Below are 138,338 nucleotides of genomic sequence, written 5' to 3'. Positions count from 1 at the left end.
CTAGGTAATTTTTAAAAATATATTTTATTGATTATTCTATTACAGTTGTCCCATTTTCCCCTTTCACTCTCCTCCACCCTGCACACCCCCTCCCGCCCACATTCCCCCCCTTTAGTTCATGTCTATGGGTCATACATATAAGTTTGTTGGCTTCTACATTTCCCATACTATTCTTACCCTTCTCCTTTCTATTTTCTACCTACCATCTCTGCTCCTTATTCTCTGTACCTTTTCCCCCTCTGTCCCCCTCCCACTCCCCTGTTGATAACCCTCCATGTGATCTCCATTTCTATGGGTCTGTTCCTGTTCTAGTTGTTTGCTTAGTTTGTTTTTGTTTTTGTTTTAGATGTGGTTGTTAATGATTGTGAGTTGCTGTCATTTTACTATACATGTTTTTATCTTCTTTTTCATAGATAAAACCCTTTAACATTTCATATAATAAGGCCTGGTGATGATGAACTCCTTTAACTTGACCTTATCTGAGAAGCACTTTATCTGCCCTTCCATTCTAAATGAAAGTTTTACTGGATAGAGCAATCTTGGATGGAGGTCCTTGCCTTTCATGACTTGGAATACTTCTTTCCAGCCCCTTCTTGCCTGCAAGGTCTCTTTTGAGAAATCAGCTGACAGTCTGATGGGAACTCCTTTGTGGTAACTGTCTCCTTATCTCTTGCTGCTTCTAGGATTCTCTCCTTCATTTTAATCTTGGGTAATGTAATTATGATGTGCCTTGGTGTGTTCCTCTGTGAGTCCAACTTCTTTGGGACTCTCTGAGCTTCCTGGACTTCCTGGAAATCTATTTCCTTTGCCAGATTGGGGAAGTTCTCCTATTATTTGTTCAAATAACTTTCCCACTTGTTGCTCTCCTTCTCCTCCTTCTGGTACCCCTATAATTCGAATGTTGGAATGTTTAAAGATGTCCTGGAGGTTCCTAAGCCTCTCCTCATTTTTCTGAATTTTTATTTCCTCATTTTTTTCTGTTTGGTCGTTTCTTTCTCCCTTCTGGTTCACACCGTTGATTTGAGTCCCAGTTTTCTTCCCACCACTATTGGTTCCCTGTACATTTTCCTTTATTTCACTTAGCATAGCCTTCATTTTTTCATCTAATTTGTAACCAAATTCAACCAATTCTGTGAGCATCCTGATTACCAGTGTTTTGAACTGTGCATCTAGTAGGTTGGCTATCTCTTAGTCGCTCAGTTGTATTTGCTCTGAAGCTTTGATTTGTTCTTCCATTTGGGCCATTTTTTTTTTGTCTAGTCATGCCTGTTATGTATGAGGGGAGGAGCCTTAGGTGTTCACCAGGATAGGGCCATCCATGTCACTGGGTTGTGACGTTGTATGTGGTGGCGGAGTCCGAGAGGGAACATTGGTGCTTGCTCTGCTCTCTGCCGGATTTCAGTCCCTTCTGCCACGTCCCCCAAGCAAACTGGGCCTTTCTGGTGCTGATTCCTGTGTGGTGGGCTTGTGCACGTTCTAGGACCCCATGGGTCTCTCCAATGAACTCTTCTGTGAGGCTGGGAGTCTCTCTCTGCACCTGAACCCCCACAGGTGTTTTTGATCGGTGGTTTGAAGCTTTATTTCCCAGTGCTGGGACCCTGGGTTTTGCAGTCCATCCCACTCCCCAATTGTTTCTCCTGGTTCATCTGCGGGTGAATGTGGGACTGCTCAGTCTGCCAGCCACCTTGCGCTCCACAACCTTTCACAATCCGCCGCCTTGCTGGGTCCACCTGCTGCTGCCTTGCATGCCCAGGTCCACTGGCCGCCACCTTGCTGCAAGTCTTCTCTACCCGGCTGCCCAACTCCACCCCTCCTACTGGTCTGGATGAATGTTTCTTCTTTAACTCCTTGGTTGTCAGACTACCAAACAGTTTCATTTTCTGTCAGTTCTGGTTGTTTTTTGTTTTTAAATTGTTGTTGTCCTTCTTTTGGTTGTGCGAGGAGGCACAGTGTGTCTACCTACACCTCCATCTTGGCCAGAAGTCATAATTTTTTAATGCAATTGTAAATGAAATTGTTTTCTTAGTTTCTCTTTCTGATAGTTCAATACTGGTATACAAAAATGCAACCATCTCTGACCGGTGTGGCTCAGTGGATTAAGTGCTGGCCTGAGAACTGAAAGTTTGCTGGTTGGATTCCCAGTCAGGGCACTTGCCTGAGTTGCAGGCTGAGTCCCAAGTTGGGGGCATAGGAGAGGCAACCGATGGATGTTTCTCTCCCCTCACACATCAATATTTCTCTCCCTTTTTTTCTCCCTTCTTCTCTCTAAAAATAAGTAAATAAAATCTTTTCAAAAATGCAACTCCTTAACTGAGCCACACAGCTCAGTCTTTGACAGCCCCTGTGTCTACCCAGACCTCTACACTCGGAGCCCAGTAGCTGGCCCCTCTGTGTGGCATGGGCTCTGTAGGGCTGACAGGGAGTCAGGAGAGGGGCTATGGCATTTCCCCAGGCTGATGCTTTATGGGGAGGAGTGCTCGACCCAGGGGACATGGGAGAGGGACTCAGCACAGGGCCCCTGGTGGCTGTCTCTTTAGCTCTGTCTCTCGAGCCATGCAATTCATTCTCTCCTTTTCTATTTCTCACACTCACAAGTATCTTGTCTGCTAAGGGAGCCCTGCTCATCTCAGGGAAATGGGGACATTTCCTGAAACTCAACCCCATTTTGCAGATGAGAGCTTTGGGGCTCCAAGGGGTTGAGAACTCCTCCAGGGGCCCCCTTGGAGGGAGATTTGAACCTGGGGTGGAGAAAAGAGGGGGGCTGCTGGGTTTGCTTGTCTGTAGTACAGAGCCCACTTTGCAGATGGTGTGGTTCTAAACAGACTATGTGCAGGAAGCCAAGACTGGCGGGCCCAGGAGGTGGAGGCTCTATCAGGAATGCACACCAGGGTGGCCACAGCAGACCAGTGGCCAAAATCAGATTTTCCTAAGGAAACCTTGGGGCTTTTTCATAATGGGAACTTGTTCAAATTTGAACAAATGCTTTTTAGACAGGGGATAGTCAACCTGAACCAGGGAAGGAATCTGGGGGCCACAGGGAGGTAACCCTGACTCAGTTCTGACCTGGACTGAGAGCTCCTCTTCAGGGATGGGCTGGTGGTCTCCTGGGGGAAGTGTTTTATGAAGGAGGCCTCAGGTCTCAGTTTGGATTCTGAGAGAGAGACAGAGACACAGGGAAAGACAGAGAACCAGAGACAGGCAGAGAGAGACAGAGACAGACCCGGATAAAAAGAGACTAATAAGAAAGGAGAAATATACAAAGATACAAAGTCATGGAGAGGCAGAGAGAAACACAGAGACTCGCAGAGATGCAGGCACAGAATGACTCACAAACAGGAGAGCAGCAGAGTGAGGCTGGAGCCCTGACCACTGATCCACCAGACGTGCCCTGCTAGCCATACCTGCTCATCTGGCCCAGGCCCAGCTCCCTGCACCCCCAGCCTGGCCTCTCCCCACAACAGTGTTGAGCATTTGTCTCCCGTTAGAGAACAATACCACACCCAGCTGCCTCTCCAACTGATGATTTGCCTTCACTGTTGCTGCTGGGAGCAGGCAGGGCTCCGAATAGTGGCCTCAGTGCTGGCCGCTTTCATGGAATTTTTATTGTATGATTCATAGTGAGCACCCACCATCCTAGGGGTCCAGCCTAGAAACCACCAACTCCAGGGAAGGCAGGCAGGCTACTGGAGACACACCTCTGTCCCTTAGGTAGGGATAGTAGGAGATCAAGATCTGGGGCCCCCCTGCCCTGACCATCTGGGCTGCCCCAGGCCATCTCAGTCTCCCTGATCACCAGAAAGTTGTCCAATGAGGTCCTTTCTACCAAGATTCCAGGGACTGCGCCTCCACTCCCCACCAGACCCCCTGCAGGTAGCCTCATGGTTCTGGAAATGGAGAGCCTTCTCCTGGGACCTCTACCCTGAACCCTCCTGGCTGTCTTCAGCCGGTTCAGCAGCTCCAAGCTCAGGCCTTGAAGCCAGACATGCTGAATTCGACACCTGGGACACTACGGACACTGGGCAAGCCCAGGTATCCACGCCTGTCCAGTGGGGCAGCGTGTCTGTCGTGTGGGATGCAGTGACAGTAACAGCAGAATTCGTGCAGCTCCTAGAGTGCAAAGACCACGGACCAGGCCAGCTCCTGTCCCCTGTGTCCACAGGAATATAGCTGGGTGGACTTGTGGGGGTCCCAGGGACAGAGGTGAAGAAGACCATCAACCCCACCCCACCTGAGAGACTTCAAGGCTGGAAGTGGACCCTCGCTACCAGCACCTACTTTCAAATGTACCTTGGTACTTTTGTTTTCAGACAGACGTCGTGGGGGTTGGGGAGGGATAAAGAATGGACAGACCCCTTTACAGACAAGAGCTGAGGCTTGGCCAGAGCCCTTGCTCCACACCCCGCCTGGCTTGTGCCCAGACCCCCGACCCTTAGCCCCCATGTTCCAGCCTGCATGGACACGGTGCCATCAGCCACTCGGCTCTCTATAACTTTTCTCCTGCTTCTCAAGCTTGTGACACTCAGAATAGCCAAACTCTGGGACTCAGTGACTAATCAGGCCCCAATCTGAGGCCCCCTTGACCTCCTGTAGGTGACGGTCCTACCAGCCCCTCCCCAGAGGCCAAGTCCAGCTGAACTCGCCCCAGGCCCTGGTGTGAACCAAGACTTCCAGCACCACTGTGGGCACTGGTGGAAGTGTCCCTGGTGGAAGGTGGGAACTGCCTAAAGAGAGTGGGAGGTTTAAGTCCCAAACATTGAGGGAGGGAGGGAGGCACTGACAGACACAGGGAACAGACACGTGCGGCCAGGAGGTGTCCGGTGACCACCAAGCCTCCATCCAGAGATGCCCTGTATGTGTGTGTGTGTGGCCCACACCAAGAGGGCCCCCAGCCCACCAGCCCAAAGAGAAGGGGCAGCAGCGGGGCCTCCCTGGCCAGGCACTGGGGTTCTCACCACAGAGCCAGCCCTGGGGTCACATGACTGAGCTCCAAGCCACCCATAAAGGCTTCTTAAACAGCCTGTCTTGGCCAACTCTCAACTCCATTAATGCGTAAAAATCATTAGGCACTGGTCCCAAGACCCTGATCGTAAACCGGCAGGTCTCTGGGGCCCCTGCCCTGGCGGGCGGATAGCCTCCATCCAAAGTCCCCCCCCCAGTCCCCCCTCCCGCCCCGCCCAGCCCTTCCACTCGGAGCCTCTTCCGATCGATTTTATGAAAGCAGCTCTAGGGGTTCACCAATGTTTCCGCTCCAGCTTTATGCCCCTGTTTAAAAATTCTTAATTAAGCAGGTTTTTTCTGTTTACACTTGAACTAATTACACTTTTAAAACCAACAATAAAACATTAGGCCCCGGCTATTAAAGGCCTCGGCGGAGGCCTGTTGCGTGGCCTGTCGGAGCAATTCAGGAACTGGGCCCTTCCACGGCAGATAGGGGTGCTGGGCGGCAGGCGGGTGCCGGGCTTCGCTCAAGAGGGTCCCTGAGTCTTATCCGCCTTCCTGGAGGGTGGGATGGGGGATAGCAAGCGGCCGCCCAGGCCTGGCTTCCATCTGCCCCAGTAGCCGGCAGAGCTATTGATCGAGGGGCCCTCCCCATGGCCCATCCTTCCGGGCACACTTGGACACCAGCGTCTGTGCCAGGCGGGGCCCAGGTTGACGGCGGGAGGCCGTAGGGGCCCAGGCAGGGTGTTGGGGTGCCCGGTCAGCAGGGGCCATCGGGACAAATCCAGCAGCTCTGCCCTGGGGCATTTACAGGGCGCAGTCAAGGCTGGTTGGGGCATTTTGTGCAGACTCAAGTGTCCTCGTTGTCAGGGGATGAGGCCCTCTTGCCTCTGGTGGTCAACCGAAGCATTGCCCAAGCTGACCCTAAGCCCCGTGTCAACCTTGCCCCCACAGCACAGGTCACTTACAGTAGCCCCACATGCTTCAAACATCCTGCAGACAAGCCCTTGTGGGGTTTCTGGCACAGAACATCCTCCAGCAACTCAGGCGTTCCTGACTCCGCAGCTCCCCCCAGGTCAGCCAGGCAGCACCCAGGAGAGCTTCCATACCTGGTCTTTGCCTTTTGGCAATGCAGGAACCTCAGAATTTTGGGGCTGTGAGGTCTTCTAGACCAGGGGTCCCCAAGCTCCCTCCTCCCCACCTGTGGACACCATTGCCATCGTATTACCGCCTGAGCTCCCCGTCCTGTCTCCTGCCCCTCTCCTGGGCCTGAGCTCTGCTACTTGTCTCCCCTGCCTCCCACCCCAGTCCATGGGAAAATTGTCTCTCAAAAAATTGGCCCCTGGTGCCAAAAAGGTTGGGGACCACTGTTCTAGGCTGTACCCAAAAGTTGCTATGTGAGCTCTGACACTGTGAGGCCATTCTGAAAATAGCCAGCAAGGGCCCCCAGGCCCATTGGAAGCCTTGCCCCGACCCCTGCCAAGACCCACAGAGGATTGCAGGTCCTCTACCCTACTACCCCAGGTCCCAAACTCAGTTTAAATAGCCTCAGCGTCTTCCTGTGTCTCCATCAGTGACAGTCACACTATCCAGCCATCTCCCTGCTAGAAATGCTGCCCCTTTCCTTTCCCCAGCCCCACATTCAGGCCTTCCAACATCCTCCATCTTGCCTCCTGGTGGAGACCCCTGGAACAGCCTTCTTCTGGAACAGGACCCCTCTGCGGCGTGCCCATGGCCTTGCCTCCTTTTGGGTCTCCTACCCACGCTGTTCTCATTCCTTTAGACCAGACTGCAAAAGGCCAGAGCATAAATACTTTCAGGATTGTGGGCCAGATGCTCTCAGGACTGCCCGGCTCTACCCTTGTAGTGAAAACATTGTAGATGATGATACAGAAATGCATGTGTCCCAATAAAACTTTATTTATAAAAGCAGGACAAGGGCCACATTTGGCTTTTAGGTCATAGTTTGCTGATTCTTCATCTAAACCACCCCCAACATACCCTAGCAGGTTCTTTCTCACTCGCAGACCTGGTACACACCTCCCCGGCTGTAAACATTGTCTATGCCTATTCTTTGCATTGGGATGAAGGTCCCATTCTCCTGGCTTGGTGTGGAAGGCTCTTCAGGATTTGGCCTCCATCACTTACCCCATTGAGAGCCATGCTCTCTCACTGATGCTATGTCTTCTTCCCTTTGTCTTTATCACCAGACAAACTCCTACTCATCTCTCAAAACCCCAGCTCCAATGAGAATCCTCTGTGAACCCTCATCTGAGTCTGAAGCACAGCCTTTGCCCATAAGTTCACCTCATTCTTCATCCCAGCCCTAAACACCTGGGCCTGGAAATATGTGTCCAGCCCTGTCTCCTCCCAACCTGGGAAGGATCTATGTGTTACCCAAGCCAGCCAAGCATGTAGTGTCTCCTCCCCATGGCTGTGGTGATTGGTCTAGGAATAGGCACATGACCCACACTGGGCAATCAAAGTCCTTGCATGAGATTTTTTAGTCCCCTTTTACTCAAACAACTTGAAATTGGGTTAAAATCACCCCCAGCACATAGTAGGCATTTGATACATGTAACAAATAAACAACCACAAATCCTCCAGCTTCTACAATTTCCCTACCTTAATTTTTCTCCACAGCTCATGTCCTCTTACATGTCTAATATTCACTTATTCTTTGTCTGTCTGTCCACTAGAATGCCTGGCTCGTGAAAGCAGAGGTTTCTGTCTGTGTGTTCACTCTGTCTCCAATGCTCGGCGTACACACAGGGCCGGTGGTGCACTTTGCAGGGCTCACTGCGGATAACAACACAGGGCCACTTGTTCCAGATGCAAGAAACATGGTGTCATTCAAGGTGCTAAGATGTAAAGCTTTTTCCTTTTTTCACAGTGTCTGTCTCTCCACTTGTGATGGTTTTCTCCATTTGCTCTGCCCTGTCATTCTACATAAAAAAAAAAATTAAAAATTTGAATGAGCAGTGGAATGTGACAGTTTCTATTTGCAATGTGAGTCTGAAATGCAAATAAGTACACATCAGAGCACGGGATGCATGAGGCAGAATCACCAAAACGGCACCGTTTGTGTTTCTGAGGTGGCACCTGCCTATGCATCTCGTTCTCACCGGGCCTGCTGAAGCACGGCCCCACAGCAAGCGGTTTCGTCTCACTTCTGGTCACTCAGGTGTTCTGCTGACACTGCGGGAGCCAGTGGGTACAGATGGAGCCACCAGGAGCAGAGGAGGACATGTGTACTGTGCATGTGTTCTGTTCTCCATTGTCCCATCAGACTCTGCTCACACAACGCAGGTTCAGAGATTAAATTGGCAGAATTTTCAAAAAGGTGCCCGCAGAGCATAGCACTGTGTATGGAGCACAACGCTCACAAAGTCAGCTCTGCCACAGAGGCCTGGCACACAGCAGGTACTCCATAAATGCTCATTCAGTAAGTGAGTGACTGGAGATCATCTAACCCCAGGGCTCAAACTGTTCCCTATGAATGGTGTCCTGGCTCCAGGGTAGAGCAGCGGTGAGGGAGTTTGAGAATAAAGGAGCTGTCAGAGAATAATGTCAGATGGAATGTTCTGGAACTAGATAGAGGTGCTTGCAGTTTCAGCCCTGATTTGTAGGGAGGTGTCCAACAGAAAACACATATGCCCCCCGACCTGCACCCCCACCTGGAGGAGAGAGCCCCAGTTTCATCCATCTGAACCACTGGCCTTCTCCAATCTAACACTTTGAAACCCTGGTCTGACCCCATCCACCCATTTGTCAGATGGGGAAACTGAGGTAAAGCTGAGCAGAACTTGGTGACACTCTGAGTGACGGTCTGACCGAGCTGCAGCAAGAGCCCTACTCCTGGAGCCTCCTGGTTCCACACCTCGCTTTCTCAGACGAGCACTTTCCCCAGAGTGCGAAGGTGTATTCAGAGACGAGATGGGGCAGCGGCTGTGGGAAGCAGCTTGGAGTTTCACCCTAAGACCCAGCAATTCTACTCCTGGGTATACACCGCAAAGAACTGAAAACATGAGCTTGAACAGGTATTTGTACACCTATTTCCAGAGGATGCACAATAGCCAAAAGCTGGAAACAGCCCACACGTCCATCTCCAGATGAAGAGATGAACGTGTGCCCCTCCACACTGGAACATCACTCAGCCATGAAAAGGAGCGAGGCTCTGACGCTCACTGCAACGTGGGTGGACCTCGAACACACGATGCTCAGTGAGAGAAGCCAGACACAAAGGCCACACACTGTGTGACTCCATGTACGTGACACGTCCAGAACAGGCACGGCCACAGAAACAGGAAGTGGATCTGTGGTTGTCAGGGCTCGGAGAGGGGACGAGGGTGACTGCTGATGGGGACAGGATTTATTTTGGGGTGATGGAATGTTCTGGAACTAGATAGAGGTGCTGGTTGCATGTACTGTTGTGAATGTACAAAAACCACCGAACAGTTCACTTTAACTCGGTTAGCTTTATGTTACGTCCATTTTACCTCAATGTTTTAAAAAATCCAGGGTTGCAGCCAGAGGCTACAGCTGCCCACACTGCTGGGTTGTGTGACGACTTTCAAAGAAGCCTCGGGCTGTCGTCTTCCATGGCAGCTGCTCCATCTTGTGTCCCACCAGTGACATGCGAGGGTCCCAGCTTCTCCACCTCCTTGCCTTGCCACCTCCTATGTTCTGTTGTTTAGATGGAATATTTTTAAAGCCATTCCAATGGGTGTGAAACCTGATATTTATTGCAGAAATCAGAAACTGGGAAGCTTCAAGCTATGACGGGTGGGCGACCTATTAGTGATTTCTGAGGGGGCGGTGCTGCCGTGCCTGGAAATTAGGGACATACAGCCCCTTGGAGGGGGGCTGCAGGAGGACGGGAAAAGGTGGTAGAGCAGGGTCCCCCCACAAAGAACATCACCAGTGAGGCACAGCGATACCCTCAACACAGGGGCACCCAGTGGCTAGGTCGTGGACCTTGCTGTGTCCACCCTCCCACCCCCACTGAACCTGCCAAGCTCGGGCTCCCTCTGGAGGGACCACCTGGATTTTCAGACAGCAGAGGGGTCTGCTCCTGGCGCAGGAGGGCAAGGTGATGTTCCTTCTTTTCAGCTCTTGCACCCCAGTGCTGAGGCAGGGGCTCCCCCTGTGTCTCAACCCCACATTATTGCCCACCAGGTGTCCCCAGACCTACCTTTTTCTGTGGACACTGAAAGAATCTGTGATAAGTGAGGGCTTGCTTCCCGGAGAAAGACCCCAGCTGTAAGAAAGAAGTAGCCCGGAGTGTGATATGACTTTCCCAGCCTGGGAAGGTGGCCCTGCCACCCCAGGGCTGCCAACCAAGACACCTGGGGGCCCCCCAAGCTGGGTCCCTTCCCTGGAGGAGGGGACCCAGAGATGTCCCACTTTGAAGGTGCTGCTTGAATCCAGCATGACCTTTGGACCCAAGCCGCTGGAGGACCACTGGCAAGGAGAGGGTTTGGGTCCTGATACCAACCCTTCCCCTGCCTGAACAGTGGATAGGACATAGCCGAAGCAGTCCCCGATTTTGAGCTGAGTCAGTGTGAATCCTGGGTTCATGGACTGTCATCCCAAAGGTGGGGTGGGGTGGTGGGGGTGGTTACCCAGAGAAGGAGAAGATGATGAGGGGCAGGGGTTTGAAAAGCCCTTAGCTCAGAGCCACGAGGGACACTGGGGAGGGGGTGGGGAGCTTCCCCTGGTGTTGGGGGAAAGGATGGGGGCCATGGGGTCTGGCAGGAGGTGAGAGACACGGGCCTGGGGCAGGGGCTGCCTGCTGCAGAGGGGAGAATTCAGGGCAGCTCCGGGCTGGGCGTCCGCTGCCGGCCCACGCCTCCTGCCCGCAGCTGCCCACGCTTCTCGTTCAGGTGTCTTCCCCAGTCAGTGGGGGAGTGTTTCTGAGAAGGGAAAGGCATCCCTCAGGGTCTTAGGGTTTCTGAGAACTGTCTCCACCTCTTCTCAGAACTGCCTGCTGCCTCCCCCAGACCCGTCCCTGGGCCCCAGCCCGACACACATCAAACCCCTACCCGCAGGCCCCGTGGAGAGGGTGAGCGCTCATCTCCCAGGGGTGGAAGCCAGCCCAGGGTGGGGGTGGGGGGGGAGGCCAGGCTGGGCGGGCAGCCTCCTCAGAGGAGGTGAGGGTGTGTTGCTGGCTCAGACAGGGCCACGCCAGTCCATTGTATCCATTTCAGAGTTAGGGAAACTGAGGTATAAGCTATGAAGACCTACCGCAGGCCAGACACATGAGTGAGTTTAGAGAGGCGCCTGGTCCCCTGAAGGGAAGGGGCAGCCCTTCCTCCTCCGTCCCTTCCTTCCTGCCACACCTGGGCTCTGGAGGGAGAGGACACAGGGGCTGGGTGGTGGGCGGGGGGTTGTGGGGTCAGGGTGGGCAGCCTTTTCTTCAGGAGGTGAGGCTCTAAGGGGGCGCGGAAACAGGCCATAACTCACTTTACCCACAAAAATCCCATCCCTGGCCCCCATTTCGGGGCCTGATGCTTCAGAACTGTGCCTCGTGTCACAAGTCATCCCCGTTTCACGGAAAACTGAAGCCCAAAGAATGTCAGGGGCCCAGCTTCATGCCTGCAGGTCTGTGGAGACAGGACGGTGGTTGCAGGGCAGAGGGTCCTGCTCAACTGCACCCCAAACATCACTTTTTCAAAGAAAACATTTTTCTCAAACCACCAGCCTTCTGCCTGTCAGGCCCAGAGGGAATGGTCAGTTGGTCCAAGTAACGGAGGCACCTGGGAGGCCCCTTTTGGCCACCATGGAAAGGTATTATCATCATCTTCATAGTTGTTACTTTTTGCTGGGCAGCCAAGCAGACCCACATAGGGAAACTGAGGCCCTAATGGGGAGACCCCTGTACTCCCGCTCAGCAGTGCCTCACTGTGCCCCACCCTGATCTCTGGGAATGTGTGTGCACTTGCCCTGCCCCAGCCTGGGTGTCCCCAAGGGCAAATTCCCACCCAGCTGCCTGCTAGCAACCCTTCTTCTGGCGTGGTCTGCATGAAGCCCACCGCACGGATGGGTGAACTGGGGCCTGCTGGGTGAGCTGCCCAGCCTGGGCTGCTGTTCGATGTTGGGCCAGGACCAGTTTGCCTCCAGGCCTGGCCGAGCTCCCTGAAGCCGCCAGACACAGTGGGCAGAGTGCAGTGCTGGGGTCCCACCTCAGTGACTGGGCCTGAAACATGTTGATGAATAATTCCAGGAGGCCCAAGCCACCATGAGTGAAGAGGCTCGGCAGGCAAAGGACATGACAAGGTGGGGAGGGGTGGAGGTAGGGACAGACCACCATCTGTGCCTCCCCCAAATCCAGCAGGGGTCTCCTTGGTTCTTCTGACCACCCCCCCGCCCCTTTAAAATCATCTCTACTCCGTCCCTGACCGGTGTGGCTCGGTTGGGAGTCATCCTGCAAAGCAAAAGGCTACCAGTCAGGGTACGTGCCCGGGTTGTGGGCTCAGTCCCCCTGTAGAAACTTGTGCGAGAGGCAACTGATTGATGTTTCTGGCTCACGTCAATGTTTCTCTCCTTCTCTTTCTCCCTCCCTCCCCTCTCTCTTAAATCAATATAAAAATAAAAAATAAAATCATGTCTAGTCTGGCCCCTTCTCCCCACCTCCGCACTCCCACAGTCCAGGGTGCCCCTGTTTTCTGCCTAGACCTCGGTCCCCCCACCTCCTCTTTCCTCCCCTCCTGCCTCAGACTGTCTGTCCACTGTGCGGCACCAGAAGGGACTTTCCCAAAGGGAAACTGCGTGGCCGCCCCCTCCCCCACGCTGGAAGCCCCCGTGGCTCCCTTCCTTCTCAGGAAAACCCAAACTTTTCCACCTGGTCTTTGAGGCTCTCCCACCCCCACTCTGCCTACAGCAAACAAACCTCACATGGTTCCTCCCTCAGGGCCTTTGCACACGCAGTTCTCTCTGTCTTCTCTCACCCAGCCAGCTCCCTCTTCTCCTTCAAACCCCCTCCTTGGGGATCCCTCCTGGTCCTCCAAGCAGACCCTCCAACACCCCTGCAGGCTGCTCCCGCAGCCCTGGGCTCGTCCCTCAGACCCGGCTCAGATCCCAAGTCCTGGAAGTGTTCCCATCTATGTTCATCTGCCACCAGCCTCCAGGCCCTAGAGACAGGGGCCTCACAGGTCTTGATTTTATGCAACGATTCCCTGAGTTGAGGGACATTTGCTCCCCGTGCCCTAGTCTTCAAACAGGGGCCCCCAACCTTGGCCTAAGTCATGCTCCTCAAGGAAAGCCAGGCCCCTGGTAGACAGGCCTCCAGGGAATTTCCGAGTGTTCGACACCACCAGGAAAGCCACGGCCCTTCGTGCTGAACCCGTGCGGGATTCTGCCCTTCACGAGAGGCTGCATCATTACCTTCCCCCACGACTCCAGGATAGCTCTGGGTTTGGGGTCCTCTCTGGAGACCTTTTGTACCTCCCCCACACTCCACACCGTCACGGTGACGGCCTCGATTTACCCTCAGTCCCCCGCCCCTCAGCTCTTCTCTTCCTCCCTGGTCTCAGCCCAACAGCCCCACCTCCAAGAAGCCCTTCCTGAACCCTCCATGGTTTTTTAATGGGCATCCATCTCCACCACAGAAAGAGGCCACTCCCACGTGGTCACCACCCAGTCTCCAGGGTGCAACCCAGGGCTTGGCGCTCAGGAGGTGTTCACAGGACTTTTGTGTAGACATGTGGTCATGTGGGGTGCCTACAGGCCCCGGCTGGTCTCCTGGCCTTGGGAGGGCAAGTGCGCCAGGCTGGGCTTCTGCAGAAAGGTGGCCTGGGGCTGCCTGCACCCTCTGCCTCCTGGGACCCTCCAACTCTACTCAAGCCCTCTCACCCAGAAGAATTAGGGTGCCCTCTTCCCCGAAGAGTTTAAGGTGCAGGGCCTTCTGGGGGTTCTCGCCCCACCCCCGCCTCACCCTTGGGACAGCACGCACACAATCCAATGACAGGTGACCGTCTAAAAAATCCCAGCCCTTGGAGCCAGAGACACTCAGAAACATGGTTAAACTAAGTTCTGGGGCTCGATGCCCCGGTTCCCTCAACCTCTTCCATCCTCAGCTGACACATCTGGAGAAGAACTAAGGACCGCATGGATGCCTTGCAGGCCCCTTGCCAGGATTAAATGAGGTGATACTTAGTACCAGGCTGGTCCTTCTTCCTCTCCAGGCCCATGGCCACGTCACCTCATTTGAGCATGCCCCCATTTCACAGATGCGGAAACTGGGGCTGAGAATGGGGCTGCCGCCTGCCCAGACCCCCTGCCTGTGGCCTCCGGTGTCTGGTTGGAGAAGATAAAGCCGTGAGCCTTTATCAGCCAGAGCAACGTGATGGATGAGCCAGAGAATTCCTTGCAGTCGTCCAGCTGCCCATCGATCGGGCATCCCAGCCTCCGTGGCCGGCCACGATTAATTTATGTGGGACTGAAGAACACTAATTAAGTCTGCTTAAGAGGAAGTTAACTTTAATGCCCTGGCTGCCTGCCTCCCACACTGTCCGAGTGGCTGGAAGGTTCCACGGGCGGCAGGGAGACTCCAGATGGGTGGGTGCTTCCCTTGTGGATCAGCCAGTGTCAGGTCAGCCCAGCCACGGACCGCCTGGCCACCTAGTCTGGCTCCTGTGAGCTCCGACAGCTCCCCACACTGAGTGCGGGTCCCAGGCTCAGCACATGCCACCTCTGAGAGAGAGAACAAAGGCTGGTACGCAGTAGGTGCTCAGTTAGGGCTCTCAGTGTCACAGATCCCCAGCGGATCTCTTATAACCCAGAGTAGAGCTGTAAATCTGGAGGGCAAAGAGGGCATGTTCCTTCCCTGCCTGAGACACCCTGTGGCTCCCCAGCGCCCCCTCCCCACCCCACCCTACCCAGAGCGCAGTCCTTAACAGGCCTGGAGCCTCTCTGGCACTCTCCACAGTTGGGTAGAACTTCAAAGGTTGCCCTTCCAAATCTCCAAGCCTTTGCACGTGCTGGGCCCTCTGTCAGGAATTTCCAGGGATCCCGAGGGACACACCTCAGAGGGGTCCCTGCCACAGAGAAAGGACAGGCATTTATCCATCAGGTCAGAGAGGGATACTGGCCCCTCGTGTCCCGGGCCTCCAGAAGCGGAGACTTGGAAGAGGCACCTGGGCTCGTGGGAATGAGCAGCTGCAGCTGTGCTGAAGCGAGGTGGCAACGGACTGATACCTAGACCCCAGAGTGTCTGCTGCAGCAAGGGGGGGCTTTTGCTGAGTGCTACATGCACTGTGCTGAGTGCTTTCCTAACCCAGGGTCACCGATGAGGAAATAACAGGGTCACCGATGACAGGGATGTGATGGGGGCCCCTTCGATTGGGGTGATCAGGGAGGTCAGTGGAGACAGGTGAATCTGGATTTTCTCTGCAGGGCACTGGGGAGCCATGAGTGGCTCTTGAGCAGAGGAGAGGTGTGATCTGATTTTTGTTCTTAAAGGTCAGCCTGTCCAGTCTACCAGGCCAGCTGGGAGACTGGGAAGGGGGCGCCAGGCAGAGGGCACAGCCCTGGGAAGAGAAAGCCGACCTTCGGCATTTTGGCCAGTGGTCCTCCCAGCTGGTGCTCGGCGTCCAGGAGCAGGACAGCAGGAAGGGGGTCCCTCGAGCAGCGGCGGAGCATCTGGAACGGTCAGTCCGAGTTCTTCCCACCCTCCCCGATGGCTGCGAGTCCTTCAGGCAGGTCACCTCCTGCTCTGGCCTCGGTCTCCCCATCGGCCCAGCAGGCTGTTGGCTTAACCCTGACCTGTGGGGACATTTCACCCAAACCCCGGAGACCCCAGACCCCGGCCTGAACCCCCTCTCTGGTTCCCGGCCCCGCCACCTGCCGGCCTCCCCTCTCAGGCAACATCTTCATTACAGAGCCGAGTTGTTTAAATAAATGAATTAATATTGACGAACCATCAGTGCCCTAATAAATGATTAGTTAAGGCGCACATACATCACGCCGCAGGGACGCCGCAGCCCTTAATTACTGCTTCAGAGGGGCCAGCGGGGCCGTGGCTGCTGCCCTAAACCCCTTCCTGGGCCTGGACCCCTTCCTGGCCACCCAGCTTCCCCCCTGGGTCCAAGGGGCTGAGCGGGAGGGCAAACCTGGCCTTGCCTCTCCCTCGTGTGCCCTGGCTCAGGCCTGCCTGGCGCGTGTGTGCGCTGCGCTCAGCCTCATCCCAGACCTCCCATCTCCTCGCCTGCCCCCCATGTCCCTGCCCCTCCAGGAACCGGAGGGCCTGGGGAAAGTGTGACTCCTTCCTCATCCCCTCCTTACTCTAAAATCTCCATTGGCTTCCCAGGGAACTCCAAAAGAGGACCTCACGTGGCCCCTGAGCGCCCCCACAAAGCTTAGCCAGCTTCTGAGCTTCCTCCTTCTTCTCCCACATCCTGATCCCTGCCTCAGGGCCTTTGCAGCTTCTGTTCACTCTGCCAGAAACACCTGCTTCCCTCTGGGCCCCCCATTCCCGCTCACCTCTCAGCCTGTGGCAGCTCTGGGGAGAAACCTGTAGGGGGCACTTTTGGGGAGAACCTGGGGGAGAACTTAGGGGAGAATTCAGAGGGGTTGCCTGGTGGGGAGGACATGTGTGGGGTGACCTGGGCAAGGGGAACTGGTGGAAAAACTAGGAGGGACCTGAAGGGCAATCTGGGGAGGACTTGGGCGAAATTAGGGGGGACTTGAGGGGGAAACCCTGGGAGGATTTGAGGGAGAAACTAGGGGGCACCTGGGAAGCACCTGGGGGTACCTGCCAGGTGGAGATGGCCCAGGCCCAAGCTCCTCACCTGAGGTGCCTCCATGCCCCCCCCCCCCAGCAGGGGCAAAGGGGCATCCAGGCCTGGGGAACTTTTGCCCACCTCTGGTGCCCCAGCCCTGTTTGTGTCTCCGTTTCCCTGCAGGACGTGAGGGGAGGCTGAGGGCTCCAGCCCCGACGGTGGGGTTTGTTTGGCAAAGGCAGGTGAGATCTGAGGGATGGGCCTTTGGCTTATTTATTCTTTCCTCTCCCCCTGCCCCTGCTGTCCACCCTCCATGGGCATCTGGCCCTTAGGGAGCCCTAGGTTGGGGACACAGAGTCTGTGTCCCCAGACTCACACAGCCTGCGTGCAGGTCAGGGTTAAGCCACAGGGAAGGAAGGTGCCCTTCATGTCCCCTCTCAGATGCCCAGTGACTCAGTCCTTTGAGGGTCCCCTGCCCCCACCCAGTTGGACTGGGTAGGGTAACGCTGTCCAGAGAGGGCAGGGGCCCAGCCAAGACCAGACAACCTGGCCACTGTGGGTCCTGCTCTGGGAGGGGCAGAGGGTGCCACGGAGCTTCCCCAAGCTTTGTGACCCTGAGAGTGAGCCAGCCTCTGCATCAGGGGAGATGGTGGTAAACCCCCCCCCCCCCCCCCCCCCCCCCCCCCGCCAGGAGGCTCTTCACAGCTGTCAGGCTAGGGCACCTGCAGAGGCCACTGCTAATGGCTGCTGAGAGGGACTGGGGAGGGTTGAGCGGAGCTGAGAAGCTGAGAAGAGGGGAGAGAGGTGACTAAGAAAGCAAGAAGAGAGATCAGATGGGGAGGGGGAGATGGAGCTTGAGAGAGAAACAGAGACGGACAGAGACAGAGCAATAGAGATGGAGAGAGAGACAAAGAGATGGAGATGGAGAGAAAGGGGCAAAGAGAGACAGAAGCAGGGAGAGGGAAGAGAGTTGAGAGGGCCAGGTAGGTGGGGCCTTCCGGGAACACCACGCTGGAGGTGTGCAGGGCAGACAACGACAGGACGTGGGGGCCCTCCTCCCCAGCCTTCCTCTGACCCTGCCCAAGGCCCGAGAGATCTGGGCTTGGCCCTCACCATTGGACCAGCTCCGGAGTAGTCCCTCTTCTCCTCATTGTTGAGCCCTTACCCTGCACCTATTAAGCTCCTGCTGTGTCAGGCCCTTTCATCTGGCTGGTCTGGAATCCTCTGTGGGGGGCCAGGGTTGTGTTTCTCTCCCTAGACTCCCCTTCTCTCTACTGAGACCCCATGGCAGGTTCCTTCCCTATACTTGGTCCCTGGTAAAGTGCTCAAGGTCATACTGTGTGGTTGTGGCCCAAACCCAGCTAAACCCAGGTTTTACCTGGAACTGCCTCCGGCTCCTACTGGAAGCTCTGGGAGACCTCTCAGGCCCCTCCCTGGCTCTGTGCCTCAGTTCTCCTACATTCAGAGGCTCAGAAAGACGTGATCAAGCCCCTTTCCTCAAAGACAACCCAGAGTCAAACACAGATGAATCCGAGTTCAGTGTCTCATTGGGGCTCTGAACAAGTCCCCCAGCCTCCCTGAACCTCGGTTTCCCACTTGTAGATCAGGCCAACTATGATTTCTGCCTCCCAGGGCTGTTGAGGAGATGAGGGGGGTAGCTAGGGCATCCAGCCACATCCCATAAATGTTGGGAATGATGGAATGGTACAGGTTTGTGCAGAAGATGAGACTAGGAGGGTTATCAAGAGTGGAAGTCCAGTCTGAGCAGTTACTATTTAATTTATCACCATTGCCATTATTGCTAAGTAGTATTGTTTAGTCAATCGACAAACGCTAGCTGTGGGAACATTTGGAATTGGGCTTCTGAGGGCACATCTGAAGTGAGCCTGGGTGGCCACCAGCATCAGCTCCTACCGTGCCTCCGCTCACCACCTCCTCAGCCCACACTGGAGGCTAAATTTCCTTTCAGCTCTGCCCCACAAAGTCAAGCAGCTCCCAGAGGCCTCTGTGGGTACAGAAGGGGATAGGGTCAGTGGAAGGGCTGGACCTCCCAAAGCCAGTGTCTTCCCTTCCCTCCCCAAGTGACCCCACCAAGGCTCCCTGGGAATGAAGGTGGGGACGGGCTGCATGTTTGGGCTCAGCCCTCTGGCTTGTGACTGCTCTGGGGCTGCAGTTCCTCCATCTGTAAAATGGTATCACAGACTCCTCCACCCCACATGTGGCAGTGACCAGAGACAGGCGCCTAAGGGCTTCGCAGGACAACAGGGCCAGTCATGAGCCACAGTTACTATTTACTATAACAACAACGACGACAACAACAACGATAGCGCTATCGGATGAATGCGCCCAGCACGTGCCTGCACACAGGAGGCGCGCCACGAATGCAGCTGGATAAACGGGTCTTCCTGGTTTTGGAAACCTTCTCAGAGCCTTCATTACCAAACCCACAGAATGGGGGCCCCAATAACGCACCCTCCTTATCCTGGGAGCACTGGACCAGTGGCCCCCCTGGGAGAACCCACAGGCACAGCCCCTCTTCCTAGCCCTACCCCCCTCCGCACCCTTGGGGAGCCGTTTACAAGAAGCTTTGCGCTTCTCCCGCGGCCCCTGCCTGGCGGCTGTTCCCAGCCCGGGTAATCTAATCGTGTTTCCAAGACTGCGATCAATAACCCCCAGGCGGCGCCAAAACGAGGCTCTTAAAGGGCCGGCAGCCCAGCCCTGGCTGGCAGGGAGGGGAAGCCCCATAATCAGGCTTGGACCCTAGCTCAATGAGGGGAAAAGATGGCATCTCGGCATCAGCACTGCCCATGGAGGCCCCCACCCCGGAGTGGGGCCAGCAGCCTGGAGTCTCTGAGCTGCCTTCTCTGCAAAAGGATCCCCAGGAGGCCTGCTGCAAACTTCCCATCTCCATCTGTCCCCATTGCCCAGATGGGGAAACTGAGACTCAGAAAGGGTCTTTTATGTACTCTGCTCTCCCCCAACCCCCACCACCCCACTAGCATCCCCACTCAGCATGACCCCCGCCCCCGCAACATCCCTCTGCATCCCCTCCCCGCAGACCCAGGCTACCTGTCCCAGGACCTATACAAACACAACTGGCCCTCCGTGCCCAGTGTCTGTGCAGGGCCCGGCTCATTGACCTGTGGGAGCTGGGGGCCCTGTGTCCCCCCTTCTGTGTTGCGCTGCTGAGTTTGTCCCCATCATGCTGCCAACAAGGGAGAAAGTTTATCCCTCCTGGGGTGTTTGGGGACCTTCCCCTGCCTGATCCTATAAGGGAAGAGCCTGAAGGTTCCCCAGGGAGCTGGAATGGTGAGCTGCTCAGAATTGGAACAGCAGACTCCTCCAGAAGAAGTGATGGAGGAATAGTCTAGAAGCAGTGTTGGTGAACTCCTCCCGAAGCGGCGATGGCCTGCTCAGGAGCTAGAATGTGAACTCAGGGCCTGGTGTGCTATGAGTGCAGCCCTGGTTTCCAGTGCCTGCCTTCACCAGTGCCTGGCTGGGTGGCCTTGTCATTGTCTGTAAGTTGTGACAAGGACAGAGCCTTCCTCCTGGTGGACTGAGGAACTGTGCCTTGTACATAGTGAGTGCTCCAAAGATCTAGCCTGGATTGAAGTCTAGATGTACCTTGGGAGAAACTGAGGCCCAGGAGAGTAGTACCTTCTGTGTGTGCCAGGGCCCACTTGACCTCTGACCCTGCTGACCCTATCCCCAAAGACGCAGTCACCCTCTCTGAGCCTCATCACCTCTGGCTCTGGCTGAGGGACCTTGCCCTAACCCCACAGCACTCCCCCTACCCCAACACCCAGGTCTGACCCGACTTCCTTGTCACCTTCTGGGTCCAGGGTTGGGGCTGCAGGGGTGAGAGGAGATTGATTGAGTGGCTGACCCTGTAGCCACCGTTACCAAGGAGATGGCCCACGAGGGCTGGGGTGGGATGTGAGTGACCAGGGCCAGGGTGTGACAGGGCCTGAGAGAGGGAGGACAGAGAGGGAGGGGAGGGAGGGATAAAAGGAGGGGGAGATGGACAGAGGGAAAAACAGAGGGACAGAAGAAGGGAGCTACAGCCAAGGGGCACAGCCATCACATCAGAGCCTCATGGGGAGCTTGTCTGCTATGGATGGGACCGAACCAGCATTCACCTGGAGGTCCACCTTTGAGGGGCCACTGACAACAGTCTCTTGTATGCAGGGCTGGGAGCCATGGGACCTGGCACCCTGCCTGCTCTCCGTGGCGGCCTCTCATCTATTCATGCACAGGAGGCCAGGGAAGGTGTCCTAGAAGAGGTGTCAATAGTGCAAGGTGCTGCAGGATGAATAGGAGTTTGTGGGGTAGAGAGGAAACAGTAAGGAGGGGGCTGCTCCTCATCTTGCCCTGGGAGTGGAGAGAAAGGAGCAGGTAGGTGGGAAACAGAGAGGGTCCCTGCTTTGCTAGGGGCTGTAATGCTGGAACACCTGTTTGGAGCTGGCTGGCTATGGCTGTGTTGTCGAAGCTGGCCGTGGATCCCCATACATGGAAACCATTGGGCTTTTTGGGCCCAAGTGGGGCCTCTGACCCGTGTACCTTCTGGGCACCAGACATGGGGGCACATTCACAGAGCATGGGTCCTCATGGGCCTGCAGGCAGCTGCCCAGACCCAGTCAGGGCAACAAAGGATAGAAACAGGGTGGCGAAGAGGGACAAACAGGGTCCAGCACTAACTAGAGGTGACACTGAGCCTGTGTGAACATGCATAAACATGCCATGGCATGTGCACACACGTTTGCCAGGATAGATGCATGTGCAAGTATGAGGAGCCACACCAGAGAACATTCGCATGTGACTGCACTTGAAGGAGGGCAGGTGACCAGGTCAAAGCACAAGCACGGTAGACCTATGGGTGCAACTTACACGTGTGCACTTTCATGAACAAACTAGGACCTCACATATTCAAACATGTACATGTGTGTGGGCACACCAGGGCACAACTACACGTGTAGACACATCTCAGCACACTGTACCCAAGCAAATTGTTACAGCATGTGTGTGCACCCCTGGAAACATTCCAGGACAGAAACGTAAATGTAAACACACCCAAGCACATGAACATGCTAGAATACACGCGAGCATGTACAGCATGCACGAGCCCACGAGCGTGCACGCGAGCTTACGTGTACATGTCAGCAGGAATGAACAGGTGAGCAGGAGTGAGAACCCGCAAACACACCTGAGCTGCGTGCAACCAGTAACCATTGTGGCGCGAGTAGACTTGTGTACACACGTACCCGAACCCAGGTGCGCGGTGCACACGCTCTAGCCAGCCAGAGCACACGCGTGCGCTCACGAACGCAGGTGGAACACTGGCTCTTAAGCGCACCAACTCGCAGCCGCGCACGGAGGGCGCCCCCGCAATTCTGAGCGCCGAGCGCCCCCTGATGGACAGTGTCCGTGGCAGCGGTGCGGGCTCCTCTGCACGTTTGTTGCTGCGAGTGCAATGGGGGTCCCGGTCCAGATTGTCCCTTCTCCAACCAGATCAGGCCGGGGGTCAGTGTGAGAATCAAATGGGGTGAAAAATGGAACTGGAGGGTCCCCAGGGCAGCCAAATGGAGCCCCCAATTCCTTCTTCACCATTCAGACCCTCCATCCCGCCCGCTGGCTCCCGCGCGCGCACCCGGGTCTGAGAGAATATGGTGGGCTCGTTATCCCCCCAACCCAGGGCTTCCTGGGGGATCCCTGAGTGAAGGTTGGCCTCCCTTGGGCGAGGGTTTATTGGCAGACCCACGGCCTCTCCTCGGGACGCCACCAGGTGGCAGCACGTGCCCAGGTGCGTACCTCCGGACGTTGAGGGAGGGCTCTGGGAGGAGCCTACGTAACACCCAAGCGCCCTGCCTCGGAGCGCTCTACCTGTTTCCCAGCATTGCGTTGTGGACGAAGAGGTGATAGGATTGGGCGCGTGCGTGGTACAGAGTGGTACCGAAGGCCTCTGGGGAGAGATGACCTTATTAGGAAAAGGACCAGCACACAGGCGAGGGGGCGGGGCGGGGGTGGGCGGCGGGAATAGCATGTGCAAAGGCCCAGAGGTGGGCCATCTGAACAAATGGGAGCTGAAAGGCATTCTGAGGCTGAACGAGCCAGAAGCCAAATGTAGAGGCAGGAGGTTTGGAGGGGGAGCCCACCGCTGGGGCTGTGGAGGGACCCGCGGTTTTGGCCTGAATTCAGGAGGTTGGGTTGATAGCATCACACAGGGTCTCTGAGAGAATCCAAAGGTTTGAAGGCAGATTCCAACGCTAAATTCTCAACTTTCCCAATATGGGATGCTCAGAATGGAGCCATCTACAAAAACTTCCAGAATCCTGGTCCCCCTGGCTGATGTCAAGGTGGGTACCTGGGAGGGAGGCGGGGTCCCTGTGCCCAAGAGGCAGGGGTGACACCAAAGGCAAGGACCCTGTACTCACAGGCCCACTGAAGGAGGCTCCATCCTCACCCCCTTGACAGTTCCAGAATTTCTGTGCCTTTATAATAACGCAGCAAAATTAGCAGCTCTGCCATCATTAATATGCTAAAATGCAAATCAGGGGGTGATTAAGCCACAACCCCCAGAGCATATTTCTGCAGTGATCTGACGGATTCTTTTGTCAATGAGGTTTGGGGATTGATGTGAGGCAGGTGGTAGGGGGGCGTACAACTGGTGTTGAGGGTCCTTGGGGGTACCCAGCTCCCAGACCCCCCACAGTGATCCCTCAGATGCTCTCGAACCCCTTCTGCCTGTCTTCCCCAGGGCCTGGCCTTGGGGCCTGAATGGGGGAACAGTGGGCAGGTACAGCCAGGCCAGCTTGCTAGGTGACCTGAGGGTGGGGACTGGAATTTGGCTGAGGGTGACCCCTGGGCCTCAGGGCCTTTGCACTGGCAGTGTCCCAACAGGGGTACTCCAAGCCTTCATACCCCCTCCAGGGACCCTCTGGCCACCCAGTTCTAACTCAACAGCTCACATGCCTGTGGTGGCTCCTTCAGGGTCGTTTCCTCCTTTAGGATGCTCCTTCACCCCCCACCCCCAGGCACATACTGCCAGCCTGTGGTCTCACCAGGTGCCTGTGCCCAGCAAGTCTGGGCCCAGAAGGGCTCCCACAGCACTCTACAGAGAACTAAAGAGAGACGGAAGAGAGAGAGAGGCAGTGACAGAGACAGAGGCAGACAGAGATAGAGAGGATCGGAAAGGCAGAGACACTGACAGAGAAAGGCAGAGACAGAAAGAGAGACAGAGAGACACTGCCTGCACCACCCCTCCCAGCAGAGGCTCAGGGTTGGCTCTGGGCCAGCTGCCATCTGCTGCCTCCCCTCCTCCCCACTCTGCTCTTCCTCCTGCACTCTGGTGGGGGCTGGGGCCCCAGAGGAGCCCCAGCTGCCACTGCCACACACAGGCCCACAGGCTTGTTTATGGGCCCTTCCAGCTGCCCTGGGACCCCATAGTCCCTGGGCTGGGGAAAATGCCTCTGCCTGGCGGGGGCTTCCCGGCACCACCAGCTGAAGGACAGGACTCTCTCTGAGCCTCACCTGCAAAGTGAAATCACTGTCCAATTCATTCATCCACTGAGCGCCCACTGTGTGCCAGGCCCCGGCAGGGTGCTGGGGACACAGGGATGGGCAGGCCAGTTCCAGTCCAGTTCCAGTTCCAGGGGCTGTCCTTGTGGAAGGGGCGGGGGGGGGGGGGGGCACTGAGCAAGCCAATCAGATGGTTACTGGATATTCATGGATATTCACAGGTACAAGGGGAAAGATAACAATTGAGACTCATAGGCTGGAGAGTGAGGAGAGAGGGTGTTCCTGGGACAGGAACCAGCTGTGCAAAGGCCCTGAGGTCAGAATGAGACACGATGTCTGAGGAGTGGTGAGGAGGAGCCAGTGTGGCTGGGGGGAGGGCGGGAGGGGGTGGAAGAAGGCCAGGCTGGAGAGCACACAGTATGTGTTTTGTGCACCCTAGTTTCCTTTTGTCCCAGATTCTTCCCTTCCCTCCAGACCTGCCCGGACCCCATCCCTGCTGCGGGTCTCTGCCTAGCTCTGGGACACCCCTGAGTCCCTGCATTGCTGACATAGCCAAGCCACAGGCAGGGAAAAAAATAGGATCTAATGGTGGATGAGTTTTCTTGTTCTTCTTCATGCCCACTCTGCAACCTTGTAAGTAAGGCACAGAGAGGCCACAGGGGGCCTGAGAGCCAGCATTCGGTCAAGCCCCACCCTAGGGCCAGCTGGGGGCGGGAGATAACAGAGAAGCAGTGAGGGAGCCAGATTCCCCCACCCCAGACAGTGGGATGATGGGGAGGCCAGGCCCAGGAAACCGGAGCTGGGGGACTTACAGGGATTGGAGGCAGACCCTCCACACACATGGGAAAACTGAGATCAGCAGCAGCCTTCAGAGGGGAGGATCTGTAACCCGGTTTCTCCCAGGTGGCACTTGGGGCCATTCCTGCCCTCCAGGAAGGAGCCCCCATCATTCTCCCAGCACATCCAGGAGACCAAGAGGCCCAGCCTCGACTCGTGGAGGTCAGCACCAATCCCCTGCAACTGGTGAGAACTCCAGCCCTGCATGGGGGTGTGACCACACTGGGCTCTCTCTGCAGTGCTCCTTGTACCCTGCTCACTCTCAGGATCACCCTGGGGGCGGGAGCCTCCCCAGGCACCAGCGGTTTCCTCCAGAAGACCCCAGGGGGGGTAGAAGCCTACCCCATCCAGAGAACACCCAGTGAGCGTGTCACTGAAGTGGTTGGGGATTCCCCCCACCGGTGGAAACCCAGCCCCCATTCTGTGTCTCTGCAGGGTCACACGGCCTCAGCATAGAGTTGAAAAGCCAAACTTTTTTTTAATTAAAAAATAACCCCCCCCACACACACAGAAAATAAAGCCCACCCTCCGTTAATCCCACCTCTTAAATATAAATACAAAGTAAGAACTGAAAGTCCCCCCACCCAGAGTAACCACTGAAACCTTGGGCATTTCCTCCTGCACGTTTTCAATACATGCTCTTTTCCTTTACCAAAAAAAAATGCTACCCCAAAATGGCACCGTGGTCTCCAGCTCGTGTTGTATCTGCAAAGTTCGCCTCAGACCTCGTCCTGGCCCGGAGCACATGTGCAGACCCCGCTGCCATTACGCGAGAACAGTGTTCTGCTCACGGCCATGTCTTCTTATGTGTCCCTCTGCTGGACATGGTCCCCCCCACGCACCCCGCCAAATATTTGTTGCCACAAACCACGTTCTAATGAACATACATGCCTGTGCTACCACTTTTCTTAGATTTATGAGTGTTGGCACTGGAAGGGGATGGGTCATTCAAGGAGATGTAGAGTTTCTTAATTCTCATAAGCACCCCACAGTGGTCCCCACATCCACCTTCACCATCACGGGGTGTGACTGATCTCATACTGTTTTACCGACGGTAAGGACAGAAGGTGGTTTCTTGGTTCTCTCTGTTTGCGTGTGTTCCGTCATAAGGGACTTCAGGCTTCGGTTTCTCTATCTCTCCATGAACCATTTGTAGTTCTTTTCATGTGAACCAGTTGTGAATTCCTTTGCCCTTTTTTTGGTGTTTCCTTTTTTTTTTTTTTTTTGCTTGTTTTTCTTATTGATTTGTAGGAACTCTTTTTATAGAAGGCTACAAATGCTTCTTCTGTTATGATGTTATAAATATTTTCTCCGCTGCTGTCATACCTCTTATAACCTCATCTGTGGGTCTATTACAATTCAAGAGCCTTTAGGTTTTTTGTAGTCAAATATGAAGGTTTTCCTCCTTTTATAGCTCTGGGATCTGCATCTTTTTCACCCCCAAAGAGGGGAAGGAGGCAAAGTGGTGGTGAGGGGCAAGGCCAGTGTCTGCGTATCACCCTCCAATAATAGGAGTACAGGGAGCTCGGTTGAGTCCAGGCACCTCCTACCCTCTGATCCTGCCTCACGTACGCTCTCCACCAGCCATTTGAAAACTGCTGTCCACACAGGGACAAGCAGGGGCCAGGCCTGAGCCCAGAAGCCTGGGGACCCAAGTAGATCTTTCTCCCTCCTTGGGCCTCATGATGACCTATTTGTGCAACTCATTTGTTTTCTTTGCAAACACGCAGCTGGGCCACATCAAGCCCCAGCTAGGAGGGAGCATGTGGGGTTGCTCCAACCACTTTGGGCCTCGGCATCCTCCTCTGCAAAATGGGACCAACCACAGCCCCTCACTCACTGGGCCGGGGGAAAGATCACAGGAGACGCTGGGCAGGAAAACCCTACCCTAGTGCCAAGCACGAACCTATCTCCTAGGCGACCCCCTTGCCCTGCCCCTTCTGTGAAACTGACCTAAGCATCCATGCAGGGACCGCTGAGCGCAGACCCTGCCTGAATTCACCGTGCAGTCATGTGGCTTTGGTGAAGTGACTGCATTCCTTTGCGCGTCGGTTTCCTTGTCTACAAAACGAATGCCCTGACGGTCGCCACCTCACACGGCCGGGGCTGGTTCTGGGAGATGATATGCAAAGGGAAAGCACAACATGGGCGGCTCTTGGGGCCCAGCCCCCTGATTTTCAGAAAGGGAAACTGAGACCCAACAGGGGCAACCCCTGCCTAGGACTACACAGCTGATACATGGTAGAAGCAGGATTTTAACACGAACCTGTTGGTGAGCCAGGCCAGGGGTTTAGGAGCAGGACTCATTCACCATTTCCTCCCCCAGGCACCCACTGTCAGGCCTCAAACCTGTCCATAAAAACCAGGAGGCTTCCTGGAGGAGGCGGCACCCAATCTGAGGGCTAAAGTATAAGGAGGAGATAATCAGGTACAACAAGAGGAAGGGTGGCCTAGGAGGAGGGCACAGCCAGGACAAACTCGGAAATGTTTGGAGGAACAGTAATGAGGGGAACCTGGAGGGCTGGTGAGGCTGTGAGGTGGGAAGTGGGCTAAACTGGGGTTGGAAAGGAGGCCAAGTTGGGTTTGGGCTCCAGACAGGGTGGCCGGGATTGGGGTTAGTACTGCTAACTGCCAAGGGCTTTCCATGGCCCTCAGCACATGCAGGGGATGGCTTGCTCTGCAACCTCCCAGCCTTTACCCACGTTGTACCCTCTTCCCAATCACCCTCACCAGCCCAGGAACACCTCAGCATTTCTGACTCAGCTCCCATGCCCCCAGTGAGACCGCATGACCCTCCTGGCTTTTCCTCAAGGCCCTTGAGTAAGACCCACCCACACCTCTTAGCCTGGCAGATGCTGGTGGCCCGGAATGCCCTTCCCCCACTTCTGGAAGGCACCTGGGAGCAGGTGAAGGAGCTTGGGAGGCCAGGCGAATCCAGTGTGGGGACCTGGCTGGCCTCAGGTGGGGTCCTGAGCCTGGGTTTCCCCATCTGAACAGTGGGGCTACTTCTGCTTCCTCCTGGGAGAAGCTCAGGGGATCTGGAAAAGTCTCAGGAGAAGGGGGTCACCCCCAGGGGACACAGGAGTGCTTTCCATGTCACCACGAGTAGAGGTCAGCGAGGCCACCCTGTAGGTGCGTGTGTGGGCAGCAGGAATCCAACCTGGCTCCCTGTTGCCTACCCCTCCCACTCTCACCCCCGCCCCCGGGAACTGGGCCAGACAGTGCACATGAAGGCAGGAGGGAGAGCACCCTGTGTTTGCACAGGCTGCCCCAGAATGTGGCGGGACAGGCTGTGGGGGCCCTGAGTCAGGAGTTATGGGTCACCTGGGGCACCAGGCCAGGTGGGCAAGGGACTGCTCTTGGCAGGTGGCTTGGGCCCTGGGAATGGATGGGCACAGGGCAGGTGGGGGAACCTGGTAGAAAGAGGCAGTTCTGTGGTCTGGCTCAGTCCAGGGGAGGGGTCCAGCTTGGATTTAGGTTCAGTCCAGGTCAGTGTTCATTCATTCATTCATTCATTCACTCACTGCTCCCTGGCATCCAGTCCCTCCTGGCCAGCCCCTCTCGTTATCATCACTGGCAATAAGCTGTCTTTGCTCTTGGAGAAGGGCACTGTTATTAATTCATGCAGGTCCCCAACCCCACACTCCACACTGATTGGTGGCTGTCTCCTCATCCCCACTTAGGGTGACTCTTCAGTTCCCCCTCAAATCTATCCCAGATTCACCTGGCTCATCTGCCCATGGCCTGCCTTCTCTCCCTCAGGGACCACCACTCCTCCTCCCCTCTGAACCCTCCTCTACACGAAGTGGCTGGGATCATGTCCCTTTCCTGCTCAGATCTCCGTCATGGCTCCCTAATGACCCACCATTAAGATCTGACCCCTCCCTGTGGTATTCAAAGCCCTACACTATAACCCTGGCCCCTCTGCCTCCATTTTGGGGACTCCTGCCTCACAGCTTTCTTAAATACACCCTGCATAGTCCCACCTCCCCACCTTTGCCCCTGCTCTCCTCCTGCCTAGAGTGCTCCTTGCTCTTTGTCCATCAACTTTACTTTTCCTTCTGGTCACACCCAATGTCTCTGGACCCCAGATAGGTTGGGGTCCTGTGGGACACATTCGAGACCCTTCTGGGTCTTTATTTGACACCTGACAACAGGAGGCATGAGGCAGGGCCTCTGGACTCCTTCAGAGCCCCCTGCCCGGCTTTCATGGGCTGTCTGCTCTCCAGTACAAGTCCTAGCCGAGGGGCAGGAGTCAAAGCATCCCTTGGTCCCCTCCCTTCCTTCTAGTCACACCTGGGAATGCCAGAGAAGTCAGGTGTGAGGAATGGCTGGTGGAACTGCTGCTTCACATCCACTGAACACCCACCATGGACAGTATCCCCTCCCTCACCTGGAAAGGGTAATAAGCCTCCCCATACCATTCGTAGGTGGACACCTGACCTCAGGACCAACCAGCAGCTCCAGGAGGAACCTTCTTCCCAGAGAGAATGAATGAATGAATGAATGAGCCATGATCCAGGCCTGGGGGGTGGTGTCATGGTGAACATGGACTTGTCAGGGTCAGGCCCTCCCATGGGGGTGGACGGACCAAGAAAACCACCGGCTCTAGAGGTAATCATCACCCCTGCAGGAATGCACCCTGAAGTGCAGTGGTGAGGTGTGTGAGATGAGGAGTGCTTCTCTCTCCCAGCCACATCTTTTGAAATGCAGAGGAGCTGGGTGGGGTGGAAGAGTGAGAGGATCTATTCACCCCCAGGGGAACGAACCCACTTTGGAGACAAATGAAAATGGGTGTCAAGAGGTGGCCCTGAAGTCCCAAGTCCAATTACATTCTCTCCCTGGACAACCATAACCCAAACACATACTGGTCCTGTCTTCGGGAAGCTTTCATTGCCATGACACATCCCCCAACTCACCCCCTCCCAATTGGTGAGAATCTGTCCCTGGCATTAGTTTTACCAAACAGAAGTGGGGTGACCTCTCTCACTGAGGGGTTCTCAGCCTAGGCAAGCAACAGTAGGTGTGGCTAGGATGGAAGGAGGCAGCAGGTCGAGAAGGCAGCTCTAGGGCTCTAGCCTGAGGCACCCAGAGAACAAAGGCCAAAGTCAGGCAGGGGGTGGGGCTGTGGGCCTCCCTGAGGGCCCTCTGGTATCAGCCAGCCTTTGGCTGCTTGTCTCTGTGCCAGTGCCTTGTGGCCTTGAGACTGGGCAGAGGTGGCAGCCTATTGGGAGCCCCCATAGGCTGCTCCACCCAATGACTCGCCCCACAGAAGGCCTCCCAGGGAGGACAATGGTGGTGTGTGGGTGCCAAGAAGGCCTCTTGGCAAGTGTGAGCTCCAGGGTGGACTGGCTGGCCCCAGGGAGGAGCTCTCTGAGCCTCAGTTTCCTTATCTGGACAGTGGGTTTAATCACCCAGGTATGAGGATCTTTATGGCTAAATGTATGGATGGAAACTGTCATATTTCGGACTAAAGGGGAAGCTCTGATGGCCCAGCTTGTCTTGGAGGGCAAGGCTGGACCAGTCACAAGTACCACTTGGGTGTTGTGCCCCAATGCCCAACACCAAGACTGGCACACAGTTGGTGCTCGGCAATTGCATGGTCTATGGATGGACCATCCACCCCCTTCCAGAGGTATTTCCAGGGATAACCCAAGAACCATGCCCAACTCTATGATTTACACTCATAGCCTTGGGGGTCTGGACCATCCTGAGGCTGAGGACTCCAGAAACCTGCTACCCCCAGTCTGGTCCTCCAGAAACCCCTGAGGCTAAGAAAGCCACAGCAGACCCCAGGCCTGTGGGCTCAGGGTTGGGCCACCAGGAAAGGGCCCCTCACTCAGAAGTACCAGATCCATTAGTGGGAAGAGGCCTAGGGATGTGGGCAGGAGCTACAGGTGCCTACACTGTGCCCATCACTGCACCCTTCTATTTTCCTGACAGGGAAACTGAGGCTCACCAGGGCATGGCAAGAATTTGCCCAAGGTCACAGTGAAGGGGGATGGTCGAGGGATTCAAACTCAGACCCTAAGACCCTCACTCCCCTCCCTAGGTCTGGGGTATGTAGGGGACTCTTTGGGCCAGAAGGCTGTGTCAGGGTGGGTGGCAGCCCTACTTTAGGTGTATTAGGAGGCATTTGTAATTTTATTAGGATACCCTTCCTTTCCCTGGGGTCTTCTCCACTTCCCCACCCCCACTTTTCTTCCCTTCAGCCCAGCTCCCTTGGCTGGAAGCAGCCTGAACTACGGATTGATTCAAGGGCTTCACGTGGAAGTGGAAGAGCATTGCAAACAGGGAGCACAGTAAGGACACAGGCCCAGCCAGAGGTGAGAATGAGCCTGGCAGTTTTCAGAACAGTGAGGAGGCCCTTGTGTCCAGAGCTCCATGGGCCAAGGGGATGGTGGCCTCTTCTCAGGCCTGGAAGCAGTGTAGCTTTCCTTCTGGGGACACAGGGAGCCATGAAAGAGTGTTAATTAATTTATAATAATTATTATTCCCATTCTGTAGGGTCTGTGGTCTTCAAAAGCCTCTTGCTGTTGGGAAAATTTTGGACGTACTAGGAGAATCAGCAGGCTTCTTCTGGCCTTAGTTTTGTCCAAACTCAGGTCCAAATTCCAAATTACAGATTGGGAAACAGACTCAGCGAGTCAGGCACAGCGCAAGTCCCACGAGAGTCTCTCTGACACTGAAACTAGAGCTAACCTCGGTTTCCCTACCTGTAAAATGGGTCTCATTCATTGGCTCTGGGCCTGGGCCTTGGTTGCCCTCTCGCAACACCCAGCACCGCAGACAGCCCTAGGAACGCAGACACGACCAAGCCCGAGAGGATGCGCGGGCGCCTACGCAAACCTGAGAATAAAACTGCAAAGTCCACCCCCGCTGTTTCTCCGGGACTCTAGCTCGGAGAGTCCCGCCTCTTTCTTCGCAGTCCGCAGAGAGAGGGAGTGGCCTCTTCACTAATGCCCGGTGGCACCGCCAATCAGGCTTTGCGCTCTCCGATTGGCCACTACGGCTCTGCCTTATCTTTCCATCTCACGGTCCTTTCTCCCTTGCGTCACGGATGCTATGCATTCTACCCATGTGCGCCTCCGCGCTGGAAGATAGTCCCTCCCGCAAACCCGCGCCGTTTGCAGAAAGACCGCCAAGGTGTCCCCCACTCCCAGACTCCGAGCTCCGCGACGCCGTAACGGCTTTCTGCGAGCGTACGGGAGGACAAGCCGGAGGAGGGGGACTGTCGGGGCGGTGGCGACGGCGGAAGGATTCGCTGCGGCGCCGGACGGGGCGGGCCGTGGGAGGACCTGGGGTGGGCGTGTCCGGCGCACGGGAGGGGGACGGAACATGTCTCCCGCCGCAGGAAGATGAGGCAGTGGCGGCGCCCGCGGACGTAGCGGGCTGGGCAGAGCCGACCAGACGCGGCTTCACCGCGTACTCCACGCAGGCCGCCTCCGCCAGTGCCCCGAACACGTACGGGCACGCGGGGCGGGCACGCGGGGAGGGGCCCGGGCCACGCGCCGCCCACGCGCGACCCTCAGGGCCAGCTGGCGCCCCTTTGTCGGGGGGGGGGGCCATACGTGTGCCGCTCCGAGCAGGTAACTGCACCGGGACCCGGGGCCGTGCGGTTTTGGTGGCCCGGCGTCTTTGTGCGAAGTTGCCCCAGGCTTCCCCATGCCATGGGGGCCGGGAAGTTGGGGAGGGGGCGGTGCTCTGGGGTGCGTTTCCCCCCGCCCTGCCCCACTGCGGGCCGGGCGCGGGGCGGCGGCCGGGAGTCATTGTTCTCCAACTTTGCTCGCCGGGCATTGGGGCGGGCGACGTGTAGGGTCTGGTGCATGCGAGGCCCGCGCGCGCCCCCTCCCCGGCCGGGCCGGTCACTTCGGGAAACTTTCCGGAGCCCTGGGAGGGGGTGCAGGGGGCGCCCAAGGGGCCTTCCAACTTTGTGGCGGGTCCTCTGGGCGTCCCCTTCCCCGGGAGGAGCACGGCGGGGCGCTGCAGTTTGGGGGGGGAGCGTGTGAGGGAGGGAGAGTCCTTTTGTCTGAGCCGGGAAGGTGCGACCGCGCAAACTGAGGCTCAGGTTGAGGGCTGGGGGAACTGCGGAGTGAACATCTGCTCCGTGTTAATGGGGGAGAGGCGGCAACGGCGGCTCGGGTTTGCGAACAGCGGAGTGGTGGCGCCCCAGCTTCAAAGGGTCCCGGGCCTCGCCGCCTGCACCGGCTGCGGGGGTGGGCGGTTGGTTTCTCGGGCCTCCCCCACTGAGGAAGATGTCCAGTGCCCCGCCTTTCCTTCGAAATGGTTCCAAACACCTTACGAGTCCCCAAAAGTCCTCGTGACACCCCAAAGCCTCAGCTCTCCTGTAAAAGCCCGTTTCAGCCCCCCACCCCAGTCTGCCTGAAAATTGGTTTCAAACTATCCCACAAAAAATTGCGGTTTCGTACTCAAAAAAGTCAGTTTCACATGCCCTCCCAAAAAGAAAAAGTTAGCGGGGGAGGCTGTGCTCAGGGGGCTGCCGTTTCACACCCTGTCTCTAGTTGACAAACAAAGCGGGGGTTTCTCTACCACTGAAGTTGGGTGTCCCTCGACCTGGGAACCCCTCTCCCCGCAACCTCCTCCGCGGTGTCTCCACGGCCACCCCACCACCACCGGGGACCAGGGAGGAAGCCAGAGTGACTTCGTTGTCCGTCTACAGCGCAAAAAGACTTGCTTTGCGCCCTTTCCTAGGGTGGGTAGGGTGGAATGGGGTCTGGCAGGTGGATCCCCCACCCCCATTCTAGAATAGAATGAAGCCCCTGGGACCATGGTTGCGGGGGGGGGGGGGGGGGGGGGTGGTGGTGTAGGAACCAGCTTCCCTCAGGGGCTGGAGAGGGATGTTTTCAAAGTGCTTAAAAATAATTCCCGGATACAACGTGACAATAAAACAACCTAGGGTGTTTGTTCTTTTCTGAGTTGGGTGGTTTTTTGACGGGGGAGGAGGTGAGAGGGAGCTTTGAGGATAGGTACTGTGGTGGGCTCCCCTTGATTCCGTATGAAGCAGGCAGGGGCCTTCTCTCTTGAGGATTTCTGTTCACTTTGAGTTAGGGGTGACCAAGACTTCAGCGTGCTGTGACAGCTGCTTGTGGGAGGGGGGTGTCAGCAAACTTTCCTCTGGCCTGCCGGGGGCTGGGTAAGCTGGGGATGGTTGGAAATGGGACATGTGGCCTGAGGGGGCAGGTTCTGGCCCAGCAAGTGGAAAAAATGACTGCTCCAGCTCTCCTTCCAGTTTAAATTTGCAGCTTGAGTCTCTGGTGGTCTCAGAGGGAATTAGGAAATCTATATTTGCTCACTCTACACCCCCCCTCATGTTCAAACTCCCAGGGCTCTGAGGAGGGGTCTCTCTAGGGGCCCTGAATTCTGGTATTCTGGCTTGCCCTGCCCCCATCCCCAGGGTCAGGAAGGGAATCAGTCTAGGGGGACCCAGCCCCTCAGGGTGTTGGAAGGGCTTTTTTAAATAGCTCTCCTACTGTCCATCTGTCTACTTAGGCCACAGTCACAAAAACCTTTTTTATTCTTTCCTGTTTCTCTGTATATGTCTGTTCCTGCCCCTCCCTGTGCCCACTACCACCGTCCACCACCACAGGCTACCTACCACACAGGGCCATCTCTAGGACTGAAGTATCCAACTTGGCCCCTGAGCCCACCATTGCAGCTGGAGAATGAACCAGCCGCAGAGGATGGCGCCTGTGGGCACAGACAAGGAGCTCAGGACCTCCTGGACTTCAGCATGGTAAGCCAGGCTTGGCCGGCCTCTCAGACACCCCCCTGTGTCCCCTGGATTCCTAGAAAAGAAGCACCTACTGAAACAGCCCCAGAAGCCAGGCCTAACACTTTTTGGATAGAGGGGCCCCCAGGTAGGGCTGGGAGAATTGTGGTGTCCCTCTGATGGGCAGGCTGACATAGCAGTATGCATAATTGAGCCCTGTTGGTTCCCAAAGGCACCTGTTACCAAGGCGTTTGCTCAGGCACAGAGTGGGTTCGATCTACCACTCTATAGGTAGGGAAACCAAGGCACGGAGAGTGGGAGGGGCTACCCAGAGCCTCAGTATCTCCAAGAGGAGGCTCAGCTCTGAGGTCCCTGCTGGCTGTATGCACACAGTGGCCTTGGCCTTCTGATCTGTAAAATGGATGTGGCCACTGTTATTTCTTATATCATGGATTTCAAAAACAAGGCGGTGTACGTAGTCTACTTATTTATTTAGCCACACAGTCGTAGTGCAGTCAGGTGACATGAAGAGACCTCATGAGGACTGTGGCGATCTGTGGGCAGCGCTTAGCCACCACTGCTATTGCTGCCATTGGTATTTTTGAGAAAGGTTGGCTCCAGGTAGGAAGGTAAGGACCCTTATACTTCAGGTGGTTTGATCCACCCCAAATTCCCCATTTCTCTGCCAGGCAGGTGGAGGTCTGGAAGGCCCTGGCTTTCAGAGGTCACACAGCTCAGACTCGCCAAGTGAGGCCAGAAACCAGAGCAGAGCTCCCTTCAGTGCTGAGAGCTGCAGTGTACCTTGGACCCCGGGCCTTGATTTGCTCATCTGTGTAGTGGGCCACCTGTCACGGGTGTCTGGGTGGTCAGCGTTTCCTCACAAATCAGGGAACCCAATGTGGACACTTCCCTAAGTCCCGCCCCTCCCCCCACCCAGACACCGTTTTGGTTTTGAAACAAGTTGGGGAGGACTCTTTCGGTCTGAATTTAACCCTCCCCAGTACCAGGCCCAGGCCACTGAGGTTGATCAAAACAAGTCCCCAAACTGAAACATCAGCCGTCCTACGGAAAGGCACAGCCCTTGAGACAGTGGGCCTGCAGCTCTGGATAGGGCCAGGCCCGTATTTTAAGCCCCGTTTTATTTTTGCTTCCCCAGCTGAGTAACTGGGGTGCAGCTCAGTGTTTTTTGTTAAACCGACAGGTCACAGATACTGGGCCAGAACAGGTCTGCATGGGGCGGGGGAGCACAGGGTCAGAGCTGGCCCTACTGTGCCATCTGAGAGCCCTGAACAACTGTCTGCCTCCCCATTCTTTTTTTTTCTTTTCTTTTTTTTTTTTTTAAGATTTTACTTATCTTTAGAGAGAAGGGGAAGAGAGAGAAAGAGGGACAGAACGATGTGAGAGAGAAACATCAATTGGTTGCCTCATGTGTGTACACCGACTGGGAATTGACGTGTGACCTTTCATTTCAGGGGACCCTGCCCAACCAACTGAGTCACACCAGTTAGGGCTGCCTCCCTTCTATCCAGAGGGCCTGAATGTCTCCCCCTCCCCAGCTAAAACCAATAACTTGTTTCGTGGATGTGGATACAAGGCTGAGAAGGTGAGGTGCTCAGTGTCTCCTTCTCAGAATCTCAGGGCTTGGTTTTCATCCTCGTCTTCCCTCCTTGTTACAGGAGAGCGGCAGAGGCAGCCTCCCATTTCAGCTCACGTCCTCTCCATAGTGCCCTCTCACCTGCCCCAGAGAAACTGAGTTCATCTGTTTCTTTGAAAGACCTTGTTTTTAGATTGAAACGAAGAAGAACTTAAAGGGAAGCAGGTCTTCTTTGGGCTAGGTTCTCAAAAGTAGGAAAGGCAACAGTCAAAATTAAATACAGCGAAACTTCCTGCGATAGAAAAGGAAGGTGTTGAGGGCACTTTGACTCTGAGTGACCTTCCCTGAGTGGGCCTGAGATGGTTCCTCTGCCTAATGAGGGGCCAGGAGACGAGGAGTCTGAGCCTAGCATGTGTAGGGCGGGCCCCTATGCTCTAGAAATCCATGTGTGTTGGGGTTTCACAACATTCCATGTGGTCAGAACCCAAGTCCATTTCACAGAAGAAACATTGAGGCTCCAGGGGTGTGCGACCTCTCTGGGCTGATGATGAGTCATGTGGTGCTCAGAGGACATGGCCCATTGCCCCCAGCAGCAAGTGCCACGGCAGAACCCCTAGCAGTCAAGGGGACAGAACAAAGACAAACCCCCGGGGCTTGGCTGCTGACCTCCCGCTCTCAGGTCCTATTGGTTCTGATTTTAGCTCAGGCCAGCCCCTCCCCCAACGTAGGCCTCGGTTTCCCCAATGAGAAAGGAACCTATTTTGAGGAATAGGGCCCCGGGGAGGCTGGCCCAGTTGAGGGAGCAGAGACACACATGCGCACACACCACCCCAAGAGGGACATTAGGTGAGAACCCATTACCATGCCTCCCATGAGCCTCTGCTCTAACTCTGAGCATGTGGCCTTAGTTTCCCCTCCTGTGGGATAGGGTATGAGGGATAGGACCCTACTTCCTGGGCCCCTCCCAGGGTTCATGGTGCTCACATGAGAGTCACCTGTGGGTGAGAGCTACATCCCCACTTCCTTGCTGGCCTGGGAAGGTTTGGGGGAACCATTAGCCATTCCCCAACAAACCACTTAGCCCAATTCTGGCCACTTAATCACCTGTGCCCCGAATTGAACCTGTAAAACCCAGATCTGTGGGGCACAGCGATGACATGTGTTTGTTTTTTCTGGCAAAGAATTTGTTGATGTGGGTTTTCCTGTTAGTACTGCTACTGTTTAATCTACAGGAACTTTACAGTGAGTATTTAAGCAGGGAGGGTGGCACACAGGGAATCACCCAGTAAATCATGGGGGTGGGCTTAATAGCTTTTGCGGAATCCTTCCAGCTTCCTGCCTCTCTGAGCCTCAGTTTCCCTTTCTGAAGGGCAGGCATCAGCAGTTAGGGTGCATTGAGGGCTGCTTAGGCAGCTGCTGAGCACAGAGCTGAGCATGTGAGGGACACTCCACCCAGGTCATGCTCTCTGTCCCAGGGGTGGGGCCTGGCCATCCTTCCCATGTCCCTGCCACTTGGGGTCAGAAGTGAACAAACACAGGAGGGGATTCTAGGCTTGTCAGAAAAGGTCTGTGCACATGGTGGCCCCTGTTAGCTGTTAGGTGTAAATGGTCTCACTTTTTAAAGCTGAAACTTTGTATCATATCTAAGAGCAGATAAATTGTATCAAGTGCTAAACAAGTTATTCCATTCAAAAGAATACAAGTCTGGTGTAAACAGCCAGTTTCAACTCCACTAGATATTGTTGCCACTGGTGGGCTGTGCTGTCACAGGGGCCTGGGTTAAGGTGGTGTGCAGTGAAGGGACCCCTGACTGCCTTTTCCTGCCTGGTCTCTCTGATGGGACAGGACCCCTGTAGACAGAGCTGCATCCCTGGATGTGCGCCCCACCCCACTTACTGCTCTCTCCCTCCCCACAGATGTTCCCCCTGCCGGTGGCCAATGGGAAAGGCCGGCCCACTTCTCTGGCTGGCACCCAGTTTGGAGGCTCAGGTAGGACCCTGCTGCCTTGGGGCTGTGAGTTTGCACAAAAGATGAGAGTGTGTAGGAGGCGGGCTGGAGCAGAGCAGGAATGGGTGTAGCACCAGACCTAGAAGGTAGAGTGGGGCTAGGCTGGATGTGGGCTCATGGACAGGGTACCAGAGGAGGGGGTGGGAGGCCTAGGTCCAGCAGCTGGAGTGGGGGCTGGGGACAGCGAGCATGAGAACCAGCTGCTGTGATAGTCGAATGGCCTGCATTGAGTGTCATGGAGGGAGCCTGGAGGTCAGCATAGCATCTGTCCTGCACCTGGAGCCCGGCCCCTGGCCTAGAGATGGGAATCATCTGTATCACTCACAGGGGAGTCCTGTGTGAGGCAGGGACTTGAACCTTTGAGGTCTTCTTCGCCTCAGTGGGGTCCTGGGTCTCCATTCTATCCCCAAAGAGGAAACTGAAGCCCAGCAGGGGCATGACATGGAATCCCAGCTCTTGACAAATCTTGCCCATTCTGTAAGCCCTGGAGAGGCCCAGCCCCTGGCTGTTTACCTTCAAGCATGTATTAGGCCCTTAATAGTACACAGGAGGATACTAAAGGTTACTGGGACTTTGAGCATTCAAACTGGGTATAGTGAGGCAAACCTGGACAAGTCAGTCACTGTACCTGGCACTGAATGCTGATCATATGGCTGTAGGAGGATGGACAGTATGGCCTGAAGGAACCTGCAACGGGTCAGGAATCAGAGCAGTGGAGAGGAACTTCCACAAAGCCAGGCCATTTGGGGATGGTCTCCAAGGAGACATGATGAAGGGTTCAAGGCAGGAGGAATAGCACATGCAAAGGTCCTGGGGCAGGACCTTGCCTGGCATATAGCATGTTGGAGAAATAGGGAGGAGGCTCATGTGGCTGGAGCATGATAGGGTGAGTGGAAGGCCGGGGGCGGGGGGCAGGTCATGCAGGGTCTTGTGTGCTGTGGTGAGGACTTGGGCTTTCACCCCGAGGAAGGCGGAAACCCTGGAGGGCTGTGAGCAGCGAGTTGCCATGTGCGTGTTTGGGAATCTGCTCTGGCTGTTGGGAGGATTTGTGGGGAGCCTTTGGGAAGGCTGGCTGTTTCAATCTCTGGCACTCTTTGTGGACTTTGGCATCTTTCTGAGACCCCATGATTCCATGCATCTGAGATCCAGGACAGATTCTTAGAGTCATTTCTAAATTCCATTGGGATATCCAGTGAGGTTTGGCTGGAGGAGAAGGGAGTTTTGAGGGGGTGGTTTATGTTCACGCTGCCACCCCAAAGGGAGGAACATTGTGTTGCCGACCCTGGTGCCCTGCACTGGCCTTCCTCTCTGCCTGAGGAAGTGTCAGCAGGGCCAGCTAGAGTCCTCCCTGAGGTGTGGAAATCCCCACATCCCTTCCCTTCTGAAATAGCCCATAGGAGCTAGGATGCTGCCACTCACTGCCTAAGGCAGAGGACCAGGGCCTGGGGGCTTCCTGGACGAGGCATAGATGTGCCTTCATCTACCCCTGGGCCTTTGCCTTGTGCTATATTCCCTAATCTGGTGTCCACTCACAAGGCCAGCAGCCCTAAGTAGCCAAAGTCATGGCCCAGGGTGAGGATTCCCTCCAGGACACCCCATGCCCAGACTGGCTTCCCACTGACCCCTAACCCAGCCTCAGTGGGAGCCCTTGTAAACATTTGCAGATTGATATTCCATGTTTGCTGCAGCCCCTGCCCTCCCTCTGACCCTGACCTCTTGGGTCTGGGAGGGTCTTGTCCAAACCCCTCTTTCATGAGAAAGTGGGTCACCCTCCCTCCAGATAGGCCATGTCAGCTTTAAAGGGGACACTACCATTTATCAAGAGTTTACAAATGCTAGTGGTTCCCCCAGCCACAATCTCCCGCTCGCCTCCCCTTGTATGTCCTGGTCTTGCATTTTCCTGGTATTGACTTGAAGTCAACTTGCTTCTCTTAAATTTATTCCAAAACAGCACTTCCTATCAGAAAAGTAATAGCCTGACCCAAAATAGAGGGTCTCTTCGAAAATGACTGAAATAGTGGCTGTGGAGTGTTGGGGTCCAAGGGCAGCCTTGCCCAGGATGCCTGGGCCATTTCTGTGGTTATTTTTTAGATAATTTTTAATCAATATTTTTAGAAGATTTCATTTATTTATTTTTAGAGAGGGGGGAGGGAAAGAGAAAGAGAGGGAGAGAAACATCGATCAGTTGCCTCTCAAACATACCCCAACTGGGGATCAAGCCGAAACCCAGGCATGTGCCCTGACTGGGAATCAAACTGGCAACCTTTTGCGTTGCGGGACAACACCCAGTCAGTTGAGCCACAATGGTCAGGGCTAACTTTTATTTTGAAACCATGATAGATTAATTGACATTGCAAAGAAGTGTACAGAGGTCCTGTTTCCCACCCCACGCCAGTCCCCCCGACGTCCTGCACATCTGTAGTATATATAATGTGGAATTGGGAAGAGGGCCTTTGTACAGCACACAGTTTATTCAGGTCCCACCATTGCACGTGTGCCTGTGTGTGCATGTGTGTTTAGTTCTGTGCAGTTTGTCCCACGTGTAGGTCCATGAAAGGCCTCTACAATTGTCTCTTGAGTCTTCATTACTCCTCTGTCTCTTGAGTCTTCATAGTCACTTTCACCTGTAGACCACTATTCTCCATCTCCACATTTTGTTGCATTGAGAATGTAATATACACAACCACTCAGCTTGGTACCTTTCAAGGTTGGCTTTGTCTACCCAGCATAATTTCCTGGAGCTCCATTCCAGTTGTTGACTGTTTCAGTGGTTGTTTCCTTTTTTGCTGCCTGATAAACTTTTTAATGAAAGGAATCATAACACTTTTCAAAAATGACTTATGTCACTATTTTTTGATCACTGTATGCCAGGTACCCAAACTGGGTCATTGATTGTGAGTTCTCTGGCTTCACAGGTCAGTGATATAGCTGGTGCTATTATCATCCCCATTTACTTATAAAAAGCTGAAACTCAAGTTTAGGGACCCTCCTAACTAACCATTCAATACTGCCTCCCGGAATCCCATACCCACACCCTATATTGATCTTTTTGATTTGCAAGAACTCTTTACATAAAAGGATGCTCTTTTGTGATCTGTGTTGCAGCTGTTTCTTTCTCAACTTACCAACTGTTGTTAATAATGGAGGTTTTTCATTTATCTCAGTAGTTTATTGGCTTAATTTTAATGTTATCAAGATTTTCACTTAGGATGTGTTCTAGCCTTGGTGCCATTTCTGAAAAAATCCCTAAGAACTGGATGACAGTCCATTCTGCAGTACAGATGTGACAGTCACAAATGTGCCTGTTTCTCATTACATCAGGTTGAGGAATGTATGGGAAAGATGCTGGAGAGGAGGAAGGCATGGTTTTGCCGTCCTTGGCAGATCAAAGACATTACAAGTAAGTGGGGGAGTCCTGACCATTGTGGCTCAGTTGGTTGGGTGTCATCCCACAAAGTGAAAGGTTGCTGCTGGTTTGATTCTTGATCAGGGCACATGCTTGGGTTGCGGGTTCGGGCCCTGGTCAGGGCATGTTTGAGAAACAACCAATCAATGTTTCTCTCTCTCTCTTTCTCCTTTCCCTCCTCTCTAAAAATAAATAAAATCTCAAAAAAAGAAGAAGAAAAGCAAGTGGGGGAGAGAAACCTTAACGGTGACCGAGGCTGATGACCTAACTGTCCCTGACTAAGTGTACACATGCGGGGCCGCCCTGAACAGATACCCCTGGATCCAAGACCCTGGACCTAGGCCCCCTGGTGGACAGGCTGGGGTGGGGCGTGTACGGGCTTCACAGTGGTTCTGAGGGCACCTCCAGTTAGAAGCACTTACCCTTTAAAGGCCATACCCTGTAATTAGGGTCCACACCCCTTTTATAAATATTGATCACATACTGGGCATAATGAAACCTTTAAGAACAACAATGAAAAAGACCAGTATAAACCATGTTTTTTGAGAACAAGGCAGTGAATCTAGAAATTAAATACCAAAAAGTAGAAATAAGGCTGACCACTTAGATCAAAATTCCTTTTTACCCAACTCTTGTGTTAAGGGGGAAACTAAAACAGCCGAGACAGAATAGACATACATCAGCAGTAATAGAAATACATTGAAACTATTTGGTGTAACCAAAGCTGTACTTAGGGAATAATCATAGCTTTTGATGTTATTATTAGAGCAGATAAAGTGGGGAAAAATGTATTAAGCACTTTAAGTTATAAAATTCTGTAACGGTAAATTCAAGGAAACTTTTCATTGACTGATTGATTGATTTTATATGTAGAGAGAGAAACATCAGTTTGTTGTTCCACCTATCGATCCTTGTGTGTGCCCTGACCAGGGATGGAACCCACAATCTTGGCATAATGGGACAACGCTAAGCAACTGAGCTACCTGGTCAGGGCCAGGGAAACCTTTCTCGGCAGTTTGAAATGCCTTAAAAAATTTCCTAAATTCCAATTACCCATGAGTTTTTTTCTCATCTTTCTACCTTTCTCTCTATTGCTACCTCTGTGCTTACTTACCCAGTGTTACTACTGTAGCTTTATTGTGTTTTTATAGTCCTACTTCCGTTGTTCTTTCTCAGGTTATTTCCCCCCATGTTTTCAGAGATGCTGATTCTTTTCCATGATCTTTAGAATAATTATATCATGTTTCCACTCCCCAAGTCTCCCCCTCCCCCCAAAAAAAACCTGTTGTGATTTTGATATGTTAAATTCATAGATAAGTTTGAAAACCATTTGTCTTCCCATTGTAAGAATCCGTTATCTTCTCCATTTAAGTTTTCTTACTTGTTCCTTAGTAGTTTTTAAGATAAACTTGAAGATTGCTGTATAAAGCACATAGTCATTTTATATAGTTTTTAAAAATTTGGTCACATACTTTTCCAATGAAGGTTATTTCTAGGTATTCCAATAATTTCTGTGCTGTGGTTTGGGGATCTTTTTAATCATGTTTTCTACCTGGTCACCTTCTGCCATCCCTTAAATGCCTGCATTTTCCTCTTGGTTTGGTTTTACGCCACCCATCCTTAGACATTGAGGCTCCCCTGTCCCAGAGCAGATGCCCTATCCCTTTCTGCATTGGCTGATGTTCGCTTGTCGTCGGCTGGGCTGGCCATGACACTGGCTATCGCTTCGAGGTTGATCTTTCTGTCTGTGTTTATTCTGTTTGGGGCGTTCCCCTCGTGTCCTATTTGACCATCCACAGTGTCTCAGAGTGGTCCCGGTTTCTTCTCCGGGTCTGCTACTGGCTGTCACCCCAGACGCTCCTTGCGCACAGCCTGCGTTTTTTGCTGACCAGACCTGTCCTGCATTTTGCTTGTGTTCCTGAGTCCAGTGGGCCTGCGGCTTTAGGCACTGCTGCGTGCCCAAGCCAGTTTCTCAGGAACAGTCTCCAACACGTGGCACCGTGTCCCTCTGCACATGGGAAACTGGCCCTGCACTCTTTGTCCCCCATGCGTAAGCTCATCGAGATTTTGTTTGCTCCTCTTATCCATTTCACCATTTTCCTAGGCCAAAAAAATCATTCATTTCAGGCACATTAAAAAATGGCTACTGTTGCACCTTGGCTGGTGAGGCTCAGTTCTCAGGAGCTCGTCCCACAACCAAAAGGTTGTGGATTTGATTCCTGGCCAGGGCACATAGCTAGGCTGCAGGTTTGATCCCTGGTCGGGGTGTGTACAATCCCCAGTTTAGGCATGTTTGAGAGGCAGTTAATCAGTGTTTCTCTCTTGCATCAATGTTTTTCTCTCTGCCTTCCAATTTCTCTAAAAACAATGAAAAAATGTCTTTGCATGAGGATAAAAAATAAATAAAAATGGCTAATGTTGCATTCTTTTATCACGTATAAAGTCACCTGTCCTTGTAGTGTCAGGAGGTAGTGTTCATGTCTGTCCTAATTCTACACATTTTTTCTGTTCTTTTGTCCTTGATTCCACTCCCTCATTCCTTATCTGTTATTGATCTTTCTTCCAGTCTGCTTTATTGTTGAATCAATATTTATCAATTGACTGCTTTTCTTTTCCTTCTTCCATCTTGATTTCTCCTGTTTTAAGTTTAGTTTTATTTAATTTAATTAATTTATTTATTTATTTAGTCCAAGGCCGCATTTGTTTACGTCTGCTTTCTCGTTTAGTAGTCAGGAGTCTGGTATTACCCATTTCCTTCTGAGGACCGCTTCAGCCGTGTCCTTCTGGTCTCAGTAATGCAGTCTTCCCTTACGTTTCAAAGATACCTGGTAATTTAAATTTGTTTTATCTTTGAGTTGTTATTTTGGAGCTTTCTAATTTCCTAGTGGGAAGTGGAGTGTCTGTCCCTGGCTTGGCGAATTTCTATTCTAGGTCATTGGTGCTGAAATCAATGCAGCATAAGCGGCTGCACCTGCCCGGGTGGGCCAGAGCATTCTGCTCTCACTGAAATAGAGCCACTTTTTCATTCTTCACAAGCACTTGAGGGACGTGGAGCCATGAGGTCTTTGGTCCCCACGCGACCACAGTTTGGGGTTTTAATCTGTTTGACATTAAGAGAGCAGCTCATTTCCCCTCTTATTGTGTTGGTCTTGGAGTGTTCCCTGGGCTCCTACTTATTTATTTACACACTAGGTTATCGGCACATGAAACTTGGGTCAGTGGGGCTTTCTTTGTGAGCCCAGCCTGTCACTTGCAAGCAGCTGCCCTCTGTTTCAGTAAGCACTTGCCTCTTGAAGTCGGACTTTTATGTGAATATTATGATCCCATTTTTTGGTTTCATGCCTTTTTCTATCTTTGTGCAACTAATTCTCTGTAGTCTTCTGGATTTGCTTATTCCAGAACATTTTCTGTAGGTGCTGTGGCTTCAGTTTACAAGAAATTGTGAGGCTTACACTGTCAGCCCCTCCTCCATACTTTTGTGTCTGCTTTTCCTGTCTTTATACCCCCTCTTGCAGGCTCGTATATCTGGCATGTATTTTCTGGAAATTGGTTTTGAAAGGTCTGTGCTGGTTCGCAGCTCACTGGTGATTTTCATGGCTTTAAAGAACGTGCTGAAACCTCCCATTTCTGCTCTTTTAACCCAAAAGCGAAGTCACATGTCCCTCCTGTGGGAAAGTGGAGGAATGAACCTCTGCATCTGTCTTCCACCCTGATATTCAGCATAAATAAATTGCCACTTTTTAAAAACAGCGTTTCTCTTCATTAACAAGCTGTGTGTGTGCGCGTCCTCAGAAAAGTGACTCTGCTGCTTATTATGAGACCTTGAGCAAAGGACAGAATTTTTGTGCCTCAGTTTCTCATCTGTCAAATGGGGATGTTAGCAGCCATTGTAAGGATCTGGCGGGATTAACGAGGAGAAATATCCAGAGCAGGGTGGCACCTGCAGGCCCCCAGCCCTGTTCTTGCTGCAGTGGCATCTTCACTTCAGGGCTGATGGGATCGCTCTCCCCAGACCCATCACATACACCCGACTTGCATGTCTGTGTTTGACCCCTCCCAGTCTGGAGTATATCTTCAGGGATGATTTCCAACAAGGGAACATGGTGATGTTTGCCTTGCATGTGGCAGTTGGGAGTAGAATCCTTGGCCACCACCAACTTTCCCACCTTCACCTGTGCAGTGCAGGTTGCATGCGATTGTCCTCCCATGCTACTCAGTGAATGGGCATATGTTTATCTTAATCTTGCATGCCTTTTTATTCATTTTCGGAGGTTGCCAGTGAGCCCTTAAGATCTCTGTCTCAGAAATGCTTGGTCAAACTGTACTTGAACGACAATTTAAGTAAGTAAGTAAATAAATAAATAAATAAGAAGTGCTTGGTCAGCTATGTCCTCCACTCTAGTTTGGGGTGTTTTTTCTGTTCCCTCGAGGGATGCCAGCTCTCCAGTGTTGGGTCTCCTGTCGTCTCATTTAGATCTTCATGTCCATTGTCTCAGAATTCCTTTTCCCCTGTGTTTAGGGGCATTTACAGAACTTTCCCTCTTCATTAATCACCTTTTCTGCTCCATCTGTCCTGCCTTTGCTTCCATTGATGCTACTTTTTAAAATCTGTAAATTCAGTGCATGAACTCCTTTTCTTAGTTTTTCCTGGTTCCTCTCTTTCTCTCTGAAATCTCATCTTTCTTCCAAAGAACTGTGTGCTCTGTAATTTCCTTGCGGGTGTGTGGAGGTTGCTGTCTTAGATATACTTCTCTGTTTCTGGGATAAATCCTGAATCCGTGAGTTTGGTCCATGTTTTGTGTTCGTGTTTGTCTCTTGCAGGGAGGTTGCAGGTTGGCCTCTAAGCTCATATTTGGGAGTGGGAGGGTGCAGATTCTCCCATCCCCACCCTTGGATACCTCATAGGTTCCACTTGAGACTGGAGCAAGAGGGGGTCTTAATGTTATCACTGCGGTTTTGGATCTGAAATTCACAGGAGGGAGCAGATGGGCCAACTTCTGCAGCTAAGGGACCCCAGTTCTCTGAATTATTCCTTCTTTGTTGGGACACTTCATCTGAGAGCTGGCTCCACCCACTAGGGAAGCCCCAGGGTTGGGAGTCAGTACCCTGGGAGTTCAGGAAGTTTTGGGTTGGGGGCCCCCTTCTCTTAGAAAGGATGGAATGTGGCCTCCATTCACCTCTCCAGACTCAGATCTGCTTGTCTGGGTGGGGAGCATGGGGCTCTGCCCTTCTGCTTCCTGCTCCCCATTTCATGGGCACATACAACGTTATAAAGGGGGCAAGTGATAAAAAGGGGTGAAATATAAACAAGAAGATTTGGATTTGGGCCACAACCTGGCATTCTCTCTGGAGCTTTCCTGTAAGTGTGAAGTAATATGTCGCCATTCCTACCCCCTGCCATTGGTGAGAACCCACAGCCCCACTCAAAAGGAAGGACTGTCCCCAAATCAAAACCCATGTTGCTCTCACCACCACCCTCCCTCTAATCCCCACCACTCGTGGGAGACCCCAGGCACTGCAGGGCCAAACCCAGGCAGAGCAGTCAAATGGCCACCATTTGGTTTCTTGGGGATTGTAATTTTAGGGGAAAGCTGGAGGAAGAGCAGATGGGCTTCAGGTCACATCGGCCACCTGAGAAAACCCAAAAAGAAAGTCATTACTTGAGTGCTGGCTGAATAGTTGCTCTTAAAGGTGTTGTTAATTTTTCTCAGATGTGATTATGGTCCATGGTGGTTATTTTTATTATTGTTATTATTTTAGGCTTTATCTTTTGGGACCACACTGTCCAGTATAGCAGCCACTAGCCACACAGGGCCATCTAAATTTGCATTAATTAGAATCACAGAGTTGGACGTTCTTTAACAGCTCTGTGTGGCCACTGAACAGGATAGATGTTGTGATCGTGGCAGAAGGTCCTGTTGGAGGCAGGTTAGGTTATTTGTGGGTATACTGAGGATGTGGGAAACAATGTGAAGGCTGTTTGAGAGAGTCAGCCCTGTACAGGGATGCTGAGGTTGCATAGAGAACCCTGGGCTGGAAGACCTGCAGGGTGGCTTCCCTGAAGGGGGATGAGGAACCAGCAGGTGTGGGGACCACCAGGACAGAGCTGGGCAGGGGCAGAGGTCTTGGAGGTGGTCAGGGAGGAGCCTGGTCTCTGCCCTGAGAGCAGTGGAGAGCCATGGCAAGAATTAGAGGGAGGGGAGAGCCAAGTTTTGCTTCTGAAAGCTCTGTTGGGACTGCGTGGGGTGGAGTGTGGTCAGGATACCTGGGAGGGCACTGCTGTAGGGGTGCAGCTGGTGCCAGTCAGAGGGTCAGAGGCAGCAATGAGGGACAGAGAGGGGATCCAGCTCCCTGGTAAGGGAGTGCTTGCAGAACTGGACTGAAGAATGAAGCCCCCAGGCTAGGCTGACAACCACCTGGTTATACTTGTGGAGGCTTGGGGTAGGGACAGTGGACAAGGTACCATGACTATCTGGGTTTTGCCCATCCCACATGGTAATCCTGCTTGCTCCTGGTACCAAATTCTGATGGTACCGAATCCTGGTGGTCGGGCTTCTTCATACAAAGGAGCCAGCTCCTGAAATCTTTCTACTCACTAGGGCCAGTGGATCCCCACAAAAGGCCAGGCAGTGCATGTGTGGAGGCTGGGCAGGCTCTATTGTAACTAATATACTCCATGATGTTGTAGCATAAGCTGCTGTAGACAGCAGTTGTAGACAGCAGCTTATGGGGGTCAAAAGTGTGTCCATGTGCTAATAGAACTTTATTTATAAAAGCAGTTGGGGGCCAGACTTGGTCTAAGGGCCCTGGTTTGCTGATCCTGCCGCAGAGGAATTCTGCACAGGACATGGGCCATATGGTCCCAGCCACACTGAGCGTCTTTCAGAGGCCACTCCCCCAGTTCATCAGGCAAGGTGCAGCCCTCAGTCACATGGCGGAGTCACCTCTCCACCAGACACCAGCTGTGCCACCCACTCCACAGCAGTCTTTGTCATCCTAAAGCCACCTTGGCTAGTGGGCAGTGCCATCACCCCCAGCCGACTCGAACTGGGACTGGAGCTTGGGGGATGGGCAGCACCCTTAGGTCCCGTATGCGCTCTGCTCCATCAGCACCTCCCTCTTCCGGAGGCAGCTGAACTGGATCTGAGTGCACAGATTTTCCCAGGCACCAACCCCCCCCACTCCCCGCCTGCCTGCCACACCAGCATGTCATATCCAACAGTTTTTTTAGAAAGAGATAAATCATTTAAAAAAAAAAAAACTACACTTTGACAGCAATGTCTTGTTCTATTGGTATGTTTCAGTTAGAACATGAACAAGAAGGAATGGGTTATTTAAATGCATACCTTAATCGGTAGGGGTGTTAATGACCATTAATGAAAGTAATGAGGGAGGGAAAGGCTGTCCCTATTTTTGTCATTAACAGAAGGAAATATGGGGGCTGGGGAGAGGGCTTTTTCCAGAAAGGCCCTTTGCTAGGCATTCACAGGGCCCATGTGATGGGGGAGTCCCTGGGCCCCAGGAGTGCCCTTCACCACTGCCAGGCCTTAGGGAATGAGGGCTGTTCCAGAAGGGGAAGGGACAAAGGCAAATACCCATAGAGGGAAACTGAGGCTCCAGGTGTGGTAGCACTTTACCCAAGGTCACCCCTGCCTCCCTAGCAGCTCTCCTTCCCCATAGCCCAAGTTGGGGTTCAGGACCTTTTGGTACAAATACTTCCAAATCTGGTAGGCCACAGAATGAATGGATTCCTGGAGACTCCCACCCCCCGCCAAGCCCCCACTGTAATCACATTGAAAATTTTTTATTAGAAAACAAAATCTAAATGAGATTCATGAATATTCATCAGGATGGGAGATATACATAATCATGCAAATTAGACAGCAATTAAACACCAGTTCTTTGGGGGGAATGATTAACACAATGCCACTGAAACAGAAGGATACAATTTGAAGGAAATTTTGGTACAGGTGAGCAGGGGAGGGCAGGAGACACAGTATAGGATTTGGGATGGGTTCATGGGAACGCCAGCATGTTGGGTTGGAAGTATGGTGGAAGTGAGGTTGTGCTGGTACAGGTGCCCCCTTACCCCAGGTCCCCTCCTCCCCAGTTCTGCCAAGTGGGCCTATTCATAACCCCAGATGGTTATGGAGGGAAACGGAAGTGCAGATAGGGAGGGGCCTGGGCATGCACCCCTTCTGCGTGTCCAGGCCTTGTGCTCTGTGGGCCCTGATGGATGGGGTGGGCTCTCTGGCCCAGGACAGATGTGGGCCCAGGCTTCTGCCCCATGGGGAAGATTTCAAGTTCTGGGTGGGTGCCTGGTGCCTGGGAGAGTGTCCAGGGAGATAAGGCCCCACCCTGCCCTGCCCCTTGAGACCAGGGTCCTCTCCCCATGCTGGTTAACCCAGGTTACACCTTGGGCCTCTGGCCTCCCAGCCTGGCAGGCCAGTGGCAGGAGCCTTGGTTTGTTCCTAATGTGGATTTGGTTCCACCCAGGAGAGGCTGCCAGCCTGTGCCTGCTGGGTAGTCAGTGGAAGCTGCCGCTATTATTTAAACAAAGGGATGGCCCACATCCTGAACTGGCAGAGATGGGCAAGGGGAGATTTGTACGTTCCCAAGATCTAAGCCAATCACTTGCTTGTGCCCTTGTGAGCCTTTCTTGCAGGGTCAAGAGAGACAGAACCTGATACAGGTGCCCCAGCCCTTGTGGTCAGGGCTGGGCCAGAGGGAGGGGCCTGGGGCTTGAGGAAGGAGGCTCAGTTTAAGTGAGGGGTCTGCCCAGGATAGGCATGGTGAATAAGGTTTTGATGAATGGGTAGGAGTTTGCCAGCAGTGGTAGCTGATGGAATTTTTTACTGAGCTGCAGGCCTAGAAGTATGCTAAGTGCCAGGGTGTCTGGTGCACTTGCCACTGACAGTGCTATCCGTGTGGGCAGAGCTGGAGGTGGGTGCATCTAAGTAGGTATAGGTCCAGAAAGCATGCAGAATCAAGTAAGGGCTCCCCCCTGAGGTGGTGGGGAACTGACTTTAGAGCTGGGTGGGCGGGGATGAGGGTGACCCTCTCTCTCTTCCTGTCCTGCAGGTCTGGAGGACCGGCCCAGCCCAGGCTCCTGGGCCACTGGTGACCAGAACAGCTCCTTCGACCCCAACCGGGTGAGGAGCTGCTGCTGGGCCTGAGACCCTGCATTTCCCTTTTCCAGGGGAGGGGAGCATATGGGGAAACTAAGGCTCAGAGGGCGAAGTCAGGTGCCTACTTGGTCTTCAGGGACTTTGGGCTTAGAGATATGGGTTAAAGTCATGGCTCGGGCACTCGGAAGCTCACCTGTTTCCCTGCCTGTAAACAGCGTGCCCCAGCACCTCTCATCCCCACCCATTTCTCAGCAGACATACAGCGAAGGCACCCACTTCAGTGAGTCCCATGGCAGCCTCTCTTCGTCCACATTCCTGGGACCAGGGCTTGGAGGTGAGTGTTCTTGGAGCACAGCCCCTTCCCCAACCCCCGAGTGGGGACTCTGGGGTGTAGTCAGCACACTCAGCAGCAACACTTTTGGACAATCACTTGGAACAGAGGGTGTGGGTGAGTATGGCCCTCAAGTCTGTAGGGGCTGGCCAAGTCCCCACCAGGAAGTGGACTTGGGCATCCTGGTGACTCAGGCCATCGTAGCCTGCTCTCCCCGACCGTGAGAATCAGGACTCGGCAGGCCTGAGCTCAAGTTTCACCCACCGGTCCAGGTTGAGGTTGTCCCCTTTCTTGCATCGGTTTCTCCACCTTTGATACAGGGATACTCACAGAACCTTCCTTGCAGCAGGCAGTGAGGTCTTACCCAGAGTGCCAGGTCCCACAGGCAACCCTCCCCACTGCCCATCCCGGAGATAACCAAACAGAGGCCAAGCAGGAAGGGACCTGTCCAGGTGTCTATGGCTGGTCAGGGGCTGGCCAAGTTTCTGTCCACTGGGACTGTCAGCGATTTGATGGTTGTTCTGTGTACGATCCTCCCACCAGGGGACCATGGGAGGAGCCCTGCTGAGCCTTGGCACCCCCTTTCCAGTTCTGCAAAGCTGGCGTCTCTGGGGCAGAGGGTCATATGCTGTTGTCCTGCATCAGTTTCCTACCTCAGAGCTGGGGCTATAGGTGGGGTTTTCATTTTAGTTCACTGCCTGAGTCCTGAGATGGTGTCTTTCCAGTTAAAGCTGGGTGGGATCTGCTCATCTCAGCACTGCCGTTAGTGGTTTGTAGGCCAAGGTGGCTGCTGGGAAAGTGGGTGTGTAGACTGGGACCCTTGGCATGAGTGACCAGTCAGTGGGGAAACTAAGCCCAAAGGCCTTTGTGCTGAACCCTGAGGGGACAGTACCTTCCAGATCCCACAGGTCATTTGTCACTTGCCAGGCCCAGGACTGGGTACATGGTAGGGCTGGACGGACATGTGTGACCGGAGAGGAATCATGGCAGGGGATGGCATCCATGCACCCACTTCATGTGGCAAGAGTCTGTGCCCATTTCCCAGACCAGGAAGTAAGGCTTAGCCCATGTGGCTTCTGGTGGCCTCTGCTGGCCTCTACACTTGCAGCTGTTCCCCTCTGCTGTTCCTTCCGCCTCTTCCTGGCACAGGCAGTTCCCACGCTCAGCCTGGTCAGCAGGGTCCAGAGCTAGCTGTGTCCCAGGTCCACCATATGCCCTGTGGCCAAGGAGCTCAGCAAGTGCAGCTTAGAACCCACACCAAGCCTGGTGGGGAGGTGGGTGCAGCCTTGGTATCCCTGGTCCTGTTTCTCAGCCATCGATGGGGCTGGTAGGGCTGGTATGGCTGACAGGCTTGGTGACAAACATGGCAGGGTAACAGGCAGTAAGGACCCTGGGGGAGTGGGTGTGTGGGCTAGGACATCCACTCCCCAAGGGGTAGGGCCAGTCTGTTCCCAGGTGGCCCCAGCCTAGTCTGCTCCTGATGAGACTCTGGTCATTTTATTCTCTGCTGTTTGTCCTCCGCCCACCCTCATACACTGGTATGCAGATCCAGCACATGGATTAGGTGCCTGGTGAGGCTCATGGCCTTAGCATGGTCCTCTCCTAGAGCCCCAGCTTCTCCTTGCCTCTCTCACCCTTTGGAAACCCCTATTTGACACCTGCCATATGCAGGACCTAAACCAGGGCAGACCTGTCTAGCAGGGAGAGCTGAGTCTGGGAGGTGAAGCTGCTTCCCTAGGCAGAGCCCAGAGCCCCGGCGGGGCCTTCCAGCTTTGCTCTCAGCACCTCCCTGAGAGGAAGGAAGTGCTGGTGTTACCCCATTTACTCACTGGACTGAGGGTGAACCCCTCTAACCTCTGGGTCTCAGTTTGCTCATCCCTAAGAGGACCCAGTGTCACCTGCCCTGAGGGGTTCTGGGTATGGGTATGGTCCCTCTCCCTGCCCCCAGCAGCCTTTGCTTTAGGAGCCTAGTCGGAATTGCACTTTTAAAATAAAGAAAACAGGAGATTTTTCCCCCCTAGCTAGAGAATAATGCAAATTAGTCACCTGAGTGTTCTGATTCCTCCCTCACATTGAGATTGGCACCCAGTGTAAACCAATTAAATGTCTCAGCTATTGATTGATTCAGGTACTTGCTTCAGGCAAGGCTGAATCCAGGTATCTGTAGAGCAGCAAGAGTCTGTCCACACTGGTGGCTGTCAGGCATGGTGTGTCCCCACAGTTCAAGGTGTCACCTGCTCACATAGGAGGGGCCCCTTCTCACCAAATCACATGCTGGTTTGTGAACTAACCCCTGGCAGGGGCCTGGGTTCTGAACTTTGAAGACTCAAGGTACCCCTGCCTCCAGCCTGACCCCTGGGGAGTCAACATCTCATGACCTTGAATGGAGGATATGAAATTCAGAGGGCAGGGGTCACTGAACTTGGCACTATCATACCTCAGAATAGGATGTGTAGGGGGTCTTGGTGGACTTGCATATGCCCCTGTGGGTAATGAGGGAGGGAATGATGTCTGCCTGGACCCCTGCTTGTCTGCCAGTCCAATGGGGAGACCAGCATCTTACCTGGTTTTCTTAATGTTGTGTACTTGTGGAGCCTCTGCTGTACGCAGGCACATGCCAGGTGCTAGGGATGCTACCTCCCTGGGGTCAGCCCTGAGTGACCCTCTTTTCTTCCCCCCAGGCAAGGGCGGTGAGCGGAGCACGTATACTGCCTTTGGGAGAGACGCAGGTGTTGGGGGCTTGACTCAGGTGAGGCTGTGTGTAGGGTGGGGACTGCTGGGGCCCATTGGCACCCAGCTGTCTGCAGAACCCAGAGAATGGGATATGTGTGACCCCAATTTTCACACTGGAGGGTCATTGCAAGTGGGCAGGGACAGGCCAGGGGCTGGAGAGGGTGCGATGGAGGCTGCAGTCACTGTTCCACCCATCCATTTCTTACCTACGTTTTAAATTTGTAATTTTTACAAAATTTATGTATTGACTTTAGAGAAGAAAGGGGAGAGAGAGAAACGTTGATCTATTGTTCCTATTACTTACGCATTCATGGGTTGATTCTTGCATGTGCCCTGACCTGGGATCAAACCTTAGTATATTGAGACAATGCTCTAACCAAGCTACCTGGCCAGGGCAACGGTTTAAATTTTAAACAGATTGGTCAGTTTCCTTCCTTGATATGTGGAAGGGTTCCCTGGCTGAGCCAAGTCCTGATCATTCTTCTGGCAGCAGCTGAAATAGCACAGGGTCCAGGGGCAGGCTTTGCTGGCCATGAGTGGACAAAGGCAGGGGAGGTCACAGCCTCATGGCCCCCCACCTGGGGACCACTGTACACAGCTGGAGATGCTCAGAGAGACACCGGCATGCAGAGAAATCAAGGCTATCCCAGCAGCCTTGGGCCCCTGCCCCTTGCTCTTCCCAGAGAGCTCACCCCACTGGTCCCCAGGCAAACCTGTATACTCGCCCAGCTGTAAGGCTGACAACACTGACTGGCCACAGTGGTCACGTGTGGCCTCTTGTCCTAGTCACCATTTGGGCATCCTCCCTGCCATACCTGAGGGTTTCATTCCTGTTTTGTGCTGTGCCTACTGAATCTCAGGCTGCAGCTAGGCCTTGCCCCAAGTGACAAGGTGACATAGGTGACCACCTGTGTGCACATCAAACATGAGCCAGAGTGGCAGCAGAGCACCAACTGGGCACCAGACCCTGTGCCAAGGACAGAGCTCATAAGGACACCCCCTCAGCCAACACGCCCATTTTACAGATGGGAAAGATCAGGCATAGAGCATCCACTTCCATGGAGCCTTGAACCCCAGTCACTCAAGCTCCCAAGGGAATAAGGCCCATTTCGAATTAATTATGAAGAAATAAATTAGCCCTGGCTGCCATAACTCAGTGGATTGAGTGCGGGCTGTGAACCAAAGCATCGCAGGTTCAATTACCAGTCAGGGCACATGCCTGAGTTGCAGGCCACTGCCCCCAACAACTGCACATTGATGTTTCTCTCTCTCTTTCTCCCTCCCTTCCCTCTCTAAAAATAAATGAATAAAATCTTAAAAAAAAAAAAGAAAGTAAATTGTCTACTGTAAGAAAAAAGACACAAAACAACCAGAGGTTGCTGATACCTAGACAGATGCACACGTTTGTGTGCTCTGCATCCCAGAACGGGAGGGTGGCGGTGGGGGGGGGGGGGTCATCAGACTGTTTTTCTTAAGAATCATGCTGCAGCATACAGTTGCTGCATGACAGGTGTCAGGTGAGACGTGTCTCAGGCAGGGGTCACTGTAACCCCTTGGATGGCCAGGCTGGGTGCTGGATACCAGCCCAGCCCCTGGTGATGACTTCCCCTCGCCTCCTCAGGCTGGCTTCCTGCCCAGCGAGCTGGCCCTCAGCAGCCCTGGGCCACTGTCCCCCTCAGGCGTCAAGAGCGGATCTCAGTATTACTCTTCCTACCCCAGCCATGCTCGGCGGAGAGCCGCAGACAGCGGCCTGGGTGAGTGAGTCCACTGTCAGGGTTGATGGGCCCAGGGGTGAAGGACATGAAAGGGGTCAGCCCCACTGTGTGCCTCTCAGGCCCTGGACAGACTGGGAGATCAGATAGATAAAGGGATGGGTAGTGCACCTAGAAGGAAACAGTGGATTCTTGTTATTTGTAGAGGTTTTGTCCTATGACGTCACCATAAACACTGATCTTCTGCAGAAGTGCAAGGGTAGGTTCCTGCCAGCCTCCGGTCACAGCTGATCAACACCTAACTTTGTGTCAAGTGTCTTTCTGTCTAAAGACACCTTATTTCACATATATCATAGATTCATTAACAGAACTCGCCCATGTCGGGCTTGATTGTGGCTGATCTAACACATACTTTTCACATCCCGGTAGTTTTTGCTCCCAGGGGACAGTAGCCAGCACCATGGCACCACACACCCATGGGGAGTGTTTCAAGCAGCAAAATCACCACAAAACATGAAAATCAAGGTTCTCAATAGACAGAAAGGGACCCTGATTTGCAGTCTGAGCTGGAATTGGAAGGCAAAGTGCTGCCTGGGCCCCCTCAGTGGGCACGTGCATGGTAGCTGCCCAGGTTTCCCTAGCACACCGCGTGTGTGGCTTGGGGGAACTGACTTTGGCAGGTTTGCAAGTCTGGGATCTGTGAATAGAGAATCAGCTGTGGGGGTTGGGGGGGCGGAGTGGAGGGCTTTGGATCAGGGTTGTGGCTGAAGTCCCCCTTTCCTCCCCACTTTCCGGACTCCCTGCCTCAGACCACCCACCCCCTGGTTCTTGCACATTGTCAGATCTCTGTGTGAGGACCCAAGCCCTTGTTTAAATAATTCCATTAAAAGGGAAGCTCAGGGGCCTCTTCTGTGACGTATAGGGGTGGCTGTCTCCTGACACCCCCGGTGATAGATATACCCCTGGGTCTGGAAGGATTCCTGTGTAACCCTGGCTGGATGGGGGTGGCTCACTCCTTTTACTCCAAACAGACACGCAGCCCAAGAAAGTCCGGAAAGTGCCGCCAGGTCTTCCATCCTCGGTGAGTGGTGGGGTGGATCAGAGGCCATGCAGTGTGTCGGAGCATGGGGCGGTGGGGCTGGACTGTGTGTGCTGCTGTAGCTGGGAATGTGTGGCCTCCTGAGTATGGGCACATAGGTCCTCAGCCAAAACCCCGCAGCTAGACTGGCCAGTCAGCTGGACTTTTGCCCTGAGGCCTCAGCTCTGACCAGAGACCATCTCAGGGAGTTTGGAAAGTTCTTCCTAGAGTCTAGTCTCAACCCTCCTACTTTTAAGAGATCGTGTCCTGTGGTGCCATAGAAAGGGTGTGGATGGGGTCCTGTGGGTGGAGCAGCTGTGGACACCCTGTGGGCCAGTTTGGAGGTCCCTCCCCTCCACTCTGTCCACCCAGGTTCAAGCCTGCCTGTGTCCCCACCCTCTGCCTGTAGACTGGCAGGTACCAGGCCCAGCAGATGGTGCTGGGCCATTCATGCTTTAACCATGGGAAGAAAAGGCATTTTGCCTGTTTCCTTGGGTTGGCTCTGCGCGGGCCTCCAGGAGCCTGTGGGCCTAGAGGTCAAACAGAGCCCCCACAGGTAAACTGAGGCCACAGGCTCAGGGTTAGTGTCAGAGGTTGACATTCACAGCAGGAGGTATAGTCGGGCTCAGGCGGTTTTCAGACTTGATTCCTGATGTCATTGACTCCCCCATTTTTTGCACCTACATCCCCACCCCAGTTCCTAAAGCAGAGAGACCCTTGGGCCCACCTCACCACGCTAGCACTCTGTGTGCCTTACTCTACTCCAGGGCTCTGGCAGACGTTATCAGTTGATCCCAGCACTTTCTCCTGGGCCCCGCCTTAGTTTCAGGCAGTGCTCACTGCTCAGAGTTGGCACTGATCCTAGAAGACCTTTGCTATCACCCTGCTCTGGGGCACCCCGGGTGGTATGTTAGTCTAGGGCCCTGTCTCTGAGGCCCCTGGGTCTTGTATGATCAAGGCTGAGGTCAAGGGAAGTTCCAGCATTGGGGAAACAAGGAAGGAAGAAGGGCTGGGCTTTAATGGATCAAAAGGAGTTTGTTGGATTAAAGAGGGAAAAGGAATTCTCTGCAAGAAGCCCAGCTCTAGAAGGGGCTTGTGGGTCAGACTGCTGTCCAAGTGGAGGGCAGGACTGGGGAAGGGGGTAGCCAAGGGGTGGGGATAGGTTAGTCCTGCCCTTCTTGTCCATGCCCACCTACCTGCCCACAGGTGTACCCACCCAGCTCAGGTGATGACTACGGCAGGGATGCCACCCCCTACCCATCTGCCAAGACCCCCAGCAGCACCTACCCGGCCCCCTTCTACATGGCAGGTATGTGGGAGCTCACCCGAGACAGCTAGGACAGGGCCCAGGTCCCTCTGCCCGTCTACCTCACTATCCCCTCCTCTCTACAGATGGCAGCCTGCACCCCTCGGCCGAGCTCTGGAGCCCCCCAGGCCAGGCGGGCTTCGGGCCTATGCTGGGTGGGGGCTCATCCCCACTGCCCCTCCCGCCGGGTGGCGGCAGCTCTGTGGGCAGTGGTAGTGGCAGTGGGTTTGGTGGCCTGCACCAGCACGAGCGCATGGTAGGCCCCTTGGGATGGAGTGGGGGTGTGCATTTGGGTAGCACCCTTTCTGACTCCCTTTGACCCCATCTGACCTCCTCCTACCCCATCCCACCACAGGGCTACCAACTGCACAGTGTGGAGGTGAATGGTGGGCTCCCGGCTGTGTCCACTTTCTCGGCCCCCACCGCTGCCTATGGCAGTATTGCCAGCCACACACCCCCCGTCAGTGGGGCCGACAGCCTCATGGGTATGGCCCCCCTCACCCCGCCCTCATATGCCCTTGTTATTAACAACATCCTCCCTCTCCTGGGATCAGCTCAGGCTCCTCCTCCAAGTTTCTAATGTTTGAAAATGGCTTATCACCTTGAAATACTTTCCATTTAACCCCTTCCTGCTTTTTGTGCTATTGTTGCTGTGCTTTTTAGTGATGCGTTAATTTTAAGTCCCACAAAAAAAAAATGACTTTGAGGAGTGAATTCCCCCACTTAACCTCTGGGAAAACTGACTCAGAGAGGGGATCTCTCACTTCAGGGACCACGGTCTGCCTGTCTCCAGAGCCTCCACAGAGGCAGGTGGTGAGATATCAGGCAGAAATCAGACCAAAACTGCTGAGCTTGGGTATCCATGCCCAGCAGCTAAGTACAGAAGGGAGATCCCTGTCAGCTGCAGTATCCAAGCCAAGCTCAAGTAGAGTTGTGGGGATGCCTAATCCTTGAGGTTGGGTCTCACCTCTGTATACCCACAGGCTCTCGAGGGACTACAGCTGGCAGTTCTGGGGACGCCCTTGGGAAGGCGCTGGCCTCGGTAAGGCTCAAGGCAGGGGTTAGGTGGGACGGGTGGGTGTAACAGGGGTGTTTGGGCCAGTGACTGTGAGGCCAGCCCCTGACCGGCTTGCCTGGTGGTCCTGTCTCTCCTTATCCCCATTTCAGATCTACTCTCCGGATCACTCAAGCAATAACTTCTCGTCTAGCCCCTCCACCCCCGTGGGCTCCCCACAGGGTCTGGCAGGTCTGTACTGGGTGCTGACGGGGTGCGCTGGGTGCGCTGTGTCCACTGCCTCCAGTCTGGGGCGGGTGGGTGGGAAGGAGTCAGGCTGCATCATGGGTTGGGGAACTGCACAGACCACCGGTCTTGCAGTTTATGTTCCTGTGGGCATCCAGCAAGGCTTCCAGGAGGAGGTCTCTAAGCCAGGAATCTTAGGCCACACAGCACGGCCAAGGCCAGGAGGCAGGACCCACCAGGTCTGTGCTAGTGAGTGTGAGTGGCATAAGAGATTCAACAGCCAGGGTGGAGATGCCCGAATCAGAGCAGTGGACCTGAGGCTCTCACCTGGACTCCAGAACGTGCACATATTGGTGTTTGTCCCCCTGGCAGCTAGTAGTTAGGCCCCAATGTATGCCCTGTGCTTGCTGTGCCAAAGGGGCCAAGTCCTATTCCTCCTTTCTCTGTTCCCTGCAAAGAGTAGTGAGAGCAGAGATTTTTGGAAGACCTGTGTAGTAGAGCAGGACTAGGAGGAGCTGGCTTTTAGGGCACCTACTGTGTGCCTCTGAGCCAGCAATCTTCCGTGTGGGGAAAAAGGGGTTGTTGATTGTGTGTGGGGGAAACTGAGGCTTGGGAGAAGTGAATCTGCCTGGACCTAGTTGGCCTCACCTCACCACCCTGCAACAGCTCTTGTGGATGCGGGCGCCCCCGTGTGGCCAGTCTGGGTATCAGACCACTCAGCTTCCTCAACCCTGCCTTCCAGATTCCGTCCTCCCTCCTCCCTCCCTCCCTCTCTGGATCAGGCTCCACTAACACCTTTCTTTAAGTTCTCCATTCATGTGTCTCCTACCTTTTCCAGGGACATCACAGTGGCCCCGAGCAGGAGCCCCCGGTGCCTTATCCCCTAGTTACGACGGGGGTCTCCACAGCCTGGTGAGCTTCCTATGTGGCTGGTGAGGGGAAGGGGTGGAGGTGCTTGTAGACAGACATGGGGTGCCTGTGGATGGGCATGGAGATGCTGGTTCCCAGGGCACAAGAGGCAGCTGATGGGGGTGGCTCAGCATGTCTGCTGTGGCTGCATTTCATGTGACTCTGAAAATGAGTCCCATAAGAAAGCCATTAGATCTCACGTGACCAGCAGGATTTTCTTTACAGCACAGATACCCCTTTGACAAGAATGAACTTCATCATTAATTTGTTGGAAATAAGGTCCAGCACTGTGTCCGTGGCCAGTGCAGGCACATGTTTCAGTCCAGGTCACATAGGGCTAGGTGGGGGTCCTGGCAGCCAGGCCACTCACCCCACCACCACCCCTACAGCAGAACAAGATGGAAGACCACCTGGATGAGGCCATCCATGTGCTCCGCAGTCACGCCGTGGGTACCTCAGGCGACATGCATGGGCTACTGCCTAGCCACGGAACACTGGCTTCGGGCTTTGCCGGCCCTGTCATGCCGCTGGGCGGGCGGCACACCAGCTTGGTGAGTTCTGGGCAAGGGAGGGACCCGGAGGGTGGGTAGTGGGATCCTTGCCAGCCCTGACTCTTCACTACTGGTCCCTAGGTTGGAGGCAGCCACTCGGAGGACAGCCTCCCCGGCAATGGCAGCCTCATGCACAACCACGTGGTCCTCCCCAGCCAGCCCAGCACCCTCCCTGACCTCTCTCGGCCTCCCGACTCCTACAGTGGTAAGTGCCAGTACTGTGCCTGGGCAGAGTGGCCAGCACCTCCAAGTCACCTGTACTCTGGCCCCTCCTCTGGGGCTCGGTCACTGGGCACCACTTCTTCTGGAAAACAGGAACAACCGGGCTTATGACACAGTAGAACGGCCAGGGTGGGCTGTTTACTCACTAATAGGATGGGGCTTGGGACAGACCCCTCTCCGTTCCAGTTGAGGAAACTGAGGCACAGTGGGAACTGGGGAAGCCCTACAAGCATGGGTGGTGGCCAGGCAGGTGTGGTTACTGTCACAGGCACCTAGAGTCTTAGAGGGGCTGGCAAAGTCACCAGTCATCTCTTTCCAGAAGCAAGGTGGAGCTGGCAGCCTTCGGTCTTGGCATTGGTGCAAGTGGTGTTGTAGCCACCCGGACTCCTGTGTTTTATTCAGTCGTTTGACAGTTCAGTGAACTGAAGTTGCCCAGCAGAGTGTGTGCAGTCCCACGTGTGTGCCTGGTGGTTCTCCAGGCTCCATAGAATCCAGCAGAGAAAGCACCACCCTCCCACTGGGGGGCAGGGACAGGTGTGAGAAAGTAGGGAGGGGAGGGGATGCAGAGGGATTATAGTCTTAAAGATAGTTGGGATTAAAGGATTGTAACATGCGGAGCAGAGCCAGGGAGAAGCAACATTAGAAGGAGAGGGGACCCCATGCAAAGGTCCTCGGACAGGACCAGGCCTGGAGCAGAGTGAGTGAGGGGAGAAGGTGAGGGCAGGTAGGGGAAAGTCATGCAAGGCCTGTAGGCCACACAGAAGTGTTGAACTTTTACCCTGAGGAAGGTTGGATCCCTGAAGAATTACGGGCAGAGGAGGGACAGGACCAGGACCAGGTACCATCTAGTGGCTTTGGGGAGGACAAGCTAGGGAAAGACAAAGGCAGGACCTGACCCGGCTGCTTGTTGGTGCCCTTTGATGGCTGCTGCTGTATAGGGATGACAGTGGGAGCCGGGGACTGGGGCAGACGGTACCCTCTGGTCCCAGATGGGTAGTGAGGGCAGATGCTGGGCCTGGCCAGGGCACAGTGGGTGGGTTTTGGACATTCTGAAGGCAGAGCTCACAGCACCTGCTGATGTGGAGGTGATGATGAAATTTGAGCCTGGAGTTCACAGTGAGGCCTGAGTGTCGTCGCACTTGCTGGAGTTCAGAGGCAAAGGAGCCTGGGTGGGGCACTAGGCAGTGCACGGACAAAACCGAGATCAGGCCAGACTGGGACAGGCAGCTGTGGAGGGTGAAGGAGGAGGGACTGTGTCAGATGCCAAAGTGAGGACCCAGGCTACACTGACTGGGGGTCACAATGACCTGGGCAGGGGCAACACCAGTGGAGTGCTGGGACGTTACTGTCCAGGAAGCAGGAGTGGGAGAGGGTGAGGTCAAGAGGGTTTCTTTAAAGACTGAGGTGACATGTTTGAAGGTGTTGGGACCAGCAGGGGGAGGCCATTGGTGAGCAGGACAGCTGTCCCCTTGGCAGGTGGTCTTGTGGCAGGGCTCACAAGCACACACCAGGGATCATGGCCTTGGGTCTCATCATGGCCAGTCCCCAGATCAGTTAATGCCAACCCTGCTACATACAGCAAGGGAGGTTGAGGCCCAGAGAGGGCCCAGGGACTCCTCAGCAAGCAGTGGTTGAGCCTCGCCTCCACCTACCCACCCCTACATCAACCTTGTGAAAAATCACATCAGGTGACAATAATGTGATGTTGGTACATGACAAGGCTGCTTAATTTACCAAGCACCCTGGGAATCCACCATGCAACCCCAGTTAGACCAGACTCTCTCATACCTGCCTGGGGACCCTTTCCATCCTGCCCCCACTCCCACCCCCAAAAGCTAGCTGACTTTTAGAAAGAAGTCATTGCTTTTGTGTCCTTAATTTTGTCACTCCACACCCAGAGTCTCACCCAGAGGGCATCAGACAATATCTGGAACCATCTGTGGTTCTCGTGACTGAGGGTGCTCCTGGCATTGAGTGGGTGGGGCCAGGGATGCCACTCATCATCCCGCAGTGCTGAGGAGGAACCCTGGGCTTTTATCTGTAGGTTCTTCGCCTCTCCTCCCTTCTCTCCCCTTCAGTTCATTCATTGAAGAACCCTGGACTATTTCCTGTGGTTGGCATTTTGCCATTTGGTCCTTCCATGTACTTGAATTCAGTGTAACTGTTTCCCCTGAAACCATGTATTTTGTTTGTATGGTTTCTGGACTTTCAGACATCAACATCCTGCCAGTGTTCTGCATCTGTTTGCTTGCTCGTGCTGACTGTCAGGTCTGCCGCCGTACAGGTGGCTGAGGACAGGCCCAGAGCCTATCTAGGACATTAAGTCGCTTGCCGCTCTGCTTCCACCAGATGTTTTCTGGAATGTGTTTCCTGGTGCATGTGTACAAGAACTTTCCAGGTGTGGCTCCAAGTTGTGGAATTTCTGGGTACACATGTGTCTGTCCACCTGTTCCAGACAACACCCAGCTGTTGCCCAGAATGGTCACACCACCATGCTGTGTCACAGGCAGTACTTAGAACTGTCAGGTCACTCCACTCAGCTGACTTTCTGGGTGTGACGTGTAGCCCAGTGGTCCTCATTTGGAATTTCACAATGGTCTCTAATGGTGCAGATTTCCATAGAGCCTTGCCTGCTTCCATGCCTAGGCAATACCTGTTTGGTGCTTTGCCTGTTTTCCTACTGAGCCGTCTGTCCTTTTCTTACTGATTTGTAGGAGTCCTTGACATATTGTGGAGACCCAGCCTTTGTTGGTTTGTATGTGACGAGTACCTTGTATCCTGTGGCATATCTTACTTTCTTTGGTATCCTAGTGATCAGAAATTTTCAGTTATGATACAGTCAGGTTTATCGATTTCCTTGGAGAACAGCTCTTTAGTATTTTATAAAATAGTTCCCTGCCCCTATGCAGCATTGGAATTCCCCCACACTTCCTTCTAAAGGGTCCACCTTCGGACCTTTCCCATTGCAGACCTCTGTCTGTAATTATGTGCCTGTGTGTAAGGCAGGTGGTTTGTGCAACCCCCCCCTCCCCACACACACACACACACACACACACACACACTCTGCAAATAAAGGCCTGGTTATCCCAGGAGAACTTCTACACCTCATGAGAGGGTCAAAAGGGATTTGTCGAGTGGCCTTGAAAGTGGCTATACCCTAACCCCCAGCCTGTTTCAGGACTTGGTCACAGGGCCGCCACCTCAGGCACCGGCGAGATCAAGCGGGAGGAGAAAGAGGATGAGGAGAATGTGTCGGTGGCCGACAACTCCGAGGAGGAGAAGAAGGAGCTAAAGGCCCCCCGGATCCGGACCAGGTGCCAGCCCCTTCTCGGCCCCTGCCCCACCCATCAGGACACAAGCACACGCACACAGTGCTCACACCAGTGGCGCTCACACCGCGAGGCATCCGGCGGGCCCTGCGCCTGTTCCCCGCCTCACTGTCTCCCTCTGGCCCCCCGGCCCCCCCCACTCCCATAGCCCGGACGAGGACGAGGACGACCTTCTCCCCCCAGAGCAGAAGGCTGAGCGGGAGAAGGAGCGCCGGGTGGCCAATAACGCTCGGGAGCGACTGCGGGTCCGAGACATCAATGAGGCCTTTAAGGAGCTGGGGCGCATGTGCCAGCTGCACCTCAACAGTGAGAAGCCCCAGACCAAACTGCTCATCCTGCACCAGGCCGTGTCGGTCATCCTGAACCTGGAGCAGCAGGTGCGAGGTCAGTGGGGGCGCCGCTCCCCTCCCATTGCCTCTGGCCCCCCCCCCGCCCCCGCTCTCTCCTCCCCCTTCCTGGAGCCCGCCTCCCCTGCAGCGACTGGTCTCCTCTCAGTGACCATCTCCCTACAGTGACCATGCCTTACGGTGACCATGCTCTCCCCAGTCATTGTCTCCCCCAAAGTGGCTCCCCCTCTCCCCACAGTGACGGTCCTCCCATTCTGTACCGTCTGCTCTCTGCCTGGCCCCAGTGTCCCCTCTGGAATGGGAGGATGAGACTCTGGACCCCTAGCCCTACAGACCTGGGCACTTGGGCTCCAAACACCATCCTGGGCCCTCGGGACCCCTGCTCACCCCTTCCGTTCCAGGAAGCCCAGAGCCTGGCCAGCAAGTGCCAGTGTCTCTTGGGTCCCAGAGGCTGTCACTGTCACTCTGAGCAGACACCTTGTGGGACCCTATTAACCCCCATCCGCAAGGGGGTTCACCCCCCTTTCCCAGGGCTGAGTGAGAATCTAAAAGCCTCCCCCAGGTGACCCCCTTCTCCCCCAAATCAGCTGCTTCCTTAACTCCTCCCCATCCTGCACACCCGTTAACCCTTTTTCTCCTGCAGCACTGTCGCTTGTACTGGAGCTGGGGCTCTGGCCCGCCCTGCACTGTCCCCCTCAGCTCTCAGGTTTCCGCATCTGCACTTGGTGTGAGCTTCATGCCGTGTCCCCGCGTCCGCCTCTCTGCTCTCTGACTCTTGCGCTCTTCCCCCACCCAGCCTGTCCGTCTCTGCTTCCACCGGCAGCCCCTCCTTACCTCGCACTTGCTGCCCGAGTACTGGATGGCTGGTGGCAACCTCAGGCCCTTTTCCTCCGCAAAGCCCCCCAGTGGAGACCTGAGGGAAGAAAGGGGACTGAGGAACACCAGCCTCCGGACCAGGCTGTCAGTTTGGTCTGCGCGCTTGTCCTGGGCTCCGGGGCCAGCAGGCAGGGTGAGGGCAACAGCCCCCCCAGCACAGGAGCAGGACAGGGCACCAGGGGTCCGGGTTCCTGGGTCTCAGGCATATGCTACATCTCAGGCCTTCACTCATTTTTATTTTATCATCACAACTGGGAGTGGCAGGTGTCCTGATTTCGATTAGCCTCTGTCCTCCTGAAAAAGAAACAGGCAGAGTAAGGTCATTTATCCAAAGCCACATGGCCATGCAGCTACTAGGGACTGGGCTGGGTGTGGGCCGGGCGGGCAGGTGTCTGGGCCCCAGTTCTAGATTCTTGTGTGGGAAGATGGGCTCAACTCAGCGCCCAGCACACACAGTGCTCCATAAATTGGAGCTACCACTGCAGTCCTAAAAGCAGAAGCCCCAGGCCCAGGGGGCTAACTCCTAGTCCCGAGGTGGAGCCTCTGGGCAGGACTCACGGTGGGCACTCCAGGCCCAGCTGTTGGGCAGCCAGAGTCCAGTGTGGGGGTCTTGGGGAGTATGAGCTGGTTGTCTCTTTGTGGGATGGACTGAGTTTTCTGGACCATTCCTCAGCCCCAGGGGTCTCCCCAGGCTTTGCCTGCTGAGCCAGCCTCCTCAGTCCCTACCACCCTGGCTGACCAACCCAGGCAGGCCCAGCTCTCCCTCACCCAGCAGGTGACTGCTCTGAATGGGGAAGGTCGTCACCCCAGGAGGGGCACCAGGCCTCCCCTGCCTTCCTGACCAGTCCTGGGGCATGTGGGTTGGGCAAGGGATAGATGGAAATCAAGGCCCACCTCCATTTCTATGAAATGTCCTGGTGACAGTTGGGCCTTGACCAAGGGACATGACACAGCCTTGCCTAGAACGTGCCATTAGCACGCTGTCTGTAGTTTCTGGTCCAGGAGCACATTTTCATGGGCCTGGGCATGTACACACCAGGCACACGCACCCATGCCATGGTGCCGACCCATACATGCAAGCCACGGACCGGCCCCTGTGCTGTAGCACCCACACTCACACACAGCCACCAGGGGCCCTCCCCACAACCCTGGCCCTGCCCACCACCTGCCCATTTCTCGGGGGGGGGGGGGGCACCCCCTGCACATAACTAACAGAGGCCCTGGTGCTGTGACCCAGCAGTACGGAGGAGGTGCTGTCCCTGGAGGAGAAAGACCTGAGGGACCGGGAGAGGCGTATGGCCAATAACGCGCGGGAGCGGGTGCGTGTGCGGGACATTAACGAGGCCTTCCGGGAGCTGGGGCGCATGTGCCAGATGCACCTCAAGTCGGACAAGGCGCAGACCAAACTGCTCATCCTGCAGCAGGCCGTGCAGGTCATCCTGGGCCTGGAGCAGCAGGTGCGAGGTAGGCGCCCAGGCCAGGAGTCCCTACCCTGTCCCCTTCCTGACTGCATGCCGATGGTGCTTCACTGGAAATGGGTGTGCACTAGCTCCTGGGCTCTGTCTGTGTCTCCGACTCTGACATCCCCCAGGTCACCCAGCCTATTCTTTCCAACCCCCCAGCCCTGCACAGCCTCCTCAGGGAATGGGAAGACAAGTTAAGAAATGCAGGCAGCAACACACGTGGGGGCCCTCGCCTTCCTCTGGCGCTCTGCCACACTCCCCACACCCTGCCACCTCACGTTCTCCCTCTCTGCGGACCGTCTCCCACAGTACTCTCCCTCTGCCACCAGAACGTAACCTGAACCCCAAAGCAGCCTGCTTGAAGCGACGAGAAGAGGAGAAGGTGTCAGGTGTGGTCGGAGACCCCCAGATGGTGCTTTCGGCCACCCACCCGGGCCTGAGCGAGGCCCACAACCCTGCTGGTCATATGTGAGAGGTACGCCGCCGTGAGATAAGCTGATCGACCTCAGTCTAACCTGGAATGGTCACACAAGGTATCAGGTCCATCCGCAGTGTGGGCCGGCCAGTCCACACCTCACACATGCCTGTGATCGGTGTTGCGCCAACACCAACCTAAGGAGGCTTCAAGTGATGGGAGCCCTGGAGGTGACAACTGGGTCTAGGAGCCTCCCAGGGACCCTGCTGTATCCACCCCCAGGCCTCAGCCACCGCTGTGCCCTGGGACTTGCCTGATGGATCCTGAAACTGCATCTTGGCCTTGCTACCCAAGCCCTGGCCAAAAGAAGCTTTCTCTCTCTCTCTCTCTCTCTCTCTCTCTCTCTCCCTGCACCCTCTCTCTCTCTCTTTTCTCTCTCTCTCTCTCTTTTTTTTTTTTTGGTAAAAACTGGAAAGCAAACAAAATATACAATACACTTCGTCAGAAAAGAAAAAAATGCCTTAAGTATAAAACATGGGAAAGTTGAAACATATCACTCGCTGGAGAGAGACGCTGTGAAAAACTGGCTTGTTCTTCAAAAGCCACCAGCAAATTGTGCCTATGCCTGATATTTTTTTTAAGGAAAATAAAAATGCTAGTTATGAGATTTTTTTTTAATGTAGAAGAAAATTAGCAAGGAGGATGCCTTTGTTTTTTTTTAAGCTTTTTTTGCATATGTTTTGTAAGCAACAAATGTTTTTGTATAAAAGTTTCATGTCTCTTGCTATTTCTGCTGCTGTTTCTAGAACTGAGCATTGCATTTCACGATCAAACAGATTAAAAGTTGTATTAAAAAGACCCCACTGTAACCCTGAGGTCCCCACCCCTGCACCAGGAGCCCAGCCATGGGACACAGGGAGAGCAGGGTTGGATGGGTCTCATTTGGTTTTTGAGATGTTGGGGTTTTGTTTTCTTGCTTTGGGGTAAAGTGGTGGTTGGGCTTTCCCCTGATGGGGGCCTGTCCACCCCATCTTCTCTCCCTCCAACAGAGAGGGACACTCTAGGCTCTCAGGCGGGGCAGAGGCTCAACCGAGGCACAGCCCTCCCAGGTGACAAGGCCAAGTGTCCTCCAGAAGTCATTCTGGTTCCCCAGGTACTTCCCAGCAGCCTGAAGGTTCCACATCCCTCCTTGGGACCCCAAGGCTGCTCTCCCTGGAGCCCACAGAACTCTCCAAAATGGGGGCTTTTATTGTGACCCAGTTTCCAGGGCATGAAGACTGCACTGCTGTAGCACAATGCTGTGGGGTCTCCCTGGACTCCTCGTCCTTCACTCCTTTGACCTGGCAACCCAAGAGCCTATCTTTGCATTCTGGCTACAGGGCTGTAGCTTGAGGCCAGCACAGAAAACTGCTAGCACCAGGTGGCTGTCCTGGTGTGGACAGAGCAGGGAGAAGGGACAGGATTGCTGTGCACAGAAAAGCCCCCAGGTTGTGCATTTGCCCAAATTACTACCCAACTGCAAAAGCAGGAGGGTGGGTCTCCCTCAGGCCTCCCCAAGTCCCCTTTGGTTTCACTTGTGTCATGGGTCACCAGGAGGACCACCTTGTCCTAGGCTGCCCAGGACTATCCAGGTTTACACTAATCATCTGTATTTTTGGACCCCCTGTAGTTTCCCTGGAAACTGCAGCGGTTGGTCACCCTACATGTCACCCAGGTGCAGGCTCAGGCTGGCTGGGGTCTAGGTTTCCTTACCTTTATGCCCCTGCCCCACCCATAGAAGCCTTAAGGACCCCCAGCCTGGCTGCATTCATCCCACCAACATCCCAGTGGGATGCTGGGGAGGGGAATTCACTTCCCAAGTTCCAGGGCTACCTGACTCCTCCCCCCACAAATGACTAGAACTCCTGAAGGCTAGGCAGCAAAGTGCCCTTCCGGAAGCTCAAAAGCACCCCACAAGCCAGCACCAGGCAAGACGACCAGGCTTGGGGCCAGGGCCAACTTCTTGACCCCTGATAATCACCTGGGTCCTCTAGGGTCCTACCTCCAAGACTCATTGGGAGAGTAAGAAATCATCGGCTTGCCTGATCATTCCCTTGGTCTGTTGGGACTTGCGTCTCTTGGGGAACCTGCCTGAGTTTCTCTCTTACTTTGCCCCTTGGTCCAGATAGGCAGGGGCCAAGGACCCTAGTCCCCCCGAGGCCTGCAGGTTTCTGAACTGTGTCTTGCGTACATAATTTGAAGTATAGCCCTGGCTGAGTAGTTCAGTTGATTAGAGTATTATCTCTCGATGCCAAGGTTGTTCAATCCCTGACCAGGGCACATGCAAGAATCAACCAATGAACGCATAAATGAGTGGAACTACTAATCAATGTTTCTCTTCCTTCCTCCTTCCTCCTTTCTCTCAAACCAGTTTTTTAAAAAGAGTAATTTATGTAACATGAAACTAACCCAGCAGGGGAAGAAGTAGCACGGGGGAGGGGGAACCACACTTAAGAGAGATTGTGCTCCGAGTGCCTCAGGATCACTGGTGGTTTGTTTTTTTGTTTGTTTTTAATTTTTTAAGAAAATTTTATACAAGTGCCCACACAGCTGGCTGGATTCTTTCGAAATTTTAAATAAGCCCCTTTGGAGTTAATATGGAGACCCGTCCTGTACATAACAGCACTGTAGCAATAAATGTAACATATGGCAATGCTCAGCTGTCCACCGATCTCTCAGTGGCTGTGTTCTTAGCAATGGGGCGGGGAGGGGCGGAGTTAAAAAAGGTGGCACCCTGAACTTGGGGCCCCTGGTCCTGAATACGAGGGAACAGCTTGTTGAGTGACCTGGGCTTGTGCCCTGTAAAGATGGTACTGGGGGTGCGGGGCTCCTCAGGATGCCCAGGTTTCAGGGGTATGAGTGTCCTGGGGCAGTCCTAATGAAGCGCCACACGTGGTGGGGGGCAGCTTAAACCCACTGGGATTAATTCTCACATCCTGGAGGACTGAAGTCCAAGGTCAAGGTGTTAAGGTGTCAGGTCCATGTTCCCTCCAGAGACTTCAGGCTCTAGGACTCGTGGCCACCTCACCCTGGTCCCTGCCTGTTTTCTCATGGCTTCTCTTTATCCTGTGTGTCTGTGCAATCTCCTCATAACAGAGACACTTGTCACTGCATCAGGACCACCCAACTCCTGAATGACTTCATCTTAATGACATTTGCAAAGATCCTCTTTCCAAATAATGTCCTGTTCACTGGTACCTGTTCACTGGTTCACAGGGGTCAGGAAGGAGCATGTTCTTTGGGAGAGGCACGTAATTCAGCCACCACAAGGATCTGACTGGGGTGGGCAGAGTTAGGTCAGCAGAGCCTATGGCTGGCCCGCAAAGAACCACAGCCACTCCTAACACCAAACCCACACCTGACGTGGGCACCTGTACTCGAAATAAGGGCTCCTGCTGGTCTGGGACTGGGATTGGCTCCCACAGAAGCTGCTTCCAGAGATGCTGCCTATTAATTTTTAAAATTAATGGTGTGACATACCAAACCCCATGGAATTGTGCACATTAAATGGGTAAACAGCACTGTCGGAATTAACACCTCAACAGAGATGTTTAAAGAAAGATAACATCTTAGCCTTTGGGGATGTGGCTTTGGGGATTGAGTGCCAGCCTGTGAACCAAAAGGTTGCCTTTTCAGTTCCTGATCAAGGCACATGCCTGGGTTGGAGGCCAGGTCTTCAGTTGGGGGCACATGAGAGGCAACTGATGAATACGTCGGTGTTTCCCTCCTTCCCTTCCCCTCTCTAAAAATGTCTTAAAATAAAATAAAAAAAAAAAAAACCTCTTAAAGGTGCCCAGCCTTGGCCAGTGTGACAGTTGGAGCGTCATCCAGTGCACAGGACTGCAGGTTGGATTCCCAGTCGGGACACATGCCTGAGTTGTGGGGGCCACCAAACTGGGTGTGGGGGGCAGTCAGTGTTCCTCTCTCACATCCATGTTTCATTCTCCCACCCCGGAGTCCTCCCCCTCCCTGCTTGCTTTTGTCCTAAAAGCAATGAAAAATGTCCTCTGGTGAGGGAAAAAAGGTGCCTAAATGCTCACCAAGTGAGGCACCCCCTCTGTCCCAGCAGGGGTTGGCTCTCTGGAAATTTCTGGAAGTAGGGCCTGCTAGACAGCTCAGAGAAATCCTGTGGGCAGTGGACGTGGCACGGGGAAGCAAAATGATGGGTGTGTCACCATCTTGATAGTGGTGATGTCGGCGCAGCTCTCCAGGGCAGCTGCATGCCTCCGCCCAGGCCTCAGGGCAGCCCTCCTGGCTCTGAGAAGATGGCTACGTAGGGCCTCAGCCTGATGAGAACCTGCTGAGTCTGGCCTCCTGAAGCAGCCCTGACACCCTGGGGCCAGGGAGGGAAAGGACGTGCCAGATTAAGAGGGGGAGACCCACTCCACACCACAGTGGGTGTCATCAGAAGTCATACAGTGCAGCAGCTGGTGATGGTGGCACCCAGAACCTATGAACAAGGCCTTACAGGTAGGCCTGGGAAATGTGTGGGTTCAGTTCCAGACCACCACAATAAAGCAAGCTGTAATTCTGCTAGTGGAAGTCTGGTCTTCCGTTTGTAAAAATTGCAACACCCGAGGCCTAAACGATGCTGGGTCTGGTGGCCACGTGCCCCTTCTGAGACGCAGGAGAAGCCTCTGCCCTGCTGTGTCTTCTGGGAGACTGAGAAGGCACATCATGTGACCATCACTGAGAGGAGAAGAGCGCTGCAGATTACCTAATTAAGGCCAAGGAGTGCATGAGAGCCCTGGGATTTAAAATATAAAATGCACCTTGGCTGGTGTGGCTCATCAGGTTGAGTGCTGGCCTGTGAACCAAAGGGGCACAAACCTGGGTTGTGAGCCAGGCCCCCATAGGGGGCATGTGAGATGCAACCACACATTGATGTTTCTCTCCCTTTCTATCTCCCTTCCCTTCTCTCTCAAAATAAAATCTTTTAAAAAAATAATAGTGGTTTAAAAAATATGAAATTGTCTGCTCTGTGAATGAATAATTCTTGAAGAATGAAGATGATTTCCCAGAGGAAACTGAAGAAACAAAAACTTATGGCCCAGGAGTAAATTCAACATAAAATAAATGCAATAAAAGTAAAAAAAGAATGATCATTTAATAATTTGGGAGTTCTTTGGTAAGCTTTGATAAATGGGAAAAGTATTTATAATTCAGTTTAAAAAGGAAAAGGAAAACCCCGTCAAAAAAAAATCACCTAACGTCTGTGTGGTACAATGAAGTGAGGACTGCCTGCGTTAGAACATAGGCTTTGCAGACATAAGCAAGGGCAGGCTCTGAGATGAGGTCATTTTACATTCTCTGGGTGGGCTCTCAATCAATGCCAGTGTGCCTGTAAGAGAGAAGAGGAGAAACACAGGCACAGGAGAGAGAGAAGCCGTGGAACAAAGGAGGCAGAGACTGTGGTCATGTTGCCACAAGCCCAAGGACACTGGAACCCCCCAGAAGCTGGGAAAGAGGAAGGATCTTTCCCTGGGGCTTCCGGCAGGAGCGCATCCCTATGACACCTTGATCTAGAACTTCTGGTTCCAGAACTCGGAAAGATTACATACTTTCCTGTTGTTTTATGCCGGCTGGTGAGTGGTCAGCTGACATGGCAGCCGTGGGAAACCATATAGTAAGATACAGTGAGTGTCCTCTTTAAAGTAGTAAGACATGCAAATGCCACAGGAGTCTCATGTGACTGGTGGATGGGTGTAACTATTTCAGGAAATAGTGGTGGCACACCTGAAACTAGTGGTATGTTATATGTCAATTATACATCAATTTTTTTAAAAAGAGTTTGGCTCTCCGACTGGTGTAGCTCGGTTGGTTGTGCATTGTCTTGCAAAGTGAAAGGTCGTCGGTTCAATTCCCGGTCAGGGCACATGCAGGTTTGGTCCCTGATTGGCATGTAGGAGAAGCAACTCAATCAATGTTTCTCTCCCTCTCTCTCTCCCTTCCCCTCTCTCTAAAAATAAATAAAATCTTTTGTTTTTAAAGTTTGGCAGTTTCTTCAACAGTTAAACCTATGCTTTCCTATGAGACAGCCCCTCCAGTCCCAGGCACCACCCCAGAGAAACCAAGACACACATTTGATGTGGACATGACCATCCACTGCAGCTTCATTTGTAATAGAAAAACCCGGGAACAACCAGCATGTCTTTCAACGGGTGAGTGAACACACAGGTCCACACATAGCAAGGAGTACAACTCAGCAACAGAAGGATGACAGACACAACGACTGGATGACTCTGAGAATACTTATGCTCTGTGGAAGAGGCCAGATACCAAAGAGAACAAACTATATGATTCCCTTTCTGGAAAAGTCTAGAAAATGCAAACTAATTGATAGCAGCGGAGAGCAGATGAGTGATGGCTGGCTGGGAGGGGGTGGGGAGGCATTCATCATATCAGTGGTGGTGATGGATTCAGAGACATGCACATGTCCTAATACCAACCTGTGTGTTTTAAATATATGCATTTGTGTATGTCAAATATATGTCAATAAAGTTGTAGAAATTTCAAAAGAATCAATCCACAGATGAAATGGACAAACACAGTGTGTCCATCCAGGCCCTAGAATTTTAGGTGTGAAAAGGGGTGAGGCACCTATAATAACCATGTGTGGTACCAGGTGGGTACCAGACTTATGGGGGTATCATTTTGTAAGTCATATAAATGTCTAACTACTATGCTGCACATGTGAAACTAATACAATGTTGAATATCAACTGGAGCTGAAAAAGGAGTGAAGCACTGACATTTGCTATGATGTGAATGAACCCTGAAAACATGATACTCACTGAGAAGCCGGGTAAACAAGGCCGCAGGGTGATTCTGTGTGTGGAATGTCCAGAACAGGCAAGTCCACAGAGACAGGAAGTGGATTTGTGGCTGGGAGGGGCTGGGGAGTGGCTGTTGATGGGGATAGGGCTTATTTTAGGAGAGATGAAAATGTGGCATTAGATAGAGGTGGTGGTTACACAACCTGGTGAGTGCACTAAATGCCACTGCACTGTATGTTTTAATGGATAATTTCATGTTATGTGAATTTTCTTCTCAGACAAGAAAAGGAGTTCAGTTTTCCCCAGAGGGGCAGACAGGAACACACAGGGAATCCAGGAGGCCTCTCAGCAGAGGTTCAGGAGAGTGGGAGGGAGCCCAGCAGTTCTTGCTACCCAGCATCTCCTCTGGTCACAGAATCCTGGTTATTCTCTTTTGGGGATCCGCTTCTTTCCATATCAGCCTATGCAGCATATGTCCTCATATGAGAAGAGCCAATTCTGCCCTGTTTCCCAAGCAGGCTCACAAGAACCAGCCTTGGGTCATCGTCTGCAATTACTGAGAAAAAGGTTCCATCTTCCTGCAGGAGCTGCTGGAATATGAACCCAGAGCTTGCAGGTGACGCTGCCCAGAAAGAGTTTGCCAGAGAATGCGGGTGATACAGGAAAAAGCTGAGAGATTCCCGGTGATATCGCCAGACTGCTGGATCCAGCCACCTCTGAGGTTATATAATGCGCCATAAAACTTCTTTTACCCTCGTTTTTTGTTCTAGCTGGAATACATTATGCAGAAGAAGCAATGGTGGCAAGGCTTCAGGAACCGCTGAAACCAAGACCTGCAGCCCCAGGCCTCCATGCCCGCGTTTGCTCACCTTTTCAGGCAGCTCCTCTCCTCCTCTTTCAACAGTCATCATAACGGCCTCTACTGCCCACTTTTTAAGTTCCCATCAAGGACGGAGACTTTTTCAGGTCCTATCTTATACTAAACTACTAGACTCAAAAACTCTTGAGCAACTGAAATGAATGAGAAACCAGACCATAGTCACTACATACTTCTGCTGGCTCCCAGTCCGGGGCCGGGAGCCGCGGGCAGGTCGAAACCTGCAGCTCCTGCAGGCAGAGGGTTGAGTGCTCTGGGAGTAGATCCAAGGAGGCAAGGCTGGGCGGCACACCCACAGCGTCCGGGACTTACCTCTGGGCCTGCTGCCTCCTACGCAGGGACCTAGCGAGCCTGGGCGGCGGTCAGCCAGGGGAGGGTGGGCCAGTCCGGGCAGCGCATCATCTATCAGGGGACTCGGTGTCCTCGGAGTCCAGAGCTGGCCGCCCTCCGCCGCCGGGAGAAGGAAGCACCGCACTCGCTGAAGGAAGCGTGCAGAAAATTCCAACAGACAGTAGCGAGGAGCAAACAGGTTCAGAGAAGCCCTGCCCTTTGTCCAAGACCCCATTAAGAAAGGGTCGGTGACAGACGACAGCTCCACTCCCTTAGAAGTGAATTTACATCATACCCTACACCTTGAGCGACTCTGGGCAAGTCTCCTCCTCTCCTGGCCTCAGTTTCGTTAATTGTAAATGAAATTCTGGCACGTAGTAAAAACACGAAGCCACCAGACAAATGTCGCGGGCCGATCTTAGTTACTAGTGGCCGCACAGCTGGGGCCGCTATGACAGCTGATACAAGACTGCACTACAAGACTTGGGTCACGTGCTTATAAGTCCGCCCACATTTGCCCCAGTCCACACGTCATCCACCCCGCCCCGGAAATGACTGTTACTGTGTTCCGGGTCTGCGCGCGCAGTGGCCGGGTCCAGATTTCCCGTTGTCTGTGGGCCTGGGGCGGGGCCTCTTTGCGCGCCTACGTAGTAGTACGTCCCATGCGGGCGGAACAGGGGTCACCCTGAGCTGCGGACTGCGTCGCGATGCTGAGCAAGTTTCTGGGCCCACGCTACCTTCAACTGGCCAAGAACTGGTGAGGTGGCGGCCTCTGCCCTCCGCACCCCGCGCCAGCCCTCCCGGATCCGCGCCGCCGTTGTGCAGCCCATATCAGTGCGCGCACCGCCGCCCCCAGACCACAAATAGTGCCGGGCCACAGATGGAGAAACTGAGGCACAGAGAGGCGGAGCGGCCTGGCTCGGCAAACATACACTCAGGCTCCTGGTTCCATGGCCGAACCTCTCTGAGCCTCAGTTTACCCATTTCTAACTGGGGGCCGCGACGGTGCCCGCCCGGGAGGCACCCACCCTGTCCCTGCCCAGCACCCTTGGCTCAACCATTCGGGCCTGAAAACTGACCCTGTATGTTCCCGGCTTTGCTTTTAACTTTTTAAATGGTCTTGAACAGGAATCGTGAAGCCTACGGCTGCACCTTTTACTGTCCCCATGTGGGAGGCTGACGGAATTGGGGTGACCGCGTGAGGTGCTAAGAAAGAGGGGAATGCATTTGGTAGTCGTGTCCGCGAACCCAGGCGGGAGGGAGGAGTGCGAGCTGCCTCTGGGTAATGGCTCTGGCAGGGACTTTCAGGTGGACACTGATAGTGGTGACTGACAGCTAGAGTGGCCAGGGTTGCACGGTGAAGGTTGTCCCTGGTTCCACCGGCGCCCATTCAGTCCCTCTGCCTGTTGGCTCGGACTTCCGCAGGCTCAGTTAGTCCATTCTCATCTGGGCTTGGTCAGAGCAGCGACAACCTCAACCAGGCTTTCAATTAACAAGCACTTACCGAGCACTCGCTGTGTGCCGGCACCTAGCACTGTTGAGTGCCGGAGACACAGTGACAGATGGAACCTTGGTGACTGATGTTCTAGTCAGCGGACAACAGAAAGTAAACAAATGAGATCTATAGTATAAGACTGTGTGTCCTCAGGGGAGTGAATCAGTCTCCCTCCCAGGTCTCATCTGGAAAACAGAGACCCTGACACTCATGCCTCCTTCAGTTCTAGGCAGTTGCAGGGGTCAGCCAGTCACTGTAAACTGTATATGTGGTGCCTGCACGCACGCATTAGCTGTTGGCTGTGGCAGTTACAAGCTTGGGTTGTTTGTTTTCGTATTAGTAGCAAATCCCTCCGATGAAACCTTAGGCAGGCCACAATATGAAAGCAGATAGGAGTAGCATCACTTTAGGGTCTTCTGCCTGTGCCTACCTGCAGGATCATCAGCAGGGTGTGCCCACATGTTGGCCAAGGGGCCAGTACATGGTGGGTGCCTGATAGTACCGTAGCTAGGGATGGAGGGAGGGACCAGCATGTGCTACCAGGTGGATGAGCCCCAGCAGGGCCTGACCCCTGCTGTCCTCTCACAGGATTCCCACAGCGGGCATGTGGGGCGCCGTGGGCACCGTGGGGCTAGTGTGGGCCACCGACTGGCGGCTGATTCTGGACTGGGTGCCCTACATCAATGGCAAGTTTAAGAAGGATGCCTAGTTAAACCGACCCTCCTCACTGGTAAGTTTAGTGATTGTTGGCAGGTGATATGCTTCCACAAGGTGGGTTCCCACACTTCCAGGACTGGGGCTGCAGGGCTGGAAGGCTCACCTGGACTATTCACCCTGCAGAATCTCTCTGCGGCCAGAACTCTGGGGTAGGCTCTCCAGGTACCTCCCTGCCCATCGGCACAGAGCTGCCAGCTGGCAGCCTCAGTTTGTGGGACGGTGGAGTGGGCACTGCTCCTGGAGACTGACCATGCACCCTGCTTGCCCAGCCCTGGGCAGAACAGAGGAAAGCCCAGTTTACAGATGGGGACAGTGAAGGTTCGCCCACAGCCACTGTCTTTCCTGGATGGGCTGCTCTGAGCAGGAATGAGCCCTCCAACTTATCCATTAGTCCCTAGCATGACCACAATAGACTGCCCACGTTGTCTGTGTTATTAACTCACTGCCCACATGACAGTTCAGAGTGGGCATGGCTGCACCCCACATCACAGATGAGACCCTGGCCGTGCAGCGCTTATGTGGCACAGCTACATCTGGTTTTGGAACCTCGCTGCAGCATCCGTGCCCTTCTCACCGCTCAGTGCCTCTTCTCCCACAAGAATAGGAGGGAGCCTGGAGCCTTCTGCTCACCCTGCCATGTTCCCCCTTCAGGTGACTGGAGGTGCCTCTCAGCACCTGCTACGTCTGGAACAGCCCCAGCCCTCTGCATGGATCACAAGGAGATTCACAGCACTACTTGGGACTTTCTGTGTTTTTGAAAATAACTTTGATGTGTGACTACATTAAACCTTGCTCTGAAACCTGCCCTGCCTGGATGTGGTGATGCTAGAGGCTTGATAACCTTGGTAACTTGGTGGCTTGGATGACCCAGGGGTCTTTTCAGCTCCAAAATTTTGCAAATCTAGGAATTTCCCAATGCGTGGCAGAGATTGGTTATTTTAAGGTGTTTAATGGATAATATCTGAAAAGTGTGTTTATCTATTGCTACCTTACAAAATTACCCCATGACAAACATTCATCATTTTCAGTTTCTGTAGGCAAGCATTTTGGAGTAACAGGTGGATGGTCCTTGCTTGGGGTCCTTGCAGTCAAGCTGCTGGCTGGAGCTGCCTCATCTGAAGGAGAGGAGCCATTTCCAGGATGGCTTCCTCATACGGCTGTTCACGTGAGGCCTCAGCTTCTCTCCACGTGGCCTGTCCACAGTGCCATCTGAGCGTCCTCACAGTGTGGCTGCTGGCCTGCCCCACCCCCCAGCAAGTGACTCCAGAGAGAACAGGCAGAAGCCACATGTCTTTTATGATCTACCTTCAGAAGTCTCACTCATCCCTCTCTTTGATTCTCAGTGCACATTCCATTTGTTAGGATCACGTCTCTTAGTCCAGCCCACACTCCAGGGAAGGAGAATTAGGCTCTGTGTTTTGAAAGGAGGAATATCAGAACTTAGAGACACGTTAGACCATCACATGAAGCATACAAAAACAAGTACATAAGGATATGGCACAGTCTATTCCCTTCCTGGTGCCCCTACCCATTTCTTTCCAACTCTTGCCAAGTTCTTGAAAATTCTAGAAACTCTGAATGCAGATAGAGCACATTTGTGAAAATAGCTGTTATGTTAGTCTGCGCGGGCTACCATAACAAAACGCCACAGACTGGATGGCTCAAACAACAGAATTTAGGTGTCTAAGGTAGTTTCAAGTTTCTCACAGTTGTGGAGGCTGGAAGTCTGAGATCAAGGTTTTGGCAGGGTTGGTTTCTGTAAGGACCCAATTCCTGGCTTGCAGACAGCTGCCTTCTCACTGTGTCTTCTTTCACAAAGCCTCTCCTTGATGCCTCAGCAGAGTGAGGAAGAGAGTGCAAGTGGGCTCTCTGGTCTCTTAGAACAATACTAATCCTGGGAGACCAGGGCCCCACCCTTCTGATCTCATTTAAGCTCATTACATCCTTAGGGGCTCCATCTCCAGATACAGCCACACACTGGGGCTCAGAATTTCAACGTGAATTTCATTGGGGGACACATTGAATTCATAACTGCCATATACATATTTTTTTAAGATCTTATTTATTTTTAGAGAGAGGGAGAGAAACGTCAATGTGTGGTTGCCTCTTGCGTCCCCAGTAGGGGACGCAAGTCACTCAGTCAACTGAGTCACACCAGCCAGAACAACAGCTGCATATTTTAAACAAGTGGTGGCATTTGCTACACATCTTTCTGCATATACTTTGTTCACCTAAGGCTTATTTCCGAGAGTCCACGCCACTTCAGAAAACAGAATCCTCAGTTTTTAACAGCTGCCTGGTACCAACATTTATTAACCAATGAGGGATGTACATTTCTTCTTGCTTGCCATTATAATAATATTTGTGATGTTCTTTTAGACATATGAATATGTCTGTTCAACACATGGTGAACAGTGAGATAAATGAGTACTTAATGTTAAATTTTTGTTAACAGTATGTAATACGTGCAGGCTAGACAGGGCTGTGCTGAACCATACTGCATCCTGAAGCAAAAGGAAGTGTGCCCTGATTCCTGTGTTTTTATGTATTTTTGCAGTGGTTAATGGTTGTAACAAAAACATCTGAGGAGTGACATCAACATCATGGCAGAGAGAGAACACCCTTTTTTCCCTCTCTTTAAAGTCAGATAACTTTAACTCTACAAAGGACCCTGTTTTGCACACAGATAGGCCTGAGAGATTGCGTATGGGGACATCCTAAGGTGGTGCATCAGAATGAGCAGGGGAGGTGGGACAAGGAAGGAGAAAAACAGGTCCTCAAGTGCAGACCAGTACCTGCCACAGCCCTGCCTACAAGGTAGCAGTGGAGGAGCCAAGCTGCATCCCTCACGCAGCAGCCAGGGGACAAGAGGGGCAGAAGCCACATTCTGGCCCAAGTAGCCAGTGCCTAGTGCAGCTAAACTCTGTGACAGGCAGAGAGTGGCAGAGCAGTGCTGCAAGCTGTGGCCACAACTAGCAAGGAGGCAAAATAGAAGACTGGGACCCGCCCCCATTGCCCACCCAGGCAGCAGATCCCAGTAGAGACAGGACATTGTAGAGACAGCAGAGGTGAGAGAAAACAAACGAGCTATAGCACCTCATACTGGAAAAGAAGAGACCTCTGCTTATCAACTTGCTGAATTGCTAAGAGCAAAACAGTACCCAAACAAGATACCCTGACCCGTGTGGCTCAGTTGACTGGACGTCATCCTGCAAAGCAAATGGTAACCAGTTCGATTCCTGGTCAGGGTGCCTGCCTGAGTTTAGTCCTTGGTCAGGGTAAGTGCAAAAGGCAAGTGACTGATGTTTCCCTCTTCCTCCCTTCTTGCCCTCTCTCTAATAAAAAATAAATATATAAAATTAAACAAGAGTTTAGTGCCTCAAATGCACAGAGAAACAATCCATCAGGTACCACCAATAACCAAGGATATTACACTCTCCAAACTATACTGCAAAGTCAAAACCATTGAACAGGACAGTATTGGACAGTACTGTTAGGAAAACAAAAGATACAGACCAGTGTTACAGAATTGAGAGTCCAGAAATACACTCACACCTTGGACAACTAATTATTTTTTCTTTTTTAAAAGATTTTATTTATTTTTATAGAGGAAGGAAGGGAGGGAAGGAAACATCAATGTGTGGTTGCCTCTCATGCACCCCCTACTGGGGACCCAGCTGCAACCCAGGCACATGCCCTGCCTAGACTGGGAATCAAACCTGCGACCCCTTGATTTGCAGGCCAGCATTCAATCCACTGAGCCACATCAGCTGGGGCAAATAAAATCTTTAAAAAATAAGAAGATCTGGAGATGGAGACAGACATTCATATATATATATTATATATATACAATCTGAGTTTGCTTCTTTGAAAGTCATAAAAGTGAAATCCTAATACAGGTTTGGGTACAAATAGAATATTTAATCTCGAGCTACTGTAAGTTTTAATACAATTCATTTTCAATATCTCAATATTTTTTTCAACCACTTTAATGTTCTGGGAAAAAGTTAACCATTAAGAAAAATTACATAAAAACACATATAAATGGGGCATGTGTCATTCTGTTTCAGTCTCCAAAATGGCTTGACATGGCACTGTTCAGCCAACCCTGTGCTCACATCAAACTCCAACACTTGCACTGCCTGGCACCTGCACTCAGCAGTTGACTCTTGCTGGGTGTCCAAAGGACAGTGAGATAAGTTCAGTATCTGGCATTGTTGATTTTCTTGGCTTTGTGCATGCTAAACCTGATATTTTTGCTACAGCATAAAAACTTCAACATTTTGTTCACAATGATTTTTTTGCATCTTAAATTCTTAAAATATTGCTTTAATACCATTCATTTTGATGACCAAGGTTATGACACCCCCCGCCCTCTGCCAAATCTGGGCCCCAGGAGAGTGCCTACCTAGCCTTGAATTAGATTGCAAGGACTGTTGCAGTGTCTAAGGACATCTGTAATTGTCACAAGTAGGGGGTGATCCTGGCATGAAGTAGGTGGGGGTAAGGGATACTGCTCAATACCCTATGGTGCCCACGACACCTCCCCACCCCACAAAGAGAAAGACTGGGCCCCGACATAAGTGGTGCTGAGGGGGAGACCCTGCCACAGAAAGTCTTTTTGAAGGTTCCTCATTTGGCACCTTCCAGTTTAATTTCTATTTTTTTCCCTCACAGAGATGGGCAGGAAAGGGTGTCCACTTGGTAACTAAGCCAAGGAACCTGAGAAAAGGGGTTTATTTCAAAGGAGCAAAGGAAGGCCCAGCAAAGGGGAGGGAAGTAGGCAGCCCCATCCCCACTCCCAGTCAGACCACTGTGCCAGCACACAGCCTCTGGACCAGCTACTAGAGGTAAGATCCCAGGGGGCCAGCTTGGGCCAGATTCCCTGAGAAGCAACTGAGGAGAAAGTGGGGGCACATATGGTGTATATTTGACAGTGGTTCTTGAGGTCAAAATCCTGTGACCCAATGCCACACACGCATCAGGATGGTTACTATTAGTAAAAACAAAACCAGAAAACAAGTGCTGGCAGGGATGTGGGGAGAGCCCTCATGCACTGGCACACTGCTGGTGGGAAGGTGAAATGAGGCAGCTGCTGTGGAAAACAGGATGGTGTTTCCTCAAAGCATTAAATATAGGATCACTGTCTGACTCGGCAATTTCATTTCTGGAATTCCATTTCTGTGTATACTCAAAAAACTCAAAGGATTGCAGGGGAGGTAGTCCTGGGGACCCCTGACACAGGGTGGGGTGAGGGTGGGTGTTTGATACTTTTTCATTTAAACATGTTCACATGGTTTCACTGATTACAATTAATGTGTTTGTCTCTGTAATTATATTTCTTCAATTAAGGAATAAAGTCATGCCCCGGCTGGTGGGCTCAGTTGGTTGGAGTGTCATCCTGTAACCAAAATGTCATCACCAGTTCGATTCCTGGTCAGCGCACATGCCTAGATTGTGGGTTCGATCCTCAGTCGAAGTGCCTGTGAAGGCAACCAATCAATACTTCTCTCTCCCTCTCTTGAATGAGAATAAAATAAAGCTTAAAAAAAAAGAAAGAAAAAAGTCATACCTGCTGGAAAATATACCTAGCCAGTTAAGACTCAATGAAAGCCAGAATCCTGGAGCCCTGGGTTTGCAGATAGGAACATAAGGCTTCAAACCAGCTCTGTAATCCGGTGACCACCCATTCAGGGCGCCTGCTTGGCCACTTTGCCCTGCTCACCTGAGGCAGCTGCTGTCTGTGCAGCTGCCCCTTGGGGAACCCAAGAGGGGAAGGGACATAAGAAATCTTGAAAAATTGCACTCACCTGAAGACACCTGCCTACTGTGGGCTTGGGTTTCCTCGCCCAGGACCTGCCTCCAACCAGAGCATGAAATCACGGGGTCTGGGGCTGAAGACACCTGCAGGGGAGAACCAGGTGTGCAGACCACCCCTCTGTCTCCCAGGGTGGAACCTAGGGCCTTACCACCGGCATTCTCTTAACTCACCCAGAAAACAAACATTAGGTCGGGCGGCCAGGAGGTCCAGCCTGCTTACGGTACCGGCCACAACTGTCCACTCATGCAGCAGTCTTAAGTACCTGCCCTGGACCGGCCAGGCTCTGCCCTAGGGGAGCAATGAAACCAGGGGGCAGCGCTACCTGGACCCTCTGGCTGGGAAGAGAAAGGGGTCATATGGGGAGGGACAACAGGAGGGCGAGAGGTTTCTTAGGAAGGTCCTGGACTCCCAGGCGAAAGATGGTGGTTAGACTAAGCTGGACAAGGGAAAAATGAGGCGTATCCCCGGATTCAGAGGAGTCAGAAAAGCATTAGATGGGACCTGGGATATGTAGGCGGGTGGTCACTGGCAGTGGTACCGGATGTGGACGCCGGATTAGAATATGAATGTTGTGAGACTGGGGGTAAGTGGAACACGGGTCCGGCACTGGACGAGCATCTCGGAATCCAAGCGTGGACATGGTGACAGGCTCAGGAGGAAGACCCCCCACGAGACAGGGGGCGACACAGCTAAAGCACGCCAGCGCGGAGCGCGATAGCCTCATGCCACAGCTGGCTAGGCTCCCTGTCCGCGTGCTGATTGGCGGTGTCACTGCGGGGCGGGACCTGCGTGGCGCCTGCGCAGTACGCGGCCCCGCGCGCGGGCGGGTGGGCGGAGCGGGCCCCCCGAGCGGGGGCTGGCGAGCGCGGGGAGGGGGCTGAGAGGGCGGCAAAGCCGGCGCGCGCCCGTCTTGGGGTGGAGGGTGGGGGCCTGCGGGCCGGAACAGCCACGGTAAGTGGCGGCGGCGGAGGAGGAGACAGCTGAGGCGGCGGCGGAGACCGGGGGTCCGGGCGGCGACGGCAGCGGCGGGCCGAGGAGCCGGGCGCGATGGAGCGGAAGAGGTGGGAGTGTCCGGCGCTCCCGCAGGGCTGGGAGAGGGAAGAAGTGCCCAGAAGGTCGGGGCTGTCGGCCGGCCACAGGGATGTCTTTTACTATAGGTGAATGAACGTGCCGGCCGGGCAAGGGCCCCAACGAGCGCCTCCCAGCGGTCTCTGCGGCAGCCTGGGCACCCCGATCTGGGCCGCGGCCTGGGCCCCGCGCGTACGGCGTGCGTGCGTGCGTACTGGCGCGCGGCAGGAACCTGGCCCAGTGCGCGTGCGTGAGCGCGGCGGCGGCCCACCCCACTCCACCATCGGCCCAGTGCGCGTGTGCTCCTATCAGGGACGCATGGCGTATGGCTCTGCCTCGGGTGGTCGAGCAGCGGCCATCGGCGGCTGTGGCAAACCTGCTGGCGGGCGGAGGGGCGCCCGACGCAGGCCAGACGCCGCTGGGAGGCAGGGGTGGGGGCTGGACTAGGTTTTCTCTGGTGGGCCGGGAGGGCGTACCTAGGAATGCGGGCTTTTGGACCCTTCCCTAGGGTGACCTGGCCCTAGGGCAGCGTGTTTTTGAAGGGCCGCCCTTATTCCATCTTTGGGCGTATTTTGAGAGTGCCGCCCCCGGTTGGTGTGTCTTCTCCGGTAGAGGCGCAGGATGTGAGACTTTATGAACCCTGCACACAAAGAGCCTCGCCTCTCTGTTTTCGTTAGGTAGTCTGAGTCTTTCAGAGTTAACCCTTCAAATTGGAAGGAAGGGCTGCCCTTGCCTCGGGAGAAGTGGCCGAATTGGCCCGAAACCCCTCTGTGGAACAAAGAATTAGTGGGAGGCTCGCAGCCCGACCCCAGACAGTGGGCCACCTGCTATTTGCTTTCTTCTCTCTCTTTTTTTCCCCTGATAGAAGATGCTTTTGTTCCTGAGCCAGCTTTGACGGTTCCCTGCCCTTTGCCTCAGGTCCCTAGTGAAAGAGCTGGCAGGACACCTGCCTCGTGTTGAATGCCAGCGGTTGCTGGAGGGTATGCAACCGGATCGTGGGCTCAGAAGCAGGCTGGGTGAGGCCACGAAACAGCAGAACCAACACTGTCCTCCCAGAACTCGGACAAAACATGGGCCTTTGCTAGCCCAGTTTTGGAAGGAGGGGAAGTAAGCAGGAAAGGGATAGTGACTAGTCCAGGACAAGCTTGGGTTCTGTTTTCTGGTTTCCAAAAAGTGCAGGGCACCGATGGGGAGCCAAACTAGGTTTCGAAATGTGTATGGGAATTGGCTGGACTCTAACCTACTCATTGACATAGGGGCACTGCAAACCTAGTTTCTCAGGGACACGTGCATTCTCGTTTGCTACCACCTACTGGGACATTACTCACAGGCTTTTTAGAAAACCTAAATCCTTTTAGTTCTCTCCTAGGTCAGTAGGGCGGCCTCAGGTTAGAAACCGAGTGCCTCGTTTAATTCCAAGCATGCTTGTGTACTTTCTTTTAGATTCAAGAGCCAAGGCAGGACTCTCTGCTTCTAGTCTTTTGTTAGTTTAACAGACATCCCTGCAGCATCTGCTGAACGTCTGACACTGCTGGGTCCTGGCCATTCAGCTGGGAGCAAGACCCCAGCGGCCCCCCACCCCGCCCGGGTTTTACAGCTGAGGCACCAGCCTTCACCCTGTTACTCCTGGGTTTCAGATGATGGCAGCATATGCTTGTCAGTGTAGGGATCTGTGATGGTTGGTTGTAGGGGTGTATTGGCAGGCTGGGGCAGTTCATGGAGGGCGTCTCTGAGGAGGTCACGCTGAGCTGAGCTGAGCCCTAACAGGAGCCAGGAAGAGCAGTACGCAAGTAGTGGGAACTGCAGGGGCCTGAGTAGAGTCCCCAGGGAGCAGAAAGCAGTCTGCAGTTGGGATCTGAACCAAGGCCAGTGAGGCTGGAGCACTCCCAGGCTTCCTTGCTCTGGAGCCTGTCAGGGCCTCAGCTGAGTGGGGCCCCACTCTGAGGCTCCAGCCATGAGCATGGGGGTCTGGAGGTGAGGAAAAGCTGCAAACCGGACCTGGACAGATGGGACTTCAGGTTTCCCATGGCTACACTGAAGAGGTGAAGGCCTGAGATGGGTGAGGAGGGGGGTCTCAAGTCCAGCTCCGTTCCCAGATCTCTGGCCAGATACCCACCAGGTGTCTCCCTTTCTCCTAGTGGTGGGAGGTTTAGGGGGATGTGATATGGAGCTGTGGTGTTTTCCTGGAATGTGGGCTCCTGGTCTCCCCACTTTGCGGAAACCCATGCTAAATAGGTGACTGGGCAGAAGCATAGATTTTCCTTATTCTCTTAATGCAGTGGGGAACTAAGACAGACAGACCTGGCCTTGGGTTCTAGCCCTGCCCCTGGGGACATGCAGGCCTCGACTTCTTGGTTTCCTCGTTCAGAAACTGGAAGGGAGCAAGTGTGTTCTTAGAAGAATTGTATTGCAGGAGAGGTGAAATGATCCTACAGACCTTCCCCTTGGGGCTCACCCACCCATCCCTCTATCCTGATGATTTGCCCAAGCTCACTCCCAGAGTGGACTGAGACTGAGGGCTGGGGGTAGGGCATCTGGTGGCAACTGCATGTTTTCTTTGTGAAAACAGCCTGACTAATTGACATTTTCTGTGCAGGCAGGAAATTGAGGACTTGGGGGAAGTTAGTACCCTGACTGAACAGATAGATAATTCTTTGGGGTGTGTAGCATAGAGGAGATTTTTGCAAAAAACCTCATTTAAAAAGTAGAAATAGACTCAGGAAGAACGGAATAGCAGCCTTGTCTACAGATGAGTAGTGGAGGTATAGGAAGGACCTGGGCTGAGGGAAGTGTCCATCATCTTGCACCCCTTTGGGCCCCCAGGCTCCACAACCAGCCATGTTCCTTCTCAGCCACGGCCTCCAGAGAAGGGCTGTGGTCCTGGTTTGCTTTCTCATTCACTAAATGTCAGGGATGTCTTCTGTGTCAGTACAGATCTGCAAAGCCTGTTTTGAAAATTGACATACAATTTCACATTCCATACAGTTCACCCTTTAAAAGCTTATAATTTGGAAGTTTTTAGGATGTTTCACAGCATTGTGCAGCTATCACCACTGTAGTTCTGGAAATTCTGATCACCCCCAAATGAAGCCCTGTGCCCATTAGTGTTGCTTTCTATTCCTTCCCTTAGCTCCTGGCACTTTTTTTTTTTAACAGCTTTATTGAGATAGGGTACACGTACCGTACAAGTCACCCCTCTAGAATGTGCAATTGAGTGGTTTTTGGCATAATTACAGACACAGCTATCACCACAGCTAACTTTAGGACATTTTTATCACCCCAAAAAGAGCCCCAGACCTTTAACTATCACTGCCTTATGCCCCCATCTCCTAGACCTAAGCAATTGCTAGCCTGAGTTATGTCTATTCCTCCATTCTCATTCATTTTTTAAAGATTTTATTTATTTATATTTAGAGAGGGGAAGGGAGGGAGAAAGAGAGAGAACCATCAATGTGTGGTTGCCTCTTTTGTGCCCTCTACTGGGGACCTGGCCTGCAACCCAGGCATGTTCCCTAGACTGGGAATCAAACCTGTGATTTTGATTTCACAGGCTGGCACTCAATCCACTGAGCCACACCAGCCAGGGCCATTTTTTTTCTTTTTCTTTTTTAAGGTTTTATTTATTTTTTAGAGAGTGGAGAAGGGGAGGAGAACATCAGTGTGAGAAATGTCACTTGGTTGCTTCTCACATGTCCCCAACCAGGAACCAGACCTGCAACCCAGGTATGAGCCCTGACTGGGAGTCAGACCGACAACTTTTCAGTTCTCAGGACAGCACTCAATCCAGTGAGCCACACCAGCCAGGACTGTTTTTTTTGTTTGTTTGTTTTTGTTTTTGTTTTTGTTTTTTAATTCTCACCTGAGAATATGTTTCTGTTGATTTTAGAAGGAGGAAGCGGGGAGAGAGAGACATTGATTGGTTGCCTTCTCTATGTGCCCTGACTGGGAATTGAACCTGCAACCTTTTCGTGCACAGGGTGTTGCTCCAACCAACTGAGCCACCTGTCCAGGACCTTTCTCATTCATTTTTAAAGGCAGAACAGCAACGGGTAGGGGTGACGAGGCAAAGAAATATTGGTGAGTGTTTCATGGGGATCCCTTCCCTCTTTGCCTTTCTGCTGCTCTGAATGTTCACATCAGCCAATACAGAGCATAATAGAAAAGTAGGTCTTCCAGAATAGTCCTTAGCAGCCTCAGAACCTAACGTAGACCAGGGACTAGGCACCCTGAGCTTAGGCACCCTGTCCTAAGGGATATGGCCAGGCCAAGGGAGATAGCACAGGTTCCTGCAATGACCTTTCCTAATAAGAGGTGCCAACAGGGCTGACTGAGCTGAGTGTGACACTATAAAAGTGGGTTTCTTTCTGGCTATAATAGGTCCCATCCTGTCCTCCACTGTGTCTTGTCTGTTATGTGCCAAGACATCTGTAGCAAGATCAGAGAGGGCAGGCATGCACTTATTCAGATTAAGGGCTTGTCCCCTAGGTTTCCCCATGCCCATCAGCAGTTAGCCCTCTGACCTTCTCCCCAGGCCTGGCACCCACACATCTACTTCTTCTACTTATAGATTTGCCTTTTGGACATTTCACACAAGTGACCTCACATACAGTGTGGCCTTTTGTGTCTGGCTTCTCTCAGGACCATCATGTGTTCCAGGTCCATCCACGTTGTATTGAGTGTCAGAAGGAATAGTCACTCCTTTTTTTTTTTTTTAATATATTTTATTGATTATGCTATTACAGTTGTCCCATTTCCCCCTTCACTCCCCTCCACCCTGTGCCCCTTCTCCCACCCACCTTCCCCCCCTTTAGTCCATGTCTATATGTCATACTTAGGAGTTCTCTAGCTTCTACATTTCCTGTACTATTCTTGCCCTCCTCCTATCTATTTTCAACCTACATTCTATGCTACTTATTCTCTATACCTTTTCCCCCTCTCTCCTCCTCCCACCCCTACTGCTAGCCCCCCCTTGTGCCCTCCATTTCTGTGGTTCTGTTCCTATTCTAGTTGTTTACTTAGTTTCTTTTGGTTTTGCTTTAGGTGTGGTTGTTAATAATTGTGAGTTTGCTGTCCTTTTACTATACATGTCTTTGAATAGTCACTCCTTTTTATGGCTGAGTAATATTCCATTGTGTGGCTGGGTCATGTTTTGTTTATCTCTTCATTAGCTGATGGACATCTGGATTGTTTCCACTTAGGCCCATTGCAAATTCTGCTGCTGTGAATATTTGGGTATAAGGTTTTTGCATAGATGTACATTTTCATTTCTCAAGAGAGATACCCAGGGGTGGAATTTCTGTTTGATCCTTTGAGAGCTGCCCAACCGTTTCCAAAGTGGCTACACGAGTTTACGTGGCAATACTATTGCTGTGCACTGGGCCCTGCGCCCTGGGTCTCCAGTGAGGTTGCACTGACTGCATTGCAGCCCTGTGTGTTCTAGGGGCTGAGCAGGGCACAAAGCTTCAGAGCAGTTTGGGGTCTTGGCCCCCAATCTGAACATGAGATTTCACCACCCTGCCCCTCAGAGACCCTAGCCCCCAGTGCTGTAGCCACCAGAAGGAGACTGCTGTTAGGACCTGTCCTTCAAATACCTGCTACCATTCGGTCTTTTCTCAAAAACTCTGCCTACTTCTATTTCTGGAATGTTCTGGAAATGACAGCCAGGGTCCTGGGGCTAGGCCCTATCCCTCTGTAGGTCCAGGTGTTCATCCCTGCTCTCAGCTTTGGAGTCTTCTGCGGGCCCGGTGTTGGGGGTGCAGGGCAGCTCAGCACGTCCTGCGGCCGCTGACCCCTCTCTGTCCTCAGCCCAAGTGGAAAGAAGTTCCGCAGCAAGCCGCAGCTGGCGAGGTACCTGGGTGGCTCTATGGACCTGGGAGCCTTTGACTTCCGGACGGGCAAGATGCTGATGAGCAAGATGAACAAGAGCCGGCAGCGGGTGCGCTATGACTCCTCCAACCAGGTCAAGGTGAGCTGTCCTACTCTGCTCCACCCAGTCATAGTGGAGTTGAGGTCACCATTTCAGACCCATGGGGTGGGGTGGGGTGGGGAAGAGAGCTGATTCTGGAATAGAGTTTATTTTCCCTGGTGTCGAAGTCATAAGGATTTGCTGAGGGAAGTTTGGAAGCCACAGAAAAGCAGAAAGAAGATAGGAAACCGTTTGTCATTCTGTCCCTTGAGCGGTCCCCACCTGCTTCTGGTGCCTCTCACACTTCCCCTCCCAGCACATCATCTTCAACAGCTGATGTCCACACGGGTGCCCAGTGACACTGTGTGTTCCCCAGTCTCTGATGGGCGCATGTTCAGAGGAACTGTGACCCCTGCCCAGCAGTAGAACAGCTGGCCAGGGTGCCCCCAGGCCAGTGCTTCACAGAGAACAAGGCACAAGAGGCAAGGATGGGGCTGGTGTGCGTCCAGAGCCCCACTGAGGGCAGCAAATAGGCAGGGCCTGGGCCTGGCATTGCCCTTGGGTCCCTGGGTGCCACGGGGTGTGCTAGTGACTGGTGAACTTGGGAATCAGGCTCGCTCCTGAGGGTCTGGGTGCCAGCATGCCTGTCTCCACAGGGCAAACCTGACCTGAACACGGCCCTCCCCGTCAGGCAGACAGCATCCATCTTCAAGCAGCCGGTGACCAAGATCACCAACCACCCCAGCAACAAGGTGAAGAGTGACCCTCAGAAAGCCGTGGAGCAGCCCCGACAGGTGAGCACGCACCCTACACACGCACCCGGGCAGGTCAGGCCCAGCCCTGAATCCTCAGTTCCTTCCAAGCATAGTCCATTCTTTTGTTTGTTTATATGTATGTATGTATGTATATGTGTATGTATATATTTTTAAAGATTCTATTTACTTACTTATTTATTTATTTATTTATTGAGAAGGGAAGGAGAAAGAGAGGGAGAGAAACATTAATGTGTGGTTGCCTCTCACATGCCCCCTACTGGGGACCCAGCCTGCAACCCAGGCATGTGCCCTGACTGGGAATCAAACCAGTGACCCTATGGTTTGCAGTCAGGCGTTCAATCCACTGAGCCACCAGCCAGGACTGTATTTATTTTTTTAAACGGGCTTCATTCACTTCATTTTTCTTGTATGAAATAATGTGGTGGCCACAGCTTGAGCCTGGGTCCTCTACATAGAAGCTCTGGTGTGGGTCTTTACGAGATGGTCCGGGAGCTCCTGATAGGGAGACTTAGTGAACACAGTCTCTGTGTGGAGGTCGGGAGTGAGATAGCTGTAGGTCTTAGAGACGGCACCAAAGGTGGCCTTGGCAAAGTAGCCCAGGGTGGCAGTGCAGCCCCTGGCCGAGGCAGTAGCAGTGAAGACCAGCCATCATCAGCCGATTCTTGGGCACACGGGCTGAGACGATGCCAGTGCCCCTGGGGGCAGGGATGAGGCACACCAGCACAGAGCCACAGCAGCCAGTCACCTGCAAGGGATGGTTCCCCCAGTCGCCTTGCTATGCAGGGACAGTAGAGAGCTTGGTCAGGATGATGGCTTCACAGATGGTAGTGGCTACTACCTTTGAGCATTTAACACCCAGCACAACATGACCATTTCAGTCCCCAGTGGTGACAAATGCCTTGAATCAGGTCCTCTGGCCAGTGCATGTCTACTTTTGCACGGGCATAATCTTCAAATCTTTGTCCTTGAGGGATACCCCTAGGAAAAAGTCAATGATCTTAGATTCCTCAGTGGGCAGGGAGAAGATAGATCTTCTCCAGGGACTTGATCCTCATATCCTTGACCAGGCAGCTCAGCTTGGTGACAGGGATCCACTCCTTGTTCTCAGCTTTGCCTCTGTGAGCAAGCTCCACGACTTCAGCCCTGACCGTGATCCCAGCTGCTGTGACTTTAGCCCAGGATGCTGCTGCCAAATCCTCCATGGGAGCCGCCACGGCCTCCCATTCTAGGGTACCCAGTGCCTCTGGGCCCTCCTGCAGCACAGGCATCATCCATCATTTGGTGTTTCCTTGGAGAAGAAGCCCAGCCCACTCTTTAGAGCCTGCGGCTGTGGGTCCCTCAGCCCAGGCAGGAGCAGCCGCCCCAGAGCCTAGCTACGTGAAAGCAGAGCCCCACACGGAGCTGCTGGGACACTGTTTTCTTGAATAGGTGCTTACATTTTGTCAGGTTGTTTTAAATAAGATCATACATGTACTACTTTATAACCTGCTTTTCAAAAGCCAAGAATTACCCGTGTTTTCATTGATATTTACAAATAACCCTACTCTGTATAGCAGGTGTGTGGGATGGTCATCTTTTGGGAAAAATAACCTGTCAACATCAACAGCACATCTGACATTCTGGGTCTTCATCCTGCCAAAAACTGGAGTTGGAGTTTCTCTGCCCTGGGAGGACCAGTCCTGCTGGGTCTGGGGCAGGAATATGTCCCTTGGCCCATGGCATCCTCACCTCCCAAGCTGGATGCCAGCAGCCCCAGCTGAGGTGGGGGTCCGAAGTCAGGCTGAGACCACCATACTGCATGTAGATGGGCTTCAACCATTTCCTGGACTGCTGTGGTTCACCTGCACGTGGGGGTGGCTGCCTTTCCCATTGGCCTCACATCTGTCTGTGTCCTGTGATAGCTCTTCTGGGAAAAGAAGCTGAGTGGCCTCAATGCCTTTGACATTGCAGAGGAGCTTGTGAAGACCATGGACCTCCCCAAGGGCCTGCAAGGTAACCCCGTGTCTGGGATGGGCGGGGTTTAGGAGGGGGGCCAGGCCTGCGGTAGGGAGGAAGGGCCCCTCCAACTTTCAGCTTTGGATCAGCGGGGCCACCACCACCTGGTTCCTGGTCCCGGAGACGGCTACACAGAGCAGAACACAGCTGGGGTGGAGCGGGGACCAGCAGGATGCGTCTCTCCTGGGGGTTTCCTGGAAAGACTGGGGTGTGATTTTGCTCCTGCATCACAAACACCACCGCCTGCCCCTGAGCATGTAGCGCTCCTTTTCTGAAGTGAGAGCAATGGCCTGCCCATAAGGGTGGTTTAGGTACAACATCTGAGACCAAGGGACAAAGGCCAGCACCTGGTGGTGATTGCCCTTCCCTCGCCCCTGCAGGCGTGGGACCTGGCTGCACAGACGAAACCCTGCTCTCGGCCATCGCCAGCGCCCTGCACACTAGCACCATGCCCATTACTGGGCAGCTCTCAGCCGCCGTGGAGAAGAATCCCGGGGTGTGGCTCAACACGGCCCAGCCCCTCTGCAAGGCCTTCATGGTGACCGACGAGGACATCAGGTAGCTGCCCTCCACACCCCACCCTCTCTCTGGCTCGTGGCTGGTGTGTCTTCAAACCTCCAGGGCTATGAGGCCTTTGAGGTTCCTGCTGAAGGGTGGCATACAGGCTGTGGCACAGAGGGGAGGCTCTAGAGAGTGGTGGAAACTACGTACCTGACAAGAACAGGAAGTACCACACGAGGTGAGAGGTGAAGATAGACACATCCTAGGGCTTGAGTGCTGGGCCTCAGTGGTGCCCAGGTGCAGGTGGACTTCAGGCGGGAGGTGTCCATTTGCTGGAACCTTCTGGGAAGGCCTGGTAAAAAGGCAGTTTGAATCGGCACTAGGCAGGAAATGTCTACAAGTGCTGAAAGGATAAACACTCATCCTTTAAACTTTAAAATGTCCGTGCACAGCTGAGGTCAAAAAGAGTTAGAACCTGTAGGGACCCCCCACAAAGGGACTAGAAACCAGAGCATGCATGGCCCGAGTGATGTATGTGGTGCAGCTGTGGGTATGTGGGCTTCCTGTCTCAGGAATTGGGGGTTCAAAACTTCGTGGGTATGAGAGAGATACCCCTGTGCCCCATGCAAAGTGAGGACATGGAACTAAGGTAATGTACGCCCCTCCTCCCAAATCCCCCATGCCAGAGTCTGCCCAAGGAAAAGGGCAGGAGAGGGAATTGAAAGTATTAAAAAAAATACAACTGTCCGAAAAGAAGGATTTTAAGTAACAGCTACTAAAATGAAGGACTCAGGTCACAGGTGAGGCAGTGGGTTTAGTCCTGTCTGGAGAGGAGATGAGGGGCCAGCAGTGCAGACAGGACAGAGTGGGAGAGGTGGGGGGCTCCCTCCACATGTGGACAGGGACTGGGCCAACATTCACCAGACCTGGCAACAGCCACAAACACTGGATTCACCTTACAGTGAAGATGCAGAACTCGAGCCAAGGGGAGGATCTTAAAAGCCACAGAGGGCGGGGCGGGGGGCAGGGCAGATGGACAAGCAGACCAGGCTATAGCTGCATTCTTTGCCATGGTAACAGAGGCCAAAAGACAGAGAAAGCCATTCCCCACTGAGAGTTCTCTACCTGCAAAGCTGCAGTGGTAGACTGGACACTCAGTGGTTCCTTTTTCTCTTTGCAAACCCCACTAAAGTGATAGTAAAAGAGCTCACATTTGTGCGCTAGACCGGAAGAGCCAAGCAACAGGTGACCGACCGCCCATTCTGGGGCGGGGAGAGCCAGCAGGCAGACCAAACTGATCAGGGGAGTGCCTGCCAGGTGGTAGGGAGAGGGGGCGGTGGAGCAGGAGTCAGGTGTCCATCTGAGCACTTGGAGCCCGCACACCCCAGGGCTCAGCCCCCACAGAGGTAGAGTGCACCAGCTAGAAGGCTGAGTCAGAGCTGCTTGCTCGACAAGGGAGTATGAGCCACAGGTCACAGCTGGAGGACCCTTGGCCCCCAAAATGACCAGCCTGTGTATGTCTGCATGACCCATCCTCCTGGCCTCGCACCCGGGTCTTCCTGGAGACAGGGACCTATCCTGCCAGTGCTCCATGTGTCCCCAGGAAGCAGGAGGAGCTGGTGCAGCAAGTCCGAAAGCGACTGGAGGAGGCGCTGATGGCTGACATGCTGGCCCACGTGGAGGAGCTGGCCCGGGATGGTGAGGCACCACTGGACAAGCCAGGGGCTGAAGATGAGGTGGAGGATGAGGAAGATGAGGAGGAGGAGCCTGATCAAGACCAGGAAATGGAGCATGTATAGAGCGGGTGCAGGTGGACCCCCCCAGCCACAGCATGCACTCGGGTAGTGACCACAGGGGGGAGAGGCAGTCCAAGAGTCCTTGGGACCTGTTCCATGCCAGGTGTCTGCTGTGCCGGGAGACCTCCTGTCTCCCTGGAGTGGCCCAGTGTGGCCTGGCCCTCCTTGTCTTTCCAGAGGCCCTGCCCGAGCTCCGCCTGTGTGAGCACCTATAGTCCTTGCCTTGTTGGGACCAGGTTTGGGGGGAAGGTGGCTCCCCTCCCTTCCCAGGTGTGTCTACTCCTTCAGGCCAGGGGAGCACCTGGGGTTCATGGCTGGAGGATGGCCCCCTGCACAGTGAACCCCCACATTTGCTCTTCATTGAAGGGCCAGGCTTCTGGAAGTGCTGGTCGCTCCTGGGTCCCACCGCAGGAGCCTTCTTCTTTGGGTCATGGCTCCTGGATGCTGCTGGGCCTCTGGACTCAGTGCGGCCGCCCCCAGCTTCTTGGACAGGACAGCTGCCCGTGGGCAACCTGCACAGTTCCCATGGGGTCAGAGAAAGGTTCTCGATATAGTCTTGCCTCCCTATCAGTGTGAGGGACAATCCTCTGGGCCAGCCTGTCAGCCTCCCATAAGGGGTCGCAGGACAGTTCCCTGAGTACCCACCTAACCGGGAAAAGCCACGACGCTTGGAGTGTGCCCAGAAACGAGTGGCACAGCCCAGATGTTTCCTTCAATAAATCGGTGGTACAAACCAGGCTGAACACCCTGTAACTGCTTTACCTGTTGTGTGTGCTGCACGTGGATGTAAAGACATCTAGACTTCACATCTGAAAACCTCGTTGTCTTTGGCCTGGCAGGCCCTGCCTAAGGGTCAAGCTGCCGGCAACGGAGGACTTGGAGAGCACAGTGGGGCTGACCTACCTGCCTCAGCTTCCCGCTGTATGACAACTACAGTTAATGCCCAGCACTCTGCGCTGTGGGCTCTCGTGTGGTCTGGCTGGAGCTGCCACTGGGCCCCAGGCTCCTGTGTGTTCCCATCCCGAGGTATGTTTCATGGCCAAGTATTTCCAACTGCCACACCCAGAACAGTAGCCTCCGGGGAGCGTTGTGGGCAGGAGTCGTTACAGTCCTGTTACTTCACTTGTCTCCTGCAGCCCTGGTGCTTCAGGAGAAGGGTGCCCCCTTGTGCTTGCTCTGCCCCAACCAGTGGCCTATGACTGTCGGCAAGGACCCCCGTTGCTGAGTTGTTTGGCCAGACACCCTGGTCAGTCCAGGCTACGTGGTGGGCATGTGGGGCCGGGGTGAGGGGTGACATGGGAGCCCCTGAGAGTACTATAGGGGGTTGCTGCCTGCTCGATCTTCCAGGGATGCTGGTCCTTTAAGTCAGGTTGAAGCACAAATCCTGAGAACCATGAAGGTTGCCTGAGAATGGGGTGGGCCTTGCCCTGGGTAGGACTTAGTGCCAGGAAGGTCAGAGCCTCCTAGGCAGGAGAGCCTTCCCTAGCCGCTGTGCAGACTTGAGGGCCCTGAGCCATGAGTCCTGCCTTGTCCCTCAGAGGGTCTGGGTGGAAGGGCTACACAGAGACTGCTATGGGAGATGTATGACTGAATAAAGCCATCTTGGGTGAGCGTAGTTGGACCCTGCGTTCCCTCTGAAAAATAGTGTTGTGTCTGAGCAGTGTGGGCCTTGCCCGGGCTCCCCAGGCCTGCACAGCATGGTCATCAGTCTTGGGCTGGATGATGATGGAATTGGGATGACCTAGCTGGTCCCAGGGGGGTGCAGATTTCCCTGTGGCCCTGAGGGGGACTCCAAGGTGCAAGCCTTTTAACAGTGACAGTCAGGTCCCAGCACTGTTAGCAAAGGTATGGAGACTTCCAGAAGACGTGGGGCTCTTGTACCTGCTGGGTGGAGTCCCAGGGCTCCTATGGAGCACCTAGAGCTCCCCCTGTGGGTGTGTCAGGGTGCTTTTCAGGGCTGGGCACACAGGGACAAGGCTGAGCCAGGCCTCAGGGATCTGAATTGGCCCTGCTGCCCCTAGCAGGTTCCCAAGGGCTTCTGCAGCCCCCAGGCTAGCACAAGTCAAGTGGCCATTGCTAGCTTCTCTCCTAAAGGCTCCTGCAAGAGCTACAAAAACCCTGTCCAGCCCCCGATCCTCTCTCCACATCCCATAGCTGGTGGCCTGGACCACCCTCCTCACCCCCATTACAGGGAGTCTGTTCGTCCATCTCCCCTGCCCTCCCACTCTCTTGAGTGGCCCCTCCACGTGCATTCTCTACTCTGCAGTTAGCCCTGCCCACCCACCAGGACTGGCTCCAGCTTCTGGAGGGAAAAACCTGGCTCAGGTTAGCAACTTCCCCGGGGACACTTTGGAAAAGGGTTAGACCTGCCTGAGAACTTGGGTCTCCACAACTCTAGCACTCATGCAGTTGACCATGACCTACCTCTGGCCACTGAGAGGCCCTAAGCAGCCACTGACCCCAGAACTTAAGAAGGTAGGACGGGCCTGGGTCCCAGTGCCTCAGTGGTTTGTGAGAATGGAATGCTCCAGCCCTGCCATAGGGCCCTCACACCAAACAGCCTGTCCTGACACTGAGCCACCCTTCCAAGCTTGAGGGTCCTTGTAAATTAGTACCTCACCTCAGTGAGACCCCCAGAGGCAAGGGTGCTGGGGTTTCTGAGCCACCTCCATGTCTCTACTGTGTGTCTGGCTGCCCTCAGCCCAAGGCAGGCAGAGCTTTCTGAGCCACACTGCACCCCTGCCGCTCACCCTCCTGGTGGATGCCTCCTCACTCGTGCGAGCCTCCCTCCTGTGGCTGCCGGAACAAATCTCCATAAACTGTGGTTTAAAACACACGCATTTATTCTTTGACAGTTTGAGGGTCAGGAGTCCAAAATGGGCTTCACAGGGCTAAACCTCCTTTCAGAGGTTCTAGTGCAGACTCGCTTCCGCCTTTGCCAGCTTCTAGAGGTGCTGCATCCTTGGCTCGTGGCCACTTCCTCCATCCTCAGAGCCAGCAGTGCTGCCTCTTCCATCTCTGACTCTGACCCTCCTGTCTGTGTTATAAGGACCCTGTGAAGACACTGGGCCCCCTGGGAGAATCCAAAGTCGTGCCATCTCAGGACCCTTAATCCCACCTTTGCCAACTGAAGCGACATGTCTGCAGATCCCATGGATTAGGGTTGAGTGTGTGTGTTGGGGGAGGGGGCACTATTCAGCCCACCACAGACACTCATAAGTTACTAGGTTCTTTCTGCCTACACAGTAAAGAATTACAGATCAATAAGTCTATTAGTGTGCAAGCCAAGTTTAATAGTGATACCTTCTCATGGAAGAGTATGGGCCTTGCCAAGGTGGAGGTGAAAAGCATAGGCTTGGGCAGCAAAAAGCAAGGGAGGCAAAAGCATCGAGTTCCTTGTCCTGAGGACTTGCACAGTTGTGGGATGGGGTTGGGGAGTTGTATATAGATTGGTGGATAAAGGTGGTACCAGCTTCCACCAGGGACGTGACTACCCAAACATAGGTAGTTGTGGGGGGGGGGGGGTCTGTTAGCCCTGAATTCTTAACTGCTCCAGATCACATCTGGTTATCTTTTCTTTTTTTTAAACATTTACTTATTTTTAGAGAGAGGGGAAGGTAGGGAGAAAAGGAGAGAAACATCAATGTGTGGTTGCCTCACATGCATCCCAACTGGGAACCTGGCCTGCAACCCAGGCCTGTGCCCTGACTGGGAATCGAACTGGTGACCCTCTGGTTCACAGGCCAGGGCATACATCTGGTCATCTTGTAAAACAGATACATGACAGGAGGCATTTAATTAAAGTTGGGGCAGTTACCCAAAGTTATTTACTTTCTGTAAGCACTAAGGACCCCCTCATAAAACAGTGACCAGAGACAGTCAATTAACCAGTTTTTTATGGGTTTCTTCTTTGAGCACTGTGGACCCCTTCCTCTACCCCCTTCTAGACCTTGGGATGAACACACAGTTCCAAAGGCTTTCTTTCCCAGATAGTGGAAATGATACATTCGGAACTTCAAGGGCTCCCCTCCTCCTGTGCTAGTATGGTGTTTCTTGCGATGTTCCAAACACCTGGCACAGACTCAGGAGCAGAGTTAGTGGGTGAGATGTGTCTCCCTTCTCCTCCCTGCCTTGGTTTGCTATCCATCCTACCTAACACTTTCCTTACCTCTGCCCCACCTTGGATCCTGGACACCATTCCTACCCTCTAAGGGAACAGTTTGAGCTCCTGGGATAGATGATCTCCAACTTCCTTCTGTCACTCACTCAATACGCATTTACAGCAGCTCCAACTCAGATCTGGTGCCCCCAAGAGAAGCACTTGGCTGGGTGTGGCCCCAGGGTCAGGAAAGACATTTTAGGGTGGGGAAGGGTCAGGCACAGGGACCAAGGCAGGGTAGTGAGGGCTGTGATTCAGGAAGGGGAACCTACCTGGGAGGACAGTAGGTGGGGAAAAGTGACTGGTAGACAGTCCAGCCGCGGACAGCTTTGGCTGAGGAACTACATGGAGGTGGGGACAACAGGAGAGGGGACAGCCAACCAGGGACCTAGACGGCGTACCCTTGAAGACTCGGGTGGACGGCCCCATTAGGTCCGTCCTGCTCCCAGCCCATATATTATGAGAAATCCCACGGGGAAACCGGAGAGCTCGTTCATTCCAAAGGAGCAAAGCAGCTGGAAGGACAGCGGGGACGGGGTGGCTTTGGAACTGGGCATGTTGCACAGCTCTGGAAGCCTACAGGGCTGGGCTCCAGGTACCCGAGAAGAGGATCTTCACCTCCGAGGGCTCTGGACGGTGGAAACCAGCCCAAGCCGGGAAGCAGCGCCCACATGGCGCGATCTCAGACTCCGGCGAAGTCCGTGCGGGGGGGATGTGGGTGCCCGTTACCTCCCTAGGGGCCCACGAGAACCAGGAACGTGCAAGAACAGGGGACAGGAGTCCGAAGACTGGCCGGGTCGTGAGGAGCCTTGTGGGAGGGACCCCGGCCCTGGGGCAGGGACAGGGGCGAAGTGCCTTGGGGCACAGTGGGGCTCTTGGAAAGGGAAAGGCGGGCGATCTCCGATACCGGGGCGCCGCAGGCACCTACCTGCAGCCACGCCCGCACCTGCAAGCACACAGGACTCACCCCGGCGCTCGCTGCACCGGTGGCCAGCGCCCATGTGACCGCGCCCCGCCCCGCCTCGCGCGTGCGCCCTGATCGGCGCCCCATTGTTGGCCGCTCGCGCGTCACGGGGGCGGGGCCGGGGCGGGGCGGGCGGCTGGAGGGAGGGTGGCGGGAGGGCGGGAGGGAAGGAGCGTCCGCGCGCCGCCGCCGCCGACGCCGCCGAGAGCCCAGCCACCGCCGCCTCCGCCGCCGCCGCCGCCGCTGCCGCCTAAGAGCGAGCAGAGTCGCGCCGCCGCCGCGCCTCCCGCGGCCTCGAGCAGCCCCGCGCCGCCGCGCCCCCGCCGCTCCCGCCCCGCCGCTGGATGCCGGCGGCCGGCGGCCGAGCTCTCAGAGGCGGAGGGCGGCGGCGCGGGCGGCGGCGGCGGCGGCGCGGGCGGCCGGCGGCCCAGAGGCAGGGGCGCGGGCCCGAGCGCTAGCGCCATGTCCTGCTCCATCGGCCAGCCCGACGGCGGTGGGAGCACGGGCGGCGGCGGGCTTGGGGCGGCGGCGGGCGGGGACCCCAGCCCGGGTTCCCCGCCGCCGCCCGCGCCCGAGGCCGCTGAGGAGGCCTCTCCCGCGCCCCGGCCGCCGCCCGAGCCCGACGACGCGGCCGCCGCGCTGCGCCTGGCTCTGAACCAGCTCTCGGTGCTGGGTCTGGGGGGCGCGGGCGACCAGGACGAAGAGGGGGCTGCCGCGGGCGGCGGGGATGGCGCGGCGGCTGCTCGGGGCGTGGACGGTGGGGCCACAGCAGAGCCTACGCCCCCCGACGGACCGGAGGTGGGCGCGCCCGTGGTGGCCGTGGCCCCCGGCCCGCTGCCACTGCTGGAGCCCAACGTGAGCCCCCCACCGCCGCCGCCCCGGCCGTCCCCGCCCGATGTATTCGCGGGCTTCGCGCCCCACCCCGCAGCCCTGGGCCCCCCGACGCTGCTGGCTGAGCAGATGAGCGTGATTGGCAGCCGCAAGAAGAGCGTGAATATGACCGAATGCGTGCCCGTACCCAGCTCCGAGCACGTCGCGGAGATCGTGGGTCGCCAGGGTGAGTGGCCGCCGTCGGGGGCGCAGCCCCAGGGGTCCCTGCGCTGCTGCTCTGGGGACAGGGCCGTCCCAGTCCAGCCCCGCGGCCGCACGCCAGACCCAGGCCACGCCCCGCGTGGGCTCCGGCCTCAGTGGCGGACTGTGTCTGCGCCTTTGTCCTGCCTTCAGCCGCGAGAGAAAGTTGGGCGCAGCCCGCGCTCCGGGCCGCCGCTGCCTTTGTCTGGGCGTCTCCATTCCGGAAGGTCCCCTGTGTACAGCGCCTCTGCCCAGGCCCTGGGCTGTGCCATCCTGGGGGCCAGGGGCCCAGCTGGGTGGTGGGCACTCCACACCCAGAACAGACATGGGGCGGGCCAACTCGGGTTGAGAGGCTGGGGAGGCGGGGAGCTCAGGCAGTATCCTGAGCGAAGTTTGGCTGCACAAAGAGAGAACATCAGGATTTGCCAGACTGGGGACCCTGCCCGTGGTGGGGGACAGGACAGGATGAGAGAGGGTCCCACCCTGCTCTCAGCGCAGTCAGGAATTTGGGGGCGTGTGGAAGTACTAGTTGTAAAAGCGGTTCCTGGGGTCCAACCCTACGGCCGAGGCCTGGCATGTGAGCCAGCAACAGGCCCTGGGTATGTGGGTCCCCTCAGTGGCATTACTGGAGTGTCCCTGTGGCCACCCCATTGTTCTCTTTGTTAGAGAGCCAGGCTGAGATTTGCAGTGTGACATCAGGCTGGCCGCCGCTCATTGGCCCTGGAGCTGTGGGGCGGGCAGAGGGTGGTGGGCAGTGCCCACATACCCACCCACCCTGTTAGCTGCCTGCCCACCTCCTCAACTTTCTCCTGCCTTCCTGCCCACACCTCCCTCCTCCCTGCTGGCCTCCTGTGGTCAGCCAGGTTCTAGAACTTGGGGTGGGGCCTGGGCGGGGCTTTAGGTGGGGCCAAAGGACACTCAGTCTGGGGTGGGTCCCAGCCTCTGGGCCCTCAGGAACAGGAGCCAGAGGAGAGTGGGGGTGGGGGGTGGCCTGAATGTGACCTGTTACCTTCACCACTGCCACAAGGAAAGGGCGACAAGGATGCTCTGGTTATAGCTCTCTGCTAGTTCCAGGTGGGTGGGGTGGCTTGGCCAGCAAGCCTTCTGGTCATTCATTTGTCCTTTCTACATGTGGACACAAGGTGGACCGGGTGTGGTGCTGGGCCTTGGGACTCTCCGTCAGGAGCGAGAGTGAGGGAGGATGACAGTTACACCCCGAGCCCTGCTGACTGCCCCCGGGGATGGGCATGGCTAAACTCACGCAGGACAGTCCCACTTCACCCTGCTGCCACCTTCCTATGTAGGGTCCCCACTTGCCCGCCCCTGCCCCTCATAACTGCACTGGGACGTGTAACAAGATAGTTGCCATGCATTGAGTGTCCAGAAGCCTGCTGGTGGGCAAGCATGGATACCGAAGCATGGAGAGCATTTGCCCAAAATAATGAGGCTGATCTGTTGTGTGGTATACAGCATTCGGGCTTGTTCTGCATGATTAGGCGTGTTCTTGCACCTTTCCAGAGAGGCCTCGTGCCCCATCGTGTGTCTTATGTGTGGTGATGGGAACCAGGCAGAGGACATAGGAACCTGTAGCCCCAGGCCGAGTGGTGCGGAGGAGTGAGCCTGGGGCCCCAGGCTTCCTCTGACCTCTCAGGTGTGCATTTGGCACCCAGTTACTGTGTGCAGGCCTGTATTTTTGGTGGTTGTGGACAGCAAAGCATACCCTTGACGGTACGGCAGACCCCCCAGGCTGGGGTGGCTCTGTGACCCTGAGTAAATGAGAGCCCCTCTCTATAATGGGGGAACAGCACCTCCTTCAGGGGTTTTGTGTGGATTCTTAAGGCCGCCCATTTGGGATGCAGGGTACAAGGGGAGGAGCAAGGAGGCCAGGACAGGTGTACTGCCCCAGCTCCAGAACCATCTGTGGCCCCTATCTTCTCCCATCCAGTTCTCAAGCACACCCTGGAAGACTGCCCGAGCTCCGTTCCTTCCCCTCCTCTCATTACCTATCCCACTCTCCACTCTGTGGGTCCCTGGACACTAAACCTGCTCCTTCTTACTGCTCAGGCTCTCCCCAGTGCAAGGAGCACAGCCTGTCCTCAATTATTCGTCCTTTTCTGTCAAATCCCAGGTCCAGGGCTGACCCTCCCCAAGAAGGCACAAGCAGAAGAGGCTGCCAGAGGCGGGGCAGGGCTGGGGTTTGAAGCCTGGTTCTCGTTGGCTCTGCCTGCCCTGCAGGGAGCGGTAGTGGGCAGCAGTGGGGGATTGACAGTGAGAGGTAGCACCATTTCTACAGACATGAAAAGTAGGGACTTGAAAGGATGTGGAATGTGCCACTCCCTCCGGCCAGTGAGCACAGGCCATCTGGGAGGCTGGTGCACACTGGCCGTGAGAGTGACCTTGGGTCCATGCCCTTCCCCCTTGCCATTCATGCCCTGCACCCAGGACGCGTCGGTGTCCATGTCTGTGACCGGTGCTGAGCTTGGTCACGTCGGGTCATCGGTGCCATGCACAGCACAGCGCCTGCAGCGCCGTCAGGAGTGAGTGAGTGAAGATGCTAGAGGCAGAGCGTGGACTGGCAGCTGCGGGGTCTCCCCCGTCTCTGCTGTTGTCAGGCTGAGGGCGGTGGCCTGGGACTGTCCCCTGTTGTCTGTTCTCCTCTGCCCCTAGGCCTGGCTCCACACCTGCAGGCATCGGGCGCTCTTACCAGCAGCCAGGGACACTGCTGGGGTGTTGGGGTCCACGCCTTGGTATTCTCACCTATCCGTCGTGGGGTGTAGAAAGAAAGGGGTGCCCGTGACCTGGGTTGAGGACTTCTTATGTTGGTAGGTGTAGACCTGTCTTGCCCGTAGGGGGGCCTTCCACGTCCCTATGTCACAGGCAAGCCAGCTTCCCCCAGACCTCCCTGCTATGACGCGGCCCACCAGCACTGCAGCCCACTTTGGCCCTGCTCGTTTGTGGGGACGTGTCCTAGCCCTGTCCTGCTCCCAGGGCTCTGCCCCCACGGTCCCCTCTGCTGGAGCGCTCCCCTGCCTGCGTGTTCCTTCCCTTCATTGCCTTGAGGTTTTGTTGGTTAACACAGGCTGTGGGCGCTCCGGGGGCCTGGCTCTCTGAGCGCCCAGCACAAGGGTTTGGTCAAGACCCCAGTGTGGAGTCATGTGAGTGCTTGGAGTCGAAGGGCTGCCCCCCCCCCCGCCCCGTGTACCAGGCTTTCCTGCAGACCTTCAGCCTCCCCACTGGGAAGGGAGGGTCTGGCTGTAGTGAGGTGGGGGCCACTAGGGCCCGAGGTGGGACGGCGCCGGCCTGGAGGGCCGTGATTGCATTCCCAAGCTCACTTGGCTCCCTTGAGGTGGCATGCTGGGGGAGATGCCCAGGAATCTGCATTTCAGCCTGTGCCCACCTAGCAGTGGTGGCCCCAGGGTTCCCCAGGCATGGGGCTCAGCCCCTTGTCACCACCCACTCTTGCCACACTGTCTCATCCCTACTGGGGCAGGGGTATGGCCCAGGGCACTCACGGATCCCCGATTTCCTGGACTGGGTAATCCCACCATCCCAAACTCTGCCTCCCTCTCAGAGTCTTGACACGGTTTGGCTTTGGGGGCCAACAGGTGTCACAGCTGAAGTGCAGTCAGTAAGTTGGGCTCTTCCTGGCCAGTAAGGGCTCCACCCAGGGCCACCCAAGGGGTAGCTGCATAGTCCCTTTCCTGCCCTGACCCACCTGAGGGGCCCATTGCCTTTGCGTCTCACAGTGTGGCCAGCCCCCTGCGCTTGGGGAGGCCTACTTCTTTGTCTGTGCAAAGGGTCAGTGGCTGGGCGGGGGTCGTCTGTAGCTTGTGTCTCCCACCCCAGCTCCAATGAATCACCTGCCCTTTCTCTGGGCCACCTCGTTTCCCTCTCCTCCACGGTGTCTCTTCTAGAAGCAAGCATTTCAGGGGCAGGGTGTCTGCTGGAGCCACAGCCCATAAGGTCCAGCCCAGAATCTGTGAGGCTGGGTATTTCAGCCCTCCCCTTATGGATGAGGAAACTGAGGCACAGGAAGCTTTCCTCAAGGGCCCAGGGTAATCCCCAGTTTACCAGCCCTTAACACACAGTCCCCTGGCCTCGGGGAGTTCAGAAAGTCAGAGGTGGTATCAAGAGACACTCTGAAAGTGTGTGCTGGGGCCAGGCCCGGTCACTGGGCTTCCCGGAGGCCCTCCCGGAGGAAGGGGCACCAGGCTGCAATTTGATGCAGAGAAGGGAGAGGACTGGGGGTGCGGGTGGTGAGGACAGTGTTTCAAGTGGAAAAGGTCACGTAGGGGGGCTGCATGGCCAGGACAGGGGGAATCTGCCAAGTATGGAGGGGACCATCAAAGCAGGAGTGGAGGCGGCCACAGGTCAGGGTGGGTTTGGGGGCCAGAGTGAGTTTAGAAGGTGCCATTGAGGCGACACAGCTGTGGCAGAGAAAGTGGCTAAAGAGCCAGGAGGTGGAGCCTGGAGATGGTAGGAAGGCAGCCCCTCACTCAGAGATTTCTGACTCCAATTTACACTCCCTGTTTTTGCTTAAAGCCCTGGACGGTGCTGAGGGGTTGCAAGGTGACCGTCGTCTTCCTTGGGATTATGGGGAGGCTGCCCCTGGACGCGCCCGGTCACCTCCAGGGTGCGCAGCCCCCGGGCCTACCCACATATGTCTCCATGATTTCCCTCAGGGCAGACGGGCTGGTCCTGCTAACTTGTATCTTCTGCTGTTGTGAAGTTAGCGTGACACTGTTACTCCTCTTAGCGCCACCTCTGTATCCACACAACATCCCTGTGTCCCTGTAGCCTCCCCGAGCCTGAGGTTGGGGTGTCCCCCAGACTCCTAGGCCTGGACACACTGCGGCTCAAAAGGCCCTGAGGGTGTGGGTATCAGGCACCTGGGCAGACACCCCTGAACAGCTGGCCTCGCCCCCCCACGGGGTGGGACCCCCAACTCGGCCCAGGCAGCAGGAAGCCACGGCGCCACAGCCCCGAGTATCCTGAGCATTTCTCCGAGGCCAGGGCCCTTGGCGGCATCCTGAGTTCAGGCCAGGAGTTGACACTGGGCTGAGACTTCAGCTCCCTTGGGCTGAGTGTCGCTTGGTCAGAAGGAGGCTCACACAGTCCGAGCCTCCGTTTCCCCCTGTCAGATGGGGAGTCGGTGTCTGAGGGTCTGCATTTGTGCCCGAGGGCTGGCATCATGAACCGAGTTGCTTGAAACAATGGAAATGAATTCTCTCTCAGTCCCGGAGGCTGGAAATCTGGAATCCAGGTGCTGGCAGGGCTGTGCTCCCTCCGAAGGCCTAGGGGACAGTCTGTCCTATGCTCCCTCTCCCAGCTTCTGGTGGCTGCCAGCAGTGCTCGGTGTCCCTTGGCTTATAGCCACATCACTGCAACTCCTGCCTCCCTCGTCGCATGGCTGTCTCCTCTGTGTGTCCCTCCTCTTGAATTCAGGCCCACCCAACCCCAGTGCGACCTCACCCTCATTACATCTGTAAAGGCCCTATTTCCAAATCAGAGTCCGTTCCGATGTTCTGGGTGGACATGGATTTGGGGGGATCCTATTCAAGCCACAACAGAGTCCTTACCTTCTTGCTTTTTCCCAACGCCAGGGGCATCTAGGACCAGAGGGGAGACAGGTCTTGGGGTCCGAGGGCAGGGTGTGGTGTGTCTGAGATTAAATCCTGTAGGGACATACCCACAGGTGGGGGATCCCAGCTGGGTAGCCCCCACAGTTGCCGCCAGGGAAGGACTGTCCTGGGGAGGGGTCCTGTCCTCACCGTGTTCCCCTCCCCCCGTCTCCAGGGTGCAAGATCAAGGCTCTGCGCGCGAAGACAAACACCTACATCAAGACCCCGGTGCGTGGGGAGGAGCCTGTCTTCATTGTGACCGGCCGCCAGGAGGACGTGGAGATGGCCAAGCGTGAAATCCTGTCTGCTGCGGAGCACTTTTCTGTGATTCGTGCTACACGCAGCAAGGCGGGTGGGCTGCCTGGCACTGGGCAAGGCCCACCCAACCTGCCAGGACAGACCACCATCCAAGTGCGGGTGCCCTACCGCGTGGTGGGGCTGGTAGTAGGGCCCAAGGGTGCTACCATCAAGCGCATCCAGCAGCGGACGCACACCTACATCGTGACGCCCGGACGGGACAAGGAGCCGGTGTTCGCGGTGACGGGCATGCCCGAGAACGTCGACCGGGCCCGCGAGGAGATCGAGGCTCACATCACGCTGCGCACCGGCGCCTTCACCGACGCCGGCCCCGACAGTGACTTCCATGCCAATGGCACGGACGTCTGCCTGGACCTGCTCGGGGCCGCTGCAGGCCTCTGGGCCAAGGCCCCCAACCCTGGGCGGCGGCCCCCTTTGCCCACCACCAGCCTCCGTGGGGACAGTACCCTGGGCGCCCCAGGGGGGCCCGAGGCCTTCTACCCAGGCAGCCGTGGGGGACCACCAGTGCCAGACACGGGCCCCGCCAGCCCCTATGGTGGCTCGGGCAATGGGGGCTTCACCTTCGGTGGGGATGGCCCGGGGGCCCCCACAGGTCCACCTGCCCCCGAGGACTGCGATTTTGGCTTTGACTTCCTGGCACTGGACTTGACAGTGCCCGCGGCAGCCACCATCTGGGCCCCGTTTGAGCGCACTGCGCCCATGCCGGCCTTCAGCAGCTGCTCTGCAGTCAATGGAGCCCCTGTGCCGCCCGCCCCCGGTGTCCGGCGCAGCAGCGGGGCTGGCACCCCGCGACACTCCCCCACGCTGCCTGACCCTGGTGGCCTGGGCCTGGAGCTCCCAATGGCCCGCCGAGGGCCCCCTGACCCAGTGGGTGCCCTGCCCTGGCGGCCCCCACAGGGCTCCCTGTCATCTTTCTCGAGTAGCAGCAGCTTCTCCACGGCCACCTCACTGCCCAGCAGCTCCTCAGCCTCCTCGTGCTCCCCGCTGGACTCAAGCACCTCGGAAAGCAGCCGCAAGCCCTCAGCCACAGCATCCTCGGGGCCTGGAGCGCCTGTGGCCTCCACTGCCCCTGGCCCGGCGCTGGTGCGGGAGTGCGTGGTGTGCGCCGAGGGCGAGGTGATGGCTGCGCTGGTGCCCTGCGGCCACAACCTCTTCTGCATGGACTGTGCTGTGCGCATCTGCGGCAAGAGTGAGCCTGAGTGCCCCGCCTGCCGCACGCCTGCCACCCAGGCCATTCATATCTTTTCCTAACGAGTCACCTCGCCGCGCTCGCGGCCACGGGGCCATCTGTAGGAGCCTGGAGTGGGCATGTGCTCTAGGCCGGGGTGGGGGAAGAGAGGGAAGATGGGCAGGGAGGGTAGAGGGGCAGGCCAGGGGAAGGGGGTCGGGGCAGTGTGGCCAGTGTTTACAGACGAGCTTTAACTCCAGTCCCAGGCATGGAGACGGCGACCCAGCAGCCCAGTGACACCTCAGTTCTTAACAAATAGCAGTATTGAGTTGACAGGTTAAAATAAACCAGAGAGAAAAGGTCTGTTGCACTTTTTATTTGAGACACACCTCCACCCCGGGGTGATCTTTTTAAGGAAAAAAGAAAAAGATTTTTACAACAATCGGTTGTCCTTTTCTATGAAGTAGATTTCTGATCTGACAGTGTTGTTTTTGTGTGGTCTTAGCCTCTGCAGAAAGTTCCACCTGGAAGATGGTGACATTTTTACTCCCTTTTCACTCCCTTTTTGGGGCTAACTGGTCACCCTTTTGTAGCTCAGCCCCACAAAGGCCGACGGGGGGTTGGCGCAAGAAGCATCCCAACCAGAAATTTTTAACTTTTTTTAATTTTTGATTATTAATCCCCTTCTGCTGTGGTTTATGTTGTCCGTTTTTAAATTTTTTTAAATTGTTTTTTTTTTAACTTTTACTTTTTACCTCTTGTGTATATGTAGCAAATTTATAGGGAAATATGTACTTTATGGAATAAATTTTAAGAACTAAAATATATTTTATTTTAAAGTAACGGACCTTTAATCTTACGCAGCTAAATTACTGATTATATATTTGCTGAGCTGACTTAAGGGTTCAGAAAATTGTATCAAGAGTTTTATTTTTTGACTCCAAAGCCTTCTTAATAAAGTCTTTTTATGACATGCGAGCTCTGATGTGGTGTGGGGCCGGCGGGCGCGGGAGGTTTGGGGCAGGGACTCTCAGACTCAGCTCCTCCCCTTTCATCTTCCAGACACAGGGGTTTGGCTCAGGACACCCCTATTCCAGGCTCCCCTGCAAGCCAGGTGCTGTGCCCTGTTCCAGCTGAGGGCATCAGGTCTGTCAGCAAGGTGGGCCCACCAGGCCCAGGTCCTCCATGTTGCTGGTGTCTGCCAACCATGGGGTCAGTTAAGACCACTGTGAAGGTGGCCATGCCAGGCTGCCCCTTCTTGAGGTGCCTGCCCAGCTCCATGGTACAACGTGGGGTTTCCGGTTCTCCCAGGATGGGATCCACCCGTGCTGTGCAGATGGGGGTCCTGAGGTCTGGGAATCTGCCTCCTGGGTTCTAGCACCTCGCAGTCCCCAAAGGATGTCTGAGTGCTGAGCCACGGGCACCCCCCACTCCCTCAGGTCCACTTGAACCTGGCCCATGAGACCGCCGACGGAGGTCAGGGCCGGGTGGGCATGGAGGTGAGGACAGGGTTGGGGGTGGGCAGAGGCTGGATCATCCGTAGTTAGGTGCCACCTAAGTTCCAAAGCAGGGAAGGAAGCTCTGGAGTGAAGAAGGGAAGGTGGAGTGTGGGATATGGTGACAGGGAGGGGCCCGGGGAAGACGGTCCCCACAGGCTGCTCCCTGAGGAGGGGCCTGGGGACTGTCCTCTTGGCAAGCTAGGAAGGCAGACAGGTTAAGGGACTTCCAGGAGGAGGCAAGGAGCTTGGGACAACAGGTCAGGTGGGGCATCAGGAAGAGACAGAAAAAAGATGGACGGGGAACCCCAAGGGCGATGAACCCAGTGAGTGGCAGTCACGTCAGGTCCTCTGGCTGATAAGCGGAAGCACCTGAAGGGCCGGCCCTGTCCCGGGCTTCAGGGCGTGGGGCAAGTCTCAGGGAGAGCCACAAAGATGAGGGGTTCCGGCTCACCCCTGCCTGGAATTTCCTCATTTGTAAACTGGGGTGATCCCACGTCCACACTCCCAACTCTGGTGAGGCTCAGGGGGGTTGAGTGGGTTGAATCGTGGCTCCACAAAATATGTCCCCAGGAACCTGTGGTGGGAACTTTATTTGGAAAAAGGGTCCTCGCAGATACATAATTAAGGCTCGTGAGATGAGGACGTCCTGGACTAGTATGGCCCTAAAGTCAACGATGAGTATCCTTGTAAGTGACAGAGGAGGAGAGACAGACATGCAGAGGGATTTCCAACTCAGACACACAACAGGCTGTGTGACAGTGATGACGAGGCAGAGACCAGAGTGATGAGGCCACGGGTCAAGGAACGCCTAGGGCACCCGGAATCAGGAAGAGGCAGAAAAGACCCTCCACTGGAGCTTTAGGAGGAAGCATGGCCCTGCCACACCTTGATTTTGGGCTTCTGGCCTCCCAAACGGTGAGAGAAAAAATGCTAATTTTTTAAAACTGCCCACTCTGGTAATTTCCTCTGGCAGTCATGGGAGACCAGCATGGGTGGGTGGGCAATGCTTGACCTGGGCCCAGCCCAAAGCTCAACGGTTGGACATGGCTGCAGTGGGCCCAGGTGACCTGGGGAGAGTCAGGCCACAGCCGGCCAGCAACAGGCTGCAGAGGCAGCACGGAAGTGAGGCTGCGGAGACCACAAAGAGAAAGGGCAGCCCCCGAGGGCTGAGGGGCTGGGGTGGGTGGGAGTGAGTTCTTGGGAAGGAGGTGGGGGCTGGAGCCCAAGTCAGGGGTCCAAAGGGACTGGGCACAGTGGTGGGGTGCAGGGGGGTGGCCTGGGGCCCACAAGGAACTGAGACACATCTTTGATCGGCTTTGCTTGTTAACAACCCTGGGTGAGTCAGCTTGTCAGCTTGCTGGTGTAATTTGGGGAGAGAAGAGCTCACCAAAACTCCCCTGGGGAGCGGGGGGTGGGGCAGGAAGCCCTGGCTGGTGTGGCTCACTGGATTGAGCTCAAACCTGGGAACCAAAGGATCACTGGTTCGATTCCCAGTCAGGGCACATGCCTGGGTTGCAGGCCAGGTCCCCAGTAGGGGGTGTACAAGAGGCAACCACACATTGATGTTTCTTTCCCTTTCTCTCTCTCCCTTCCCTTCTCTCTAAAAATAAAAATAAATAATTAAAAATAAACTCGCCCAGGATGCCCGGGAGCTCAGCAAGGGGCACAGAACCATGAGGTGGCTGGATGACTGGCCACAGGGGCATCAGGCCCAGGGTGTAGGCCCAAGTCCGGTCTGGCCAGAGTGTTCTCAAGGGGTTTCTGAAAGATACAGTAGTAAATGGTAGTGGGGTCCCAAATCAGGGAGTGGGGTTGTCACCCCCGTGGTCTGAGCATGTGCTGTCCTGGAACTTTCCAGAAACATCTGAGGATTGTGCGCACTCCCTGCTGGGGGATTGTGGAGCTGATAAGAGGAAGGCTGGAACTGCTGAGGCCCTCAGGGCTAGCCGAGGAGCGGCCAGAGGTAGATTTTGCAGCCTGCCGTTTGCGGTCCTGGATTCAGCCTTGTCTGAAGGCGGCCCATCTGACCCTCTCAGTCTGGAGTGCCAACAAGCCCTCCTCCTTTGTTTAAGCCACTGAGAGTTGGAGTAACTCAAACTCAAAAACAAGTGCCCTATGCAAATAGCTTCTCTATACCTTGGCATACGTAGGGACATATTGGAGGCTGAGGCCTGGCTAGTGTCCTGGGTGCAAGCTCTCACTCCCTTGTCACTTGTTTCTGTTGGTTCATGGACTCAGCACAACCTACATCCCCCCGGACCCTTCCATGTAAAAGAAGAAAGCCACACTGGCTCACACTGGACTTTAGCAGCCAACAGAATTTAAATATAAATAGCCCTGGCTGCTGTGGCCCAGGGGGTTGAGTGCTGGCCTAAGAACCAAAGGGTCGCCAGTTCAATTCCCAGTCAGGGCACATGCCTGGGTCATGGGCCAGGTCCCCAGTAGGGGGTGCACAAGAGGCAACCACACACTGATGTTTCTCTCCCTCTCTCCGTCCTTTCCCTTCTCTCTAAAAATAAGTAAATACAATAAAGAATTTAAATATAAACAGCCACATGTGGTATTGGACAGCAACCCTCTAGAACTTTGTGCAATGAGAAGTTTCTAGATCTTACACTGCCCACTACAGGAGCTGCCGGCCACGTGGCCGGCCACATGGGGTGACTGAGCATGACAGGTGGCTTGTGCAACTGAGAGATCAAATTTTTTACTTTATGGCTGTTTAATGTAAATTCATATAGCCCCAAACAAAAAAGAGACACATCTAAGGTAGCCATTTGCTCGGCAGATCTTGAAATATTTTTAGAGTGAGGGAAGCAAGACAGCTGCCCTACCCTAAGATGGCTAGAAGAGTCGGGGGTGGGTGGAGGCCCCTGACCAGACAAAAGCAACAAACACATGGGCTGTTATGGTCGGCAGAATAACTGCCCCCGAAACGTCTCGATCCCGGTCCTGGAACCAGTGGACATGTCACCTCACGTGGTAAAGGGGCTTTTGCAGGTGAGATTAAGTCCAGGACTCTGAGATGGGATGGCCCTGGATTCTGTGGGGACCCAGTGTCATCACAAGGTCCTCATTAAAGGGAGGCAGGAGGGTCAGAATCAGATGGAAAAGGCTGCACTGCTGGCTGTGAGGACAGAGGAAGGGGCCGCAAGCCAGGGATGCAGCACCTCTAGAAGCTGGAAAAGGCAGGAAACGGGTCTCCCCTGGAGCCTCCGAAAGGACCAGCCCCACCCACACCTGGAGTTTAGGATTTCTGACCTCCAGAACTGTCGCAGAATAAATTTACCTTGTTTTAAGCTACCACGGTTTGTGGCCATTTGGTGCAGTAACAATATGAAACTCACACAGCTGTGTTAAACGTTGCCCTAGCTCCTTGGAGAAAGGGCTGACTCTGTCGCCTGCTCAGGGCAAACACGCTTGGGGCTCCCTTCCCCCAGCGATGGTGACATGTCCAGGAGCACAGGAGCCACCAACCGAGAGAGCTTCCAGTGGCGAACTGAAGCAGTTCATCCTAGAAGACACAAGATGCCACATTCATGTAAATTTTAGATAAACGAGTCACTTTTTTAGTACCAGTTTATCTCAGATATTACATGGGACAGGCTTCGGCCTAACAGCAGTGTGTTATCTAAAATTCAGATTGAACAGGGTGTCTGGGTATTTTTGCTAAATCTGGTAACTCTGAGGAGTGGGCGGGGTGGGGGTAGGGTGGGACAGTAACCCACTGACTTGCCTAAACCTGAAAGCCTGAAAGCCTCCCTCTGCGGCTCCTGAATTCTGCCCTGGCAGGTAAAGGTGGACAAAACTAACAGAACATGGGGGGCACAGGAGGGGAGTTTGCTAAGTGGACCAGAAATAATTCCACAAGTGTTGATATGGATTGAGCACCTGGGTCATTGCCACAGCCAGAAGTCGGTTTAATCAGGGGCAGCAGCCTCGATGAAGCCTAAAGCCCCAATCACATTTGCCCCTAGCCCCGCCCCCCCCTCGGCTCCGCCCACCACCAATTGCACTATCCCTAAGGGAGCCCCACTAAGGTCCAGGATGGAGCTCCAAAATAGCTGGTACTCTGTGGCCACCGTGTGGCGACGGCTGCACATGACAACCTGCTCGCTACCGCAGTGGAGCCTGGAACAGCGAAGGCATTTGGCATCCTTTGTGTCAAGTGAGGTTTACCTCTCCTATGAGTCTCAGCTGTTCACCTCTGTCTGTTTTCCAGTGCCCCACCCCAGCTCCGTGACAGCTGCATTTCTCTACAAGGACTCTCGGTAAACTTGTAGCTACAGTGTCATGACCAGACTTAAAATTCTAAGTGCTAATCCTTCAACTCCGTTTTATTGAGATATAATCAACACACAGCACTTTATAAGCTTAAGGTGTACAGCATAATGATTTGATTTACAATATTAATGGCTTAATAGCAAGAATCCGGTTGGCATGTATATGGCTTGGTTGTGTTGTTATTATTTACAGCTGGTTTGTTTCACTCTCCATCTACACGCGTGCCCCCTTGGCAATGCTGTGTCCTCGTCTGTGTGATGTAACCCTGTGGTTCATCCCCACACTGGACCGCTCCTCACAGCAGGTGAGGGGGCTTTAGAGACACCAGAAGCTGGAGTCCCTGATTCTGCTGTAATTGGTCTGGAGTTTTTTCAATTGTAGTAAAATTCACACAAGGTAAAATGTACCATGTTAATGTTAAAGTGACATTCAGCGGCATTAATATCTCAATGTTATGCAACCATCACTTCTATCTCATTCTAGAACACCCCAGCACCCCAAAAAGAAGCCCTAGTCCTATAAGTCCTATCCCTATTAGCAGTTACCCCTCCCCCATTTCCTCTCTCTAGCCTGGGGACATTTCACATGAATGGAATCACACGCCATGGAGCCTTTTGTGTCTGGCTTCTCTCACTGAGCATCACGTTTTCAAGGTCCATCCATGACGCAGAGAATGTCGGTGCTGCACTCCTTCTCATGGCTGAGTAAATAATGCATTGCATGGTTGGACCACATCTTGCTTATCCATTTGTCCATTGTTGGAATTTTGGGTTGTTTCTACGCAGACTATTTGAACAGGGCTACTCTGAACGTTTGTGCACACAATTGTTTTTATTTTTCAAGTTATAGTTTATTGGCTATGCTATTACAGTTGCCCTTTGCCCCCTTCCACCCAGCACCCCCAATTCTCTCAGCCAACACCCCACCGTTGTTCATGTCCATGGGTCATGCATATAAGCTCTTTGGCTGCTCCATTTCCTATACTGTACTTTACATCCCCAAGGCTATTCTGTAACTACCTATTTGTAATTCTAATCCCCTCATCTCTTTACCCATTCCTGCACAACCCTCTCCCCTCTGTCAACCATTAAATCGAAGTCTGTATCCATGATTCTATCTCTGTTCTTCTGTTTGCTTAGTTTGTTTTTTAAATTCAATTGTTGATACATATGTAGATGTGTGTTTTTTAAACATTTTATTTATTTATTTTTAGAGAGAAGGTAAGGAAGAAAGAGAGGGAGAGAAACATCAGTGTGTGGCTGCCCCTTGCACGCCCCCTACTGGGAACCCAGCACACAACCCAGGTATGTGCCCTGACCAGGAATTGAACTGGTGACCCGTTAGTTCACAGGCCCATGCTCAATCCACTGAGTTACACCGGCCAGGGCTGTTAATGTGTATTTATTGCCATTTTATTGTTCATAGTTTTTATCTTTTTCTTAAGTAGGTCCCTTTAACATTTCATATAGTAATGGTTTAGTGATGATGAACTCCTTAATTTTTTGTTTGTTTGTTTGTTTGTTTGTCTGTCTGGGAAGCTAATTAACTGCCCTTTGATTCTAACTGATAGCTTTGCTGTGTAGAGCAAGGTTGGCTGTGGGTCCCTACTTTTCATGACTTTGAATATTTTTTGCCAATCCCTTCTAGCCTGCAGTTTCTTTTGAGAAATCAGCTAACAATCTTATAGGTACTCCCTGTAGGTAACTAACTGCTTTTCTCTTGCTGCTTTTAAGATTCTCTCTTTATCTTTAACCTTTGGCATTTTAATTATGATATGTCTTGGAATGGGCCTCTTTGTATCCATCTTGTTTAGGACTCTCTGTGCTTCCTGGACTTGCCTGTCTATATTTCCTTCACCAAATTAGGGAAGTTTTCTTTCATTATTTTTTCGAATAGATTTCCGATTTCTTGCTCTTTCCTCCTTCTATCACCCCTATGAAGCACATGTTCGAACGCTTGAAGCTGTCCCACAGGCTGCTTATTTATCCTCATTTTGGAGGTGCTTTTTTATTCTTCTTGTTCTAATTGTTTTGTTGTTGTTGTTGTTCCTTATGTTCCAAATCATTGATTTGATTCATCCACTCTACTGTTTCCCTGTAAATTGTTCTTTATTTCAATTAGTGTATCCTCCATTTCTGACCGGATCTTTTTCATGCTGTTGAGGTCCTTGCTAAATTCCTTGAGCATGCTTATAACCCATGTTTTGAATTCAGCATCTGCTTGCTTATCTCCATTTCATTTAGTTCTTTTTCTGGAGTTTTGATCTGTTCTTCCATTTGTGCCATGTTTCTTTGTCTCCTTGTTTTGGCAGCCTCCCTGTGTTTGTTTCTAGGTAGAGCTGCTTTGACAGCATGTCATGGTGGTATGGCCTAATGTAGTAAATGTCCTGTAGGGCCCAGTGGCATAGTCCCCCCATCCCAGGAGGCTATAAGCTGAGTACTCAAGGTAGGCCCTTCATGTGCACTGCTGAATACACTCTCCTCTTATAATAGAGCCTTGGTTGCTCTTGTCAGGTCAATGGGAGGGACCCAGACCAGTCAGCTGCCAGGGCTGGCTATGACCACTGATCACCACCCACTGCCCTCTGTGGAGGATCAGCTGTGCAGGGGCAGGGTGGTGGTGCTCCATCGTGGTCTGTGGCTTCCCACTGGGTGCACTGGCCCTGGGGTTTCCTGGGTGGTGCAGGACAAGATCAGGCCCCACCTGTGTTTTACCCAGGGCTGCCTTGCCTGAGATATAAAACAACCTGAAATGGCTACTACTTGGGCTGGGCTTGGAGATTCCCAGGCGAAGCCAAGCTGTGAATCTAGGCTGGCTGCTGCTAGTGCTGGGTCTGGAGCTCACTGAGGCCAGCTGTTGCTTGTTTGAGAGGATTTAGGAAGTTGTGAAGCAGGAGCCAAGACTAGCTATTCATTCATATGGAAAAGGAGCTTGGGTAGCTGGTAGTTGGGCGGGGCAGAGTCTCTGGGGATCTCCAGAGCTGGGCAAACAGTGTTAGCCAGGATGATGAAGTCTCAGAAACGGCACCAGCTTGCAGGCTCAGTGGCTCTGTGGGGGAAGGGTTCAGAAAAGGGACAATGGCCTCTGCTTGCCTTGATGCCAGACACTTCAATTTCTCCCTGCATGCCACTGGTGCCTTTCAAGCTGCCACCCTGGTGCTGGAGCCCAGAGGGAGTAAGTCTGAGTAGGTGAGTTCATGTGTGGGTTCTTTAAGAGGAACTGCTTGGGGCTCCAGAAGTTTCTTCCACTGACTCAATTCCTACTGGGTTTTGCAACCAGCAGTTGTGAGGACTGATCTTCCTGGCACTGGAACCCTAGCCTGAGGGGCCCAGCGTGGGGCTGGGACTCCTCACTCCCAAGATATCCCTCCTGAATTTTTATCACCACACATGGATGTGGGACAAGCCTGTTCTGCGTCTGCGCCCTTCCTACCAGCCAGGGTGGATGTGGTTGCTGTAATTCTGTAGTTGTCAGACTTCCTTCCATTCAACTCGATTTCTAATAGTTCTGAGTAATGGTTGTCCTATATTTTAGTTGTAATTTTGATACGGTTGTGGGAAGAGGAGAGCCATGTCTACCTATGCCGCCATATTGATTGGAAGTCCTCACACAATTGTTTTTAAACTTATTTTAAATTCTCTTGGGTACGTACCTAGGAGTGGAATTGCTGGATCATATGACAATCTATGTTTAGCTTTACTAAGAAACCTGCAGGATTTTTTTTAGAGAGAGGAAAGAAGAAATATCAATTTGTTGTTCCACTTATTTATTCATTCATTGGTTGATATTTTTTCCCTAGATTGATGTTTTCAATTTTTTATATTTTTATTGTATTTTTTCCATTACCATTTGTTCTCTTATACCTCTCCCCCACACCCCCGCAGTCGCCACACTATTGTCCATGTCCATGAGTCCTTTTACCTTTTTGTGTGATCGCTCCACCCTTTAAACACTCCCTATAGCTGTCATCCTGCTCTCTATCTATGAGTCTGTCTCTATTATGCTTGTTAGTTCAGTTTATTAATCAGATTCCACATGTGTGAAACCCTGTAGTGCTTGTTTTTCTCTGACTGGCTTATTTCACTTAGCATAATGTTGTCCAGGCCCATCCATTGCTGTTGTAAAGAGTAAAATTTTCTTCTTTTTTACCACTGAGTAGTATTCCATTGTGTAAATGTTCCGTAGTTGTTTTGTCCACTCATCTACTGATGGACACTTGGGCTGCTTCCGTATCTTGGTGATTATAAATAATGCTTCAATGAGTATACACAGGGGTGCTTATGTCCTTTCAAATTAGTGTTTTGGGTTTCTTCAGGTATATTCCCAGGAGTGGGATTGCTGGGTCAAAAGGAAGTTCCATTTTTAATTTTTTGAGTTATCTCTAAACTGCTTTCCACAGTGTCTGCACCAGTCTGCATTCCCACCAACAGTGCATGAGGGTTCCCCTTTCTTTACATCCTCGCCAGCACTTGTGTTTGTTGATTTATTGATCATAGCCATTCTGAAGGTGTGAGATGATATCTCATTGTGGTTTTAATTTACATTTCTCTGATGATTAGTGGTGTTAAGCAACTTTTCATATATCTATGGCCATCTATGTGTGGTCTTTGGAGAAGTGTCTGTTCAGGTCCTTTGCCCATTTTTAACTGGCTCACTTGTTTTTTTGATATTGAGTTTTATAAGTTCTTTATAAATTTTGGATATTAACCCATTATCAGATGTATTGGTGAATGTTTTTCCATTCCATTTGGTTGTCCTTCTATTTTGTTGATGGCTTCTTTTGCTGTGCAAAAACTTTTTAGTTTGATGTAGTCCCATTTGTTTTATTATTATTGTTTAATTTCTCTAGCTGATTCTTGTATGTGCTCTGACCAGGGATTGAACCCACAACCTTAGCATATCAGGCCAATGCTCTAATCTGTTGAACTACCGGGTCAGGGCAGAATTCTTTTTTAAAGATTTTTAAATGTATTATTTATTTTTAGAGAGAGGGGAAAGGAAGGAGAAAGAGAGGAAGAGAAACATCAAAGTGTGGTTGCCTCTCACCCCAGCTGGGGACCTGACCAGCAACCCAGGCATGTGCCCTAGACTGGGAATCAAAATGGCAACCCTCTGATTCGCAGGCCCATGCTCCATCCACTGAGCTACGCCAACCAGGGCAGGGCAGAATTTTTTTTAATTGAAATTTTTATTGAGATCATTGTGGACGCCCCTGTAGCTGTAAGAAATAACAGAAAGTCCATCTTACACTTGGCTCAGTCTCCTCCAATAAGGTTGTATTTTGCAAAATGAAATCAGCATCTCAACCTGGGTGGATGTTGACACCTACCTTACCCAGACTTCAGATTTCCCAGTTTTACTTGCTCTCCTGTGTATGCATTTGTATTGTCCACAATAGTATCAACTGAGTAGGTTCGTGTATCTACCACCACAAGAACCTTTAGAGCTTCTCTGTTATAACCTCAGTCCTTCCCCTTCCACCCATTCCCACCTGTAATTCTCTGGAAACCACTTATCTGTTGTCATTTCAAAAATATTACACAAATGGGCCCTGGCTGGGCAGCTCAGCTGGTTAGAGTGTTGTCCTGATATGCCAAGGTTGTGAGTTTGATCCCAACAAGTGGATGTTTCTCTCTCTCAATTTTTAAAAAGTTATATAAATGGAATTTTACATGATGTGACCTTTGGATTTTTTTCCCTTGGCATAATTCCCTAGGGTCATCAGGATTTTAAAAACTCCCCAAGGGGTTAGTGTGGCCAGGTTGACCTACCTACAGCCACCTGCATTTTCTCCCTGCAGTTTTGTATATTGATGCAACTCACATACTTCAGTTTCCTCATCTGTTAAAGGGGGAGAAGAAAGCCCCCAGCGCCCAGGCAAGCTCTGGCTTAGAACAGATGGGGAAGCAGATGCGGGCAAGCAGGACCTGGACCCTGCCAGGCTTTGTGGCATCATGCTAGGTTGCTAGGGCAGCAGCCAACTAGCCTCAAGGGATGCTGCCGCCTTGGCCCCACCTTACTTGCTGGTGATTTTAGGAGGCATCTGTGTCACATGCTCCCGTGAACCAATGAGGAGGTGGTCCAGAGGCAGCGTTCATCAGATGCTTCAGATGGAAGGCGGGGGTAAAGGTAGAATTAAACTAAGGCAAGTTTTCCTTCATTCTTCAAAGCTAAAAATGCCCTCCACAGTTTCCTCACACACGCACACACACACACACACACACACACACACACTCACACACTCACACAAAGGTTCTGGCCAGACCTGGAGTGGATTCATTGCCATTTCTTTAAGGTCCAACCTTTGTAAGCACCCCCCAAAACAATAACTTTATTTATTTGGCAGTTCACAGTCCCCCTCCCTGAAGAGGATTCCAGAAAGGTTCAGTGCGAGGGAGTCGTGGGCACTTTGCCATCTCTTGACGTTCTTATACCTAGAAATAAGAATCGGCCTGGGAGGTTACAAAATTAATATATTCTGTGGTTGGTTTATAAACCACCGTTGTGGGCGATTCTCACAGATTGTTGCTGTTCCTACGCCCACGAGCAGATGGGAATAAATACTCTAGGTAGGTCATTTTGCAAGATAGGCAGTTAAATTGCTGACAGTGTTTTGTCTTTTTCTCCCCTGAAGCCAATGTTTTGGACAGAGATGGGGCTGGGTCCTCATCTCTGGTGTTTGGGCAAGCATATTAGTACATTATTGCAGGGTAACAAGTCACCCCAAAACAGAGTGGCTTGAAACAGCAAGAAACATTTTTTCACAGCTTCTGTGGGTCAGGAATTCAGAAATGGTTTGCCTCAGTGGTTCTAACAAAGGGTTTCTTGTGGAGTTGCAGTTGAGCTGCCAGCCAGGGTGCCTTGTCTGCAGGCCTGACGGGGGCTGGAGGAGCTACTTCCAGGATGGCTCCCTCATGTTGCTCTCAGTGGAAGGCTCCAGTCCTCTCCGTAGGCCCCTCCACGGTGTTCCTTGGGTCTCCTCACAGCATGGCAGCCGGCTCCCCACAGAGCAAGTGGTCCAAGGGAGTGGGGTGGAAGCCTCACATCTGTATGGCCTGGTCTCAGAAGTCACAACTGTCACTGCTGATACCCTGTTGGCTCCACAGACCAACCCTATTCAGTGCGGAGATGGCTGCACAAGGGAATGGACGCCAGGAGGTAGGGCCATCTTACAGGTTGCCCACCATGGCATTTTCACACAAAAGACTGTCTGTTGATCAGAAACACACCACAGCAAAGCAAGAGGATGATGGGATATCAGCATCTACTCTCCCTGCTTCTGGACCTGCTACACTCCACTCTACGTCCAGGAGACTCAGGGGTGGGGTGGTGGGGGTCATGTGACCAAGGTCCAGCCAATAAACTTCAACCTGGGACTTTTGCTGGCACTAATGAGAAATATGTGGCTGCTGCCTTTGCCCAGGGTTTGCTGGGGAGCATGTCAGCACCTGCCAGGGGTCATCTTTGTCACTATGCTGCAAGAGCCAAAACAAAGGATGTAGAGAGAGAAATGGAGAAAGAGTGAGGGAAAGGGAGAGGCAGGAGGAAGCCTCTCTCCTTATTCTTCAACTGAGCCCCTGACCCAGCCTTGCCAGCGACCATCTCTTCTTCTTCTGAACATTTCAATGTCAGAAGCCGATCCTTTGTGTTGGTCATAAAATTAGGGGGGAGGTTTCTGTCATTTGTAACATGACACCATCAAATGAGCAAATAAATAAAATGTGGTCCCTCCACACACTGGAATATTACTCGGCCATGAAAAGGAGCGAAGCATGGACACTCACTAGAACGTTGGATGGACCTTGAACACGTGATGCTCCTCAGAGAAGCCAGACACGAAAGGCCACAGAGTGACTCCATTTATACAAAGCGTCCAGAGCAGGCACAGCCACAGAGACAGGAAGTGGGTCAATGGCTGTAGGGGTGGGGGAGGGGCGTTCTGGCATGATAAAAACAGTTTGGAATTAGATAGAGGTGGTGGTTGCACAACACTGTAAATGCATTTATTGTCACCGAGTTGTACACCTTAAAATAATTAACTGCATATTATGTGAATTTTACATTAATAGTAATATAAAAAGGAAAGAAAAGACCATGATGCCCCACCCAGCATTGCCTCTGTCTTCTGCCAGGCCTTCTCCCACCCACACCCAGTTCCTCCCGGGTTCCCCAGGGAATCTTCCCGTGTTTACCCCTCCTTTAAACAGAGCAATTTCTCCTCCTACATCGGCACATTTGACCTCCCCTCACCGATCCCACCGAAAATCTGGCATTTCCTCCCCAGATCCTAAATGCCAGATTTTCTTCATCCCCTCCTTCTATTAAAAGAAACAAGGTGGCTCCTTACACACAAATCCAGGAATGCAGCCAGGCACGCTGTCGAGGGGAAAAGCCAGGGTGTGCTGATGGGTTCTTTTTTACAGGAACATAAATGTATGTCAATGGAGAGAAAAAAAAATAGGACCTTCCCCAGGAAGCACATTCCCCCCAACTCTAGGTCATCGCAGGTGACAGCTGTGCCCAACGTTTTCGCCCCCTGCATAACACAAGTCACCATCTCTCTAGCTCCCAACATTCATTTTCTCGCTGACCGTCTGTTAAATAATTGTCCTAACGTTTAGACTTTTGGCCACTCCACAACACCACTCTGATCCTGACTTCTGTGCTGGTGAGAATCTGGCCCGCCTGTCTGTGTCACAAAGAACGCTGGGCTCAGATCCCGCTGGATCTGAGTCGCCTTGCTGAAGGTCCTCAAACTCCCCCAAAGAAAGTCAGATGGCAGGCTACAGGTCACGTTTTCTTTAATGAAGAAAAAAGAAAGCTGAACAAAAGTCTGGGTTGAACAGTCACGCCATGAGGCAAGAACCCCCACCTCCCACGCACCTGCATGCTCCCCACCAACTACCCCCAAGGACATCCCCTCTAGAGCAAGGGGAACAGAAATGGAGCCTGGGTCCCTGGCATCAACATGCAGAGGTTCAGTCTGACCCTAGGGGGCGCTAGATGCTCTGCAGCATGCGGAGAGCATGAAGCAGGTGGTGGCGAGCAGCTGGGGGACAGCCATGGCTCCGCAACATCCCCAGAGTGTAGGAGGTATGAGGCTGGCCCCGTTCCCAGACCGTGAGCAGCAACTCTTCGCCCCCACCACACAGCACCAGCTGAACCTGGTCTCCACTGCAGCTGACCTGCCAAAGGTAAGGAGCCGAGGTCAAGGGGAGAAGGGATCCCCTGGGGCTGCCCCCAGCTTTGGCCTTACAGACAGAAGGACAAGTGGGCAGGAGACTGAGAGCCGTCTGACCTGGGTCTCAGAAGCTGTCCCACTCCTAGGAACTCACAGTCGCGAGCCCAGAGTTCTACTATACAGAAGCGGAAACTGAGTTTTAGACAGGACTCCCCTGCCCACAGTCACCCAGTGAGACTTCCATTTTTACTCCTGTCACCTGAAGATCTCTAGCCCCTCACCAAGTACCAATGTCCCCCGAGTGTCCCGCGGGGCCTTGGAGACAGTGCTGTCTTCCTGAGACCCCGCCCAGCCCAGGGTGTGGCCCCGCCCAGTCTGAAGAGCTAGAGTTGTTTTTCCTACTGTAAAAAATTTTAAAATAATAAAAAGTTAAGAATAATAATGAAAGTATCATAAGCTACTTATTTTTAAATGTTTTAGGACTGGCTGATTTCTCAGAAATTGCCAGGACTTCTCAGGAAAAACTCAACTTAAAAATGATTTCCCAAGGCAATGACATTTTCACAGCTGCTAAATGAAACCACCCACAAAAATGACCCCAAATTACATTTTGCCGTTACTTACACTCATTTCCTTTTCAAAAAGATTTTATTTAATTATTTATTCATGTACAGAGAGAGAGGAAGGGAAGGAGAAGGAGAGAGAAACATTGATGTGCGAGAGAAACGGATCGGTCGCCCCTCACACACCCCCGACTGGAGACCAAACCTACAACCCAGGCACGTGCCCTGACCAGAAATCTAACTGACAACGCTTTGCTTGGTGGGATGACGCCCAACCAACTGAGCCACACTGGTCAGGGCACATTTTATTTTCAATTTTGCAGTTTTTGAAATTAGGAGTCAATACTTCGCCCCCCTGCCAGGAGGCAACTGTTTCCTGGAGCCCCACCCCCAACAGTGTGCACTGGAACAGCCAGCATGGTCCAGGGGACAGGGCTGCTGCCAACCCACTGACCCCCCAGGGGCCCCTGAGGATGAGGGCCCATGCTCACCTGCAGGGTCCCATCACTGAAGAACAGCAGCAGGGCCTGCTGGGACACAAGGAAGCGCAGCAGGCAGAGGCTGGGGCTAGCAGACTCAGTGGGCACAGGCAGGCCCCCCTCCTGTGGACAGACCCAGCCACAAGGGTCTTAGGGCGAGGGTTTCTCCACCTGCCAGTCCCAACGGCCCACAAGCTCCACCAGCCCCGCTCCCCTCACCTCTTGCAGCCGCTGCTGCATATAGCCAGCAAAGAGTCGCAAGACGGCCAGCTTGGCACCCAGCAGGCTGGGCACGTCCCTCAGGGCAAATGTTTCCAGCTTCCCTCGGTCAGGCATGTAGCTGACTTGGCTGAGGGCAGGGGAACAGGGTGCCAGCTGTCACAGCTGCTGTCCTGGGTACCTTAGGCCAGGACACCTTCCCACATAACAGCACCTCCTTGGACTGTTGCTTTGAAGACCAGCTCCACACTGACCATGTTCTGCAGGCCCGCCCCTCTCCTGAACTCCAGACCTCTGGAACCATGGGCTCAGCCTGTCCACTGAGATCCTGATCTCCCCCATACCCACCCTTCTGCCACCTTTCCATCTCACCCCGTGGCGCTCCATCCTCCCTGCCTGCAAACACAGTCAAGATTCCAGCTCCCTTGCCTCTCTACTCTGCCACCATCCCAGTCTAAGCCACTGCCATTGCCCAGCTAACTAGTCCAGTCACCTCCCCTGCTGGCCCCCTGCATCATTCCTGCCAGAGAGATCTTGTTCAAAGTGTGAGTCAGATCCCTCCTTCCTGCCCCAACCCCAACAGTGACCTGGGGCACTGACTTCACATCCTTCCTATCTCCCCCTCACTCACTTTGGAGTCCCCACTGTTCTCCAGATCCACCATGCTCAGTTCCTTCCTTGGTGCCTTGCACATGCTGTTCTGTGTGCATCAAATGCTGTTCCCAACAGGCTGCATTTTACCGTTCATGTCTTGCCTGAATGTCACTTTTTCAGAAAGCCCCTCCACAACCATGCTATTGTGAGCCACATCCACCACCCAATCTGTCACCTTGCCCAGTCACTTCCTTCAGAAAAGTCCCACCTGAAATCAACTTGTTCATTTATCATTGTTCTTCCATACCAGGCAGCGAGTGGCTGTAGGTGTGCACAGTAGGTACTTGAATACTTGAGGAATGGATGAAAAAAGGCAGGGGGAGAGCCTGGCCCCCAAGGGGACAGGAGACCTGCCACTTACCCCCCTGGGGGGCGCAGGGCCATGTGGGTGCCATCCCGAAGCAGGACACCACTGCTCCCATCCGACAGTCGGTAGCCAAAGCCATACTTGCTGGAATAATCCACCCACTTGGGGGCCCAGAGGATGGACCGCTGTTCTCTTGGGGGTCCCTGCATGGCTGGGCACAAAAATAAGGTGAACTGATGGGGGTCCTGGTGGGGCCTGGGTGGAGGGGCAGCAGGTGCACAGGAGTTATCAAGAAAAGTCAAGAAAAGAGAAAAACAACTCTTGCCTTGTGGGGGGAAGACTGAGACACGGGGATCACTCCCTCCCTCCCTCTGGAGTGAGTAATTCTGAAATGCCTGTGACACCCAAAATACCGTAAGGCTTTGCTTTATTTGATTAAAAATATTTGTATTAAAAATAAGAAATTGCTCAGTGCCGCGTGGGATGCTGGATCAGATCCTGCAGAGGAAAAGAGTCATCAGTGGGAAAACGGGACACCCAGCGGCCAGGGGCAGACGGGACTCCGAGCTGTTGAGTGGCTTCTCTGAAAAGTTTTCTTAAATTCTCTCTTACTGTTTATTTAAAACATTGAAATAAAAGTTGGCTCCTGCTGATTAAAGACAAGCTTAAAGTCTGATTGCTAACCATCAGGGGAGGCTGAACAAAAAAGCAAAAATGCCCTGGCTGGTGTGGCTCAGTGGACTGAGCACTGGCCTGCAAACTACAGGGTCACCGGTTCACTTTCCAGTCAGGGCACATGCCTGGGCTGTGGGCCAGGTCCCTGGTGGGGGCTGTGCGAGAGGCAGCCACACACTGATGTTTCTCTCCCTCTCTTTCTCCCTCCCGTCCCCTCTGTCTAAAAATAAAATAAAAAGCAAAATGGATCCCACGAAAAAGAAAAGGCTTGGGGCTCCCACTCCACGCAGGGCAGTGTCCCTCTCCAGATGGGGCAGGACACATGGGCTGGGGGGCGGTTAAGGAAAGGGAGAGAGACAGGGCTTGGGGAACTGGGACTCTGGGATGTGGGGAGGGGACCCATCTCGGAGCGCGGCTGGGACAAGGGTTCAGGGCTGGTGAAGGCCTGATGTCTCATTTCCTTCCTCAGTTTCTCTCGGTCTCCTCCCTGGCTCTCAAGCAGGACGACGTTAGAACTGATAGAGACTCAGACCTGAAAGGACGCGGCTGCCCCCAGAGCCTCCCCAACACGTCACTCCAAATAAAGAGTCCCCCTAAGAACTTGGCCTCAGGAAGTTCTAGACCTCTCGCACGGGGATAGCTGGCCCTATCATCAGCCTCCTTACACAGGGAAGGCAACTGAGGCACAGAGGCTTAAGTGACATGCCTGAAGTCATTGTGTCCTGAAGACTCCCTCAAACCTGTCCCCCCGTGGAGCCCCAGAAATGCCCCCAGGAGTGCCTGGATGGAGACAGGGTACTTTTCCTCAGAGACTGAGAGATAGGGTGGCCCCGACAGTGTGGCCCAGTTAGCTGCATGTCATCCCGCAAAGCAAAAGGTGGCTGGTTTGATTCCCAGCCAGGGCGCATGCATGGATTGTGGGTTTGGTCCCCGGCGAGGGTGTGTACGAGGCAACTGATCAATGTTTCTCTCCCTCTCTTTCTCCCTCCCTTCCTCCCTCTTTAAAAATAAATAAATAAAATCTTCACAAAAAAACAGACAGGGTAGCCCCGGGGGCCTAGGCGGTGTTCCTACCTGGAGGCCCAGGGTCCAGGCAGAGCTGCAGGTTTCTAACGGCCTCTTCCACCTCCTGCACTGAGCTCCCCGCAGGCCCTGGGGAGACAGATCTATGTGGAGTCAGGGAGAGAAGAAAAGAGGGGACAGGCCTTTGCCCCATGATGAGGGCCCCTTCAACCAGCCCCACCCCAAACTCCTGCATCCGGGAAAAATCTTATTTTCAACCCAGGAATCCAGAAATCACTCCCATTTTACAGGTGGGAAAGTGGAAGCCAGGACAGGGGCAGTGACCCTGGGAAGGCACTGTCTTGTCCACTGCCTCTGGACCCTCACTCCCCACCCCCCGCACAGCCCCCACCTAAGGTAGACAGTCTGCTCACCAGCTGGGTCACTCTGGAGGGTCCCTTGGTTGAGTAGGTAGACTGAGACCTCAGGCTGGGGAGCCCCTCTCTCTGATAGGGGAGCCTGGGGAGGGAACAGCAGGAGTGAGGGGAGCAAATGGCTCCAGCCTCCCCACTCTGAAGACCCGAGTGGGGTCTTCTCCCTATGCTCAGTCTTACTCTGAGAGTGCCCTCCTTGTGTCCCTACCCCCAACGCGTGCCCTCACCTCAATGCCCAACTCCATGAAGTCAGGGTCTGAACCATCTTCTCCTGGACACGAGGCCTCATTGGGAGTATGGGGGCCTGAGAGAGGCACAGGGTTTTGGAGGCTGCAGAACCTGGGCCCATGTTGGGCGAGGCATGTGCCATCCATACCCACCTCTGCCACAGTGTGAGTTGCCATGCAGGTGGGAAGCATGACAAGTGTGTGAGGTGCAGAACAGGTATTGGGCAGGTAGGAGCAGGTGAGGGGTGGGCGGGATGATACTCACAGGGTAGCTGGCACTGGCTCAGCAGCAGCTGGCCCACCTTCTGGAAAAGCCTGCCCAGAGGCTGGGGAATGGCAAAGATGGGTGGGCTGTGGCAGGAGTGGGGTGGCAGCCGGTCTGGAGTGAAGCCCTTCAGAGCGGGGCATTGGGGGTCAGCACCCCACTCAGATTGCCTTGACCACCTGGGGGTCCTCACCCTACCTGGGCCTCAGCTGAGATGCCCCAGAGGAGGACCCAGGTATCCAGCCCCCAGGGTGGCAACCATTGCTGGATACCACACACCTGTGTGAAGAAGTCGTCCTGCAGTAGGTGGTCCAGGCTGGGCCGCTCAGCTGGGTTGGGTGCCAGCAGGCGCGCAATGAGACGACAGGCATTGGGTGACAGGTGGGTAGGCTCAGGATAACGGCTGGCTAGGATATTTTCATACATCTCTGACAGGGGAGCCGCCATGAAGGGAGGGGAGCCAGTCAGAACCAGGTACCTGGGCGAGGTAGGGGGCAAGAACCTGGGTGCCTGCTTGCACTTTTCCTGGGCTGGTCCAGAGTTGGCTCACACCTACCTGTGCACACCTGGTCATACCTACCTGCACTGCCCTACTATGTCCATGCTTCCCATCCATCCATGCTCCCATACCTGCCCTTCATCCCCTCCCACCTGGCCACTCCTGTCTGCTTGGGAGACATCAGCATCTGTAGACACCGGTTTATACCTGTACATAATGTGTCTGAATGTGTTTGCCCAGTTTTCCTTTTTGTATGCTCACACCTGCTCTACTCTTGTATGTGCTTCATACCTGAATATATGTCCTGATCTGCCCTTGCACCTCATACCTGCACACCTATGCACACATCTGTGCACACTCACCCCTGACCTCCTTTGCACATAACCCCCCCATATCCCTATCATACCTGCATGCTCGAATGATGGCTCGTGGGTGCTCCTCCCATCGGCCTCATATCTGCACACATCTGTTCACATCTATCACGTACATGCCCTCGTGTGCCTGTGCCACCACTGAACCTCCCCTGGACTTACTTATACTCGTCCTTACCTCCTTGCACGCTCCCTCTTGCTCATACCTGGCACCACCTGTGCAATTCTGCCCCACTCCCCCAGCCAGGCCCCAGGCCCCCACTCACGTGACACAGCCCAAAGCCCAGATGTCTGACTGACAGGAGTGCCCGTTCCTGGAGACAACCTCTGGGGCCAGGAAGTTTGGAGTCCCACAGAGCACCCTGGGAGGGGACAGTGGGGTGGCTCAGGAAGACTGGGGCCTGCATGCCAGCCTAGGTTCACCTGTGCCCACCCCAAGAGACTGCTCCGAGCCTCCTTCCTTACCTGTGGCATCGGCCCCCTGGCCCCACCTTGGCAGCCAGCCCCAGGTCCCCGATCTTCACCTCCATGTTCTTCTTCAGGAAAAAGTTACCTGCCAGTGGGGTGTGGGAAGAGTCACGGGCATAAGCAGGGTCGGGGAGTGGTCCAAGTCCCAGCTCCCGTGGCCCGTACAGCCGCCCTTGCTGCACTCACTGAGCTTTAGGTCTCGGTGCACGATATGCTGCTGGTGCAGGTAGCGCAGGCCGCTGACCAGGCCCCGCAGGTAGTAGCGTACCTCAGGCTCTGTCAGAGTCCGCCGTGCCTCCAGCACGTGGGCCAGAGACTGCAGGTGACCCATGGGCCACAGTGTCAGCACCAAGGAGACACACATGAGCTCAAGTGTACTGAAGTGGGCAAGATGAGTGCAAGCAGGGGGCATGGCAAAGTGCAGGAGGGACACAGGGGAGCACAGGGATGCTCAGGTGGGCCCAGGTAGGCCCAGGTACCGCAGATGAGTATGAAATAAGCCTGGTGACCACAGAATTAACTGGGCACAAATGTACGCAGGTGAGCCTAGGTGAGACAGCCTAGGATGAGCGCAGAGGGGCCTGGTCTGGGCACAGGCAGAAACAGGTAAGTGCAGACAGAACACAGGGGCAGATGCGGATGAGCACAGCATACACCGAGTCATACAGACTCCCTCTCGGCCCCTCCCCCCAGGCACCTGGCGGCTGCAGTACTCCAACACCATGTACACGTGGTCACGGTCAGCAAAGTGCCCATGGAAGGCCACGATGTTGTGGTGTCGCAGGCGGCTGTGCAGGGCAATCTCTCGCTCCACCTGCAGGCACAGCCCTTTGTGTGCACACCCTGCATGCAGTGGCCATGCCAACGGGCATCCACCCCACCCTCAAAGACAGGGGCCTCTCTGGGAAGCTGCTGTGGGCATGAAGACCCTGGGCACTGACAGGGGCACCCTACCTTCCCACAGGGGCGCAGACCCCCAGCTCCGGCCCCACGACGCGGCACCACCTTGAGAGCAAACACGCTGCTTGTAGACAAGTCAGTCAGCTTATAGCAGCGGCTGAAGGCACCCTTAAGGAAGGGGATTCGCAACCTCAGTGGACAGGTGTGCGCACGTGTGTGGACAGGTGGCAGGTCGGCTTCACATGCACACACCTGAGACACACAAATACACTGCCCACATCCTCTTACCTGGAGACACAATGCAATGCCTGGGAACAAACACAGGGACACGTCCACTCAGACAGACACAGCCATACCAGGCACAGAAAGCAGAGAGATGTGTAATGCATTCATACACACACACACACCTGGAGACAACATGACAGGGTTTAGAGAAAGGCATGGATACCCACACCACACTCGGTGGTAGCACACCCACACTCCTGGACACACAACTCTTGGACAACACATAGCCCGCCAATTACCGGTTCCCGCCACACAATGCACGCCTACAGCGGGCCCGCCACAGACCAGGCTCCCAGCCCAATGCCAGACCCCAAAACTCGCGCAGACACACAACACAGGCAGAGATAAAGCCCAGGGGGACGGCCCGCAAACAAGCTGGTCGCACACCGGCTCCACTGCACTCAGGATTGCGCGTGCACAACCCGCCCTGACCCGCTGGGACCCCCCCACTGCCGGGACCTCCGCCTGGCCCGGCCTTGCCCCTTGTCCCGAAGTCGGGGTGCTGGGGTCCCCACCTTGCCGATCAGTTTCCCGCGCTTGTAGACGCGACCGGAGGCCGGGTCGCGCAGAAAAGGGGAGACCAGCGGGCGGCAACTGCCCCGCCGCCGGGACCTGGGCTCCATTCCCGGCGGGGGCCTGCGGGGAGCAGGGCGCGGACACTGGCGCAGCCTCCCACTACCACCCACTACCACAGCGCAGCGCAGTTCCGTGCGGCAGCTCTGGGAACAGCGCTGCCCGGGGCGCGTCTCATTGGCTGAGGGGGAAAGGGGGGGAGGGCGGAGTCCCGAAGCTTGGGGGCTGGTCCGCAATGGGAGGGGGCGGATGCGTGGGGAGCGCGTGGGAGTGCGTGGATGCCCCACTAGCAGCGTTTGCACCCCGCGCGCCAACCCACTGCGCTCAACCTGGCTCTTTCAATCCTGTGCCTCCCGCCAAGCTGCGAACTGTCAACGCGCAGTTTCACTGAACCACTGGGCCAGAAACTGACTCTCGAAGGAATTCTCATTCTTTCGGAGGCCTCCCCAGGAAAGGTGGGTGGCGCTGGGGTTTGGTGGGCTCTCCCCCGAGTGCGCTGGAGAATGGGTCTAGTTCTGAATGTCTGTGACTCGATCTTTTCTGCGGGTGAGTCTCCGGCTCCCCCATGACACCATGGGGCTTGACTACCTGGGCAATGGGCGACACAGCAGGATTCAGAGGCTGAGAAAGAAGTTGGGGATCTCTGGGGCTGAGGCTGGTGCAGAGGGGGAGTGAGGCCGGGGGCAGGGACCCAGAGGGGAATGGCTCCTTGTTGGAAGGTGCCATCTATGAAGGACACTTTACAGTGATAAGGGACAGGATTTAGGGACCAATGGATGCACACTGGGATTTATGATTCCCAGCAGAGGCTGACAGGGAGAGGCAGTCAAGTGGGCAGGCTCAGGTCCTGTGAGGGCATCTCTGAGCTCCGGGCTCAGCTTCTGTTCTAAGCACTTCCCATGCCTTCTCCCATCTCACCATTACATCAGCCTGGAAATACAGAAAGTGGCCCATCCCCATTTTACAGGTGAGTACACTGAGGCCCAGGGAGGTTAGGTTGCTTACCCAGCCAGGAAGGGACAGTGCTGTGTTTGAATTTGGGCTACAGCCTCTGGCCACCTCGGTATTAATCCCCAAATGTTACATAACACAATGAATGGGGAGGGATTAGCAGGCCTCAGTGAGGCTGGAATCAGGCCTAGGAATTTTCCAGAGACCAGATTTCGGAATCCAGCCCAGCCATCCCCCAAGACACCCTGCAGGGGAGGCAGAGCCCACACGCTGGAGCAGGTGGTGAAGACCACTGAACCCCAGGAAGGTTCTTGGGGGTAAAAGAATCCGAAATTCCTGGCTACGTGCCACACAGCATGCCTGTCAGCTGACCCCTCTGCACAGACGCCAATCTACCCCAACTCTTGGCTGCCCACTAGGTTTTGCTGGCTAAGCCTCCACCACGGCACTGGGGAGATCTCCCCTTCCCAGCCTGCACCTCCCTGAGCAGGTACGTCCCTCTTCCGGAACTCTAGAGTGAGAAAACCTAGAATAAAACAAAAACATAGCTGTTCACAGCAGTGCAATTCACAACAGCCAAAAAGGAAACAGCCTGAACGCCCAATGTGGATAAACGGATACAATGCCGCTCATCCACACAGTGGAATATTATTCAGCTTTAAAAAGGAAGGAAACTCTGACATCTGCTACAACATTGATGAACTTTGAGGACACTGAGTTCAATGAAATCAGCCAGATACAGAAGGACAAACACCATGTAACTCCACTCGTAGGAGGTCCCTGTAGGAGTCAAATTCACAGAGACAGGAGGTAGATGGTGGGTGATGAGCTGGGGGAGGGGAGGAAAGGAAGCTAGCGTTTGATGGAGACAGAGTGTCAGTTCGGGAAGATAAGAAAGTTCCAGAGATGGATAGCGGTCATGGTTACACAACAATGTGAATGTACTTAATGCCCCTGAGCTGTGCACTTAAAAATGGTTAAAATACAGCCCTGGCTAGTGTAGCTCAGTGGATTGAGCGCGGCCTGGGAACCAAAGTGTCCCAGGTTCGATTCCCAGCCAGGGTACATTCCTGGGTTGCAGGCCATAACCCCCAGCAACCGCACATTGATGTTTCTCTCTCTCTCTCTGTTTCTCTCTCTCTCTCTCTCTCTCTCTCCCCCTCCCTTCCTTCCCTCTCTAAAAATAAATAAATAAAATCTTAAAAAAAAAAATGGTTAAAATGGCCCTGGCTGGTGCAGCTCAGTGGATTGAGCATGGGCTGTGAACCAAAGGGTCACCAGTTCGATTCCCAGTCAGGGCACATGCCTGGTTTGCAAGCCAGGTCCTAGTCCTCCTGTTCTCTTTCCCTTCCCCTCTCTCTAAAAATAAATAAATAAAACTTTAAAAAATGTTTAAAATGGTAAAATTTATGCTGTGTATTTTGCCACAATAAAAAAGGAAAACATATTAGAGGCCCGACTCTACCCCGCCAAAAAACAGAACCTTAGGGGACTTACTAAAACCCCCATTTTAAAGATGAGCAAACTGAGGCACAGTTTGGGTGCTAGTCATAAGATCACAAAGGGGGTTGCCTGACCTCCCATGCTGACCCCTGCCCAGGTTCTGCTAGGTGGGTGGATGGTCACTGGCTGGATCCTCGGCCTGGCCACTCACCCCCGCGAATCCCTACACCCCAGGCCACAGCTTCACTTCCCCTCCATCCTGTCAGTAATGACCTGAAATAACTCCCCAGACTCAGCAGATTTCCCTGGAGAAGTGCAGGAAGCTTTGCTCAAAATACCTGCCGCAGGTGAGGGGGCAGCTGCTGAGACAGCACTGGGCAGCCAGGCTCCTGGAGGTCTCCCTAGGGAGGCTCGAGGGGCTTGGCATGGGGCCAGCCTGAGCACAGTCTTCCTCTCCCAGAAGGTGCCAGGGTGGGAGCACTCAGGCGGCCGAGACTCACCCTGGCTCCAGGTACCTCTGTGGTCTCCTGGCCTTAAACCCTCAGAGGATTCCCTCACGTCTGTACTCAGGAGGCTGGCCTCTGGGGACAGGGCCTCGTGATCAGAGTCAGCAGGAGGGGACCCTGTGTCTGTGCTTCAGAAACCCCATGACTGCAGCAGGGCGTTGCTTTGAGACTGGCCAGTGTCAGGGGCGGGGAACTTTGCTTCCACTGGTGCAGGATCAGACCTTGTCCTTGCCTCTCCCAGCCTCCAAGCATCCACTGTTGTCGGCTCCTTCTAGAAGCACCATCCTCTCTGGTCCTCCAAGGTCATTCCCACCTCAGGGTCATTAACTTAATCCATCTGCAAGGTCCTCTCTGCCACGTGAGGTGACATAGCTACAGGTCCCTTTGGAGAAGGGACATTACACTCTGACAACAGAGGGCAGACAGAAACTTTGTAGTGTCTTTGCAACTTTCTGTAAATCTAAAATGATTCCAAAATTTAAATTTTATTAAAAAAAAAAAGAACGAGAATTAGGAGGTCATGATAAGAAATTCAAGGAAAACCTATAAGGCAGTAAGTAACTCAAAATCAATCATACCCCCACCCCAAGATCATCGTGGTCAACACTGGGGGTGTATCCTTCAATTTGCTGTCTGAGTTTATGGTAATGTGCACACTTCCTTTATAAAAATGTCATCATGTTGTGCATGACTTTTCTAGTATCTTTCGCCCAACAGCGTGCCTTAGATGACTTGCCACTTCTGATTGTCTCGTGCTCCTCAGCCTCCAAGCCATGGGAGGCCTCTGCCCCTCTCCAGCCTCTAAGCCGTCCTTGCTCACTGCACTCCGGCCACAGAGGCCTCCTTGGTGCCTGGGCCTCTCCTCTGCACACGCTGTTCCTTTGCCGAGAACACCCTCTTCCTCATACCCTCTTCCACCCAGTTCCCCCTCATCCTCCAGGTTCTGCCTGGAGAATCCCCACTTCAAGCAAGTCCCCTTACACCCGTCCCCAAAAGGAGCTGACGGCACCCATTGTGTTGGGAACCGCCCTGACTGGTATCAGAAACTGAAACCCCCACCTAGGCTAAGGCTAAGGGAATGCCCTTGGAATCGTAAGCCAGCAAGGAGACAAAAGCTTATCTCTCTGGCAGGAATGCTGCTTCTGCTGCTCTATTCATAACTGAACCCCCAAAAGCTTGGTCGGTTAGCCAAAGACGGGTAAGATTCCCCAAGGGGGGAACGACCTAAGACAGGCATGATCACTTTGGGAGGCCCCCCAAAAGAAGGACTTGGGGGGCTGCAGCAAAAGGGGGTGATAGACCCTCTCTCCTCAGCTTTGACATAGCCTGAGTTCTCATCATCTGGGAGAAAATCTCCTTATCTCTTGGTTGCCTTAGTTCCCGCGCTCCACCTAAGCCTGAAACAATGACAGGGTGGTGCAGCTCTGTGCTGAAAAGGGTGGATTCCCCAGGTGATCAGGCCTACGAAAGAATATGTAAATTACTGTGAAGCCTGCTTTGTTTAGAATGCTCTCAGTTGAATGAAAAGGGTCCTAGGAGGAAGTTAGTTTGTTCCTCAAAGTCTTACAGCTCTTTTACCCCAACTCAAAATAGGCCCTCAGACTTCCTTGTTTTCTATGGTTCCTTAATTCCCCCTAATGAGTACTGTACTTTACCTGAATTATTATGCAAAATGAGCCCAATAAAAGCAGGTATGGACGGTAAATCAGCGAGGTCCTCACTAGAGGGGGTGGCCATTTCATCCCTACGTCTTCACAGAAACTAGTTTGTCTCTGTGCATGTTTTTTTCTCGCCTGTTTTCGTCGAGCCATCCGCAGCGTTCCGTGATCACTGCTGGCCGGTGACCCACACATCACATTCGGATGTGGGTATAAAGCTGCTCCAGAACATCTGAGTCTGAGTGTGGCTTCACCCCTCTGTACCTCAGCGTCCTGACCCATAGGGTAGGGTGAGGAGTGTCACATCAGATATGGCAGCCCCCTAGGCAGTGGCAACTCAGGGTAGGTAAAGTGCTTGGTCACTGGGTCAGTGGCATGACAAGTAGGACCTGTGTAGAACGAGGGTGATGGAAAGGGCACCCCCCATTTGTGGAGACCTCTTGATTAGAAATCACAGAAACCCAAAGTTACTAAAGTGAAAAATACTGGGTTTGTGGCTTCAAGTATGGGCCGATCCAGCGACTCAAACAACCGTCTCAGAAATCTGGATTTTTCTGTTTCCTGCCTCTTATGTGCTTAGGGTGGCTCTTCCCAGGTGGCAATCACAGCTCACGTGGGTGACCCTGGCCATGGTAGGATGCAGTCCTGTTCCATCCATACTCAGGCTCAAGCACATCTGGGCAGCTCCAGAGACCTTGGATTATGGGGCAGGAGTGGCAGGACCCCTTCCATTTAGTCAACTCAGAAGGCTAAAGTGTCCTGGTGATAGGGGTTTAAGACTTGGGAAAATTTAGCTTAAGGTAAATAGTCATAAATCTAGCAAGTAATGTGTATGTTAAGTTTTTGTTTCAGTAACTACAGATAAGGTCTATCTTGGCACCTAAGAGTAAGCAGATGACCTCTTGGAGAGGTCTGTACCAGGAAGAAGCAAGCGACTACCCTTCCCCCTTGGAGGCAACTGTTAAATTTCAAAGGCTTTCTGATACCTTGTTTGCCCTCCCCCAACCCCCTTATAAAAGATCTGGCTGGGAAAGAGAGAGCAAGATGGTTTGTTAGGGTATGAACCTGCCATCTTCTCGGATCGCCGGCCATCTGACTAAAGTGCCTATAAAAGATTCAATCACTGTCATTGCTTATTGGATTTGGTAGTGACAGGCAGCCCGAACGCCAGTGTCTTTTCCGGTTACACTGGGACCACATGGCCAGGACCCAGGGATCACAAGTGGCACAGGGAATTGGCGGAGGGGGTATGAGGAGACCGTTGGATCTGCTCAGAGACATTTCCTAACCCCCAGGGAGGCCACAAGACCACAGACGTCAGAAGGAGCAGGAGTCCAGCCAACCCACCTCTGCCATGACCCGCAAGCACTCTCCTGATCCCATCCTGGCCTGCCTCCAGGAGGGGTTCTGGGCTGGAGCTCAGGATAGGGGGAATCCAGCTGACCCTTAGCCAGGATCCAGGCTTGGGCACAGGGTTGGGGACTGAGCTGCCACTGGACCTGGGCCTCTGAACCTCACAACCATCCTCTCCACCTGCACTGGGTGTTTTGAGCCAAGCCCAAGGCCTTATCCTCTGGGAATCTACTGAATCCAGCTGAGTTATGTTCAGAGGAGAGAGGTAGAGACTGGAGACAGGGAAGACAAAGACTGGCGGTGGGCCCAGGACCCCACACCTTCACCCCATCCCAGCCTGGTGATTCCACAAGTGCTAGGGCCCCCATAAAGGATGCAGTGCCTGCTGTATTCACTTTCTACAGGACTCAGTGCCTGCTGCATACACTTGTTACAAATAGAGTACAATGCCTGCTCCAGATGTTCCCTGCAGAAAGTACCTTCTGTGAACTCTCCTTGCATGTGCGGTGATTTCTGTATGCACTCTTCTTTACAGGATACAGTGACTGTTGTAGGCAATCCTTGGAAGGCTTAGAGTCTACTCCCTGCAGGGCGCAGTACCTACAGTATACACTCCCTGCAGGGAAAAATATATGCTGTGTATATTTCTCTTTTTTAAATATTTTATTTATTTATTTTTAGGGAGAGAGAGAGGGAGAGAAATATCAATGTGTGGTTGCCTCTCACACACTCCCAACTGGGGATCTGACATGCAACCCA

General features: G+C 53.9%; 5 protein-coding genes, 4 long non-coding RNA genes and 1 other non-coding gene across 18 annotated transcripts in view; 5 read left to right on the top strand and 5 right to left on the bottom strand.

The window, feature by feature from the left end:
* The first annotated feature begins 32,328 nt into the window (after window positions 1-32,328).
* TCF3 (transcription factor 3) lies at window positions 32,329-67,447 on the top strand. The gene is given in 20 exon segments (XM_028519759.2): window positions 32,329-32,475; window positions 34,623-34,739; window positions 34,742-34,764; window positions 38,251-38,323; window positions 50,829-50,899; window positions 51,131-51,209; window positions 53,888-53,955; window positions 55,561-55,693; window positions 56,683-56,732; window positions 57,936-58,038; window positions 58,122-58,291; window positions 58,391-58,520; window positions 59,019-59,077; window positions 59,203-59,281; window positions 60,114-60,187; window positions 60,574-60,735; window positions 60,817-60,940; window positions 64,136-64,271; window positions 64,435-64,670; window positions 67,302-67,447. Coding segments are annotated over 19 exon segments (1,959 nt in total). The 5' UTR covers window positions 32,329-32,475; window positions 34,623-34,693; the 3' UTR covers window positions 67,445-67,447.
* LOC118501982 lies at window positions 60,946-75,925 on the bottom strand. Its single transcript, XR_004904647.1, has 3 exons — window positions 75,391-75,925; window positions 67,802-67,804; window positions 60,946-61,039 (listed from the first exon to the last, which is right to left on the bottom strand). It is a non-coding gene; the product is annotated as an uncharacterized LOC118501982 (long non-coding RNA).
* LOC118501981 lies at window positions 71,960-72,840 on the bottom strand. Its single transcript, XR_004904646.1, has 2 exons — window positions 72,633-72,840; window positions 71,960-72,077 (listed from the first exon to the last, which is right to left on the bottom strand). It is a non-coding gene; the product is annotated as an uncharacterized LOC118501981 (long non-coding RNA).
* An 82-nt stretch (window positions 75,926-76,007) lies between the features above and the next one.
* LOC114503093 (cytochrome b-c1 complex subunit 10) lies at window positions 76,008-78,424 on the top strand. The gene is made up of 3 exons (XM_028520481.2): window positions 76,008-76,165; window positions 77,492-77,633; window positions 78,272-78,424. The coding sequence occupies exons 1-2, from the start codon at window positions 76,116-76,118 to the stop codon at window positions 77,610-77,612; spliced, it is 171 nt and encodes a 56-aa protein (XP_028376282.1). The 5' UTR covers window positions 76,008-76,115; the 3' UTR covers window positions 77,613-77,633; window positions 78,272-78,424.
* A 790-nt stretch (window positions 78,425-79,214) lies between these two features.
* LOC118501980 lies at window positions 79,215-84,247 on the bottom strand. The gene is made up of 2 exons (XR_004904645.1): window positions 83,431-84,247; window positions 79,215-79,453 (listed from the first exon to the last, which is right to left on the bottom strand). It is a non-coding gene; the product is annotated as an uncharacterized LOC118501980 (long non-coding RNA).
* Window positions 81,608-83,424, bottom strand: LOC118501983. Its single transcript, XR_004904648.1, has 2 exons — window positions 83,209-83,424; window positions 81,608-83,021 (listed from the first exon to the last, which is right to left on the bottom strand). It is a non-coding gene; the product is annotated as an uncharacterized LOC118501983 (long non-coding RNA).
* On the top strand, window positions 81,755-81,887 carry LOC114504400. Its single transcript, XR_003685174.1, has one exon. It is a non-coding gene; the product is annotated as a small nucleolar RNA SNORA8 (small nucleolar RNA).
* Window positions 84,248-84,346: 99 nt separating the features above from the next.
* Window positions 84,347-96,227, top strand: MBD3 (methyl-CpG binding domain protein 3). 3 transcript variants are annotated; one of them, XM_036032144.1, is made up of 7 exons: window positions 86,520-86,551; window positions 89,708-89,743; window positions 90,315-90,474; window positions 91,071-91,208; window positions 93,092-93,182; window positions 93,566-93,743; window positions 95,290-96,227. In XM_036032144.1, the coding sequence occupies exons 1-7, from the start codon at window positions 86,535-86,537 to the stop codon at window positions 95,483-95,485; spliced, it is 816 nt and encodes a 271-aa protein (XP_035888037.1). In that variant the 5' UTR covers window positions 86,520-86,534; the 3' UTR covers window positions 95,486-96,227. The 3 variants fall into 3 exon arrangements, with proteins under 3 accessions (XP_028376277.1, XP_028376276.1, XP_035888037.1); XM_028520476.2 differs by lacking the exons at window positions 86,520-86,551; window positions 89,708-89,743 and adding an exon at window positions 84,347-84,502 and having other exon boundaries at window positions 95,290-96,225; XM_028520475.2 differs by lacking the exons at window positions 86,520-86,551; window positions 89,708-89,743 and adding an exon at window positions 84,352-84,598 and having other exon boundaries at window positions 95,290-96,225.
* Window positions 96,228-101,003: 4,776 nt separating this feature from the next.
* On the top strand, window positions 101,004-109,761 carry MEX3D (mex-3 RNA binding family member D). The gene is made up of 3 exons (XM_036032143.1): window positions 101,004-101,662; window positions 107,473-108,852; window positions 109,050-109,761. The coding sequence occupies exons 1-3, from the start codon at window positions 101,068-101,070 to the stop codon at window positions 109,100-109,102; spliced, it is 2,028 nt and encodes a 675-aa protein (XP_035888036.1). The 5' UTR covers window positions 101,004-101,067; the 3' UTR covers window positions 109,103-109,761.
* A 13,575-nt stretch (window positions 109,762-123,336) lies between these two features.
* PLK5 (polo like kinase 5 (inactive)) overlaps window positions 123,337-138,338 on the bottom strand; it is a 21,983-nt gene continuing 6,981 nt past the window's right edge. Inside the window, exons 1-15 of one of the 7 annotated variants that reach the window (XM_036032131.1) lie at window positions 131,611-133,152; window positions 130,865-130,978; window positions 130,608-130,724; window positions 130,097-130,226; window positions 129,908-129,995; window positions 129,709-129,804; window positions 128,852-129,050; window positions 128,573-128,699; window positions 128,308-128,384; window positions 128,081-128,165; window positions 127,719-127,796; window positions 126,024-126,180; window positions 125,009-125,138; window positions 124,802-124,912; window positions 123,341-123,751 (exon numbers count right to left, since the gene is read on the bottom strand). In XM_036032131.1, the coding sequence (XP_035888024.1) occupies window positions 123,566-123,751; window positions 124,802-124,912; window positions 125,009-125,138; window positions 126,024-126,180; window positions 127,719-127,796; window positions 128,081-128,165; window positions 128,308-128,384; window positions 128,573-128,699; window positions 128,852-129,050; window positions 129,709-129,804; window positions 129,908-129,995; window positions 130,097-130,226; window positions 130,608-130,724; window positions 130,865-130,978; window positions 131,611-131,718 (1,803 nt within the window). In that variant the 5' untranslated portion in view covers window positions 131,719-133,152 and the 3' untranslated portion in view covers window positions 123,341-123,565. Of the gene's footprint in view, window positions 123,752-124,801; window positions 124,913-125,008; window positions 125,139-126,023; window positions 126,181-127,718; window positions 127,811-128,080; window positions 128,166-128,307; window positions 128,385-128,572; window positions 128,700-128,851; window positions 129,051-129,708; window positions 129,805-129,907; window positions 129,996-130,096; window positions 130,227-130,607; window positions 130,725-130,864; window positions 130,979-131,610; window positions 133,158-138,338 lie in introns of those variants that run through there. The other 6 variants (XM_036032132.1, XM_036032133.1, XM_036032134.1 and 3 more) reach the window with 6 other exon arrangements.

This window comes from Phyllostomus discolor, chromosome 8 (genome assembly GCF_004126475.2).
Source record: "Phyllostomus discolor isolate MPI-MPIP mPhyDis1 chromosome 8, mPhyDis1.pri.v3, whole genome shotgun sequence".
In the NCBI taxonomy this organism is placed as follows: Eukaryota; Metazoa; Chordata; class Mammalia; order Chiroptera; family Phyllostomidae; genus Phyllostomus; species Phyllostomus discolor.
The sequence above is the reverse complement of the archived record's forward strand: the minus strand, read 5'-3'. Positions and strand labels throughout refer to the sequence as shown.

What these genes read in the sequence shown, in the direction of transcription:
- LOC114503093 (XM_028520481.2), top strand. Translation starts at nt 76,116, where the DNA reads ATGCTGAGCAAGTTTCTGGGCCCACGCTACCTTCAACTGGCCAAGAAC. An exon ending in CTTCAACTGGCCAAGAACTG is followed by an intron (nt 76,166 to 77,491) that starts GTGAGGTGGCGG and finishes GTCCTCTCACAG; the next exon opens with GATTCCCACAGCGGGCATGT.
- MBD3 (XM_028520475.2), top strand. Translation starts at nt 84,489, where the DNA reads ATGGAGCGGAAGAGGTGGGAGTGTCCGGCGCTCCCGCAGGGCTGGGAG. An exon ending in CCTCCCCAAGGGCCTGCAAG is followed by an intron (nt 93,183 to 93,565) that starts GTAACCCCGTGT and finishes TCGCCCCTGCAG; the next exon opens with GCGTGGGACCTGGCTGCACA. An exon ending in GTGACCGACGAGGACATCAG is followed by an intron (nt 93,744 to 95,289) that starts GTAGCTGCCCTC and finishes ATGTGTCCCCAG; the next exon opens with GAAGCAGGAGGAGCTGGTGC.
- MEX3D (XM_036032143.1), top strand. Translation starts at nt 101,068, where the DNA reads ATGTCCTGCTCCATCGGCCAGCCCGACGGCGGTGGGAGCACGGGCGGC. An exon ending in GGAGATCGTGGGTCGCCAGG is followed by an intron (nt 101,663 to 107,472) that starts GTGAGTGGCCGC and finishes CCCCGTCTCCAG; the next exon opens with GGTGCAAGATCAAGGCTCTG. An exon ending in GCCTGCCACCCAGGCCATTC is followed by an intron (nt 108,853 to 109,049) that starts ATATCTTTTCCT and finishes CTCCAGTCCCAG; the next exon opens with GCATGGAGACGGCGACCCAG.